This window comes from Panthera leo, chromosome C1 (genome assembly GCF_018350215.1).
Source record: "Panthera leo isolate Ple1 chromosome C1, P.leo_Ple1_pat1.1, whole genome shotgun sequence".
NCBI lineage: Eukaryota > Metazoa > Chordata > Mammalia > Carnivora > Felidae > Panthera > Panthera leo.
The window spans coordinates 163139040-163283218 of record NC_056686.1 but is presented as its reverse complement, the minus strand read 5'-3'; the positions used below and the strand labels follow the sequence as shown (position 1 = coordinate 163283218).

General features: G+C 37.3%; 1 protein-coding gene and 2 pseudogenes across 3 annotated transcripts; 1 reads left to right on the top strand and 2 right to left on the bottom strand.

Moving 5' to 3' along the window:
* Window positions 1–6401: 6401 nt before the first annotated feature.
* LOC122226031 lies at window positions 6402–7704 on the bottom strand (annotated as a pseudogene).
* A 4083-nt stretch (window positions 7705–11787) lies between these two features.
* Window positions 11788–18197, bottom strand: LOC122226030 (annotated as a pseudogene).
* A 41593-nt stretch (window positions 18198–59790) lies between these two features.
* LNPK (lunapark, ER junction formation factor) lies at window positions 59791–137306 on the top strand. Of its 3 annotated transcripts, XM_042949199.1 has the most exons (14): window positions 60233–60378; window positions 66742–66834; window position 67985; window positions 68407–68448; window positions 69473–69660; window positions 84438–84496; window positions 92406–92446; window positions 100038–100121; window positions 100204–100255; window positions 115610–115822; window positions 126829–126934; window positions 128214–128284; window positions 129445–129615; window positions 137043–137306. In XM_042949199.1, exons 1-14 carry the CDS (start codon window positions 60248–60250, stop codon window positions 137276–137278), a joined length of 1488 nt encoding a protein of 495 aa, XP_042805133.1. In that variant the 5' UTR covers window positions 60233–60247; the 3' UTR covers window positions 137279–137306. The 3 variants fall into 3 exon arrangements, with proteins under 3 accessions (XP_042805131.1, XP_042805133.1, XP_042805132.1); XM_042949197.1 differs by lacking the exons at window positions 60233–60378; window position 67985 and adding an exon at window positions 59791–60041 and having other exon boundaries at window positions 66742–66830; XM_042949198.1 differs by lacking the exon at window position 67985 and having other exon boundaries at window positions 60289–60378; window positions 66742–66830.
* The last annotated feature ends 6873 nt before the right edge of the window (window positions 137307–144179 follow it).

Here is a 144179-nt window from a genome sequence, read left to right as displayed (position 1 = left end):
GATGATGGTAATGCCTCTTTAAAGGGTCTTTGTGAAAGTTAAAAAAATAAAATATATGTTGAAGCGCTTTGCACTGGTAACCCAGCAGGATAGAGCGAACAATAATAAAAATACAAAATACAAAAATACAATACAAAAGTGATAACATCAACAATAACCCCCAAACAAAACTTAAGCAAAGAAGAGAAACCCAAAAGGACAGATATTTCCAGTGCAGAATGATTAGTGCTTATTTTCATTCAGGAAGAAAAGTTTCAATCCAGACATGCAGCCGAACATGAGTTTCAGGGAGGGGGTTTAGGACACTCAGTTATGAGAAGGGACAACTATGCCCCATTTTCCACTCAAAAACTCAAGACCTATCTCCATCAGGCCCAGAGATACTTTCTTACAGATACATCTCAGTTTTTCAAGTATCAATGCAGGAAATTGTCATATAGTAGATGAAGGCTGGCCAAACATGGTCAAAGCATGATAAAATTGCACAGAGTTATTGCAAATATGCTGAAGTGTACTTTTAAAATAGGGAACCCAGAACCATTTTTTCTCCCTCCTGCTATCAGCTATGGAAGTGAGTATCTGTATAGCTTCTCATTTTAAAGCCTCTTTGCCCCATATAGGTGTATGTCTATTTTGCATCCATAGGTGCAAATAGCCATTTCATTTTCCATTTTGTGTAAGGAGTTTTTAACTTAAATTGTTGGATTTTAATTCATAGTTTCCTTTTTTCTCTCTCTGTTCTTCACATAAAAACCCCAACCTGTCCGACAAAATAGAACTTATCACCTGCAGTTAATTTTGTAAAATCTATTCAGTTATTCTTTGAGTTGTGCTTTCCATCTTCTTAAAAATATGAACCAATCAATTATATTAGCCATATGGCTTGATCATAACAGCTAATTTCCATTTCATAATGTAATTGTTGTTTAAACACTGACAGTTTATTAGTCAAGGTGTTTAGGAAAGTTCTCTGTAGCTCTATCTCTTTTAAATGATGATTGAAATAACCATAAAAGCTCCAAGTCATTAGACTATTAGTTTCATGCTTTTAGATTCTGTGGCCCCTCAGCATTAAATATCTCCAAGGAGACTCTTCCACTTGCTCTATGGTTCTGGAATCACAACATGGGCTATCCAGAGCAGCTTAGTTTTCTTCGCCACACATGGGCTTTCAAGAGCAAGAATTGACATAATGGGAGGGGCTCACAGGGCCATTTAGTCATGTTGGAGGTAACTGAGTGCTGGCTGGAGAGGCTGTGAAGTCACACATTGCTGCAAACAAAATGTGTCATCCTTCAGTGATCTTAATGCTTTGTCCATGAAATGTACTCCCTCATGTAAATGACAGTGCATTGAACTGGTGAACAGATGTTCCCTACGATCATCTCAGAATTAGAAGCTCTGGTTTATGCTTTGCTTTAAGCTCTGGGTTTGTTATTTCCCTAAGTATTTTCCAGAGTCATTTCTGGTTTTTGTCCCCACCCATCTGAGTTTTGATTCTCCTGTGGCCTTACTCTTGATTTAGGGAAGCAATGTTCCTGACGCTGCAATATGCATCTTGTGGCCCTCCACAAAAATTCACATATAATACATAAAAAAGATGTAGAATATTAACACTAAAACATGCTATATTTAAGGTAATTTGGCCTTAATGCAGCCTGACTTTAATTTAGGGTGTGGTTTTAATGAGCTGCTCTTTATATCTCTGTTTAAACTACAAGAAATACACCAGGTCAGCTTATCTCCTAGAAGATGGGATTTAAATACCAGAAGGGTAGTTGGCCTATTAAAAGGCCAAAAAGTTGACTTTAAGTCCATTGTAGAAATGTGAAATCTTTTTGTAAGGTAGCTTAATCTCAACTAGAATTCTAAAAAATTTACATTAAGGTTATACATTTCTTTAGTCATTTATCATCTATTATTAATTATATTTCCTGATAAAGACATCCCATTCAGGTATGCTACATTGAAAGTAACTGTTAAGAGCTTGAGTAGGATTTGTAGATCCTAGCCCTTAAGAAGAGATCTAACATTCTGAGACCGTGCATTTATTTATCCCACAGAGGCTTCCCTGGAGTGGTCCAGAAATTCCCAGACGGAACTTAGTATCTTTTTTCTAGATCTGTTCCTCTTCCTACATTCCTTTTCTCAGTTCCTCAGCACCACCATCATGCATGAGTTCGTTCATTCATTCATTCATTCATTCATTCATTCAGCAGATACTATTTCAGCACATGGTAGGTTCCACAGACTGCTCAAGGTATTTGTGATGCAGCAGTAAACAGATGAGACATAATGTCTGCCCCAAAGAACCTCATATTTTCTAGTGGGGGGAGACAGATGGTAATGGAATTATATAATATGGTGTGAGAGATACAGAGAAAGATGTAGCAGGGAAGGTGGATAGAGAATGTTGGTAAGGATAATGTAGTTTTAATAGGGTGGCTAGGAAAGGCCTTACTGGGAAAGTGACATTCAGAGGTAGAGACCTGCGAGTTGTGCCTCATCCACCCCATTTGATACCCCCCATGCCCAGTCATCTGGTGAGCCCCCCAGTTTCACCATGTAATATTTCTCAACTTGATTTCTTCCCCTAACTACTAACACCCGGGTTCAAGCACTTATCATCTGCTCTCTGGATTACTACAACAGTCTCCTAACTATTCTCTGCCTCCTGTCTTGTCTCCCCAAATCAGTTTTCTACAAGGCCATGACAGATTTATCTTACAGGCACATCTGACCATGTCATTTTGGTTAAGACCAAAAAATGGCTCCTTCTGAGCAAGGTAACGCCCTGATGCCCTAATGAGTCATCTAAGCCTTTTGTGATCTTGCCCCTGGTTACTTCTCCAGCCCCATCTCTCGCCCATGCCAGCCTGCTATCTCTGTCCTGAAGTAGAATTTCTTCCTTCATATATAGCACTACACCAGAATTCTGGTATCTCCCTTCATATGTCAGTATAGGTCCTACTTTTATTTTAAGATCCATTGGAGTCATCCCTTCCTCCCAGTGATTTCCAAATTCTACATCCTATCCAGATAGGCTGGGTGCCCCTCCTCTGTGGTCCCATGTGGTCCCTTGTACACATCTTTTTAAAATCACTTTGTCATATTGTTCTGATATAATCTAGAATGGCTCAGTTTCCCCTACCAGACTATGGACTTTCTGAGCATAGAATCGTGTCTTACTCATTTTTTTGTAAACTTGGCTTCAACCAGTCATTCAGTGACTTCATTTGTGTTTTGATCCTTCTGTTTCCTCCTGGTGACTGTAAGCCAACCATGACGATTTATAATTTGTGATTAAAATATATGGGAAATAGTCCCAATCCAAGACTGAGTTCAACTCAAGGTGATTATCAGAGAGTCACAGATTTTTAGACTTGGGAGAACAATTCCAGGTGATCTAATTCAACTACCTAACTGACACTCGAAAGCCCTTCTTCAACATTTCTACAAGTTGTAGCATCTAGAGTTCTTCAAGTATGTTGTAATGGTGATAGGAGTGTGGGGAACATTTAGCTGACTGGAGGCTTCCTCTTCCCTCTCTTGCGGTTCAGGATGCTGTGTGTAGAAATAATGAAGCAGGAAGTTATTTGTATTAGAACACATATGTATTTATATACACACACACACATGCGGCGTAAATTTAAATCTGTAAATTGCTTAAGATGATGAACGGCAGGCTATTACCTAAAATGTTAAACATAAGTTAGGGACTGAACTAGTACCCAGAGAGAAAATTATTTGTAATTTGAAGATAAAACCATCTGTCAAAGCAAGGGGCTCAGAATAAGAAGCAAATGGGTAGGTTAGACTCCATAGATGGATGGCAAGGGACAAGAACCCAACCAGACGAGGGACTGCCAGCTGGAACTGGCAGTCTGGGCACAAGTCTAGCTCTATGCCAGAAGAGGGGACCATAAGCCTTGAGTTAGCCATACCCCACCGCAGAAGCTTTGAGTACCACTTATGGAGTTTTGTGAGGAACACTGTACTTACTTGTGCATATCCTAACTGGACTCAATGCACTCAGCTGCTTAAGCTTGCATTTTACCTATGGGTCAAGAGCCTCTCTCTTCCTATTATCTTTTTTGCTTGCTGGTCTTGTAAGAAATAGAGGTATATCTGTGGGTGTGAGGAAAAACAAACTCTTAAAGAATCTTTAAATTCTGCCTTTGCTCCTTGCTCTTTTTTTTTTTATTTTTTTATTTTTTTTTTGTTTTTGTTTTGAGAGAGAGCAAGCACATGAGAGTGCATGCACATGGGTGAGGAGCAGAGAGAGGGAGAGAGAGAATCCCAAGCAGGCTCCATGCTGTCAGTGCAGAGCCGGTTGCGGGGCTCGATCTCACAAACCGTGGGATCAGGACCTGAGCCCAAATCAAGAGTTGGATGCTTAACTGACTGAGCCTCCCAGGCACTCCGGCTCCTTGCTCTTAGTCTCTAAGCAGTTTACGGCAAAAACTGTCTATTAACAAAGGAAAGTGTTGAACTTAAAAAGCAGAAAACTTGGGGCACCAATGATGGATGATATCTCATCACCATTGATAATATGGTTAGTAGATTGATTGTTAATTCTAGAGTTAATAGTGATGTTGAGTTGAAGTGGAATCATATTGCCAATCCTGAAGTCATTAGAAGGGCTGAGGGGGGTCCTGTGAGTGGTCATGGGCTTGGGTTAACTATGTGATATGCATGGGTTTGGTGGGTCATTAGGTGTGGTCATGTAGGTATAGACTTAATAACAGGGTGAGGACGTAGGCTTGAATTAGGGCTGGAATTAGCAAATTCAAGGATTGTTAGTAAGACGAGGACGATGAAACTAATGAGAGCAACAGTGGTGCCGATGCTTATTAGAGCTAGAGTGGCCCCTCCAATTAAGTGGATTAGCAGGTGACTAGCAGTAATATTAGCTGTGAGTCCCACGACTAGGGCTGTTAGTTGGCTAAAGAGGCTGATAGTCTCAATAATTACAAGTATAGGAATTACTGGAAGAGGGGTTTCCTGGGGTAGGAATGCTTTCGTCTTGCGTCGGAATCTGGTGACTACAGTCCCTTCTCACAGGGGAATGGCCATTCTCAGATTCATTGATAGCTGCGTGGTTGGTGTGAATGAGTGTGGCAGTAGGTCTAGTAGGTTTGTTGAGCCCGTGAATAGGATTAGAGATGTTAGTATTCGGGCTCAGGTTTGTCCTTTGTGATTGTGAATAGCTAGTATTTATTTTGATGTTGGTTGAACTAGTCATTGTAATGAGATCAGGCGGTTATTGACTAGTCAGTTAGGTGAGGGAAATAGAATGCTTGGGAATATGATGATTAGGATAACAACAAGTAATCCTATTACTGTTGGGGTAATGAAAGAGATTTTTGGCTCAGTTAAGGATCTCACAGTCATGGGATCGAGCCCCACATCAGGCTGGGCACTGAGCATGGAGCCTGCTTGGGATTCTCTCTCTCCCTTTCTCCCTGCCCCTCCTCCACTCACACACATGCTCTCTCTCTCGCTCTCTCTCTCTCAAAATAAATAAACAAACTTAAGAAAAAAAAAAGGAGAAAACTTACTTTGTCCAGAGGTCATTCAGCCTATCCTAATATAGGCTTTTTTGACAGCTATTCCCTTGGTTGAATTGAAATCTGTCTTTCTAAGGCTTTCACCCATTGATCCTAGTTCTAACCAGGACCACACAGAACAAATCCAAATGACCTCCCCACATTATGGTTCTTTATATTTCCAGGCGGCTTGCTTGTGTGATCTGAAGTCACTGAACTCATGAATATTGTGTGTTTAGCCCATGCTGGCCCATGGTAGCACTTCATAAATGGTAGCTGTTATTATTAGTTTCATGATCAGACTGCCTTTGAGCCATTCTTTTCTTCATAAGTCAAGCCCTTTTAGAGTCATTGACGTCACAGAATTAACCCAAAACAGAGGTTTCCCCTTAATTGCACCAACAGCTCTAGGTGCAGATGTTAGACAATGGGGTGCTGGACAACTGAAGATGTTCTTCCTTTACCCTCCACTACCTGAACCTTACCTTTGTTAAGTGCCAAATCATTCTTAAAGACTTGACTCAAGGTATTTTTTCCTTGAATCCCTTTCCCCTCCTCCAAGGAGAATTGATTGGTCTATTTCTTCACTTGAATTGAGACTGAATACAATCTGTATTTCTTTTAGATCTCTCTCCATGCCCATATGCACCTCCCCCCTCCCCTAATATCTAGAATGCTGAACTTCTCTTGGTACCTGTATGTCAGGCAGAATGCCTGGAACATAGCATGTGATAAATATTTATTAATGGAAGGATAACATTTTGGGGTATCAGATTATACAATATTTATTTATGCTATATTATCTTTCATTATATGCCAAGACTCTTCTATTCAAGTCACCTAGAAATCATTTCACCCACTGCTGTGTTTGGCCACCAGTCTCTTGTCTCTCACTTCAGCAATGGTGAAGTGGATAGCTTTTTCTTGGGGAAGAGAAATCCTTGGCCTTTTGTTGCCTTTGCCAATAACAAGACCGTTGGGGAGTTGGATGGCGAAGCTATTGCCACTGGCATCTTTCCCATGAACCACATCAAAAGAAGCAGGGTGTCTCTAGTGGTGATCACACCAGTTCTTCCCAGGTTAGCACCTCCAGTCGCCACACACGGGTTACCAGTGTCAGACTTGATGAAGTTGGTCATCTTGCCAGTCTCCTCATCATTCTGAATGGTGTTGTTCACCTTGTTGAGGGAATCAGGGTAGCGGACGGGGTGAGAATCATGGGTCACCAGTTGAGGGATTCCTTTTGTTCCCACAACGATCTTTCTCACTTTGCGCAACTTGTACTTGGCCACTCTTGGTGTCAAAGATTAGACGGAAATTCTCTACAGTCTTGTCAGTCTTGATGACATCCATAAACCAGTAAGGTAGGTGATATCAGTTTGGACCTTGCCATGCATCTTAATGAACTGCTGCGTGCAGATCTTCTTGATTTCATCTTTTGTTAGGGCATACTTAAGTCTGTTCCTTAGGGAAATGATGAGAGGGAGACATTCCCAGCTTGTGAGGACTGGCAGATGGGCAAGGAGCAAACACGCTGGTCAGTTTATCCAGCTTCCAATGCTTTGCAGCCGCTACACATTACCGACGCTTCTTGGGACCAAGAACGGTGGTTGCACTAGGCATGAAACGAAGGCTGCCAGGGTGCCTGGCAGTGGTGCGTGCGACCCTTGATCTTGGGGTTGTGAGTTCGAGTCCCACATTGGGTATAGAGATTACTTAAAAATAAAGTCTTAAAAAAAAAAAAGAAAAGAAGACTGCCTTCTTCCAGCGTGCTGATAAAATAGCTAAGTTACACAACTTTTACAGCTGGATGGAAATTTAAAAAATTTCTTCTGTGCTTCATTCCTCCATTTCAGTGGTTCTCAACCATGGCTTTGTATTGGAAAGTACTGCAAGTTTAAAAAAAAAAAATCCTGAGGACTGTGTTCTACCCATAAAGATTCTGATGTAATTGGCCTGAGGTGCAGCCTGCGCATCAAGATTTTAGAGTATTATATCTTAGGCTGCTAATTCCAGTGTGCAACCAAACTATTCCCTTTTTGTGGACAAGGAAACTGACGTCCAGAGAGGTCATGTGTCCTGCCCACGCTACATGGTGTGTAGAAGTGAACAAAGAACTCAGGTCTCCTGACCTCTCTTCTAACATACTGTTCATCGCATATGAGCAGTAGTATTCATGTTTGCTTCAAAGAGAGACACCCCTCTCCACTGGGGCACTGGGGAGCAGCCCCTGGTTCACAGGCACAGTGAAGCCTGCTAACTTTCCAATTTTAGGACAAAAGATCGAAAGCAGCTTTCACAGTTCTGAAATATCACCCAATAGTAATGTTTTTGTTTTGTTTTGTTTTGTTTTTGTTTTTGTTTTTGTTTTTTTTTTGCACTGGAAACCAGTGTCACTTTCCTCATTGTCATTTTAGTAAAGGGAATAATCTTACTTTTTTTTTTTTAAACGTTTATTTATTTTTGAGACAGAGAGAGACAGAGCATGAACGGGGGAGGGGCAGAGAGAGAGGGAGACACAGAATTGGAAGCAGGCTCCAGGCTCTGAGCCATCAGCCCAGAGCCCGACGCGGGGCTCGAACTCACGGACCGCGAGATCGTGACCTGAGCTGAAGTCGGACGCTCAACTGACTGAGCCACCCAGGCGCCCCGGGAATAATCTTACTTTTTATGACAATACACTCCTCCTGTGGGAGTAACTTCATTTTGAATGAAACCAAGATGCGCTCCGTAAGTTTTTTCATTTATGGCTGAACTGGCCTTTGTCTGTAAAGGATGTTGGCTAGCAACCTAGGATATAATGTTCAAAGCAGATTGTTGTTCCCTCTGCCCTAGGGGAGGGGGACCTGTCCTGCACCACCCTCCAAATACTTGTCCAAACCTCCCACGACTTGACTGAGTGGAATTTTTACTGATACCACTCTCCTAGGTCTGACTTAGGAACTACCAGTTCAACCCACTTACGGACAGTAGAGGGATTATGTTCTGGTTATCTGTTGCTGTGTGACAGATTATTCTGAAACCTGGCAGCCTAAAACATGCCTGTACTTTTGAGGAGCAGGACTCAGACGGGTAATCCTCAGTCCCAAGTGACATTGCTTGAGGTCCGTCACCCAGAGGTAATCAGCTGGAATTTAGGCTGCTCTGGAGGGCTCGAGGCAGCTTCACTCACATGTTTGGTTCCTGCAGGCTGGCTGGAAGGTCAGGATCACCTGGGTCTGTGACCGCTCCAGTGATGCTCTCAAGGTACTAGGACTAGGGCAATCTTCTTTTTCTTCTCTTTCTCTCCTCCATCCTTCTCCTTTTCCTCCTTCTCTTCTAATACATGGTTTGGGTTGCCATTTTTTTCTTATATTTTTTATTGTGGTAAAATGCACATAACATACAATTTACCATTTTAACCATTTTAGAAGTGTCAGTTCAGTGGCACGAATTCAATTCACAATGTAGTAAATCGTCTGTCTACTTGCAATTTTTTCATGGCCCCAAGCAGAAACCCTATACCCATTAAGCGATAACTTCCCATTTCCCCTCCTTCTCAGCCCATAGAAAGCAACTCTGATCTACTTCCTGCCTCTATGAATTTGCCTATTCTAGGTACATCATATTTGTGTCTGGCTTCGTTCATTTAGCATAATGTCTTCAGGGTTCGTGTATGCTTTCGCATGTGTCAGAATCTCATTCCTCTTTAAGGCTGAATAATATTCCATTGTATACACATTTGTTTATGTAACCACATTTTGTTTATGCGTTCATCTGTTGATGGACACTTGGGTTGCTTCCATCTTTTGGCTATTGTGAATAATGCTGCTGTGAACATGGGTATACAAATATCTCTTCAAGTCCCTGCTTTCAATTCCTTTGGGTGTATACGTAGGAGTCGAATTACTGGGCCATATGGTCATTTTTTTTTTTTTTTTTTAATATTTATCTGTTTGAGAGAGAAAGAGAGAGTGCATGCATGCATGAACAGGGGAGAGGCAGGGAGAGAGAATCCCAAGCCGGCTGTTTGCTGTCAGCACAGAGCCCTACACGGGGCTCGATCTCACCAACCATGAGATCATGACCTGAACTGAAATCAAGAGTTGGACGCTTAACCAACTGAGCCACCCGGGCACCCCATTTCTTTGTTTAGCTTTAAAAAAAATTTTTTTTTAATGTTTATTCATTCCTGAGAGACAGAGATAGACAGAGCATGAGCAGGGAAAGAGCAGAGAGAGAGGGAGACACAGAATCCAAAGCAGGATCCAGGCTCCGAGCTGTCAGCACAGAGCCCAACACGGGGCTCGAACCCACGGACCGTGAGATCATGACCTGAGCTGAAGTCAGATGCTCAACCAACTGAGCCACCCAGGCACCCCTGTTTAGCTTTTTGAAGAGCCACCCCAACTGTTTTCCATTGCAGCTACACCAATTTTACACTCCTATCAGCAATGCATGAGTGTTCCAATTTCTACACATTTTCACCAACATACTTTATTTTCTGGTTTTTTAAAAATGATAATCATCCTAATGGGTGTGAGGTATCTTATTGGGCTTTTGATATGTATTTTCCTAATGACTAGTGACACTGAGCATCTTTTAATGCTTACTGGACGTTTGTACGTTCTATTTGGAGAAATGTTTATTCAAGTCCTTTGCCCATTTTTAAGTTGTGTTATTTTGTTGTTGTTGTTAAGCTGTATATTTGGACTTCTTACATGACAGCTCATGGTGTTCAGAGAAAGGATTCCAAGACATCCAGGTAGATGCTGCCAGACTTCTTATGCTTAGCTTCAGAAACCTCACGACCTCATTTCTGCTGTATTTTATAGGTCATGCAGGCTCCTGAGGTCAGCCCAGACTCTAGGAGAGGGGGTAGCAAAAAATCTGCAACCATTTTCAATCTACCAGAGTATAATATTAAAATTAACTAAAACAATCCAAATGTTTGAATAATAGTAATAATAATAAAGACTGGGGCTACAACTTGGGATTAATACAATTTCTTTTCTCCTGAGGTCTTGAAGGACTTTCACCCAGGAAAGCCTTCACTATGGCATTTTTCATATTTTAGAGGTCTTTAATTATGATGTAGGGATGAGCACAGTTACTTGGTTTTTAAAATACACTTAGCTTGTCTGCTTTATAATGACAGAGTGAGGCAGGAGGCCTGGGTTTCAGTCTCAGATCTGCCAATAACTGGAGGAATGGCCTGTCTGGGAGGATAAGCTAGGAAACCAGCTGTTTCCGACTATTTGCAAAAATTTCCACCACCATCTGCTAATTTCAAGTAGATAAACATGGCCCTTAGTAGAAGAGATAATTTTATTATTATTATTTTTAAAATATTTTATTTTTAAAAAATCTCCAACCTGGGGCTTGAACTCACAACCCCAGGATCAAGAGTTGAAAACTGTACCAACTAAGCCAGCCAGGCACCCCGAAAGAGATAATTTTAGTAATTTAATTCTTTTTTTAAAAGTTTATTTATTTATTTTGAGAGAGAGAGAGAATGAACAGAGGAAGGACAGAGAGATAGAGGGAGAGAGAGAATCCCAAGCAGGCTCTGTGCTCTCAGCACAGAGCCCCATGCAGGGTTTGATCTCACAAACCATGAGATCATGCTCTGAGCCAAGATCAAGAGTTGAACTTAACCGACTGAGCCACCCAGGTGCCCCAGTAAGTTTATTCTTCAAAACGTATACGAGTCATGGATGCATCTCAAGGACATCTATACTGAGTCTTGAGCAGATGAAAGTTTCCTGTTTCTTCCCTATCTGACCAGGACCCCTGCTTTGTATTACTGCAGGATTACAGTAGCTTCTCTTAGCCCTCCCCTAGGGCAAGGGGCTTTCGTTTCTACCCCTTCCATAACAGAAGCCGTGGATCTTTGCTTGAGTCCCTAATTGGGAGGCTTTGCTACCTTCTCCTGCTCCTCAGATGCTCAAAGCTTTTGCTTCCTATGAGAGAGGGTTTGGGGGGAAGTGGGCTATATTTCATACCTCTCCCCCAGTGGTACCTGATCATTACCTGCATGCTTGAGCCCTGAAAGGGGATTCTCTCTTATCCCTTGCCCTTCCCCCAATCTCCCTTGTGATAATCTGGTGGATAACAGCTTGGGAATAGGTTCAATGTTCCTTGTAAAAGTCTGTGATTCCCTTTTTTTTCTAAACTGAAATAGCGCACATTCAGTCTTTAAGAATTGATTGAAAAGTTTAGCCGTTTTCTTCTTACCTACCTTAATGGTGGCCGTTCCTTACTGCCATGCTGTAACAAAGGTAAAAATTCATGTGTTCGCTTTTTTCTTGGAGGGGTTTGCCACTCTTTGGAATTTAATTCACTTAGCTGCCTTGTGTACTCAGGTTTCTAATGGATTCAAGAAAAATTATGATTTTGTAGATTATCTGTTTTTCTTGTTCTTAGGATGGGAACAATGTTCTCTTTTTTTTTTCTAATTTTTTTAAAACGTTTATTTATTTTTGAGACAGAGAGAGACAGAGCATGAACAAGGGAGGGGCAGAGAGAGAGGGAGACACAGAATCTGAAACAGGCTCCAGGCTCTGAGCTGTCAGCACAGAGCCCGATGCGGGGCTCGAACTCACAGACGGTGAGATCATGACCTGAGCCGAAGTCGGACACTTAACCGACCGAGCCACCCAGGCACCCCTGGAAAAATGTTCTCTTGAAGCTTTCTAGATCCTAAGCAGATGTGGAACTCTGGGGGTACCTGGCTGGCTCAGTCGGTAGAGCACACACCTCTTGATCTTGGGGTTGTAAGTTTGAGCCCCACAACTGGTGTAGAGATTACTGAAAAATAAAATCTTAAGGGGTGCCTGGGTGGCTCAGTCAGTTAAGTGTCCGACTTAGCTCACGTTGTGATCTCACAATTCATGAGCCTGAGCACCACATCTGGCTTCACGCTGGCAGTGTGGAGCCTGCGTGGGATTCTCTCTCTCTCTCTCTCTCTCTCTCTCTCTCCCTGTCTCTCTGCTCCTCTCTCTCTCTCTCTCTCCCAAAATATATAAATAAGAGGCCCCTGGGTGACTCAGTCATTTGAGCATCCAACTTCGGCTCAGGTTATGATCTCATGGTTTGTGAGTTCGAGCCCCACATCTGCCTTGCTGCTGTCAGTGCAGAGCTCGCTTCAGATCCTCTGTCTCCCTCTCTCCCTCTGCCCCTCCTCCACTCATGCTCTCTCTCTATCAATAATAAATAAACATTAAAAATTTTTGAAAATAAATAAGTAAACTATTGGGGTGCTTGGAGAGCTCAGTTGGCTAAATGTCCAACTCTTGGTTTCAGCTCAGGTCATGATCTCAAAGTTCATGAGGTCAAGCCCCATGTCCTGCTCCACACTGACAGCACGGAGCCTGCTTGGGATTCTCTCTCCCTGTCTCTCTGCCCCTCCCCTACGCACACTCTCTCTCTCCAAATAAACCTAAAAATAAATAAACTCTTTAAAAAAGGACTTTTAGGGGCGCCTGGGTGGCTCAGTCGGTTAAGCGTCCGACTTCAGCTCAGGTCACGATCTCGCGGTCCATGAGTTCCAGCCCCGCGTCGGGCTCTGGGCTGATGGCTCAGAGCCTGGAACCTGCTTCCGATTCTGTGTCTCCCTCTCTTTCTGCCCCTCCGCCGTTCATGCTCTGTCTCTCTCTGTCCCAAAAATAAATAAACGTTAAAAAAAATTAAAAAAAAAAGGATTTTTAAAAAATCTCAGAGAGATTGAGGGCTCAGTTCTAGATTATTGCCATAGAGGGAATATTGCAATAAAGTGAGTCAAATGAATTTTCGTGTTTCCTAATGAATATAAAACTTACACATTTTACACTATACTGTAGCCTAGTAAGTATGAAATAGCATTGTGTCTAAAAAATAATGTACGTACCTTAATTAAAAATATTTTATTGCTAAAAATACCATCACTTGAACTTTTAGTGAATTGTAATCTTTTTGCTGGTGGTGGAGGGTCTTGTCTCAATGCCCCATGCAGGGTTTGATCTCACAAACCTCGAGATCATGATCTGAGCCGAGATCAAGGTGTTGGTTGCTGAAGGTTGGGGCGGCTGTGGCACTTAGAAAAAGAAAACAATGAAGTTTCCTCCATTGATTGACTCTTTCTTTTGTGAATGATGTCTCTGTAGCATGTGATGCTGCTTGATAGCATTTTGCCTGCAGTAGAATTTCTTTCAAAATTCGAGTCAATCCTTTCAAACCCTGCTGCTGCTTTATCAACTAAGTTTATATAATATTCTGAATCCTTTGTTGTCATTTCCATCATCTTTATGGCATCTTCACCCGGAGTAGCTTCCATCTCAAGAAACCGCTTTCTTTTCTCATCCATAAGAGCAATTCCTCATCTGTTTAAGTTTTATCATGAGATTGCAACAATTCTGTCACATCTTTAGGCTCCACTTATTCCTTTTTTAAAAGATTTTGTTTTTAAGTAATCTCTACACCCAGTGTGGGGTTCGAACCTATAACCCCAAGAACAAGCGTTGCACACTCTACCACCTGAGCTAGTCAGGTTCCCTCACGTTCCACTTCTAATACTAGTTTTCTCGTTATTTCGACCACGTCTGTAGCTACTTTCTTCACTGAAGTCTTGAACCCCTTAAAGTCATTCATGAAGGCTGGAATTACTTCTTCCAAACTCTTGTTAATGTTAATATTTTGACCTCCTCCCATGAATCACGAGTGTTCTTAATGGCATGTAGAATGATAAATCCTTTCCACAAGGTTTTCAATTTACTTTGCCCAGATTCATCAGAGGAATCACTATCTATGGCAGCTGTAACCTACAAAATGTATATCTTAAATAATAAGACTTGAAAGTCAAAATTACTCCTTGATCCCTGGGCTGCAGAATGGATGCTGTGTTAGCAGGCATGGAAACAACATTAATCTCATTGTACGTCTCCATCAGAGCTCTTGGGCGACCAGGTGCATTGCCCATGTGCAGTCATATTTTGAAGGGAATCTTTTTTTCTGAGCACTAGGTCTGAACAGTGGGCTGAAAATAATCAGTGAGCCATGTTGTAAACAGATGTGCTGTCATCCATAGGCTTTGTTGTTCCATTAGGCACAGGCAGAGTTGATTGAGCATAATTCTTAAGGGCTCTAGGATTTTTGGAACGGTCAGTGAGCATTGGCTTCAACGTAAAGTCACCAGCTACATTAGGCCCTAACAAAGAGTCAGCCTGCCCTTTGAGGCTTTGAAACCAGGCCTTGACTTCTCCTCTGTAGCTATGAAAGTCTTAGATGGCCTTTTCTTCCAATCTAAGGCTGTTTCATCTACACTGAGAATCTCTTGTTTAGTGTAGCCACCTTCATTCATGATCTTAGCTAGATCTTCTGGATAACTTGCTGCAGCTTTCACATCAGCATTCCCTGCTTCTCCTTGTACTTTTATGTTACAAAGGCAGCTTCTTTCCCCAAAGCTCATGGACCCACCTCTGTTAGCTTCCAACTTTTCTTCTGCAGCTTCCTCACCTCTCTCAGCCTTCACAGAATTGAAGAGCATTAGGGCCTTGCTCTGGATTGGGCTTTGGCTTAAGGGAATGTCATGGCTGGTTCGATCTTCTATCCAGACCACTAAAACCTTCTCCATATCAGCAATAAGGCTGTTTCACTTTATCATTCGTGTGTTCACCGTGCACTTTTAACTTCCTTCAAGGACTTTTCCTCTGCATCCACAACTTGGCGAACAGTTGTGGCACAAGAGGCTTAGCTTTCAGCCTAGGTCAGCTTTTGACATGCCTTCATCACTAAGCTTAATAATGTCTAGCTATTTATTTATTTATTTATTTAGAGAAAGAGCAAGCACGCAAGTGGGGGAGGGGCAGAGATTCTAAGAAATAAATAAATAAGTAAATACATAAATAACTATATTACAGAAATTTTCAAGAAGGAGAGACAGAATCCCAAGCAGGTTCTCCAGTGTCAGCATGGAGCCCAACACAGGGCTCAAACCCACGAACCACGAGATCATGACTTTGAGCCTAAATCAAGAGTCTGATTAGCCACCCAGGTGGCTCTCTAGCTTTTGATTTGAAGTGAGAGATGTATGATTTGTCCTTTCATTTGAACACTTGGAAACCACTGTAGGGTTATTAATTGGCCTAATTTCAATATTGTTTTGTCCCAGGGAATAGGAAGGCTTGAGGAGAGGGAGAGAGAGCGGGAATGGTTGGTCAGTGGAACAGTCAAATACACGAAACTTTTATTGATTTGGTTCACTGCCTTATATGGGTGTGGTTCGTGGCACCCCAAAACAATTGCAGTGGTCACATCAGGGATCCCTGATCACAGATCACCATAATAAATATAATAATAGTGGAAAAGTTTGAAATATTGCTAGAACTACCAAAATGTGACACATTTTGTGAGCAAATGCTTGTGACACAAAGTGAGCAAATGCTCTTGGAAAAATGGCACCAATAGACTTGCTGAATGCAGGGTTGCCACAAACCTTCAATTTGTAAAAAACCGCAAATTCGTGAAGGGCAAAAAAGTAAAGCATAATAAAATGAGATATGCCTGTATTTTAAAAACTCCTTGTGGGGCACCCGGCTGGCTCAGTCAGTAGAGCCTGCAAGTCTTGATCTCAGGGTTGTAAGTTTGAACTCCACATTGGGTGTAGACATCACTTAAAAATAAAAAAATACATAAATAACTATATTACAGAAATTTTCAAAAATTCAAAAGTATCTCTTCATAGTCTAGTGTGAGCTTTTTTATTTGGGACGGGGTCCTAAGAGATTCAGTGGGGTCAAAAGTTATGCATATTTTACATTTTGATAGAAAATGTCAAATTGTCATTCAAAAAATCTGTAACAATTACATTCCCATCAAACACTGCATGAGTAGTACCAAAAATCTTAACCTAACTTGAAGATTTGAGGCATTTACTTTAAAGAAAATGACAAAGCTATAAAGTGTCCAGTTTGATCCACTGGAAGACATTCTCACTGTAAAAGTCAATTGGCCCATTCAAAAAAGCATTTCATAGGAAGAAGTAAACATTGGTCTTTAGTTCTTTTAGTCCAGTATTTATAGCTGAAGCTGTTTCTATTCAAATGCAATTCACCAAAATTTAGTGCTTAACCACATGAACAACACTTCTCATTTCTATTAGCTTCCTATCCTTGTACATCAGTGACTTTCTTTCTTTCTTTCTTTCTTTCTTTCTTTCTTTCTTTCTTAAGATTCAAAGGAAGCAAATTTATTTTAAATAGGATACACATATATAGATCAGTGTCTTCCAAGCATAGACCCCTTTTAAAGAGCATCAGTGACTTTAGTAATGGCTCTGATGATTTCTGTCATTAGCAAAGAATGTGCTTAACTCTTGGCATTAAAGTAAATATGGCTACATGACATTCTATAGCTTCCAGTTAAAACAAAAAACAAAACAAAACAAAGCAAAGCAAGAAAGAAAAACATCAAACAGGTTTGCTTAAATTCCCGTATTTCTGATTATTCTAAATTCTATTCAATAAACATTTATATTTAGTTTTTGCAATATGCATGTGTATTCTATGTACTCAGAGGATTAAAAATTAGATATGGTTCCTTTTTGTAAGAACTTCCATGCATACAAAATATGTTTTAGAGGAATCTTTCCATCTATTCATCCATCCATCCATCCATCCATCCATCCACTTATTCATTCAGTAAAAATTTGTCTCTAGTGTCCACTCTGTTGTAGTATTGCATTCAGAACTCAAAGTTGAATAAAAGATGGTCTCTGTATTCAATGAAGGAAGGACAATCCTGCGGGAGAAACAGATAATGCTCATGTCCTACGAGGGGGTTAGAGCAAGCTTTCCAAGAAAGGTGGCATTATAGATGTCTGAAGGATATGTAGGATTTCAATAGGTTGTGTAGGAGAAGGTTCACTCCAGGTCAAGTGAATATGAAATACGCTGGGCAAAGGCAAGCAGGTGCAAAAGTGCACTGGAGAATAGGTTGGAGGGGGAGGTTGAGCGATACAGCAGATGCTGAAATTCAATTTAGAAAAACGTTAGCTAGGATCAGTAAGGAGAAAGGGTATCGTTATGGGTAAAAATGGTTAGAGAAGATTTTGTGGAGAAGGAGGAGGCACTTAAATACAACCTTGAAGGGTGAGGAGGATTTGATAGGCAGATTGTAGGTGTGAAAAAGTACTAGAGGCAGAGAGAACAGTATAAGCACAGATTTGTGTCCTTAGGGGGCAAAGGAATGGATCTATGTTGGAAATAGGAAGTATTTAACATTGTATCACCTGCTTTCCTGTATTAGGGTTTTCACGTAGGCTATTTTCTCTTCTTTCTATCTCTTCTTTCTATCTTCTTTGCCTGTAACACAATGCTTTTGTAGTCATTAACAACAAACCCAAGTTAGGGGGACCAGGGGTTTAGTCCTTAATTCACAGTCCCATCAGGGCTTCATTTCACTGTGATTATCTGGGTTCTTCTCTCTCCTATATGTCGGCTTTGTTTTCAAGCTGGCTTTTGTCCTCATAGAGAGGTGGCTGCCACTAGCAGGGAGGCTTTCCCTGATCTCCCTGACTAAATTAGAGCCTTCCTGTTCTAGCTCAAAGTACCCTACAATTTTCCTTCACAATGCTTATCACCTTTAAATTATACACTTACTTGTTCTTGGTCTCTCCACTAAACTCTCAGCCATGTGAGAGCAGGGACCGTGAGTATTTCTCCACACAGGTCCCTAGATGGCACATAACAGGCATTCTGTGAAAATGTGTGAAATGAATGAATGGATTCATCTCAACTTCTATTCAATAAGGAGAAATCTTACTTTGATCAGTTTCAAAATTACTCTTGTGCCTGGGGAGAGGGAACATAAAAGTGAATACTAAGCTCAGAGCTGTGGTAACAATGTAACCCAAAACTGATAAGTCCGGTGCACAACAGAGTAGCTACTCCAGGAATTACATGGATTAAAAGACTCACTGTTATTGTAAATGACACTGTCAAATGCTAGTTTTGCATAAAAAGTCTTGCCATTTGTAAAAATATGCATTCCCACTTTTTTTATATTACCAAGGTTATATCTCACAGCAGAGCAAAATTTAAAAAATGCACTTAAACACAGACCAGGACGATCTTGCTTTTCTTATAATAAATTATCTGCATCAGAAACGCACAATCATGGAACCGAAGCTATAAAGAGGTTTTTATATGGGCTAAAGAAATGATTATAAGCCAGTAGAACTGCTGTCATTCAAAATACACATTTTGACTCCTGGTTGTTTCAAAATTTATTTTCGTATTAATTTTGGCACAGTTTTCAATTAGAGGGATTTAAGAAGAATCAAGTTTATTACTTTGAAATATTTATGTCATGAAATGTGGGTATAGTCTATCTCATCCACCTAAGCATTCTGGTTAAAGATGTTCGGAAAATCCACCTGTAGAGCATTCATTAAATTTGTCAAATTATTTGGACAGCCTTAATGTAATTACTTTCTGTGCTTTTGGTGGGAAAAAAAGTCTCATTGTCTCGTTGTCGGATTGGCTCTGAAGTGTTTTAGTGAGCATACTAACTGGTTATTGATTTCATCACTTTAAAAAAAAAAAGATTTTATGTGGAAGTAATCTCTACACCCACCATGGGGCTCGAACTTACAACCCCAAGATCAAGAGTCGCGTGTTCCACTGACAGAGCCAGCCAGGTGCCCCTGATTTTATTACTTTTTAAAATAAACATATTTTTGCATTGTTGTGCAGAAAACAACCAAAGTATCATATGTTTAGGTTCCTGCTAGAATATGTGAAGAACTATATTTAATTTTATTTCATAGTCTTTTATCCAGTTTTAAGTTACTTGAATTTACAGAGCCTGAAATTTTCAGTTTAGTATACTGATACGGAAATTAAAGATTTAAGGAATATTTGTTCCATAGGGAATCTGAAATCAGCATTTGGCAGGATGGATGTGGGCTAATCTATTTAGTGTAATAGTTTCACTTTATTAAGCAATCTCTGAGGGTAAGCGTTCATTTGGGAAAATAAATCATTGATTCAAAGGACTCTATCTTTCTGCCTTTCACCCATTGTTTGCCCTTACTATTTTCTATATTATAAATAGTACTGATTAAAAGTGTTAAGAATCTCATTATATGAAGAAATAAAGACAATACGTACAATTTAAGAAATAAAAATCTCGGGCCCTTACTTTATAACAAGGCATGTTTTCTGGATTGTACGAGACACAGGTAAAGCACGAGATGGATTTTTGCATGGCTTAAGGATCTGTTGGCACTTTTTCGTGGGTCATCGTTATGCTTCAGTCTTCTTCTGTTCTGCTTATGAAAACTTTATAGACGTGTCTGAAATCATTACACCCTGCACAAAACCAAAACAAGAAATTGTCTTTTCATTAAAATGTTGCATTTTTAGAGAGGCTCCTGGCCATTTCCCAAATCTAGGTTGGGTTTTTAATATCCCATTAAGAGAGCCAGCTTAGCCCAGTGAGCTAAAAACTGACATCAGGACATCTGTGTCCCACTGTTATTTAAACGATAACTTTGGATAACTGCCCAAGATTTTTGTGCCCCAGTTCTCCATCCATAAAATGCTTTGCAGTAGGTGTTCAGTGTTAGTTAAGTGAATGAATGAACTAGAAGTAACCATACTAACATGGTGCTCACCACATGCTGGGGACTTTACATGCAATGTGACACCGAAGCTGTATGAAGTAGATGCTGTTATGAACTCTATAGAGGAGAAAGTGAAGCTTAATTAACTTGCCCCAAATCATACAGCTAGCAATGTGTGAAGTTTGAACCCTGGCCACTTCAACTCCATGTTCTTAACATGCTGTGGCTCTACAAGGAGAAAGTCAACTAAAAGCAACTAACAACGCTCCGGCTCTCCTTTGCCTGGTGAACTTGTGTCTGTGCTTTGTCGGGTTAGCACCACGTGAAGAAGGAATTCAGCAGGGCTGGAATCTCTCATCGCGGGGGCGTCAGCAATTTTGGCTGCAGGAGAACTCTTTTACCCTTTGTGTCTTGAAGATTGCATAACTGAGGTCCTTCTAAACAAGAGAGACGGAGTAACTGACGTCAAAATATATACTGCCCTTTGACCCCCTTGGGGGTGAGTCAGGGGCGTAGAGCTAAGTATTACTGCCATCTCTTTCAGAAATCTAAATATAACGTCCTCAAAAAGAAATTTGATATCTGGTAGAACAAGTGGCCAGTAGATGCTTTAGACCCAGATGGCAGTGGTTGGGGGTCTGGAAGGAGAGGCCCCACCACAGTTTATAAAAGCCACAGAGTATCCTAATTAATATTTAGAAAGTGTATACGGGGACATTGAGGTTGAGTTTATACGACTCTGAAAGCCTTCATTTCATTTTGAAAACAGCCAGGGCCACATAGTGACCTGACTAGGCGACGTTTGAGATGAGATTCTATGTTCTTCCCTGCGGTTTAGAAATACATTCCATATTTTGGAAACGTATTGGAATCTGATTTATGCAGTGAACAAATTCTAGGGCATAAACTGCATATTGTATAAAGCTGAAGTTAAGTGAGAGCGACTCTAGTTACATCGTGGGTGTCGGGGGTGTGCCGAGGCAGAGCTAACCCTGTGTGTCTTAAACAAAATTGGAGACGCTGCCTCACATGTGAAAGGTCAAGGGGAACTCACCACCCAGTAGATCAGGTGCAAGCGACCGATATCATAACCAAACAGCTTTATGCCTTCCCTTATATATTTAAAAAACATCTTTCAAAAAATGCAGTTTGGCTGAGAGGAGGAGAACGGAGAGTCTACCCTAGTCAACAAGGAGGAGTGAATAGGCATAGAGCAAAGGAGGGCACTGTGAAAAAAAAAAAAACAAAAGAAATGAGATTTCTGAGTGTTTTCTTAACCAGAATCACTTATCTAAAAGAGATTAATGCTTCACAAACTCTCAAAAGTACTTATCAAAACACAGAAGACATTTTAAGTGCTCCCTCTGCCAAAAAAAACCCAACCCCAAACACCTCCCCCCCCCCCCACTGTACCCCTCCCCCCAGACTATTAAGCCTGTGATACAAGCCAGTAGGCAGCAAAATACTCCGTTAATTTTGGAAGCCTACCATATGTCATTGTAACACAACAGAATGCTGTTTTAATGGCCTTCTTAACATACCCTGTGGTGTCTGAGTATTGGATGACACAGTATCTTTCTGGTTTAATTGTGCATTTCCTTGCTTCCTTTGGTTTCTGTCTGTCAAAACAGAAATGTTTTAATTTTGGTGCATATAAATATAAAAAAGTTTAATAGTTAATAATGGAACAATATAGTGTGCTCGAAGCATTTTAAAAACTCAAAGTAAAGCACACATAAAACATTTTTAAATTTTTCAGTAGGAACCTCTAAAAACAGTTTTCTGTGTTAATAATTTACCTTCCAAATTAGATTCAGGGAGAGACACTTTAAGGTGGTTTTTCAATCCATGTACAATGCATAATTATTAAAATAGATGTAAAAAAACGGAGGTAACTAGCTCTGAAGAAATTATGTAAAAAAACCCAGTAAATAGTATTAAATTGTTAACTTATCAAACTGAGTACCATACATGTTCAATGTGCATTTATGATATCTCAGCACGATTACTTGCTTTTACTTCAGGTATTTTTCCTTGTAGAAAATACCTTAAGAGCTGCACTTTAATCATTTGAAATACATTTATATGCATTCAAGATATTATGTTTTTGGAAACAAAATCTATTAAGAAACACCTGAATGTTTGATAACACATCACTGTAATTATTTGGAAAAACAATAACAAAGGGATGAAATTGCTCAGTATACTCTAAGGCAATATTAATAATGCAGTCAAGAGTGGGGACAAAGGACAAACATCTTACTCATAACGCTGTAGAGGTAAAAATCAGCTTTCTTTCTCTCCACGCGTCCTCTTATATCCGTGTTAAACTTAAAGGAAACTCCTCTTTTTAAAGAATTGAAGGATAATGAAATACGTATTACGATTAATGTAATACGTATTACGATTAACGTAATACTCTGGGTAAGAAAACAATTGCCACACGTATAAAACTCTCCGTTGTGGGGCATACATTTCAAGGAAATAGAATATAATAAGATGACTTTAATATCAAGACTAAGTCAAACGATTGTATTGCTTTGTGCTTCAGAAGGCACTCGCGTCTTGCAGAGGCGTAGGGCCCTCTATGGAAGCATGAGTAATCACTGCCTGTGACTACAAAGAATTCTAGTTATTTGGGTCCCGCCAGATAGGAGCTTACCGTGTTTGCTGCGATTCTCCTTTGACTTTATATAAATAGCACCCTAAGTGAAATGGTTTTCATAGCTTTTCTTCACGGTCTTTTTGCAGTCCAATAGACTTTCATGCTAGAGATTTTCTTCAAAACCAAAAGTCACAAAAGACTTGCAGTAACTTACGTTCTATTTGTTAATTTACTTCTGATTTAATATACTACATTATTAACTAATATTATAAAATGCAATATATAACATAAGAATATATACTATATTATTAAGGCAGATGTAAATTCTATCGATCCATCATCTATCATTCATATATTAGGTAAAATCAACGTAAAATTACATTTATATTCTGCACGACTGCATAGATCCCCCAACTTAAGAACAAAGTTTAATTGGGAGATCAGTGAGGGGAGCATATCCTTTTGAACTTTAAAACTTTGGTAACTATGTACATGTCTTACTATTCTAAAAATATGAAAACAAAATAATTAACATTTTACAAGGGTAAAAATGGGGGCAATGCCATTCTATTATTTTACCACAGGAAAGATGGCTCATTTTTAAAAGTCTCTTGCAGAGTCAGAATTATAATTTTACTCAATTCTCTCTCCTTGCCTTTTTATGGTAATACTATTTGACTTGCAGCTGTTACAGTGTGGCTATGTCTAAAAAAATACTAGAGTCATAAAAATCATCCACCTTATAAGAACATTATGACTACTCTTAGAGAATCCTGAAAAAGTCCTTCAATGTTTTGGAAAAACCTGTATCATGTAAGAAAAAGCATTATTATGTTGAGTTTAGGAAAATGTACTTAAGAGCCTAGTTTCACAGGGGTTCCTGTAAGGAAGCTGACGTTTCGCACATTAGAACATGTAGTAAACAAGTGCATGATTGCAGGGGACTTTATTTTCCCAACTGACCTAATAAGACCACATATATCCACTTATGTTTTACTCATGGGAAGACACAGGACACGTATATTATTGTTGATTTTAACTCAGGAGAGTTTAGGACAAAAGCTAGAACCCCGTAGCCTGGTGTTTCTGTGGAATTATGAAGGCAAATAATACTAAATACTTGATTTTTGTGCCAGAAGTTGAGATTTGGAAACTGATAACGTGTCATCAGTGCTTTGAATCGACCACCTGGTAGCCTAATGGAAGCCACGTCGTTCTCATTTGGTTACATATCCACATTTTTTAGTGGTTTTTAATAAAAGTATTTTATATACCCCGCTGGGGTAACTTTTTAAAGTAACTCCCTATCCTCCTAGAGCCTTTCTTGCTTCCAAATGTTTACTCGAGTATATATCATAGCAATAGTTCATTTTTATTGGGTGCTTACCACGTGCAAAACCTTTTATATGAGTTATCCCAATTAAACCTCACCCAAATCCTTCTAATGTAGGCATTATTATTATTTGTACTTTACCAATAATGAAACTGAGGCTCAGAGAAGTTGAGAAACTTGTCCAGGAATCTGTTCATAAATGTCAGATATGGGATTTATTTAGGTCTGTCTGACTGTAAAACCTGACCTCTCTTTACTACACCATCATCAGACTCCAGACCTTAAGTTCATAGTCAGTTAGTTAGGCAATCTTTTGTTAAAAACACGTACACTTATTCAAGAATAAACATTTCTAAATGCTTGGACAAATTGTCCTTAATTCATCATAGCAACTAATGCGCCACCTACTTCTTTTGAGGATTAGTTTTATTCCTGTACATGAAGAATTCAGTTTTATTATCTATCATTCTTTTTCTTTTTTACAGATTGGATTCTAATTTGTACCGTGATGTTCCAGATATTTAAAAGTGACGAACATAATAAAGTATTTTACGTTTCTAGCGTCTGCTGACTTTTGTGGAAGTCATTGTCTTTCTATCATCACAGAAGATCCCCAATTTTATTTTTATACCTCTCTGTGGGCAAAGAACTGAATGTCAGAAAATGCTTCCATTTAGAAGATACCACTCATTTAAAAAGAATTGAAATCTGAGTTTGTTTTCATAATAAGTGATCAGCAATGCAGAGAAACTGCTTCTGATGAAGAAAGTAAATAAAGACAATAAAGCACCAGCTAAGGTTCATGGCCATCATAATTTGCCTTATTTTACATGCCCTGGGCATGTCCCCTTATAATTTCTACTGAATTGTGTTGCACTCATCTGCTGTTTTGTCGCTATTCTATGGTTTCGTGCGTTCCTCTTTCGTCATTCACCTACTTTATAATTTCACCAGAACAGGACCCCATCTTCTAGTTTTTTGATTTTGTTTTGCTTTTTAGATATGATCTTGAAGATCTCAGTGTTATGAATCAATCAGCACTCAATAAATACCTACTGAAAGAAAGCTGAAATAATCATTTCTGTGTGAAGGGAAGAATTAACACCATTAACTAAGAAATAAGAGCGCCTTATTTATTTATTTATTTATTTATTTATTTATAAAAATTTTATTTTTAAGTAATCTCTACATCCCACGTGGGGCTCAAACTCACAACCCCAAGACCAAGAGTTGCATGCTCTACTGACTGAGCCAGCCAGGTGCCCTGAGCTTCATTTACTTTTGAGTCAGAGTAACAAGATGGAATTAAATACCTTTTTATAATTCTACAGTCAGAGTGTACTTCAAAATATGTGCCTCTTCGAGAGCTAACACCAAAGGATTAAGCTCTCAACAAACTTCGTTTTTCATGGAAAAATCACAAGGAAGAAAAATGTGCATTAAATTTTATACAGGCAGAGTCTTAGGCTGTGGGTGGTGAGTATCTCACGGCTCTCAGTTGCAGGTTTTTAAAATGGAAATGGAAAGAGCATAGAAACCTTATTGTCTTTTGGCCCAAGAGCATCACACTTTTCCTGAGAAGCTGCTGGGATTTTGGTTTGCGGGCATGTTACCCAGGCTACTAGTCCTTCATTAACAATCCAAGAACATCGGTTTTACTATGTAGTTTGTCTCTCTGTATTAAATTTATTTGTAATTATTTGCCAACTATTATGGACTCATAATAGTTATTTGGATCTGGACAATCTGGATAAACCTTTCCCATGAAAGGAAACTAAAGCATAGAAAGAGTGGTGCACCCAGAGTTTTTTCTATTACACCTGATGTTTTCCCTTCTTGAGCATGGTTTTGGGGTACAAGGCAAACACCAGCCACAGCTAGCAACAGAACTTACCTCTGAAGACCTCCGAGAAGATTCGTGGGTTCTCTTGGTACATGTCTGATGTATAATTTAGCCATTTTGTTTGTTTGTTTGTTTTGGCCAATGATTGAAGTAAGGTCTCACGGGAAGGACCCAGGATATTCCTGACTCCATAGCTTGTTCCCCCCTCCCCCCGCCCCCCCACCAAAGTGCTTGCTGAATTTCTCGAAGCCGGGGACGGCAATCAGACCCATAAAAATGAAGTTCATTAATGAAAACTAATTGAAAATTAATTCACCACGACTCCGGGGACGAGCTCGCATTTAGAATGTTGTGTTGTTAGCGAGTGAGTCTCTGATCATCAGAGCATGGCAAAATACTTCAGAATGACACATAGGTTAATGAGGTGATGAAGCATCAAGAAGAACAAAGTCTTGTAATGTTAAAATAGCCGCCACACTTAAAACGGTGCCTTGCCCCTCCCTCCTCACTTCCCTTTCTGCCTCGTTCTGCCTTCTTGCTTCACTGTCACTAGACAGAGCACGTGCCACGTTGTTATTCCTTCCCCGGGCAAATCTTTCCTAGGGAAGAAATTCCACAATGATCTCCAAGTTTGGATTACTAAATATGAATTTTGCAAATGTCGACTTATCTAGTCTCTAAAACGTAGAGTCCATTTCCTCATTTTTAAAATGTTTGTTATGAAAAATATCAAACGTATACCAAAGAGAGAATGCCATAATGAAATCCTCCCCCCCCCAACTTCAACAGTTATCTACCAGAAACCTGTTTTCCACCATATTTTAGTAAACTTGAGAGAGCAAACATTTAGACAGAGTATTTTCTTGCTCACAGAAGAGATGTTGTGTCTCAACGGGCTTGCTTTTCTTCTTTCTTTCTCATTCATTTAAAATACGTTTATTAAAGGTATTGTATGTACCAGATGGAACTAAGAGATATGGGACATTTATTTAAAATGAAGTTCACCTGTATCTTTAAAAATTCCACCTCTATCTCTTCTGAGGGATCATCTAGGAATCCTCTTGAAGCATCTTTACAGGCAGGTAGCTTCTAATTTTATGTGTATATTTATGGATTTTTCTTTTTTAGGTCTCAGCTATCATTGACATTTTACTGTGTCCTTTGGTCACTTCAAGTGGGATTGTTCTCCACAAAAACAACTATTTTCATTTTGCTCTTAACACAGTTCATAGTTATGCTGGTATTAAAAGTATTGGTAAAGTGGTATGTGAGGGGCACCTGGCTGGCTCAGTGGTAGAGCGTGCAGCTCTTGACCTTGGGGTTGTGAGTTCGATCCCCTACGTTTAAGTAGAGATTACTTCAAAAAATAAAAGAAAATCTTTTTTAGGATGCGGTAGGTGAAAGAATCTGATGAATCACTGCCTTTCCTCTCTCTAGTATTATTATTTTTGACTGTGAGAAATTAAGGGAAGAATTTCAAAGGTAAATTCTTTTTCTCCATTTGGTTGTTACCAGGCTCAATTTGTATTTCTTTTATCATCAGTCCTTTTAGCAAATCTCATCTCTTAACTTGCCTAAAATTTATTATTCGAGTATTATAGCTTCAATCTCAATCCAAAGAAGATAATAAATACAATCTCTTTGTTATATCTTACAGAGAGTTTTTAAGAAAGCTCTTCAAAACTATCGAACTATTCTGGAAATCTTTAGTACATTCTTTCAAGGTATGGAATTTAAACCTACCTTCACCGTAAAGCAAGGCTCTCTTAAGATCCCTTCTTTTTTTCCACACACTCCTGTGTCTGTGAGTTTAATATCTCACTTCTCACAAGTCATTTCAGAACAATTCTGCTTTAGTATCTTCTTCAAAAAAAATTTTTAAAAGACATTTCCTTCCATATCACGTTATTCTGATTTGTCAGCCAAACTGTTTAGGTTATATTTATGGTATGGCTGTACTGGTGTGTTTTGAAATAGGAAATTTTAAAACGGAAAAAAGGAAACCTGACTGAGTAAAAACTTAGACAGCCTATGAAAATGCCAAGCGCTTCCCCAGGTGGCCTAAGAGATTGGTGTTGGGCTCTGTGATTTTGTTATTTCTTTGATTGCTAAGAAGAGTTCTCATGTAACTCAGTTTCTAAAAGAAGATTTGAGGTAATACTCATCCCCCCAGCCTTATTAGTACCCAGTGGGGTTATGGAGACATGCAAAAGACACATGAATTATCTTAATTTTGAGTATGTCTATTAAATTGATCTGATCTGTTTGGTCAGATCTTTTCCTCCTCTGACTGTATTTCTTCTGCATCGACAGTTACTGATTTGAAGAAATATGACATAGTCCTTTCTTGCCCCGCTCTGGGCTATACAAGTAAACTATGCTTTGTAAGAAGCAGTGCGATGATAACACGGTGACGGGGGGATTGGGGAACAGGAGAGAAAACGGACTTTAGTTGAAGAGATGCATTAAGAGAGAGGAGCCCAAGATTGGATGCAAGAAACGGCACATAAAGTCGTCTTCTCCTTCACAAAAATGCGAGCTTCTACGCAGGACAAGTACCAAATGAAACATATGTACACATTTCTTGAATTTCTGCACCCGTCTTTATTTTCAAGAGGTCATACCCATTTTCTGTGTGTCAAGTTTCTTGGCAGTGACCAATGAGGGGAATTTTAGGACATGAGCAAAGGATTTGAATAGCAGTATCAAAGATGATATGGCTGTTGTCCTTTATTAACAACCAGTCAGTTAAGTATCTCTAATTTTCCTTAGATAACGAACAATGGAACTGATAGCTGAAATTGGATCTTGTAAAGTTTTTTTAACTGTAAAAAAAACAAAACAAAAAACACACCAAACCAAAACAACAACGAAAGAAAGAATCTTTGCCTTAATTTGAGTTTGAGCATTTCAAAGCTGGTATTTGCAAACTCAGAAAAAAGAGCCTTTCATTAATCCATGATTTTGGAAACAGTTACTCTAGCCCACAACCACATACAAATACAAAAATCCTAATGGGACTATTTTCTTACTAAGCCTGTAACAGTTTACATTCACCTAATGGCCTGGGGTTATGAGCAAACTACTCAATTAGAGAATTTAGGCTGGTTGCCCACATATTTTAGAGCAAATTATCCTTTCACAAATGCAGAACCCCCTATATAAAACGCCTAACCAGTATTTCCTGTAAAAAAATACTATTCCCTAAATTCCCACCTTGAACCTACTAAGAATTTCTCTTTTTGCTAGGGCAAAGATTTTATGGAAATATTTGTTTTTATATCACATACCTTACTGTTGGTCTTCCTGTGGGCTTGTGTTTTGACCTTAAAGCAGCTGAGAAATTATAATCAAGACACTTCTAAATAAGATATTTCTTTTCTGAGTACTTTTGCTAAGTACTTAAGCTAAGAACCTTAAGTTGGAAGGCATAGAGTCCTGCCAATTCTTTGATAACAGATCTTCTGCTTGGGGGGTTAAATGAATTTCATGGTTATCCTTAACACTTACTATTTCTTCTTAGGCCTCTTTCATTTAAAAGGGGGTCGGTGCTTCCAATCTATAAACACCCATTAAAAGTTCTCCACCCTTTTATACTTGGCTGCTGGTCTTAATTGTCTGCAGATGGGTGGGTCACTGCATTTTTATTTCAAAGGTAGAGATTTGCAAAATGTAAACGAGCCTATTAAAAGTTCTAAATCAAAACTCTCAACATCCATTAAAGGGATCTGTGTGTAAATGGAGATAGAACTCAATCTGAACGTGTCTTTTTGCAACAAACATTTTCACCCACATGGAGACGAAATTGTCTATCACCACCAATACCTTGCACATGTACTCGATGTAAACGCTGAGTTGTCAGAGAGGTATTCAAAAATTTCATGCAAAACTTGGAACTGAGGAAAATACGTGTTTGCAAAACATTATTTTTTTTCATGATAGTTGTCAGAGAAGAGATGCCACATAACTTACCCTACATTATCCAACCTATACTGGGTTGAAAAGAAACAAAAGTATTTTGTTTTTTACATTTTACACAACCAAATTCAAATTCAGCACAATACAGACCTGTAGTACTAACAAACATATTCTAGCGTATTTAATATAAAATCTTAAAACGTGACTATTTTTGGCTCACCTACTAAATTATTATCTTCTATCCTGATAAAATTCCTTTTTAGAAAATAAACCTCAGTTCGCAGTGTTGCTTGTGACTGAGAACTGAAACCCGAGACGGTTGCTCTTGGCACTGTGGTGTTCTGGCTTATCTTGCCCAAGGGACTGACAGTTTATCTCAGATTCTACAGTTTCTTCCATCCTTCTTTCACTAGCATTTCCCCTTGGTCTTGCTTTTCATTAGCCCACCCTGATGGCTGGCCACTTCTAATCTATAAATTAAACAGAAGGAAAACACAAAAGCGTGCTTTCTTTTATCTCTGGAAATCAAACGCACCACAAACTCAATTTAGTTTGATTTCTCCGGGTCTAAAATAAAATGTCCCGAGTAGCACCCAACGTTTGCTAGAATATCTGCACTTAAAAACCAGCCTTAGATATGCTTCATTCATCTTGTGATGTAAGTGGCAGTGGGATTGCTCTGGAATAGTTTAGTCACTTGGGCTCTGCTCCCCGTAATCTGTACCCAGTAGTCAAATCCAGGTTCAGCATCTGACAACTATATTTCCTTCATCCTTTCTCTAAATGCGAGGGACAATTTAATTTTAGGGGAATGGCGTTTTCCCTAAACTCCAGTTTTAATATGCTGATTATAGTGACAATATTTAAAAGTCGGTCCAGTCTTTGAGATTGCGTTCTCTTTTTTTTACTTAATTTTTCTGTGTGACGGAAGGGAAGCAGAGGTTGGGTATCTAAATAGAAACAAACACAGAAAAACCCAATTTAAGCTACTCTCCTTTAGCTTGCAAAAATACATTTACAAGCTCTCAACAAAATTTTACTTTTAAAAGCCATTTTAATATTTGTTATCTTTTTCTGAGTAAAATAAGCTGATGCTTTTACATGTGGATCTTATTATGTGAAAAGCTGTCTAAGCCTGCTATTGAACATAATCATATGAATTACGAACTGTGACTTTATTTCTTTTATAATCTTTGTAGTTCTTGCCATTACTTTTACATGCCTATGTCTGGCATTATGTAGCTTTGAAACTATGCCAAAAATATTTATTGTCGTATATCTGGCATTCTCATACTATGTGGCTGAGTTTGGTTTCCAAGCTGGGCAAAACTTATTAGCAGATACAGTTCTTGGCATTTGTTTGAAAAAAAAAATCGTATGTAATTTTAGTACCCTCCTGAAATACAACCTTTTGCACTCTTTGAAACATGTATGGAGTTGGCATTCCAATGCTTGAACTATCTCTTTTTCCAACTATGAGTAATTTTTCTGTTATGAAAACTATATAAAATAGAGCAAAATAATAACAACAAGAGAAACAGAAAAGAATGAATTTAACTGAAAACCAGAACCGTTGGAAAACATCGTATGGATGGTCTGTGTAAAATATTTCTGTAGCATGCAAATCCCAGGGAATGGGGGCTGGGTCCCCATGATAGAATGCAGTGTTGGTACTTTGTGGTTGCATGAGCTAATAATAATGATGAAAAGCAAAATATGTATGAATACTTCTTTTACTAAGCTCTTTGCAGCTTGACTAGTAAATTCTTTAAAGAAGTGTTATGAAGATATTCAGTTCCTGCACTTGTTTAATGTGCTTAGCCTCGCACAGTGCTCTTCGTGTAGTTCATTCTCAATATATTTTTGTGTAGAGTGAGCCATTAGCGTTATTAAAGATGTTTTTAAGGTATTATTAAGATGTTAGAGGATATTTCTAAAAGAAGGTAAAGCCGTGACTCACACAAATCTAAAATGTTCATTTTAGAGACCAAATATTTTATTTAATGCATTAATTAGTGAGGGAAACAGTAGAATGTTACAAAGAGAATTCAAAGAACTACATACATGTGGGAATATGGGAAGTTAAAATACATTTACAAATAGATGCAAAACTGATCTATACAGAGAGCAATAATCAGTTGCCTTCTACTGGAGGTAATTTGTCTGCCTTTCTATGGACAAAAATCATTTGTATTATCTACTTTCTTTAATTTACAAAGTAATAAATAATAATACTTGCACCATGCATTTTAAATGGCGAAGATGCTATGATTGAAATGTAATATGAATTATTCTGTGTTAATATGTTCATTAATTTTTTTCAGTCAAAAATTTTTTGAGTGCCTATTATGTAGCATTGTATTTGATGCTGAGGATATAAAGGTAATCCAAAACTGCCCTCAGAGGTCTATCGTTCAGTGTGAGAGACAGACATTGATCAAATAAGCACAATAATGAATTTACAATTGTAACTGATCAGAACTACAAAGCTGCCTGAGACAAGTCTACGGGACTCCTGGAGGGTAAAATTCATAGAATGGTAATCTCAATGTAAGTTATTTTTACTTTAAGTAGCATCTACATTTCCTGATTTTTGTGTTTATCAAAGGTGATACTTTAAATTAGAAACCTATTTTTAAAAAATTCTGAGTCAACTACAATTTCTTACAAAGCTAGTAATTCTGCAATACATTAATAAGTCTAATATTTACATACTTCGATATTATTATTTTTTAATTTTTATTATTTTTTTTAACGTTTATTTATTTTTGGGACAGAGAGAGACAGAGCATGAACGGGGGAGGGGCAGAGAGAGAGGGAGACACAGAATCCAAAGCAGGCTCCAGGCTCTGAGCCATCAGCCCAGAGCCTGACGCGGGGCTCGAACTCATGGACCGCGAGATCGTGACCTGAGCCGAAGTCGGACGCTTAACCGACTGAGCCACCCAGGCGCCCCCGATATTATTTTTTAATGTTTATTTATTTATTTTTAATGTTTGTATTTATTTTTGAGACAGAGAGAGACAGAGCATGAGCGGGGGAGGGGCAGAGAGAGAGAGGGAGACATAGAATCGGAAGCAGGCTCCAGGCTCTGAGCTGTCAGCACAGAGCCCGACGCGGGGCTCGAACTCATGGACCATGAGATCATGACCTGAGCTGAAGTTGGATGCTCAACCGACTGAGCCACCCAGGCCCCCCTAATGTTTATTTTTTGAGAGAGAGTGAGAAGGGGGGCAGAAAGAGAGGGGGACAGAAGATCCGAAGTGGGCTCTGTACTAACACTCGAATCCATGAACCATGAGATCATGATCTGAGCCAAAGTCAGACATTTAACCGACTGAACCACCCAGGCACTCTGCCAATTGTTCCTTCTAAAGTCCTCTCTCCAGTTCCTCCAGTATGCTTGTCCAAAACAGTTATTTGTGATATATCTAGCCCACAGAAAGATGTCACTCTTCAGTGTTTTAGTTAACCATCCTGTGTTCTGAAATGCTGTTTCTGTTGGTTTCCCCAGGGCTGAGTATCGCTGAGCACATTTGTTGTCCATTGACTCTATTCACTTAAATGTACTCCCTTTATGTTCAAAGATCCAATTAGAAGATCGCTCTTACGAAGCTTACTGTGGTAATATAGAGTTAAGATACAAAAGCATTCACTTTTTTTTTTAAGCTTATTTATTTTGAGAAAGAGAGAGAGAGAGAGATGAGGGCAGGGGAGGGGCAGAGAGAGATCGTGGGAGGGAATCCCAAGTAGGCTTCCCCCTATCAACACGGAGCCCTAAGTGGGGCTCGATTGCACCAAATGTGAGATCATGACCTGAGCCAAAATCAAGAGCGGGCTGCTTAACGGACTGAACCACCCAGGCACCTCCAAATGCATTCATTTTGTGAACAGGCTGTAGATATCCCCATCACAAAAGCTAAATTTATATATGTGAATGTGACCCTAGCAAAACAAGAAAAATACACACGTTAGTTTGTTTTTCCGTAGTGGTAGGGATAGGTATGATCTAAATCATTCATACTTGTCCAAATACTCCTTTTGATCTTATGTTTGAAGCTACTAAAAATGATCCAGCACCTTTAAACCTTCACCTTGTGTCTTTTATCAGGTTTCCTAGAAGCAGGCCATCAGATGAGGATTCATATGCAAGGGACTTATTAAGAAAGTACTCCTGGGGGAACCAAGTAAGGGGATGTGGAAAGCAGGACAGGGAAGAGAAGACAGCCAAGCAAGAATGAATGTCAGGCCAACTCACAGGGTAGCTTTACTTGTGCCTGCATGAGCGCTCTGGAATGAAGCCATGCCTCAGAATTGTCTTGACCAGAGGGTAAAAGAGAGGGTCTTTCATACTCCTGCACCTATCAGTCCCTCTTGGGTGAAGCTGGGTGGGGGGAAGTAAATTCCTGGCACTTTCCAGTGTTGGTACAGTGAGATCCAGTTTCCCCAGGGCATCTTCCAAAAAATAGCCCATTGTTCGCTGTTCGAAGCAGAAACACACAAAGAGGTAAAAAGGGATCTGCAGATATTGGGAAGAAACGTTGATAGTGTTTGCAACACTCTATCTGGTCCCCTAAAATCTATTCTCTTCTATGGAAGAGAATATGGAAGCCCACGGAAGGCTACCTGCAAGGTACATTAGGCTACATTTCCCAGCCTTTGTCAAGTGTGGCCCTGCAGGTGTGTTCTCTTCAATAAACAGTGTGAGTGATGTGTGCCACTTCTGAGCCGAGGTTAGCTCCACCCATATTGTCCTTCTCCTCCCTGCTGCCTGGAACTCAGAGTGACTCAGCTTATACTATAAAGATAATGACAGTGACCTAAGGTCTGATGATGGAAGATGGCAGAAGGACTGGGGTCTCTGAATGACTTCACGGAGCCGAAGTTGTTGGTGACCCAAAGCAGTCACACTGGACTGTTAGGTAAGAAGTAAACCTCTTCTGGGGCGCCTGGGTGGCTCAGTCGGTTAAGCGGCTGACTTCAGCTCAGGTCACAATCTCGAGGTCCGTGAGTTCGAGCCCCGCATCGGGCTCTGTGCTGACAGCTCAAAGCCTGGAGCCTGCTTCCGATTCTGTGTCTCCCTCTCTCTCTGCCCCTCCCCCGTTCGTGCTCTGTCTCTCTCTGTCTCAAAAATAAATAAACGTTAAAAAAAAATTAAAAAAAAAAAAGAAGTAAACCTCTTTTTCAAATCACTTAGCTATTGTTGGGTCGCTAGCACAGCAGTCTGACCTTTCTCTAAGTACTAGAGGAGACTTTTTTCTTATCAAAATGTTATATTATAGATCCATTTTTAATTACTCTTGATTTCTTCTATTAGAGTACATATTGTAAGAGAGAAGGAGATTTGCCTATCTTTTTCTTGCTGGCAAAAAATACTCAAAAAATCGTTACCTAGTGAATAAGTAAAAGTGTAGTTATTTTGTCCTACAATAATTAAAATTTATAAACACACATTACAATTAAGGAGCTTATTATAATACTAAGTTAGGAGTGATGTAGAACAAATGGGAAGAGTTTAATGAAACATAATCCAAATGATTAATGAGATAAAATGTTGCCATTAAAATGGATAGAAAATAAATTATATAAGTTAAAGACAAGGCTGAAGGGCACCTTGGTAAGTGTCTTTTCACACAGAAAAGGTGATTATGTAGAGGTCGCTGACCAACTGTTTTCCATGTCTGCAGAGGAAAAACTAGCAGAAAAGAGCTTAAACTGACTTGACAGAAATAGTGATTAAACATTAGAAAAGGCTCCAGAGTAATATTGTGGAATCTCTGTCCCTGGTGAATTTTAAGGACAAACCATCTGTCTTAGGCGTTTCAGGCAGAGCCTTGCAGGAAGAGAGAGGTCTGGATTAAATGACTCCTTGATCTGGCTCCCTTTCAATTCCAGAAGTCTGTGCCACTATACAGGGCATCAGATGATCTGGCAGTGACATCTTTCATTCCAGTGACCAGCGGATTGATTAATAGGCATCCCCTATCTATAACTTGAGAGAGTTATTTCTCTGGGTGAGGCTTATGGGGTGGGTGGGAAATAGGGAGAAGACAGACTAATTTTCCAAAGTAATGATATTTAAGAACTCTAGATAGAACTCTAAGGTACTAATTTCCGTATGATCAATACAAACTGGGAGAGTCCCAAGATTTTTGACACATTTCAAGCGCTAGGTATTATTGAGTAAAATTCACTTTTATAGCAACGATGGAAAGATAATTTAATGTTGACTTTGAAATGACACAGAACAGAGAGAAACAATTGATATCCATTTACAATATTTATCTTTTATTTATTTATTTATTTATTTATTTATTTATTTATTTTTTAATGTTTATTTATTTTTGACAGAGAGAGAGACAGAGCATGAACGGGGGAGGGTCAGAGACAGGGGGAGACACAGAATCAGAATCAGACTCCAGGCTCTGAGCTGTCAGCACGGAGCCCGACGCGGGGCTGGAACTCACGAACTGTGAGATCATGACCTGAGCCGAAGTTGGATGCTTAACCAGATGAGCCACCCAGGAGCCCCTACAATATTTATTTACTTTGGTATCAGAACACTAGCAACAATGTAAACATGCTATTTATGAACGCTGCCTTAAACTTATACTGTATTTGGGGCGCCTGGCTGGCTCAGTTGGTAGCGCATGTGACTCTTGATCACAGGCTTGTGAGTTTGAGCCCCATGTTGGGTGTAGAGATTACTTAAAAATAAACACTTTTTTCTTTAATGCTTATTTATTTTTGAGAGGGAGAGAGAGGTGGAAGGAGAGGCAGAGAGAGGGGGGAAACAGAGAATCTGAAGAGGACGCTGCGTTGACAGCAGAGAGCCCAATGCTGGACTCGAACTCATGGCCATGAGATCATGACCTGAGCTGAAGTTGGATACCTAACCGGCTGAGCCACCCAGGTGCCCCTTAAAAATAAAATCTTAAAAAAAATTTTATACTGTATTTATAGTACTTATCAATAATCATATAGGAAAGTCCCTAACGATAAGCTTTCATTAGGAAATATTTTCTTAGTCTTTGGAGTTTTATTCATTACTGGATAATATGGCAGCTATTGTTTTATTTTTTTATTTTTATGTATTTATTTTTTATTAATATGAAATTTATTGTCAAATTGGTTTCCATACAACACCCAGTGCTCATCCCAACAGATGCCCTCCTCAGTACCCATTACCCACTGGCAGCTATTGTTTTAAAGAAAAAACATTTTTTTCATTAAGGTATATATGTTTTGCATTTTGACACTGAATTATAAAAAACAATTAAAATCAAGGATTTGTATATTATAGGGATTTCCAACCTTACTAATAGATAATTTTAGTGAAAATTTCCATGTTTGCTGTAAATTCAAACATAAACTTTTGAATTCTTGCAGAAAAGGTAGAAAAACCCTGCTTTTATATTCTAAGATGTTGTAGTGATTTATTATTTATTTGTTTGTTTATTTATCTATTTATTTATTTAGTAGGTTAGTTAAATGGTAGACAATATAAAGTTACAACCCAAAGGGAGGGTTTTTTTTTCACTGAGGGGGGAAAATCTAATCAAATTTAGAAGGAAATATTGACTACTCTTTATGTAATGAATCTTTTTTAAAAAATATTTACTTATTTATTTATTTTTGAGACAGAGAGAGAGAGAGAGAGACAGAGTGCAAGCTGAGGAGGAATAGAGAGAGAGGGAGACACAGAATCCAAAGCAGGCTCCAGGCTCTCAGCTGTCAGCACAGAGCCTGATGTGGGGCTCGAACTCACAAACTGTGAGATCATGACCTGAGCCAAAGTCAGACACTTAACCGATTGAGCCACCCAGGCGCCCCCATGTAGTTAATCTTGAAAGTAAATGTTGTTCTTAAACACATGAAGTGATGTTCACCCTCCCTCATAATTAGAAAAATGTAAAAACACAATGAGATACCATTTTTTCAAACCTACCATACTGTCAAAAATAAAAATGTGATCATACATTGCTTTGTCTAGAGTGAGGAAAGAAGCACATTTCTGGTGGAAATGTCATTCAGTACAGTCTCCATGGAGAGTAATGGGAAATATCTATTGAAAATTATAGTTACACATATCCTTTAACCCACCGGTTCCACCTCTAGAAATCCTTTTTTTTGCAGATGTATATCGGCACACAAAGAAATGGCACATGCACAAGGTTATAGACTGCTATGCTGTTTATAATTGTACAAGGTCAGAAACAACCTCAATGTCCATTAATAGAAGATTAGATGAAGAATGCTACGTCCTTGCAATTGAACGCAGCCACTAACACCGCTGAGAATTAATTCTTAAGATAACATGCAGAATAGCATATAGAATGAACTACTCTTTGTGCCAGAAAAAAAGAGAAAGAAATGTATCCATACATTCACAAAATATATCTGAAAAGCTACCCAAGAACTGCCAACCGTGGTTGCCTCCAGGGAGAGGAACTATAAGTCCTGAGGCCAGGGTGAGAGAGAGACTTTTCTATAGTCTTTTTGTAACATTTGAATCTTGTATCATATACATGTATTACCCATTCAAAAATAAACAAAATAGAGGTCTCGCTGACTCAGTCGGAGAAGCATGTGACTCTTGATCTCAGGGTCGTGAGTTTGAGCTCCATATCAGGTGCAGAGGTTACTTAAGTTAATAAAACTTTAAAAAAATAAACAAAATTAGGGTGCCTGGGTGGCGTCGGACTTTTGATTTTGGCTCAGGTCATGATTTCACAGTTCATGAGATCGAGCCGGGGGTTGGCCTATGGGCTGACTGCAGAGACTGCCTGGGATTCTCTCTCTCTCCCTCTCTCTCTGCCCCTCCCTCGCTTGTGCATACACTCCTCTCTCTCAAAAGAAATAAATAAGCATTAAAAAAATAAACAAGGGGCACCTGGGTGGCCCAGTCGGTTAAGCGTTGGACTTCAGCTCAGGTCGTGATCTCATGGCTCGTGAGTTCAAGGCCCATGTCGGGCTCTGTGCTGACAGCTCAGAGCCTGGAGCCTGCTTCAGATTCTGTATCCCCCTCTCTTTCTGCCCCTCCCCCACTCACACTCTGTCTCTCTCTCTCCCTCAAGAATAAACATTATACAAAATAAACAAAATAATTTGAAAAGAAATATTGTGAATAGTATAACAACCCATTTATTCTTAAATTTTTTTTTTTAATGTTTACTTATTTTTGAGACAGAGAGAGACAGAGCATGAGCGGAGGAGGGGTAGACAGAGAGGGAGACCCAGAACCTGAAGCAGGCTCCAGGCTCTGAGCTGTCGGCAGAGAGCCCGATGCAGGGCTCGAACTCACTAGCTGTGAGATCACGACCTGAGCTGAAGTCGGACGCTCAACCGACTGAGCTACCCAGGCGCCCCACAACTCATTTATTCTTAGTTTGAGGGTTTATTTACATTTAATACACAATTATTTTCAATTTCAAAAATGTAGCATTAAGCCAATTTCAAAATTTTGTAGACTGCTCACACTTTCTGTGTGGGTTATAATTGTGGATTATAATTCATATTTAAAATATGAAAATACACCCCAATATTTAAAAATATGCTCTATGTAAGTGAAGAGCAGGTGTTATCATTCTTTTCTCCTTCACCCTTAAAGTATGAGGTCCTTGAACCCAGAGACCCTGTACCCGTTCACCCTGAAGGTTAAATTGGGAAAAACTACTTCTTTAAAAAACTATTTTAACTATAAAATTAGTATGTGTTATACATATTTCAAATATGGTAGTTGTTTTCAAATTGACGTTGGGCTACTGCCAATTTATATCTCCACTAACATGGGGCGCCTGGGTGGCTTGGTCGGGTAAGCATCCGACTTCGGCTCAGGTCAGGATCTCACGGTCTGTGAGTTCAAGCCCCGCGTCGGGCTCTGTGCTGACAGCTCAGAGCCTGGAGCCTGTTTCAGATTCTGTGTCTCCCTCTCTCTCTCTGCCCCTCCCCTGTTCATGCTCTGTCTCTCTCTGTCTCAAAAATAAATAAATGTTAAAAAAAAAAATAAAAAAAAATCTCCACTAACAGTGTATGAGAGTATACATTACAGATCACATCTCAAGTAGAATATTTGAAGTATTTTACTTCACTGGCTCAGAGACATAGTCATAAATAGATTTGGCTAAATAATTTGGATGGAAAATAAGAACAATGCACCGCGATATAGGTGGAATTCCTAAAGGAAGCCTAAGGTCTCTGAAGTACTCTGAAATGAACCATTCTGCAAAGGTTGAGAGTGACATTTAAATAGCTTCAGTGTATGAAAAAAACGGAGTGGCTCATTCTAGAATGATGCTTTATCTCAACAGAAAAAAATTTTTATTTTATTTTAGAGAGAGAGAGAGAGAGCATGGGCAAGGGAGGGGCAGAGAGAGAGAGAGAGAGAGAGAGAGAGAGAGAGAGAGAGAGAATCTTAAGCAGTCCTCATGCTAAGAGCTGAGTCTGCCTTGGACCTCTATCTCATAATCCTTGGGATCATGACCTGAGTGGAATTCAAGTGTTGGACGCTTAACTGACTGAGCCACCCAGGCGCCCTATCCATAGAAATTATTAAAAGATTTCCAAAACAGTAAGTTACTTTTCAATAGTACAAAGAATATTTCTTTAATTTTTAAGAAACATATTTACTTATTTTTGAGACAGAGCGAGCTTTCTGTATATTTTTTGCATTCCAATGTATTATAAGGCATCTTAGCCTTGCTGGCATATCTATTGCTGACAAAGTCTTGTGGTTTAGGAGACTAGGCATGCAAAGTTACCACTAACATGGTGATACGGTCAGAGCACACAAGTGTTCCAGTGACAAAACTCCCTGCGCATATTCATAAGAAACCAGTGTATGGAATAGGAGCGACTCAGTTACACATTTTCCTGGTTATCACCATATAGTAGCAAATTAAAAAATACAGTTGAGTTAGTTGCTCCTCCTTGTCTTAACTTCAGGTTTTTTGGAACAAGATATTTTTAGAATTATTCTTCTAAATTCAAAGGTGTCTGGAAGAAAATATCCTTTTGCAAGCCAAAGATTTAAACTGGAGATTCACAAAAGCCTCAAGACATCAAAAACTGCCTTATTACATCAGGATTGTCACCAAAGCTGTCAAAATTGTGAAGAAAAGGGCAGTCACGAGAGCCAAGAAAATACAGGTGTTTAAAATTACAGCAAAAGAGACAGAGATTGGGAGAATGAGGACCCTGCAAAAGAGGAAATGAAAAAGCCGAAGAAAATAGAAAATAGTAAAGCAAGTACAATTTGTGTAGTCAACGAAGGTTGGCAGCAGGCTTTAGGTTGATGACTTCATGGACTTTATTTATTTATTTATTTATTGGTTCATATTTTGGAAGAGGTTTTTGTTTTTGTTTTAAAGTTTTTATTTAAATTCCAGTTAACATACAGTATGATATTAGTTTCAGGGGTACAATATAGTGATTCAACCCTTCCATACAATCCCTGGTACTCAATACAACTGCACTCCTTAGTCTCCCTCACTTAATTCACCTACCCTCCCACCCACCTCCCTTCTGGTACCTTCAGTTTGTTCTCTGCAGTGAAGAGTATGTTTTAGGAGGGCACCTGTCGGGACGAGCACTGGGTGTTGTATGGAAACCAATCTGACATTAAATTTCATATTAAAAAAAAAAACAACAAGAGTTTGTTTCTTGGTTTGTCTCTTTCTTCTTGTCCCTTTGCTTGTTTGTTTTGTTTCTTAAATTTCACATATGAGTGAAATCATATGGTATTTGTCTTTCTCTGACTTGTTTTGCTTAGCATAATACTGTCTAGCTGCGCCCACATTGTTGTAAACGGCAAGATTGCATTCTTTTATATGGTTGAGTAATATTCCATTGTATATATAAACCACAGCTTCTTTATCCAGTCATCAGTCAATGAACACTTGGGCTGTTTCCATAGTTTGGCTATTGTAGATAATGCTGCTATGAACATTGGGGTGCATGTATCCCTTTGAATTAGTATTTTTGTGTCCTTTGGATAAATGCCTCATAGTGCAACTGCTGGATCATAGGGTATTTCATTTTTTAAAAAACTTTTTGAGGAAACTCCTACTGTTTTCCAGCGAATAGGAAATTTTTCCAAAAAAGACATACACATGGCCAACAGACACATGAAAGATGTCAGCATCAGTCATCATTAAGGAAATACAAATCAAAACTACAATGAGATATCACCTCACGCCTGTCAGAATGGCTAAAATCAACAATATAAGAAACAACAGGTGTTGGCAAGAATGTGGAGAAAGGGGAACCCTCCTGCACTGTTGGTGGGAATGCAAACTGGTGCAGCCACTCTGGAAAACAGTATGGAAGTTGCTCAAAATGCTAAAAAGAGAACTACCCTATGATTCATTGACTTTAACAAGGATTGTGGTCTTTCATTATGGCCTGTAACAAAAAAGTAATAGTGACATTCAATACTTAAAGACTTTTTTTCCGTTCACAATTGTGATTCTAATAATATTTAAAAGATTTTATTAGGGGCGCCTGGGTGGCTCAGTCAGTTGAGCTTCCGACTTCAGCTCAGGTCACGATCTCGCGGTCCGTGAGTTCGAGCCCCGCGTCGGGTTCTGGGCTGATGGCTCGGAGCCTGGAGCCTGCTTCCGATTCTGTGTCTCCCTCTCTCTCTGCGCCTCCCCCGTTCATGCTCTGTCTCTCTCTGTCTCAAAAATAAATAAATGTTAAAAAAAAAGATTTTATTAATGTTTATTTTTGAGAAAGGGGGGCAGAGGGAGGGAGACAGAGAATCCGAAACAGACTCCACACTGTCAGCACAAAGCCTGACATGGGGCTCGAGCCCACAAACTGTGAGATCATGACCTGGGCCAGAGTCAGACGTTCCATCTGACTAAGCCACCCAGGCCCCCTGATTCTAACAATATTTATATAGAATCAAAGAGAACATAAAATGTGCAAAAGAGATGTTTCTCAAAAGGATGTTTAAAAATATTTTAAATAGTCATACTCTTAGGAGTTTAGTCTAAGGCAGAGAAAGGTCATAGATACTGTTGTGTTTATAAATTATTTGCAACAGTAATTGAATCCAGACTTGACGTACACTGGGTGGGTGTTCAGAGTTAACGAATACATCGGAAGCCCTCAAAAGGTGTGATCATTCTATGCAACGTACGACAACTAGGAATAATAGGAAAATATATGCATAATGAGAGCCTTAACAAATAAACCAGACACCAAACCCTGCTCCGTGGCTGCGGATTCTATGCTAGATGGTGTGCAACGCTAATCAGTTGGCCATTATTGTTCTCTCCTGCTGTGATTGAAAGCTCTATGTATAGCTTTAAACATTTTGATGAACTCGAAAACAGCCCGTGGCTTTATTCAACAATGGAAAGTAACTTTTGGACAATAGTGACCTGTGGTTGAAAACACTCATGCAGTCTTGTCCAGCAACATGGCTGCCACGAAAGGTGAGGAAAAGGGCTCTTAGCACTCTTTAAAGATATTAATAAGTGTGCAGGATGCACACCATGTGCAGCTCATTCCTTTAATCTGGTAAGAGAAAAACCTGCCTCCACGGTTGTTAACCACATTGGCATTTACGATTTATTTTCCTTTCAGGTTCCTCTCATAAACGGAGTATTTTACCTACATATATCAACTTGACTTAAAAAAAAAAGTCTAAGTATAATATAATGAGTTAACCATTATAAAGCCGTTCGAGCCTGGCAACATGGGCCAAAGACATTTTATGTACTCTAAAACAATATTTTTCTTTTTTTAAAAAGTGTTTATTTATTTATTTTGCTAGAGAGAGAGAGAGAGAGTGTGTGTGAGTGGGGGAGGGGTAGAGAGAGGGAGAGAGAGAAATCCCAAGCGGGCTCCTTGCTGTCAGTGCAGATCATGAACTAAGCCGAAATCAAGAGTAGGGTGCTTAACCGACTGAGTCACCCAGGTGCCCCTAAAACATATTTTTCAAAGATCTGGAAGTAAAATCTCAACATGAGAAAAGCAAAATCTTACATAAAAAGTTGGTAGAAATAAAATAATTTCAACCATGTAATTCAGTAGGACACTTTGAAATGTTTCCGTGAGACATTTAAGAAATTGTCATCATCGGGGCGCCTGGGTGGCTCAGTCGGTTAAGCGTCCGACTTCAGCTCAGGTCACGATCTCGCGGTCCATGAGTTTGAGCCCCGCGTCGGCTCCGGGCTGATGACTCAGAGCCTGGAGGCTGCTTCGGATTCTGTGTCTCCCTCTTTCTCCACCCCTCCCCCGTTCATGCTGTGTCTCTCTCTGTCTCAAAAATAAATAAACATTAAAAAAAAATTAAAAAAAAAAAAAGAAATTGTCATCACCATATTTGATTTACATGAAGGGGACCATCTTTCGTCATCTTTAAATCTATTCATAAAGAACTGAGAAAATTTTCAGATAAAAAATTAATGGAAGATAAAACAAAAGGAGAAAAAGGTACGAAACTAATCAATAGAAAGTATTCTAACAAATAACAAAAAAAGATTTCAAATCATCACCAAAAGCAGGAATTCACTAGAAGGAGGAGATTGATTTCAAATGGAAGTACTGAATAGGCTCTAGGATTGTCTGATAATTCATTTCTAATGAGAGGAGGGAACCATAAGAACACATTGAAAAAGGATTTAAAGTTCTTGGTGATTTGACATAAAATGATTACTCTGAAAAAAGTAACATAAGCTCACAATATGCCATTGAAACAAGGACATCAATAGTAATAGTAACAACTGTCAGTGATTAAAACAATATCTCAAATTAATTAGTGTACAAGGAAACTTGAAAGTCCCAGACATCTTATAGCACATATTAAGAAAACTAACAACCTGATAGCACTTTCTCGGCGTTTGACAACCATTCTAAAAATTTACATGATATTAACACAAAGCATGACTGTCAACAATGCAAAAAAAAAAGCTTAAAAAAAAAGTTTGATAATTTTGAAAGATAGAAAGTGCATATGCAAGTGAGGAAGGGGCACTGAGAGAGAGAGGGAGAGAATCCCAAGTAGGCTCCTTGCTGTCAGCGAAAACCCTGATGCGGGGCTTGATCTCATGAACTGTGAGATCATGACCTGAGCCGAAAACAAGAGTCAGACGCTTAACGGACTGCCACCCAGGCGCCCCGCAAAAAACTTGTTAACCAACCAGAAGACTGAATTATATTTGTATTTTTTAATAGAAAATGATATTACAAAATGATTGTCACATGGAGAGGCAATTAAAAAGTATGCAGGAGAACTTCTGATGTGGCCAAGGGAGAGAAAGCCTGTGTTTCTGATGATTACAACTAAAATCTCTTTCTAGACAACATAAAAAATGCAACTATCTGAGGACTTTGAAAAGTAAAGGAAGGAAGTAAAAACCGGGGGAAGTGAGCTGTAGGGGGGTTATTTTCCCATTTTTCCCCCTCTTTTTGCCCATGTTCTCAAGCCAAGGGTGAGCCCTTGGCAGAGCTGGGGCATCCATACTGCAGACAGCTAAACTCAGAGAAATCCTTCCTGTCCAAAAGACCAGGAAAGGGGATCCCCGTGGGCCAGAGAAAATGGGAGTAACACTTTTTTCTTTTACGTCCTCGGTTTTTTGGTGTTTGTGACTTACAGAGAGCTGGCCTATGATGGAGCTGAAGCTGTAGGTTTTTTTGTTGAGTCTTTTTGTTCAGAGGAGTTGAGAAAAGGGACCTGAGGGTAAGAGAAGGTAGAAAGAACTCCTTTTAAAAAATCTTTGTGTGTTGGGGGGGGGGCAGGGGGAGTTGCCTGGGTGGCTCAATCGGTTAAGTGTCCGACTCTTGGTTTCTGTTTAGGTCACCGTCTCATAGTTCCGTGAATTCAAGCCCCACATGGGGCTCTCTGCACGGATGGTGTGGAGCCTGATTGGGATTCTCTCTCTCTCTCTCTCTCTCTCTCTCTCTCTCTCTCTCTGCCTCCCTTCCTCTCTCTCTCTCTCAATAAACAAACAAACACACTTAAAAAAATCTTTCTTTTTGTCCTCTCTGCTTCGCCCCAATGGGCACCTCCAATTGTAAGCACTGCAGCAGCATGGGCATGTAGGAATCCAAGAGGAATCTCATCTTTCTCGACAGAAGATCAGTAGAAGGGACCCCCGTGGGCTGGAGAGTGTGGGGAAAGTTTTGGAAGTGAGAGACTTGGAGAAGATGATCCCCCAAATCTGTGATAAACCAGCATAAAGCCAACCTCACTAGTGTGCTGGGGAGCTGCTTTTACGATATTTCCAACAGTAATTATGTGGGTTTTTCCCTCACACCAACCAACTGTCCCTCTCTCTGGACATCCACCGGGTGGGTGTTCTACAATTCAGTTCAATTCAGTTCTCACACTACCTACCCGGCGTTAGCGTCAGGTTCCACAGATATAAGGGCTCAGTCCGACAAGGCTGCCATCGCTTCAGATGTCAGTCACCAGTGTTGGGTCTCCAGGTTACCCACTCTTCTGTCTGACTTAGCTACACATCAGGGGTTTCCACAATCCGCTTCCCTCAGGTTCAGTAATTTGCTCAAACAGCTCACAGAACTAAGGAAAACAGCTTACTTACTGTTACTAGTTTATTCTAAAGGATACAACTCAGGAACAGCCAAAGAGGAGAGATGCATAGGGCAAATTATGGGGGAAACGGGATGGCACAGAGCTGCCATTTTTAAGTGTATGGTTCAGTGGCGTTAAGTATTTTCGTGATGTCACACAACCTTCATCACCGTCCATTTGCAAAACTTGAAAGAAATAGTTCTAGATAGAAACTCTATAGCATTAAACACTAACTCCTCCTTTCCCCCTCTTACCAGCCCATGGTTACCAGTGTTCTACATTCTGTCTCCATGAATGTACCTGTTCTAGGTACATCATATAAATGGAATCATCCATTATTTCTTCTTTTTTGTCTGCCTTATCTCACCGAGCATGGTTTCAAGGTTGACCGACGCCGTAGCACGTATCAGAATTCCATTCCTTTTTAAGGCTGCATAATACTCCATTCCACGTATGCGCCACATTTTTCTTAATCCATTCGACTGTTGATTAGCACTTGGGTTGTTTCCACTTTTTGGCTACTGAGAAGAGTGCTGCCGTGGACATGAGATACAAGTATCTCTCTGAGTCCCTGCCTTCATTCTAATGGGTATATGTCTAGGAGTAGGGATAATGTGTTTGTAACCTGGAGTGATAATAGCCATCCTACTAGGTGTGAGGTGGTAACCCATTGTGTTTTCATTTGCATTTCCTTAATGACTAGTGGCTGTTGAGCATCTTTTCATGCTTTCTTGGACATTTGTATACCTTTTTTGGAGAAATAACTATTTATGACCTTAGACCCTTCTTTGAGTTATGGTTTTTGTCTTTTTCTTCTTGAGTTTAGAAGTTCTTTACGTTTTCTATATATTAGACCCTTAAAAGATGCATGAGGTACGAATACTTTCTCCCATTCTATGAGTTGTTTTTTCACTTCTGTGATATTGTACTCTGACATACAAAAGTTTTATCTTTGGACCGTAGGTTTTCTTCTGAGAGTTTCATAGTTTTAATCCTTACGTTCTTTGATGCATTCTGAGTTAATTTTTGAATTGTGGTGAAAAGTGAGGATCCAAAGAAGGCAATTCTTTAACCTGATAGAGATTTACAAAACACTTTACACCTAATATTATACTAAAACTGAGTATATAAAAAAAGAATGTTTTTCCCTAAGGGTGAGAACAAGACTAGGATATTCGATTTTACTATTCCTATTCAATATTGTACCGGAGGTTCTATATAGTGCAAGAAGTCAAGAGAAACAAAAGAAAAAAAATACAGATCAGAAAGGAAGAAATAAAACTTTCTCTGTTTAGGCTATATGATTTTCTACATGGAAAATCCCAAGGATTTTTAAAAATCTCCTAGCACTAATAAATCATTTTAACATTTATTTATTTTTGAGACAGAGAGAGACAGAGCATGAACGGGGGAGGGGCAGAGAGAGAGGGAGACACAGAATTGGAAGCAGGCTCCAGGCTCTGAGCCAGCAGCCCAGAGCCCGACGCGGGGCTCGAACTCGCGGACCGCGAGATCGTGACCTGAGCCGAAGTCGGACGCTCAACCGACTGAGCCACCCAGGCGCCCCAATCATTTTAGAAAAGTCACAGGACAAAAGGTCGATACAAAAATAAGTTTTATTTCTACATATTACCAACTAATATTTGGAAATTAAATTTTAAAACACAGTATCATTTATAATAGTACCAAAAACATGAAATAAGTCTCACAAAAATATGCAGGATCCGTATTCTAAAAATTATAAAATAATGATGAAAGAAATCAAAGATCTAACTAAATGGAAAGAAATACTGTGCCCATCATTTGGAAGATTCAATATTGTCAATATGTCATTTTTCCACACACTGATCTAAGCATTCAATGTAATCCTAATAAAAATCCCATAAGACTTTTTTTTTTTTTTTTTTTTTTTTTTTTATTTTTTTTTAATTTTTTAAATTTTTTTTTTTTCAACGTTTTTTATTTATTTTTGGGACAGAGAGAGACAGAGCATGAACAGGGGAGGGGCAGAGAGAGAGGGAGACACAGAATTGGAAACAGGCTCCAGGCTCCGAGCCATCAGCCCAGAGCCTGACGCGGGGCTCGAACTCACAGACCGCGAGATCGTGACCTGGCTGAAGTCGGACGCTTAACCGACTGCGCCACCCAGGCGCCCCCCATAAGACTTTTTTTAAAGAAATTGATGGGTTTATTTAAAATTTCATATAGGACTAGGATAGCTGAAACAATTTTAATTTTTTAATTTTAATTTTTTAAAAGGTTATTTTGAGATAGAGAAAGAGCATGCATGAGCAGGGAGGGGCAGTGAGAGAAAGGAAAAGAGAACCCCAAGCAGGCTCCGAGCTGTCAGGGCAGAACTCGACCCGATCCCGTGAACTGTGAGATCATGACCTGAGTGGAAATCAAGAGTCAGATACTTAACCGACTGAGCCACCCAGGTACCTAGTTTCATATTTATATGCAAAGAAAATTAAGAAAATGAACCTCACCTCATACTTTACACCTTATCCAAAATTAATTCACGATGGATCATTGACCTAAAACCAAAACCTAAAGCATAAAATGTGTAGATGAAAACTTAGGAGAAAATCTTTGTGATCCTGGGTTAAAGATTTCTTAGATCTGATACCAAAGACATAACCCATAAAAGAAAAAAAATTCTCCTCATCAAAATTATGAGCTTTTGCTCTTTGAAAGACAGGAGAATGAATAAAGTCACAGACTAGAAGAAATATTTGAAAATCACATATCTGAAAAGGAACAATATCCAGAATTTACAAAGAATATTTAAAACTCAAGAAAAAGACAATGCCATTAAAAATGGATAATTTTTAAAAACAGATAATTCCTTGAGTATGACCTATTTGGGGAACAAAGAGAAGTCTGTCCAGGTGCTCTCCCCACAAAGGCAACTCCTGGAAACGATGTGGGTCCTGAGCACACTGCACAGGACTTTGGTCCTTATCTTGTAGGAAAATATTGGGTCTGATTTCAGTGTTGCTATAGCATTGGAACTTTTCTAGAGTATATGCATGCATAAGGAAAACTAGTGCTTTTGAACATATCTTCGGAAGTGAAATTCCTTTTACACTATAACCCAAAAATATCAAACTTTTTAAGTTGTTCACAATTCAAGCTGCATTCCGATCTGCATGGAATTTTGTTTGTATATTCTATCTGTTACAGATGGGATAATATTGTTTGATTGAGGTTTGGTTTAACATCTACTGTTTGGGAAAATCAGGTCTTAAGTTTTTTTAAAAAATGAGTCGTATAGTTTGGATTTCCAGCTGTCAAATTTCAGAGGTTTGTCAAGGAAATGAATCCTACATTCTTTCTCATGTATTGGTCCGTGTCTCACAGCAGCAAATCTTTTTCTCCATCTTTATCTTCATTTTTTCCTCTTTCCTCATTTCTTAGAACTTTCTTTTTCATTCCTCTCATCTCTTCTTCATTCTTCCTTGAAGCTTCTGCAATATCCTTCCCCCCTCTGAAATCCCTGGCATTTTCCAATTCTCTCTTTTTATAAGACATCTTTTTCTCTACCCGGTCTTCCATTGACGATGACTTTGTAAATCACCATGACTTAATATTTTTCCTGTTAGCTACTGCCTACACATGTTTTACTAAGCTCCTCAGGGCAGAAAATTTGTCTTCCAATATTTTATGCTTTGTAAAATGCCATGCACTCTTATGACTCCTGCTAACAATAAATCTCAGTATAAATTAGTTGAATTTACATCTTCTTTGTTTTATGTGTAAGCTTTATGTGCTTAAGAGCGAAGACTCAAGTTTCACCAGCTACTTGATCTGTCATGTGTATCATTACTTTTTAGGTAGCGTTAGAATGCCGCCTTTTGGAATTACTGGGCACCAAGACAAGAATTTATTTTAACCTGCTTAGTTTACATGTATTTTGTTCCAGAAAAAGCAAAAATCTTTTTTCCATTGTAAGAAAATGTTCCTTTTTCTTTTTTTTTCTTTTTTTAATTTTTTTTTTAATGTTTATTTTTGAGACAGAGAGAGACAGAGCATGAACGGGGGAGGGTCAGAGAGAGAGGGAGACACAGAATCTGAAACAGGCTCCAGGCTCCGAGCCGTCAGCACAGAGCCCGACGCGGGGCTCGAACTCACGGACGGTGAGATCATGACCTGAGCCGAAGTCGGACGCTCCACCGACTGAGCCACCCAGGCGCCCCTGTTCCTCTCTTTTTCGATAACTCTACTGAAATCAGTAGAGTTGTCGACATGCCCGGATGCCTTGTGTTCTAGTTGTACATCTGGTCTTTCAGGACAAATGGTCTCCGGAGTTACTAGGAGTGACAATTGGAATCTTTACCATTAGACTTATTAGGTGTCGATATCAAAATATATTGATATTTTCAGAGTTATTTCACACCAGTCTAGACTTTATTTCCTCACTTTTTTTTTAAATTTTTTTTTTTAACGTTTATTTATTTTTGAGACAGAGAGAGACAGAGCATGAATGGGGGAGGGGCAGAGAGAGAGGGAGACACAGAATCTGAAACAGGCTCCAGGCTCCGAGCCATCAGCCCAGAGCCCGACGCGGGGCTCGAACTCACGGACGGTGAGATCGTGACCTGAGCCGAAGTCGGCTGCTCAACCGACGGAGCCACCCAGGCGCCCCTATTTCCTCACTTTTTTATTGGAGCAGGGGAACCACACTTAGCACACAGTTGCTTTAGGAGAATGTGATGAACGAGTCTAATTCTGAAGCGAGCAGAGGTTGGAGGAGCTGCGTGGCTCCTTCTGTTGTACCCCAAGCTCTTGGCTTTAGTGCTGTGCTTTCCCTGATTTTTTGTCCTCCTCCTTCCAAATACTATTTATCTTGTCTTCCAAGCCCACCTTCAGGAGGTAGCCGAGTAGCTTCCAGGACCACCTCTCTCTTGGGCATTTTTTAGTTTGGACTCTTAAAGGTGAAACAATCTCAGCCACAGGATTTGAGGAATGTGACCTTCTTGGTACCATCACCAAGGCTTACTTGATGAGCCCCCCAGATATTTTGCTTAATAAGTAGGGTGTGTATTAGTTTTCTTTTGCTGCCATTTATTCTCTCACAATTCTGGCTGTCAGAAACCTGGGCACGCCGTGGCTCAGCTGGTTCTCTGCTCTGGGTTTTTTTTTTTTTTTTTTTTTTTATTAACGTTTATTTTTGACATAGAGAGAGACAGAGCATGAACGGGGGAGGGTCAGAGAGAGGGAGACACAGAATTGAAACAGGCTCCAGGCTCTGAGCTGTCAGCACAGAGCCCGATGCGGGGCTTGAACTCACAGACCGCGAGATCATGACCTGAGCCGAAGTTGGCCGCTTAACCGACTGAGCCACCCAGGCGCCCCTGCTCTGGGTTTTACAAGGTTTAAATCAAGGTGTCAGCAGGTTGTGTACCTTTCTGGAGGCTCAAAGGGAGAATCTGTTTCTGGGTTCATTCAGGTTGTTGACAGAATTCAGTTCCATGAAGCTATAGGACTGAGTTCTCAGTCTGCTTGCCAGCTGTCAGGCAGGAGGCCCTCTCAGATTCTTGAGATTGCCTACGTTCCTCGGAGCTCAGACTCCTTTTCCCTCATTTGCAAAGTCAGCAACGAGGGGTGGAGTCTTTCTTGTGCTTTGAATCTCTCTGACCTCCTCTGCTGCTACTCATCTCTCATCTCAGCTTCCCTCTTCTGCCAAACGTCACAGACTGACTCCAGCTAGAGAAATTTCCCTTTGCAAGGGCTCAGGTGGCTAGACTGGGCCCACTTAGCTTATTCAGGATAATTAAAAAAAAATGTTTATTTATGTATTTTTGAGCGAGAGAAAGCAGAGGGAGAGGAAGAGAGAGAATATCAAGCAGGCTTTGCACCATCAGCGCAGAGCCTGATGGGGGGGCTCGAAACCATGAGCCGTGAGATCATGACCTGAGCTGAAATCAAGAGTTGGACGCTCAACCAACTGAGCCATCCAGGTGCCCCTCAGGATAATTTTTTAAAAAGTAATCTCTACATCCAACGGGGCCTCAAACTCATGATCCTGCGATTAAGAGGTGCTCTACCAACTGAGCCAGCCAGGTGCCCCTGTTCAGGATAATTTATAACTTTAATTACATCTGTAACTGTCCTTTACAGTAGTACCTGGATTAGTGTTTTATTGACTAACTAGGGGATGGGAATCATGGAGGGACATCTAGAATTCTGCCTACTATAAGGTATGAGGCCTATACGATGAAAACGATAATCTTTTTTTTTTTTTTGAGAATGTATAAAGACACTTGAACAAATACAGAGTTATGCCATATTCCAGAAAGAAAAGGCTCATGTGGAAGGATATTATTGCCCCTTAAATTAATGCAAAGAAATTTTAAGGAAGATCTAAATGTGATTTTGGGGGGTTTTTTGGTAATCTGGTTCCAAAGACAAGGATAAATGAATAAAAATGACACGAGAGTCAGAAAAAAGTATATTCCCCAACTCATTTTATGAGGCTAGCTAGTGTAATTTTAATGCCAAACCCAAAGAAAGACATTACCAGAAAGAAAAATTAGAGATCAATCTCATTCTTTCTCATCTATTCGTTTGTGTCTCACAGCAGATAGTCTTTTCCTGTCTTTATTGTCAGTTTTCCCTCTTTCCTTATTTTATTTTATTTTATTATTTTATTTTATTTCAATTGTATTTCATTCTATTCCACTCTATTCTATTCTATTCTATTCTACTTTTAAGTTGGTTTCATGCCCAGCACAGAGCCCAATGTGAGGCTGGAACTCAAAGGCCCTGAGATCAAGACCTGAGCCGAGATCAGAGCCAGACGCTTAACTGATTGAGCCACCCAGGTACCTACTGTTTCCTCATTTCTTTAAAAAAAAAATTTTTTTTAATGTTTATTTATTTTTGACACAGAGAGAGACAGAGCATGAACGGGGAGGGTCAGAGAGAGAGGGAGACACAGAATCTGAAACAGGCTCCAGGCTCTGAGCAGTCAGCACAGAGCCCGACGCGGGGCTTGAACTCACGGACCGCGAGATCATGACCTGAGCCGAAGTCGGACGCTCCACCGACTGAGCCACCCAGGCGCCCCTGTTTCCTCATTTCTTAAACAAAATAGGAGAGTCTCCCAGATCTTAAACAAAATATTAGCACGTCAAATCCAGCAATATATAAAAAGGAAAACAGATCAATGGAACAGAATATGAAGGTCAGAAACAAATCCACACATACATGACTACTTACTTGGTTTATGACCAGGATAGTACTGCAGGGTAGAATGGGGAGGACCACCTGACAATAAGCAGTGCTGGTTTAATTTTCCACATTGAGGTGGGGGTAGGGGTATGAGGATGTATAGGTGTCTCCCTTTCTCCATTAATAAAAAAGTTAATTTCAGGTATGCTTAGAACTAAATTTGAAAAGGAAAACAATACAATTTTAGAAGACAACATAAGAGACTATCTTCATGACCTTTGGGTAGGAAAAGATCTCTTAAACAGGATACAGACACCACTCACTACTCAGGAAAAGAGTGATAAATGACTCCATTAAGAATTTTTCATCAGGGGCGCCTGGGTGGCTCAATCAGTTAAGCGTCTGACTTCGGCTCAGGTCATGATCTCACGGTTCGTGCGTTCGAGCCCCGCGTCGGGCTCTGTGCTGACAGCTCAGAGCCTGAAGCCTGCTTCGGATTCTGTGTCTCCTTCTCTCTCTCTGCCCCTCCCCTGCTCATGCTGTGTCTCTCTCTGTCTCTCAATAATAAATAAATGTTAAAAAAATAAAAAAAAAAGAATTTTTCATCAAAAGACATTATTAAGAGAGTAAAAAGGCGGGGCACCTGGGTGGCTCAGTCAGTTAAGCTTCTGACTTCAGCTCAGGTCACGATTTCACAGTTTGTGGGTTCAAGCCCCGTGTCAGGCTCTGTGCTGACAGCTCAGAGCCTGGAGCCTGCTTTGGATTCTGTGTCTGCCCCTCCTCTGATCACTCTCTCTCTCTCTCAAAAAAAAAAAAAAAAAAAAAAAAAAATTAAAAACAAAAGAGAGAGTGAAAAGGCAAGCCAGGATGGAAAAAAATATTTGTAGCACATGTAGTCAACCAAAGACTTGTTTCCACATTATATAGTCAATTAATAGAAATCAATAAGGAAAAGATAACCCAGTAGAAAAATGGGAAAATATATGAGCAATGAGCCAATGCTTTTATGAAAAGATGTTATTCTTCACTAAAGTAAGGGACATACGAAACAGTACCACAATAAGTTCATATTACACATCCATTGGATTGGCAATAATTAAAATGTTGGACAATTCAAGTGTTGCTGAGGATGTGGAGCAGAAGAAATGTTTACACGGTATTGTTGGTTATAGAAATTGGAACAATTTATTTAGCATGGAAATGAACATGCCCAGGAATTCTATACCAAGGTAAAGACTCTATAGAAATCTGTGGTTATGTACTCCGGGGTAAACACATACATATGCACACACACACACACACACACACACAAACACACACACACACACACCAGCATTGTTTATAATAGCCCAAATCTGGAAATAGCCTACATCAAACAACAGTAGAGTAGATAAATTATATTTCCGTGCAATATGGTCCCTTACAGCAATGAAAATGAATGAGCTACAGACACGTCCACATGGGTGAACCTTAAAGACATAACCTTGATCAAAACAATTTAAGACATGAAAAAAACTTACTCTATGGTTCAATTTACATACAGTTCGAAAACCGGCATAAGCTATATTTTTAAGAATGAGTAATTAGGCAGAAAAAATATGAATAAAAGCCTGAAAGTGAATATGCTAAGAACAATGATAGTGGTTATCTCTAGGCCTTTGGGGGTTATAAGGGAAGAGGCACACTGGGGCCTTATGGGGTATTGGTAATGTTCTACTTTTTGACCCAGTGGGGTCACATGAGTGTTTGGGTTTTAGTCTTTAAGCAGTACACTTCTTTTTTTATTAACTTTTCTGTGTGTTTGCTATAGTTCCCATGACAAAAAATAATTCCAATCTTTTTTACCCCACACTTCCTGATTCTTCCTCTAGTTAGAAGAATCTACAGTGCCTCGTAGAGACTTGGAGTTGTTACAGCAAGACTACAAAGAGAACAAACAATTTAGTCTTGAAAAACAAAAACACTTCTTAGGGTGCCCGGGTGGCTCAGTCGGTTAAGCATCTGACTCTTGGTTTTGGCTCAGGTCATGATCTCATGGTTTCGTGAGTTTGAGCCTTGCATCAGGCTCCTCGCCGATAGTGTGGAGTCTGCTTGGGATTCTCTGTCTCCCTCTCTCTCTGCCCCTCCCCCACTCATGCTGTCTCTGTCTCTCTCAAAATGAATAAACTTAAAAAACAAAAAAACAAAAACACTTCCAAAATAGGCTCCCGAGAATAAAAAAAAGCCTTGCCAAGAGTGAAACATAGCCTTTGACCCTATTTCCCTTCCAGTCCTGGCCAGATTAGCTTAACAAACAAAAACAACAACAACAAAACCACAGACCCCTGAATTGGGAGGAGTATATGCAGCATAACCCTGAAGAAGATTGGGGTGGGGGCCAAGACAGGGAAAGGTTCGATGCCGGGGGGGGGGGGGGGGGGGGGGGAGGGAAAGAGAGCATCAGAGTTGACTAAGCACCATTTTGGGAGACAAGGCAGGAGGCCTGGGCTAGGGGCAGGAAAGCTATTATCACAGCAGTCTGCAAGTGTTGCTTGCTGCCTCATATGCATCATTCAGCAAAGGACACCAGCTTTCCTCTGCACTGCCTGGTGGAGAGCCTAGGACGCCCCTGTCAGAGATACAGGGCGAAATCTTAGACCACCTGGTGCGGTAGCATCTCCCTCCCTCCGTCCCTCTCCTCCCTTCTACCCTTAGGGATCTTAGTCTGCAAGGCCTAAGAGTCTATTTCTAATAAGTACCTCGGGTAGCTCTTATGCACGTGGCCTGTGGCACGGGCATACCATTCCTCAGAGAAACTCTTTGATAAGAAGAATCACCAGAGGTACTTGTTAAAAATCCCAATTTCTGGGCTCCATACCAGACATGTGGAATCAGAATCTCCAGGCAAGGGGCCTGAGAATTTGTGTTTTTAACCAAGGTCCAGGTGATTCATAGGGAATTCTGGGAAACAGCTTTAAAGACTTCTACGTTTTATTTTGTTTTCTGTAGTATATTTAAAAACAAAACATTTATTTATAATAAGGAAGTGGTATTTTTTTTTTGCATTGTGAAAAAAAATAAGTACCTTATGGAGAGAGATTACAATCTCTAATTTTTTTTTCCCTCTCTTCCTTTAGCCCAGACTTCTCAGTGCTGCAGGATAATAGATCTATTTACACGACATCTCTCCTTGAAATCACAAAAACATCTTCAACTCAACATGTTCAAATTGAAATCACCATCTACCCCCCAAACCCAACTGCCTTCCAATGTTCCCCATATCTCACTGGGGATCGTTACTATCCACCCACTGGGCCTACCAGAGATCCCATCATCTCAGACTCCTTCCTTTCTCTCAATCCCCAGTCCACCCCACCGTATATACATCCATCACCGAAGTCTCCCATTTTACTTCTTAAATTGTTCCATTTTCCCCACCTGTCTCCATCTCCTTGTTTCCATCCCAATCGGGTTGTACCACCACCAACAGTAACTACCACCCGTGGATCCTAATTGTCCATATCCCTACATTGCAGCTGGAATGATCTTTTTCAAAATACAGACCTGATCAGGTTAAATCCCCTCTCTGCTTCTCAAGAAAAGGATGAAGGTTCTCAGTGTGGTCAACAAGGTCCTGCTTAGTCTGGTCTCCCGTTTCATACTGTAGCACTCTCTTCCTGCAATCTATGTGCTAGCCACATTGATCTGCCCCTCAGGCTTGCAATGTTTCCCCTCTGACAAAGGTTTTTACGCATGATGTTCCTTGTTTTCTTTTCTCCTTTTCTCAGTATCTCATCCTTCAGATCTCCACTCCAGTGTGACTTCCTCAAGGCAGCCTTCCCTAACCTTTCTGACCAGTTCAATGAGTGACTCTATTGTAAGCCCTCCTGGTACTCACCCCTTGCAACTTTCATTTAGTTCTTGAATGAAATGTGGTTTACTTATTTGTTGAATTAGGCCTTTTAGCATTCTTTTGCCTAGAGTAGTTTGTTTCCTTGGTCATCTTCTCTAGTGTTTTTCTGATTTCACTTCCTTAGACTCTATTACTAGACTCTATTCACTACCTAGACTCTAGGACTATTTTAGGATTAGTAAGGAATAATTCTTTAATATTTGGACTCCGCTAAACCACCACCTTCATTGGCTTTCCCGTTTCCCCTCTGGCTGCTGTTGCTTTATCATTTTCCAACTCCTGAACATTTGCCTCGATCATAGCACTTATTTACCCTATATTGTATTTTTTTGCTTATTTTTGTGAAGGTTTCTCTCGCTAGTATCAATTGCTTCAGGGAAGCTATTTTATTTGTTTCTGTATCCTTACACTTAACACATGGTCTTGTCCCTAATATTGGGTGTGACCCTGATATAGTGCATATGTTGATTTCTCTGCTTCTAGTATCTTCCCTCGCTGTGCCTGACAAACCTTCATCACATAATATAAAGGAGGCAGTGGTATAATGCTAGCTTCAACGGTATATTTCTATTCAATTTCCTCATTTGAAAAATGATATTTACCTTACAAAGTTGTTCAATGAAAAGAGTTAAGGATTCAATACATCTCTCCTTCCCCTTGCCAGGTCAAGCCTCTCCTCTTCTAGGGCAATTACCTATGGAATTTTGTCTCAGGATTAGATTTGGGATCACTGGCAACCATCTAGCTCTGGTCTCCCCTCCCCCCTTTACAACAGACTTTGATGGCCCAGTTAAAACTAGAGAACAAACCATTAGCAAGTGGAGAACATTTCTTCCCTGTTATCTTAGGAAAATATATTCCTGAGCTGAGGAGATATATTTGCATAACTGCATAGGCCTTTAAAAAATATACTTTGAAATAGCATAGGATGAAAATCAAAATGGTTTAATTTCTATATCAAAATAAATGAAATGTTTCATTTTCTTCTAGATTTGTAAAGTGCCTGACCCATAGTACACAAGAAGTAAACTTGGGTTCCCTTCCCTTCATCCTTTCAAGCTTAAAAAGCTGTAAGTTAGGACAAGCGATTCCACAGTGAATTATCTGGTAGCTTCCAGTATAAGATTTTATTCTTACCAACTAGATCCTATGTTCAGTTTGTTACTTTACATTATTTGTTTGCATTGTCAAAGTTTAAATATAGCACAAACAATTAGTCTTTAAAAATCACGGAAACATTATTTTAATATAATTTATTGTCAAATTGGCTTCCTTACAACACCCACTGCTCATCCCAACAAGTGCCCTCCTCAATGCCCATCACCCATTTTCCCCTCTCCCCCATCCCACCTCAGTTTGTTCTCAGTATTTAAGAGTCTCTTGTGGTTTGCCTCCCTCTCTCTGTAACTGTATTTCCCCCCCTCCCCCCATGGTCTTTTGTTAAGTTTCTGAAGATCCACATGAGTGAAAACATATGGTATCTTTCTCTGCCTGACTTATTTCACTTAGCATAATACCCTCCAGTTCCATCCATGTTGCTGCAAAAGGCAGGATTTCATTCTTTCTCATTGCCAACTAGTATTCCATTGCACATGTAAACCACATCTTTATCCATTCATCAGTTGATGGGCATTTAGGCTCTTTCCATAATTTGGCTATTGTTGAAAGAGCTGCTATAAATATTGGGGTACAAGTGTCCCTATGCATCAGCACTCCTGTATCCCTTGGGTAAATTCCTAGCAGTGCTATTGCTGGGTCATAGGGTAGTTCTATTTTTAATTTTTTGAGGAACGTCTACACTGTTTTCCAGAGCGGCTGCACCGGTTTGCATTCCCACCACCAGTGAAAGAGGGTTCCCCTTTGGAAACATTGTTTTCAAAAGCCTATGTAACAAAAAAAAAAAAAAAAAAAATCCCACGAAAAATGTTTGCACAAAGGGTTAAAACATGTCACGGAGATAAAACACTGACCAAGGCTTTGGCTTGCTTTTCTACCCTTCTCCATTGTTATCTTGTGTGGTTCAAGTATCTTTCCTTATTGGGACTTGTCATTTCCAGTTGACTAGGAAATTGCTCTTTAGCCAGTGTTTCAAATCTGAGGTGAATGCAGCCTGGGTGGTTTATTCGTGGGCCCACGTATCACGACCTGTGAAGGGAGTATCCTGGAGGTAAGAGTTTTGAAATAGAAAACTCAGCTTCTGCCATACATGGGTTTGAAATCAACATCATGTGCCATTTGAAGCTCACCACACACGGGTGAGGTAAGCGTCCTGTCATCAAATGACCCTTTTTGACGTCCATGGGTGATAAGAGCCCCAAGCACTCCTGGAGTCTAGGCTGAATTTTCTCCACTGGCTTGGGAACTGGCCTCTTCTCAGCACTCGCACTGCTGCCGGCTGGATGACAGCTGATCTGGGACTCCTCAAGGCGGAGTCCTTTCCAGACACAGCCGCCTCCACCCTCAACCGCACTCGTCTCTCTCGCGGCCGGTCTAGGACCACCAGGACCAATTTCGGGGTTCTCCTTCTCCAGTGAGACTCGGCAGAACAGGCTTCAAGAGAATCGGGGGCAGAGGACGAGTAAGAAGTAACCGCTATTGGTAAGACTCATAATAAATGGCAGTATACCCCTGAGACACGACGAGGAGCACCCTGCTTAGCCGCGGAAACCACAGGGACAGGAGGCCTCCGGCCAACCGCCGGACTGGCCCGCCCCAACTGTCCGCTCAGGTCACAGTCACGTGACCGGGGAGCGGCGGGCGCCGGCCGCGGCGCCGATTGGCCGGCGGCGGAAGCGCGGGGTTTGATGGGAAGGAGTTGGCCGGGCCCATCGCTCTGTCAGTGGCGGCTGCTGCCTGCTCGGGAGGCAGGTTGCGCGGTGGCCGCCGAAGCTGGCAGACGTGGACACAAGCGCCGGGCTTTGCCCGCTTCTTGCAGGTAGAACGCTTAAAATGAAGGCAACTGGGGGTGGGGGGCTCGGCAAAGGGGAAGCGCGCCGAGCTTTTCCCTGGGAGATACGCTCCCGGTTCCCCCGCTTGCGTCTCCCAGGCGCCCCCGCCTCATGCCAAGTGGCCTAAGAGCTCTGCGGCGGCGGCTAGTCAAACTCCCGCCGGGCTGCGCGCTAACCAACATCGCCTCCTGCTCCTCTTGATTTCCCAGCCAAGTGGCAGGGCTGACTCTGGAGTGCTAGAGACCCCTTCCCCCCACCTATCCCCGCGAAGGGGAGGTGGTTTCCCCGCCTTGTTCTCAGATTCCGGTGTGGGTGTCTGGGTTGAGCTGAGCATCGGCTCTTTGGCCCGCCTATGTCGAGACGAAGGGTCCGAAGGTTCTACCCTAAGCTAAGCTGTCGCCTTGAGTGTTCTCTGTCTCTCTTTTTTTTCTCTGAGTTGTGCGGAGGTGCCACGAATTGGACAGATTGGGAGGGATCGAAAACTGTCAGTGTCATGCTGCTCGGCCCAGCCATGTGGGCGTGGATTGTGTGCTGCTTAGAGAAGCCTCTCTACAACCGTTGTCCTTATTTGAGGGACGGTGGGCGGTGTAAGGCTGGAGGGCAGGGAGAGGTTGCGTAGGTGTCTTGGGCGCAGCGGGAGGAGAAGAGCAAATCTAAACTACATCCATAGTTTATTTCTTGGGGGTGCCTGGGTTGGGCGGAGCCTGCGACTCTTGATCTCGAGGTTATGGGTTTGGGCCCCGCATTGAGTGTGGGGATTACTTACAAATAAACTATTTAAAGAAAATAGTTTAATTTTTTTAATAGTGGGTATGGGTATTGAGAGCTGTGATTGGTGAACTCAGTTTTGCTGATGGTGCCCTCACGGTAATAAAACTGGTGACTCATTGAATTTTCCATGTTCTGCTTTTTCCCAGTTGGCTTCTGGTTTGTGTCAATTGTTTTCTCCTTTCTCTCTGGCTTGGGTGTCACCGTTGACAGAAATGACCCTGTTCACAGCAGTGTGTGTGCATCTGAGTGAGCTTGGCTTCAGGCATATGTTCAAACTGGCAGGGAATGCTAATCTCTTGTTCTCAGCAGCCCCCATAGTTCCATTTTAGGAGGAAGTTGATTTTGAGCACGTTTTTAAAAACAAGAATGGTGCCTTTAAAATTAGAATTTTAAGTTTCTCTGTCATCTGCTAAGATCAGTCCAACACTGTTAATCAAGTTACATGGTGATTATATATTAACTTGAGAGAGAATGTAAGAAAAGAAGTCCTATGACTGTCAAACAGGTATGATTTAATATTAGAAACCTTTCCATATTAAACATAGTCACTTCTTGGAAGTTAGTTCAGAATGAACATCAACTTACCATGAACACCAGAATTAATCAACGTGTAGTAAAGTTACTTTTAGAGGTGTACCTCTTTTCAGTAATTTTATTTTTGAGCAATAAATGTGGTGGTTTGGTATATTTCAGAATTGCCTTTAGCTAGGATATTTGAAAGTTAGAGTTCTAGAACAAATCACTCTTAAGCTTAAACTGAATAGTACAAATAGAGGTACTGTTGATGGTGACGGAATAGTTTCCACTTAGGTTTGGAAGTTGATAAATATAAAAGTTAACTTGCTTTGCTGTTAAAGGCCTGCAAGATTATTTTAATGGAAGAACCTGCAGGATATGTTGTTTTATTTTTTTAATGTTAAAGTAAATGGAAGCAAAACATTTTCAGTTAAAATACAAACTGTAACTTATTTTTCCCATTTTAAAATGATGAAAACAGATACTTTATGAGTTTAGAAAGAAAGGTGTTTGTATGAGGAGTATTGCTTTCTGATAATAGTAATAATAGTGGCTACAGTTTATTATGTGCACACTAGTTGGACACTGTGTCAGGTGATACATCATTTCACTTAATTCATACAATAATTCTGTAAAGTGCAGATATCTTCACCACTCTACAGATGTGGAAACTGAGGTTTAGAGAGTTTAATTTACCTAAGATCACATTGCTAGTATGTGGTTGAGCCATATTTGGAATCCAGATCTTTTTTACTCCTTTATTTTTTTCATTTTATTTAAAAATTTTTTTTGAAATGTTTATTTATTTTTAGGAGAGAGAATGCCAGTGGGAGAGGCAGAGAGAGGGGGACATAGGATCTCAAGAAGGCTCGACGCTGACAGCAGCAAGCCCAATGTGGGACTCCAACTTATAAACTAAGAGATCATGACCTGAGCCAAAGTTGGTCACTCAATCAACTGAGCCACCCAGGCACCCTTCCATTATTTAAAATAATTAATTAATTAATTATTTTTGGGGGGAGGGGGAGAGGAGCAGAGAGAGAGGGAGAGAGGGAGAGGGAGAGGGAGAGAGAGAATCCTAAGCAGGCCCCATGTTCAGCGCAGAGCCCTAGTGGGGGTCGATTCTGTGACCCTGGGATCATGATCTGAGCTGAAATTATGAGTTGGATGCTCAATTTACTGAGCCACGCCCCTACTCCATTATTTTAATATGACTTGAAGTAAGCTGAGAATTTAAGAATGACATGACCCAGGATTTTAAATTCTGACACCCAAACCTGAGTGTGAATATCAGTTAACATTGAACATTCAAAACATTGAAATAATATGGTGGGCATAATTACTTACTGGAAAACACATTAGATGCACCCAGCTCTTAAGGTCATGTCAGGTTCCACTGTGATATCAGAGTGGAAAGAGACCGTACACATTTATGGAAGAGTTCTTGGGGACAAGCCACTTGAGATTGAGCCATCTGTCCACTCAAGGGCAAACATTGATTTATGCTTCTGAAAGAAATGGTAGTTATTTGCTTCCCATGTATTTTCCATTTGTTGGAAGAGATGGATTAGGAAATAGCAATGACCACAGCAGTAAAAACAATTTATATTGAGGAATTATTTGTGTGTTAGACACTGCTATAAATACTTTAGAATGCATTGTGTCATTCAAGCCGTTCAACATTAAAAAAATTTTTTTTAATGTTTATTTTTGAGAGAGAGAGCGCGTGTGTGCACGCACAAGTTGGGGAAGGGCAGAGAGAGAGGGGGAGACACAGAATTCGAAGCAGGCTCCATGTTCTGAGCTGTCAGCACAGAGCCGGATGTGGTGCTTGAACCCACAAACTGTGAGATTATGACCTGAGCTGAGCCAAAGTTGGTCGCTTAACCGGCTGAGCCACCCAGGTGCCCCAAGCCTTTCAACATTTAAAGAGGGTCCTTAACTATCCCTCTTGCAGATGAAGATACTGAGTAACTGAGACATTAAATAGCTTATTTGCCCAAGGTGTCATAGTAAGTAATGGGCTACAGGAATTGGAGTATGGCAAGGAGGGAAAAAGAGTTGGAAAACAGAAGAGGTATGAAATGAAAGCTATAAAGAGTTGATTTACTTAATTTTGTTATGCTTTCATATCTGATGGAAAGTACTACCATTAGTTGTGTATTATAGCAAATCAGCTTCTTTTTTTATTTTAATTTTTTAATGTTTTTATTTTATTTTTGAGAGGGAGACAGAGTGTGAGCAGGGAGGGGCAGAGAGAGAGACAGAATCTGAAGCAGGATCCAGCCTCTGAGCTGTCAGCACAGAGCCTGATGCAGGGCTTGAACTCACAGACTATGAGATTATGTGAGCTGAGCTGAAGTCCGACGCTTAACCAACTGAGCCACCAAGGTGCCCCATAGTAAATCAGCTTCTTAAACAAATACTGGAATTTGATAGGAAAATTGCTGGAACAATGAGTGTTGACTCATTCTTTGATTATGACCCTGAAAGCATGGATATGACATTTAATGACTATTTACCATCATGTTGTTTTCGAGGACAAATTCTAAAGCAGAATACTCTGCTTCAGAAATCTCATAGTTTATTTCATTAACACCATAACAGTTCTCCAAGCAAATAATTGATATTAATTGCAACATTATGCATATATTTCATATTATGCTTACTTAAGAAGTGATATTCAGTAAAAAAGTAAAAGCAGTGCTTGCAGACTTCTAGTATCAGTTCTGCCCCTAACTAGAGCTAGCTGCCAAAACGATTTGGCAAATCATTTAGCTTCTCTTCCATGCAGATTTAAACATTCAGATTTAATCAGACGTGGGCTACATGATCCACTGTACCAACACTGTCTCTTGTGTTTATAACTTACTTTCCACTTCAGTAGCTCTGTTTACCAGCTATTTGAGAATGTCAGAGGTGCTTTCATATATTTTATGTATAAATATTCCAATCTAATTTATATAAAGCAGACTTTGTTTCTGAGTTTGTGTTACTGGGAATAACTAGTTTCTTCATAAAAAGCCAAAACTAAAATGCTGTGTCTGGCTCTGCTACGTAGTATTTTTGGGACCAAATTACTTTACTTCCCTAGCCTCAGTTTCCAACATTTGTAAAATGGGATGATAGTAGTATCTAAATAATAAAAGTCATGTAAGGCGTTTGCTTTAGGGTTTCCTAGAGAAATAGCAGTACTTACCAAATATTTAACTGCTATCTTTATTGTTGTCATTACTTTTTTTTTTCAATGTTATTTTAAAGAATTATTTATTTTTAAGTAAACCCTACCCCCAACATGGGGCTCAAACTCATGACCCCAAGATCAGGAGTCCCATGCTCTACCAACTGAGCCAGCAGACACCCCTGTGATTACTTTTAAGTATTAAAAATCCTGACTTGTGATGGCTGCAAACTTAACTTGGAGGCATATAATTGTTAGAAACCAAAACGTGTAGACCGGTTGTGTGCAAAACACTGTGCTTGACAGCGTACAATTAATTCCCGAATAGTAGAGAATTACTATATACTTTGAAAATACCAAGTTAAGTGGCTCATGTAAATCCACCCCCACCCCGTCACCTTTCTTAGTATTTTTAGCATCTTCAGAAGGTTTTGAGATCTATTTAATGTTTTAACTGAGAAATTTATACTTTTATTCATTAAAGTTCCAGGATTTCCTAAAACTGCACTTTAGAAATTTGAATACTTAGTTAATATTGAAGGATTAATAATATTTAGGTTGCAACTTAAATGTGGCGGATAACATTCATTATATTTATAAACACCAGAAAATTTCAGGACAGATTATTGGTATATCTGGTACTAGAAATCGCTTTGTAAGTGAAAGTATTTCATAATTAGGCTCTTTGTTACTTCTCTACCCAAGAAAGTCCAAGATGGGTATGCCTTATGCTAATTCCAGTCTATAAATAGTGTCGCAGAGTGAATGTATTTACTTGGTACTGGTATTATTTTGTGATTACATTAATGGTTTTAAAAAATGTAAGAATTATGGCCTAACTTTTTTTGTGTGTGGAAATGAAGTAGTTTTATACATTGGCAGTATATAACTACACCTGGTAAAAGTGTGTAAATTTGAAAGTATATTTTTACTCTTTCAACTTAAAAGAATAAAAACTTATATAATTATTGACTGGTAAATTGATTTAGAACCTAAGATTGCTGATACATTTTTATCCATATGGTAATATTATAATACATTTGAGAATACTAGAAAAATGACTGAAATAAGGACATTAGATATACACTAACTGACATGAAGGTCAACTGACTTGAGGGACTCAGACCCAGTTTCAGAGAGAAATGTTTATTTGGGTGTTGGAACAGTAGTGAACAGACCAGAAGTCTGAAGATAGAGTGGTTTTGAATCATGTGTCTTCTGAGCTATTGGGAAAATTGCTGAATGTCTTTTCACTTAATTTTCTTATCTGTAAAATGGTAGTAAGGAAGGCTATCCTGTGAAAAGTGGTGGTATAGTAAGTCTAGTTTACAGAAAATAAAATTAAAGCTCCAGAAGCAATAAATGATTTGCTCAAGGTCACAGGTAGTTTTGTAATCCTTATTTTCTTATTCAAAATCCAGTTGGCTTTCTGTCATTACTTGTAAAATAATGTTATGCTAAGCATTGTAAAATGCTAATTCCAAATAACTAGTTTAGTTGGTAGATAGCTGAATGATAGAGATATTGTATTTAAGCGTGTGGAATGAAAGTAGTTTAATAAAAGTTTTCTTACAACATTAGGGGATCTACTGTAAACAACAGCAAATTGCAAAGTAGTATGAATATACGCTGCTAAAATGTCTTGCCATTTAAAAGCCTTTTCAGCTTATTTTTACTTTTAAATATGTCCTGATTTGGAAGAAGGGATTTCTTGAAGGGTAGAGTCTATCCCAAGGCTCTCTAAATTAAAATTCCACATAAGTGGAGTTCAGAGAAATTAGTATTGTATGTTATTTTTTGGCAGTATTGCAACATTTATATTTTATAGTGGGTATGCTGTGTGTTTAACCTAAAAATTTTAAATACTTGCTTTTTTTTCTAGCTGTGAATTCCTTTGGACAATTGATGATATTTATCATTGTGCCCAGTTTCTAAAAATAAAACATGGGTGGATTATTTTCTCGGTGGAAGGTAAGTTATTTTTCTTTATGGCCAGTTCTTAGTCTAATATAAAGTGTCACATAAACCTATTTGTAAAAGTCTCCTTTGTAGTATAGACTTGAGTAAAGCTTGATATTATCCCTAATTCTATTTAATTTTCTTCCTTTTCTTATGAATTAGAAGAATTATAATTCTTATGAATTATATTTGGACTTTAATAGTTCTGCTTGCCATGTAGGTATGTAATGCCTCTGTTTAAAATAATTGTTTCACTTTGACTTATGAATTATTTTTGTTTATTCATTCATGTGAAAATAGCTATCTTTTCTAGCTTTTTTCCCTTATATTGCCTACATTTCAATTTTATTTGAAAAGTAGTTGAAACTATTATTATTGTTGAAATGGTTGAAATTATAGTTGTATGCTATACAATACCTGATTTTACAGGCTATCTCTTTTTGCTTAAAGCTTGTCATAAATATTTGCTGAAGTTATACTAGATATACTTTTAGGAATTAGAGGCTTAAAACAAAATTTGAAATGTAGTTTGATTTTATTGGTTAAGGCTTTAGAGGAAGTATCTCCAGTTTAGTACTATAAAATATAAAATATATTAATATATGCTCTTTTCTAATATGAGAGGAGATAATGTAATCTCAGACAAACTACTTTGCTTATTTTTAATTCCTTTTTAGTATAATAATGGAGCCTAGAAATGCTTGGTATGCTAGTTTTTGGACTGTTATTGAAACTGCTTTGTTTTGGTATTCCATGGACTCCTTGCTCTTTCCTTTAAAATTCTATTACAGTTCTGCTTGAGGATCAAATTTGCCTATTTTTTCTTTGTCTTTGTTAGGTTGAATCATATGAAATTACCAATATTCAACAGTTTTGACTTACATAAAAAGCAATTTCATATGGTTCAACCTAATGTTAACAACTCTTATGGGAACTGCAATGAATTGATATTCATTATCCTCTTATATTATTGAGTACATAATTGGTAAATGGTTTCACAAGTGTTGTATGAGACATTTTGGCTGGTTTTTATTCGGGGTGTATAAAAAATATTTTTAACAAACAAGCTCTGCTATAATGAAGTATTCTTAGGTGCCTTTTTAAAATCTAATCTTCAGAAACGTAGGAATTCAGAATGAAGGTAGCCTATTGATTTTGACTTCCAGAGTCCTAAGTGAACTTTTAGCAATAGTAAATCAGACCATCTTTAATCTTGAATTTTTTAATGTAGGAGTTCTTTTGAATAATCATGTCTAAGAAAATTTTTCTTGGAGGAGAATTTCTTTTTCTCTATAAAAGTATGTTCTGGGATTAAGAATGGTAAAAAATGAACTTTCAGAGTAAAAGTACTCAGGCTAAAAAGTAAAGTAGGAAAATGCTTGTTTCTTTAATCTTACGTAGTTCTCTTTATAATTATAATTTTTATTTAAATCTAAATGTTATTTATAAATAAATAGGAGTATACATTGTTTAACAATATTTGAAAAAGCTTAATTTTGAATTAAAATGTTCTTTTATGATTTTATAAATCAAAATGTATCTAAGTTTGCAATAACAAGTTTTAATGTCTCATCTGTTTTTATAACAGACAAAACCGTCAACTGTAGAAGTTCTGGAAAATATAGATAAGGTATGTTTTTTAGCTCTGGGGTGTTTTAATTCATTTTAGGTATTACATAAATATTATTATAGTATATGCGTAGTATTTTGGAGACTGGATCTGGTTTGGGAATTAGAGATGATATAGAGTAAGCCTGAGGACTTTAATGTTACATTATTTCAAAAAAATTCAGAGTGAATCAGTGACTTAAGAAGCCTGTGTCAATAGAACCTGTTAGAATGGAATTAGATGCATAGCATGGCATAAATCAATGTTACAGATAGGATAAAGTAGATTATAAGGTGGTCTGCAACAATTTTTATCAGTACACAAACTTCAAAGCTTTTTTTACTTTATATTATCAAAAATGGTTATTCCTTAGGAATATTAAGAGTGATGAATAGATTGAAAGAATCTAGTATGGGTCACTGTTTTAATTTTTATTAATTCCTTTTTTTTTTTTTTTTAATTTCATTTATTTATTTTGAGAGAGACAGAGACAGCCCAGGTGGGCGAAGGGCAGAGAGAGAGGGAGACAGAGAATCCCAAGCAGGCTCCACACTGTCATCACGGAGCCTGACATGGAGCATTGAACTCACGAAACTGTGAGATCATGACTTGAGCCGAAACCAAGAGTCGGATGCTTAACCAGCTGGGCCACCCAGGCACCCCAGTTTTTATTCATTCTTTCTTTATATAGCCAGATTTTTTTAGACCTTATAAAAGGGAATTTTTACTTGTTTAGTTTAATAAATACTATTTATTGATGTCAATTTCATGCTTGATCTTTGCTAATTTGGTAGGTTAAAAACAGTATCTTAATTTTGCATTTAAGAGTAACTTGTCAGAATAGGCATTTCATGTTTTTAGCCTCATTTAAAATTTTCTTTTTCATATGTTCTATTTAAAAATATTAAGGTATTATATTTCATTGACTTTTAATAATTATTTCTTTATAACCTCTCTAAAATGTTAAAATTTTTTGTTAACATTTTGATTTCTTTATGAAATTTGAGATTCGCTTCAATAATATAGAATACTTCTCTCTTAACAGGAAATTCAAGCATTGGAAGAATTTAGGGAAAAAAATCAGAGATTACAAAAATTATGGGTTGGAAGATTAATTCTCTACTCTTCAATTCTCTATCTGTTTACATGTTTAATTGTATACTTGTGGTATCTTCCTGATGAATTTACAGCAAGACTTGCCATGACACTTCCATTTTTTGCTTTTCCATTGATGTAAGTAAATTGTTCTTTTAGTTGACTTTTCCTCTTTTTGACCAGATGGCTTAAATATATTAAGTCTCTCTTTAGTATGAAATAATAATGTCTCAGTTTGAGTAAATTTGTTTGTTTGTTTTTCATTTTGAAAAGTATTTCTTTAAAAAAGTAAACCAACTGTTTTAAACTTTAATTTACAGTTCTGCATATCTGAGGAATCTAACTCAGTGACATTAGTAATAATGACTCTAGGTGGGAATCTTTTGTGATTCTCTAATAGATGATCATGCTTCCCTAGGGTAATAGGGCATAGAGTGGGCATCTCAGATTGTGGGTAGTGGTAAGTGAGGGAGGGTTTGTAAAATAAAAAGAACAACTGACCCAGTAATTCTGAATATATTCCATTCATCCTATCTCTCTTCCCCTGTCTTAGTCACTGCTATAAAGCAATTGATCCTTATTATAGAAATATTTTATAATATAGGCCTTTACTGAAAGTGTGTAATGATTGACTTTTGAGACAATTGAATAAAAAATTGGTACCAATTCTTGGTATTTACGGGTACCAATTTTGTAGGTACTAGATTATAATGGTGTATGGTATACAAAAATACAAAATCTTTGACTATAGGTTTTAGACTGCATATATCAATTAGTAAGTATGATGAATGTCCTAAAGAGAAGTGTCACATGCTATGGAAACACTTAACAGAGACCCTAACCCAGTCTGGGATGGAGGTGGGGGTCAGGGAAGAGCCTTTGTATTCATTTTCTATTGTTGCCACCAATTTAGCAGCTTAGAGCAACACCCATCTATTGTATCACAGTTTGTGTAGATCCAGGTGGCTTGACTGGGTTCTCTGCTTAGAGTCTTGCAGGCCTAAATCAAAGTAGTCAATCAGCTGGACCGGGATCTTATTTGGAGTCTCTGTGGGGAGAATCTTCAAGGCTTAGTCAGGTTGTTTGCTGACTTGTGCTGTATCTCTCTGACTTCCAATTCTGCCCTCAACTCAGAGAAAGCTTTGTCTTTAAGGGTTTAACTGATTATATTAGACCCACCAGGATAATCCAGGATAATCTCCCTTGCTTAAAATCTGAGTAATACTTAATTATATTTGCAAAGTCCCTTCAGAGCAGTACCTAGATTACTGTTTGATTGTATAACTGGAGGATGGAAATCTTGGGGAGGGAGAGAGATAGTTTTAGAACTCTGCTTACCATAGCCTCCCTGAAAAGTGATCTTTGAGTTTGAGATGCAAAGAATGATTATGTGTATTAAGGGTGGTGTGACAGGGGAGTGGATAGTCTGTTAGGGAGAAGGAACAGCATATATAAAGACCCTGAGGTGGATAGACCGTGGAAGGTTTAAAGAATTGAAAGAAGGCCAAAGACTGGATTATAGGGAAAGTCTGGATAGTTAGGCAAGGGATATTTCTTAAGGGCTTCATAGTCCATGATAATGACTTTAGGACTTAATCTAGGAGTGATAGGAAGTCATTGAAGATTTAGAAGGGGTATGGATAAGGGAAGATCTTTATAGGAAGAGAGAACAGAAAATACAAAGGCTGTGTAATGGAAGAGAGCATGACTTATTTGAGGGTCTGTGATGGAGAGAGTGATAGGAAGTATGCTTGCAGAAAATCAGATAGGTTCTGGATCATGGGAGGGTCCTGGTGCTAGGAGTTTGAATTTCATTTTGGGTGAAATGGGAAGCTTGTAAAGGTTTTAGTGGAAGAATGGCATGATGAGATTTAAGTTAAGAGGCTCATGTGTGCTGCCTGTGGAGATTGAGTAGAGGAGGACAAGGATAGAAACAGATCAGCTAGGGTGCTGTTATAGGAGTTTAATCTAAAAATCCATCTGGATTGGGACATCCCAGTGGCAGTGGAGATGAGTAGATGACTTAGCAGTGTTTCAGAAGTAAAACTGAGACAACTTGATGGGAGGAAATGGAAGGTAATGGAAAAGGAGGAGTCGGTGATATTTAGGTTTTTTGGTGGGTGTAGGATCTCTTTCTTTGGGACTGCTGTAGTAAAAAAAAATTTGTTTAGTCTGTAGTGCATAATTTCAAATTGGAACTCCGGGAGATCATAAAATTTTAGCTTTTATATGTAGATAAAAGAATAAAAAATTGAGTGCATGCATATTATGAAATAACATCTCTGCCATTTTCTTTATTTTCTTTCTCTTTTGAAATCTTTTGGAATGCTTCTTATCCCAGGTATAGTAGTGGATTTTATAATGCTGAGCCCCCTTCCCTTGTTCCTTTCTAGTTTTTCACTAAAAGAGGGGAGAAAAGAAATTTAGAAAGGGAATAGATGTGATGTTTACTTGATTGAAACATCTTTAAAAAACTTAAAAAAACTCACTTGAGGGTCACCTGGGTGGCTTAGTCTGTTGAGTGTCTGACTCTTGATGTCTCATGGTTGGTGAGTTCTTGCCCTGAATGGGGCTCTGTACTGATATTGTGGAGCCTGATTGGGATTCTCTTTCCCTCCCTCCCTCCCTCTTTCTCTCTCTTTCTCTCCCTCTCTCTCTCTCTCTCTCTCTCTCTCTCTCTGTCTCTCCCTCTCCCTCCCTCCCTCCCTCTCTCTCTCCCTCCCCCGCCCCTTGCATATGTGCACGGGCTCTCTCTCTCTCTCAAAAATATATAAATAAACTTAACCCCCCCAAACCCACTTCACTTGACATCCATTATTATATAAAAATAGATTTTTTTTTTTTAATTATGAAAGATTTGTATCTAGTTGCAAAAGAATGACAGGGAACTTTACTGTGCTAATTCTAATGGCTGTTCACAAATTGTGATCTACTGGATCTGCTACTATGCTGCAGAAGACTTTTTTTTTTTTTGGCAAATAAATCATATACTAATTGTTCATAAAAGTAGAAAAACTTAATTTCTTTAAAAATGTTTATTTCTTCAGTTTGATCTTTCTACTCTTTTGAGTATGAGGCTTTATTGTCCTTACTGTGTCCTTCTGCCTGTTCTGCATCACCTGCATCTAGTATTTCTTGGTTTGTTAAGCTTCAGAGCCATTTCTCACTTTGTCTCATTCACATTTGTGACCTGGTTCTCAACTGCTGCAGCTTCTGTTTCACTGAGCTCTTCACTTTTGGAAGCATAGACCAGTTATCAAACAAAGAATAGAATTGTCCTTCTGATTGATGGCAATCAAAAAAGCATGAAATAAAATACAACAACGTGAAAGTGGATGCTGTGGTATAAAGAAAGAAGACTTACCACAGGACATTTTCTTTCATGTGAGCTATTGCCTGAGCTTATTCCTGGACCGTTTTCCTTTGCAAACAAAAGTTTTGAGGTCTGGACCAGGGTTTACTTAAAGAAATGGAGGCAGAATTAGTAATAAAATGTATTGTTTTACTTATCACAGTCTACGCTGATTATAAAGCTTAGCAATCTACCTGATACTACAGAAAGTGACTCACTTCTGCGTTCCAAATTTCCCAAATGCTTTTACTGGACAGAGCAGTCATGGATTCAGGAATGAGCATATATTGCATAATCATAACTACCTTAAAGTTATCTTTTATGATAGAATGTCAATACTCTGTATAAGATGCTTTGATGTTTTATTATATCTTCTTTTCAGGATGTAATAAGGAGGAGCTTGGGATGATTCCCAACCTATTATTTTTCTACCTTTCAGATTCAATACTATATTTATATCCCTAATCTTTTCAACTATTACTGAAACAAATTATAATCTAAATGCTGAATTTGTTTCATTGGAATCATTATGGCTATCGTCCAATATGAGGGAAGGTTTAAATTGCAGTTTAAATTTTATATTTCTTGCTTATGCTGGCAGATATGCATTACCTTGGGAATTGGTTCATTTTCTAAGAGTGAACGGCCATTAAACTTTGTCTCTATCCTTAACTAACTCTACAGGCAGTCTTAGTCTTTTACTCCTAGATACCTTATTCTTCCAGATTATAACTTTCTAGAAATCTCATTCTCTATAAGATCATTTCAGAGGCTTATTAGCACAAAACTTGACCTTCCCAGAGGATTTAGCCATATTTTCTTCCTCTCTCCCCCCTCCCTCCCTCTTTCTTTTCTTTTCCTTTCTTCTTTCTTTCTTTCTTTCTTTCTTTCTTTCTTTCTTTCTTTCTTTGTTTCTTGGAGAGTATGCACCTGCATGAGTTGGGAAGTGGGGAGGAGGGTGGGGGAGAGAGAATTTCAAGCAGGCTCTTCTGCTCAACATGGAGCCCAACGTAGAGCTTGATCCCACAACCCTGGGATCATGACCTGAGCTGAAATCAAGAGTTGGACACTCAAGGAAAAAAAAAAAAAAAAGTTGGATGCTCAATTGACTGAGCCACCCAGGAGCCCCAGCTATATTTTCCTTCTGTTTTTGTTTGTTTGTTTGTTTGTTTTTAATTCCTCTTAAGATGGAGCTATGGGGGGAAAAAGTTAAGCAAAGGACCTGAAGAAGGTGGTCTTGTCCCTATTTTTTGTTTTTTTTTTCCTACTTAAATCTAAAGTCATTTGAGGATAGGACTTTGATCTTATACAGTTTTTAACACCTTCTTCTCACTCCCCCTCCTCTCTCACCCCCTCCTCCCAACCCTGATAAAAGATACTTCCTCAATCCAGCAGGAGGGTTGGCAAGCATAATTTGTAGCCTTAAAAAAAATTTTTTTTTAACGTTTATTCATTTTTTTTTAATTTTATTTTTATTTTTTAATATATGAAATTTACTGTCAAATTGGTTTCCATACAACACCCAGTGCTCATCCCAAAAGGTGCCCTCCTCAATACCCATCACCCACCCTGCCCTCCCTCCCACCCCCCATCAACCCTCAGTTTGTTCTCAGTTTTTAACAGTCTCTTATGCTTTGGCTCTCTCCCACTCTAACCTCTTTTTTTTTTTTTTTTTTCCTTCCCCTCCCCCATGGGTTTCTGTTACGTTTCTCAGGATCCACATAAGAGTGAAACCATATGGTATCTGTCTTTCTCTGTATGGCTTATTTCACTTAGCATCACACTCTCCAGTTCCATCCACGTTGCTACAAAAGGCCATATTTCATTTTTTCTCATTGCCACGTAGTATTCCATTGTGTATATAAACCACAATTTCTTTATCCATTCATCAGTTGATGGACATTTAGGCTCTTTCCACAGTTTGGCTATTGTTGAGAGTGCTGCTGTAAACATTGGGGTACAAGTGCCCCTATGCATCAGTACTCCTGTATCCCTTGGGTAAATTCCTAGCAGTGCTATTGCTGGGTCATAGGGTAGGTCTATTTTTAATTTTCTGAGGAACCTCCACACTGTTTTCCAGAGTGGCTGCACCAGTTTGCATTCCCACCAACAGTGCAAGAGGGTTCCCGTTTCTCCACATCCTCTCCAGCATCTATGGTCTCCTGATTTGTTCATTTTGGCCACTCTGACTGGCGTGAGGTGGTATCTGAGTGTGGTTTTGATTTGTATTTCCCTGATAAGGAGCGACGTTGAGCATCTTTTCATGTGCCTGTTGGCCATCCGGATGTCTTCTTTAGAGAAGTGTCTATTCATGTTTTCTGCCCATTTCTTCACTGGGTTATTTGTTTTTCGGGTGTGGAGTTTGATGAGCTCTTTATAGATTTTGGATACTAGCCCTTTGTCCGATATGTCATTTGCAAATATCTTTTCCCATTCCGTTGGTTGCCTTTTAGTTTTGTTGGTTGTTTCCTTTGCTGTGCAGAAGCTTTTGAGAGAGAGAGAGAGAGAGAGAGAGAGAGAGAGAGAGAGAGAGACAGTGTGAGTGGGGGAGGGGCAGAGAGAGAGAGAAGGAGACACAGAATCCAAAGCAGGCTCTAGGCTCTGAGCTGTCAGCACAGAGCCAGATGTGGGGCTCCAACTCATGAACCCTGAGATCATGACCTGAGCTGAAGTCGTCCCAACTGAGCCACCCTGGTGCTCCGTAATTTGTAGCCTTTTGAGGAAAGTTTAACATTTCTTTCATGGTGATCTTATGAGAATACAAAGTATCTCTATACTTTGGCATCAGCTATAGTTGGCTCTTAAAGAAGGTTTCTGTGAACATCTGTTGATATTTACTCAAGGATAATCTTTACTAGGAGGTGTTGGTAGGTAAGAAATCATTTTGCAAGCATCCCTTTTGCAATTGACAGATATTTGAATATTGATAGTTATTCACTTGGTAGATTTTTGCATTTAAAGAATTATGTACAGAGACATAATTAAGAGATCTTACTCTTTAATGGGAGGATTTAGTATTATGAGATCAGTTCTCCCTAAATTAATCTAAAAATGTGTGATCACATTAAAAATACCAACAGTACTTTATTTTTTTATTTTTATTTTTTTCAATATATGAAATTTATCATCAAATTGGTTTCCATACAACACCCAGTGCTCATCCCAAAAGGTGCTCTCCTCAATCCCCATCACCCACCCTCCCCTCCCTCCCACCCCCCATCAACCCTCAGTTTGTTCTCAGTTTTTAAGTCTCTTATGCTTTGGCTCTCTCCCACTCTAACCTCTTTTTTTTTTTTTTTTCCTTCCCCTCCCCCATGGGTTTCTGTTACGTTTCTCAGGATCCACATAAGAGTGAAACCATATGATATCTGTCTTTCTCTGTATGGCTTATTTCACTTAGCATCACACTCTCCAGTTCCATCCACGTTGCTACAAAGGGCCATATTTCGTTCTTTCTCATTGCCATGTAGTACTCCATTGTGTATATAAACCACAATTTCTTTATCCATTCATCAGTTGATGGACATTTAGGCTCTTTCCACAGTTTGGCTATTGTTGAGAGTGCTGCTGTAAACATTGGGGTACAAGTGCCCCTATGCATCAGTACTCCTGTATCCCTTGGGTAAATTCCTAGCAGTGCTATTGCTGGGTCATAGGGTAGGTCTATTTTTAATTTTCTGAGGAACCTCCACACTGTTTTCCAGAGTGGCTGCACCAGTTTGCATTCCCACCAACAGTGCAAGAGGGTTCCCGTTTCTCCACATCCTCTCCAGCATCTATGGTCTCCTGATTTGTTCATTTTGGCCACTCTGACTGGCGTGAGGTGGTATCTGAGTGTGGTTTTGATTTGTATTTCCCTGATAAGGAGCGACGTTGAGCATCTTTTCATGTGCCTGTTGGCCATCCGGATGTCTTCTTTAGAGAAGTGTCTATTCATGTTTTCTGCCCATTTCTTCACTGGGTTATTTGTTTTTCGGGTGTGGAGTTTGATGAGCTCTTTATAGATTTTGGATACTAGCCCTTTGTCCGATATGTCATTTGCAAATATCTTTTCCCATTCCGTTGGTTGCCTTTTAGTTTTGTTGGTTGTTTCCTTTGCTGTGCAGAAGCTTTTGAGAGAGAGAGAGAGAGAGAGAGAGAGAGAGAGACAGACAGTGTGAGTGGGGGAGGGGCAGAGAGAGAGAGAAGGAGACACAGAATCCAAAGCAGGCTCTAGGCTCTGAGCTGTCAGCACAGAGCCAGATGTGGGGCTCCAACTCATGAACCCTGAGATCATGACCTGAGCTGAAGTCGTCCCAACTGAGCCACCCTGGTGCTCCGTAATTTGTAGCCTTTTGAGGAAAGTTTAACATTTCTTTCATGGTGATCTTATGAGAATACAAAGTATCTCTATACTTTGGCATCAGCTATAGTTGGCTCTTAAAGAAGGTTTCTGTGAACATCTGTTGATAATTACTCAAGGATAATCTTTACTAGGAGGTGTTGGTAGGTAAGAAATCATTTTGCAAGCATCCCTTTTGCAATTGACAGATATTTGAATATTGATAGTTATTCACTTGGTAGATTTTTGCATTTAAAGAATTATGTACAGAGACATAATTAAGAGATCTTACTCTTTAATGGGAGGATTTAGTATTATGAGATCAGTTCTCCCTAAATTAATCTAAAAATGTGTGATCACATTAAAAATACCAACAGTACTTTATTTTTTTATTTTTATTTTTTTCAATATATGAAATTTATCATCAAATTGGTTTCCATACAACACCCAGTGCTCATCCCAAAAGGTGCTCTCCTCAATCCCCATCACCCACCCTCCCCTCCCTCCCACCCCCCATCAACCCTCAGTTTGTTCTCAGTTTTTAAGTCTCTTATGCTTTGGCTCTCTCCCACTCTAACCTCTTTTTTTTTTTTTTTTTTCCTTCCCCTCCCCCATGGGTTTCTGTTACGTTTCTCAGGATCCACATAAGAGTGAAACCATATGATATCTGTCTTTCTCTGTATGGCTTATTTCACTTAGCATCACACTCTCCAGTTCCATCCACGTTGCTACAAAGGGCCATATTTCGTTCTTTCTCATTGCCATGTAGTACTCCATTGTGTATATAAACCACAATTTCTTTATCCATTCATCAGTTGATGGACATTTAGGCTCTTTCCACAGTTTGGCTATTGTTGAGAGTGCTGCTGTAAACATTGGGGTACAAGTGCCCCTATGCATCAGTACTCCTGTATCCCTTGGGTAAATTCCTAGCAGTGCTATTGCTGGGTCATAGGGTAGGTCTATTTTTAATTTTCTGAGGAACCTCCACACTGTTTTCCAGAGTGGCTGCACCAGTTTGCATTCCCACCAACAGTGCAAGAGGGTTCCCGTTTCTCCACATCCTCTCCAGCATCTATAGTCTCCTGATTTGTTCATTTTGGCCACTCTGACTGGCGTGAGGTGATATCTGAGTGTGGTTTTGATTTGTATTTCCCTGATAAGGAGCGACGTTGAGCATCTTTTCATGTGCCTGTTGGCCATCCGGATGTCTTCTTTAGAGAAGTGTCTATTCATGTTTTCTGCCCATTTCTTCACTGGGTTATTTGTTTTTCGGGTGTGGAGTTTGGTGAGCTCTTTATATATTTTGGATACTAGCCCTTTGTCCAATATGTCATTTGCAAATATCTTTTCCCATTCCGTTGGTTGCCTTTTAGTTTTGACCAACAGTACTTTAAAGGTCTTGGCACACTCATTCCATACTTTTGAATGGAAAAATAAACACATAGAATAGTCCTGATAATTCTAAAAAAGGAGAGGAATGAGAAGCAGAGGTCTACCAGGCATCAGATGTATTATAAAACTTCATTGATTAAAAGTTTGCTATAGTGTATAAATAAATAGTATATACATTAATTAAAAGTTTTTACTTATTTTTAAAGTTTTTTTTATTATTTATTTATTTTTATTTTAGAGAGAGAGCACTAGCAGGGGAGAGGGGCAGAGTGAGAGAGAGAGAGAAAGTGTGCAAGCAGGTCCCATGCATCCTTTACCCAGACTTCCCCAGTGGTAACATCTTGTATGAGTACAGTAAAATATCACAACCAGGAAACTGACATTGATTCAATTCACAGAGCCTATCAGATTTTGCCAGTTTTACATGCACTCTTTTGTGTGTGTTTTACATTTCTATGTAGTTTTATCATGTGTAGCTTCATGTCCCTGCCCCACAATTCAGATCCAGAACGGTTCTAAAACCACAAAGCTGGGAGCACTTGGTTGGCTCAGTTGGTGGAGCATGTGGCTGTTGATCTCAGGGTTGTGAGTTCGAGCCCCATGTTGGGTGTAGAGATTACTTAAATAAATAAATTGAAAAAAAAAACAAGACCATGAGGCTCCTTTTTGCTACCCCTTTGTAGTCATACCAACTCTCCTCTACTTGCCTCCTTCTTAATCCTTGCCACCCACTAATCTGTTTTATATCTCTATAATTTTGTTATTTCAAGAATTATAAAATGAGATCATGTAGCATATAACCTTTGAAACTGGCCTTTTTCTTTTTTATCTAGCACATTCTTGAGATCCATTCAAGATGTTAAGTGTATCAATGGTTTCTTTTTTATTGTTGAGTTGTATTCCATGGTAATGACATACCACGGTTGTTTATCCATACACTTGTTGAGGGACATTTGGGTAGCTTCCAGTTTTTGGCTATTACAAATAAAGCTTCTATGAACATTTGTATATAGGCATTAGAACATAAGTTTTCATTTCTTTGGGGTATATGTCCAAGAGTGTAATTTCTGAGGCATATGGTAAATACATGTTTAGTTTTATAAGAAACTGATAAATGTTTTTTCAGAGGAGATGTACCATTGTACATTTCCACTGGTTGCATATAAATGATCTAGTTTCGGGTGATAGGCATTGAGGAGGGAACTTGTTGGGGTGAGCACTAGGTGTTGTATGTAAGCCAATTGGACAATAAATTATATTAAAAAATGATCTAGTTTCTCTGCATCTTTGCCAGCATTTCATATTTCACTATTTTCTATTCTGATCATTCTGATGGGTACGTAGTGATATTTCATTGTGGTTTTAATTCACATTTCACCAATGGCTAATGATGTCAAACTTCTTTTCATGTGTTTACTTGCCATTTATATCTCCTTTTCTGTGAAATATCTGTTCATGTCTTCTATTTTTCTGATTGGATTATTAGTCTTTTTGCTGTTGAGTTCTGAGAATTCTTTAATTTTTTTTTAATGTTTATTCATTTTTGAGGAACAGAGAGAGAGAGAGAGAGAGAGCGCGTGAGCAAGCATGTGCATGGGGGAGGGGCATAGAAAAAAAAGGAGACACAGGAGCCAAAGCAGGCCCCAGGCTCTGAGCTGTCAGCACAGAGCTGGATGTGGGGCTCGAACCGGGCTCATGAACCGCAAGATCTTGACCTGAGGTGAAGTCCGACGCCTAACTGACTGAGCCACCCAGGCATCCCGAGAATTCTTTATATATTGTAGATATAAGTTATTTGTTGGGCATATGGTTTGCAAATATTTTTTCCCAGTCTGTAGTTTGTCTTTTTGTTCTCTTAATAGGGTTTTTGCAGAGTAAAATTTATTAATTTTTCTTTTTATGGGTTGTGGTTTGTTATCAAGAACCCTTCCCTGGCTATAGATTCTGAAGATTTTCTTATTTATTTTTTTTCTGTTTTTTTTCTGCTAACATTTCACATTTAAGTTCATAAGTCATTTTGGGTTAATTTTTATATGAGGTGTGAGGTTCATGTTGAGATTCTTTTCTTCTTTCTTTCATTTTGCACATGGGTGTTCAGTTGCTCTAGCCCCTTTTTGTTGGAAAGGAATTGCATCATATTTAACACTATGAAATGATCTTTTTCTGGTTTAAGCCTTTTTTGGGAGGGGTCTTGAATTCAACCTTGTGGGGTATTAAGATACAACTCTTGTATTGTTGGTATTTGCCTAGTATACTTTTGCTCTTTGTTTTATTATCTTCAGCTTTCAAAAACTCTTAATTTTAGATTTTAGTTTATGTTATGGAGTTGGGTTTTGTTTTTATGCTCCAGTCTGAAAGTCTTTTGCTCGGTGAGTTTAGCTCATTTACATTTATTAAGAGGAAAGATGTTGGCCTAGGTTTTGAAACATAACTTTGTATTTTGCTTTTGTGTTTTTTTTAACTTAAAAATAAATTTCTAACTATGTGGTATGTTTACTTTTGCCCAGTTATTTGTAGAAGGTTGTATGAGTATGGGGGCATGTCTTCCTACATTCCAGGCTATCTAGAATTTTCCTTACGATCCGGGATTTAATGTGCTAATTTGCTCAGCTTTTATTTTTCCCAGCCAATAGGGTTAGGCAACTGTATATTTTTTCCTAATAACAAAACTTCTTTTCTCCCCTGCTGCCATAGAAACAAAGTTCTTTGTAAACAGGGCACTTCTAATTTTTTTTTTTTTAACATTTATTCATTTTTGAGAGACACAGTGTGAACAGTGGAGGGACAGAGAGAGAGGAAGACACAGAATCTGAAGCAGGCTCCAGGCTCTGAGCTGTCAGCACAGAGCCCAACACAGGGCTCGAACTGACAGACTGCGAGGTCATGACCTGAGCCAAAATCAAGAATCAGAGGCTTAACTGACTGCCTCTGTAAACAGGGCATTTCTGAATGATTTCTCTTTAAGCTCTCTTGCCTTCTCTGTTTCACTGCTGGAGCCAGATGGAGGAGTTTCTGCCTATGTAGCATGTGTTTCTTACTCCTTTCTTTCTTTCTTTTTTGGAGAGAGTGTGTAAGTGGGGAGGGGCAGAGAGAGAGGGGGAGAGAGAATCCCAACTGAGCCACCCAGGCGCTTCTATCTTATTCTTGTTATAAACATGGGGTTTAGGCTTTTCCACTTTGAGAAGTTTGTCTTGCTCCCTCTTTGTGAGATAAGCAGTTTTCCTTCCCAGCTTGCACTCTTAATCTTCATGATCTCCATGGCTTTTGGGAGTTGGATTTAGCTATATCTTAATTTTACCAGAACAAGAATTTGTGTGTTTTCTTTAAAATTTTTTAAATGTTTATTTATTTTTGAAGGAAAGAGAGACAGTGAGCAGGGGAGAGGCAGAGAGAGAGGGAGACTCAGAATCCAAAAGGGGTTCCAGGCTCTGAGCTGTCAGCACAGAGCCGGACATGGGGCTCGAACCCACAAACCACGAGATCATGACCTGAGATAAAGTCGGACACTTAACCGACTGAGCCACCCAGGCGCCCCAAGAATTTGTGTTTTATTCTCCTTGTTGTTTGGAGTATTTCTAAGGAGAGAAGAGGGAAAGGGAAATTATGCCACTATTCTCTAAGTAGGAGTCAGTAGTAATAAATCTTTAGTATCATCACAAAATATGTTGCTTTGTTTTCATAAGTTGTATCTAATTATTAGGAGAGCAAAAACCTTTATTTTATAGATTTTTGAAGTACCTTATTGTTTTTCCTAAATTTCATTTTAAAAATACAAAAGAATTTCATTTAATTTAGCCTTAAAGATAAACTATGTGTTCTACCTTTTTAAGTCTTGAAGGAAATGTATTGTTTGATAGTTCATTTTCTCCAGCAATAGTTCTGATAAAAACCAAAAGGAGAATCTATTGTCCACAAAGGGGGATTACTGAGTTTTATTTTGAAGTAAAGAAATACATTTCAATTCTTACAGTTTTTACACTTTGAAAATTATGTACGCTTTTTCAAAATACCCATTTAAGAAAATTTACTGATTTCTTACAGAATTCTGTCACTATCTCTGCAATTCCTTGTCCTGTGTTCTGTTTTCCTATCCTTTTTTTTTTTTCCTATATCATCTCTCTGCTGGCACTGTTTCAGTGGGTTTGTAATGGAGAAATAGTATGAGAGTTTTCTGTTGTAGGATCCTTGAAGATTGTGAAAAGTACGTTTAACTTCTCCTCTTCCTTTCCTTCCCTTCCCTTCCCTTCCCTTCCCTTCCCTTCCCTTCCCTTCCCTTCCCTTCCCTTCCCCTTTCCCTTCTCCTCTCCCTTCATTTTTATGATATAGACAACTACCCAAGTACGAAAAAGAAAGACACCGAGCATTGTCAATAATGTCTTTTTTCGTATTTACGTAGTTGTCTGTATCATAAAAATGAACCAGCACAATATAAAAAGCATGTATTGGTTATCTATTGTAGTGATAAATTTTCTTAGAACTTAGTAGCCTAAAACTACAAATGTTTATTATCTCTCACAGTTCCTGAGGGGTAGGGATGTGGGAGCAGATTACTTGGGTGGTTCTAGCTCGGGGTCTTTATTCATGTATAAATTGCAGTTAAGCTGTTGGCTGGAGCTGCAGTTACCTCAAGGCTTAACTAAGGCTGGAAAATTTACTTCTGAGCTCAACGCACGTAGTTGTTGGCAGGCCTCCTCTCTTTGCTGGCTATTTGCCACAGACCTCTATTTTTTGCCACACGGGCCTTTCCGTAGAGTTCCCTGAATTTCCTCATATCATACCAGCTGGCTTCTCTTAGAGCAAGTAATCCAAGAGAGAGAAAGATGGGGAGTGGAAGAGGAGGCCTACCGTGGAAGCTGCAGTCCTTTATAACGTAATCTTGAAGTGACATACTGTCACTTCCACCATATTCTATTAGTTACACAGAACAACACCGGTAAGAAAGGACTACATAAAGGTGTGGCTACGAGGAGACAGGGTTCACTGGTGACTTACCTTGCAGGCGAACTCCCAGGAATAGCAATGATCTATTTCAGAGTGAAGAGGTCACGTAAATCCAGATACAATGTATTTTTTTTTTTATGAAATTGTGAATAATGTTTATATGCTTATTCTGCCATGTTCTATGGAGAAAGAGGTATTTTGCTATATTTACATTGAATTTAAGAGATGATCTTAGCAAGTTTGTGATTAGTATCATTCTTTGATTCCCTTTTGATATCATCTGAGGTCTTATTCTAATGTAAGTCCTAAAGAATTCTCCTCATAAAATCTTTCAAAGGAGGTGTCTAGCCAGGTTTACTTATCAAATATTTATTTGAAGGTAAGTTTTCTTTTTCTTTCAGATAGCTTATTTTGTTTAGTAGAGAAGATCCTTCCAATGTGAAATAATAGAGGAGGAGTAACAACTTACATTTGTACAGTGTGCTGGAGTTGTAAAACGTGCTTTTCCCTCAGTACCTGGGAGTGGACAAATTTTGGGGGTTGATGCTTACTTAAGAAGAAGAAATCTATAATTTGTTTTCTTTTGGGGACTTCATAAACCTCTTTGAGAATGATGAACACAATGGTCTCTCCAGAGGGATGCACTTATGCACACAAAGGTAATTTCACAATTTTGGGGCATCCTCAGAAGGTGCATGGATTTTAGATTGAGAACTCCTTCTTTGAAAGCAGAGGTAGACCTTTGATGGTCTCTGAAAGAAAGGAGTAGTTTCTGATTTTCAAAATAGAAAGGGAAGCAATATACTGAACTCTAATTGGAAATGTGTATTTCTTTTCATTTTATAAGGCTTTTAATTTACTTATCCTAATGATGGTTTTTCTTTCTGAATTTTGCTTCCTCCGTAGCATCTGGAGCATAAGAACAGTACTTATTTTCTTCTTTTCCAAGAGAACAGAAAGAAATAGTAAGTTTAATTTCTATATTTTTATAAATACATTACAAAAAAACTCTATCTTCTAGTGCATTGGTTTCTAATTGAATGGCAGGTTGTGAAATGTATATTGAAATGACAATGTGGTAAATATTGAAGAGTTGTTTACTATCAAGCATTTTGTATGATCAACGTTGTTCTGTTTTTTTTCATTTGTGTTATTTTTGTCTTCATTTAGAATATTTTTTACACAAATAATTTCTTTCTTTAAATAAAGAGAAATTATTACTTGTTAATTTTTATACAAAACTTTTGTTGCATCATTCTCTTTAAAAATTTTTTTTTTTTATTATTATGTTTACGTATTTTGGGAGAGAGAGAGAGACAGAGTGTGAGTGGGGGAGGGACAGAGAGAGAGGGAGACACAGAATCCAAAGCAAGGCTCCAGGCTCTGAGCTGTCAGCACAGAGCCCGACGCGGGGCTCCAACCTATGAGTGTGAGATCATGACCAGATTCGAAGTTGGACACTCAACCGACTGAGCCACCCAGGCGCCCCTGCACCATTCTCTTTAACCTCACAGCTCCTAGGCTTTTGTTTTTATGGAAACATGGAGCTTATGGTAATATCTCCTTCTGTAATCTGTCTGTGTACAGATTTTAAAGATTTTCTGGTCTTAAAAATATGAGTTATAAACAAAGATAGGCAAATTTTGTTATAAATGAACTTTATATGTGACTTCTTTTTTCTTGTTTTAACTTTTAATTTTGGGAAATTTCATATGCATAATTACCTATACAAAAGTAGGGTGAATAATAAGTTCTCATATACCTGTCACACAACGTTAACAATCACCAATTGATGGTCAGTCTTGTGTCATTTTTACCTCCACCCACTTTTCTACCTACTGTATTATTTTGAAGTAGATCCCAGTTATATCTATCCATAATAGGCTTTAAAAATACATTATGTAATATATTATCATTCAGGAACATAATATTATATCTAAAAAATTTTTAATATCATAAAATATTAAATATGTTTTGTTTGACTCAAGATCCAAAGAAGATTCATACAGATATATGGCCCTCCTCACTTATGACTTCTCTTCAGCCCAGTTTAGGTTCTCTAGTCTAGTCTAGTGACCCTTCCTTGCAGATACCCTTGACTCCTTTGTCCCTCTTTCCCATCCTACTTGTCTGGCAAAAACTGCACCTTGTTTAAATACAATAATATGCTTAATCTATGACTGGCAAAAACTTCTATATGCTTAATCTATCCCTGCATCAGAAAAGCTAAATTTATTTAAATATGTATTCAGTACTGCTACACAGTCCTATTTTATAGTTCCCTAGAAAATTCACTTTTTTCTCTTTGAGAGCATTTTTTGAGATTGTATTTCTCTTCAAATCACTAATACCTGCCTCTCTGCAAAAAAACAAAAATCAAATCAAAATAAAGCCAACCAATAACCAACCACATAAAAATTCAAAATCTACAAACAAACAAAATCCCACAAAATCCACCTGGTCACTCTCAGGTGATAGTCTCACTTTATGGAGAAAATAGATGTAAACAGAGGAGAGCTGCCTCTACTACCAAATGTATCAAGTTGGCTTCATCTGTTTCTCCTTCAGTTATGTTGTCATCCTTCAGTGGTAGTCTGGAAGACTGAGTGTGATCCCATTTATGGTTAAGCCCTCGTTTATGTTTTAGGTTCTAGATACTCTGGCCATCTCGAGAACTTTGCGCTTGCCGTTGTCTCTTCTTGCAGTTATCCTCATCTGCATTGTCTGTTGCTATTGGATTGTCTCTATTGGTGTATCATCCTGCCTCCATACGGTCAGCTGGAAGGGAAAACCCTATCCTGACCCCATACTCCCTTTAATCTACTATGCATTGCTCTCTCTCCTTCAAAGTCTTAATCATCTCTACCTCCACAATTATCTTGAATCTGACCACTTCTAACCTGCTTTACCACTACTACTGTCCTAATTCACGTCATTATTATCTCCTACTTGTACTGTTGCAATGCCTTCCTCACTAGTCTATTTTTGAGGTATAGATCAGTTCTCTTGTCTTAAAATTCTCTGATGGCTGCCAGAGTAAATCTGAATTCTTTACCCCTACTTTCTGGCTTATGCCCATTTCTCTAACTTCATCTCTCTCCACTCTTTTTTTTTTTTTTCACTTTTGCTCCAGCCATCTTTTTGTCTTACAGACAAGTTTTAGTTCTCTGAACATCAGTTTCCTAATTTGTAAAATGGAAGCATGTATTAACATCATCATTAACATGAAATATTTGTTTTGGCAAGCTATTGTGAGTATTAAGAGAAACTATATGCCAAAGCATATGAAATTGCAAAGTGTTATATACATGTGGACTGATGACACTGGTTATTCTTTTCCATTCCTTATTCTTTTTTATTTTTCTTGCCTTTTGAATTATTTTTGTCTGATTTAAGTGGGAACAGCAGATATCTTTGTCTAATTTCTGATTTTCAGTGGAAGAGCTTTTAATTTTTACCGTTATAGATGATATTTGCTGTGGTTTTAAAAAATATTGATACTTTTTATCATAGTAAGGAAATTAAGGTTATGGTGTTGTTTCCAGTGATATTTAGTAATGTAGTAGATGCCAGGAGGACAAGAAAAAGTCTAAAACAAATATGTTCTCTGACTTCATGGAACTAACAAACTAGTGAAAAATATAAGAAAATTTATTTTAAAAGAGTGGTTGGAAACTCTTCTCTAAGGAAATTAAATATATGAATATTTTATCTTACAAATAGGCACACCAGGACATGGTTATTATATAAAGGGGTTGGTTTAAAAATTTATTTCATGGATCCTTTTATTTAAAAAGAGTTACTGTGGGCACCTGGATGGCTCAGTCAGTTGAGCAGCCAACTTTGGCTCAGGTCATGATCTCACAGTTCGTGAGTTTGAGCCCCACGTTGGGCTCTGTGCTGACAGCTCAGAGCCTGGAGCCTGCTTTGGATTCTGTGTCTCCCTCTCTCTGCCCCTCCCCCACTCATGCTCTGTCTCTCAAAAATAAATAAAGATTAAAAAAATAAATAAAAAGAATTACTGTACATTTGAATAGGTATTACATGTACATTTAAAATAGACTTCATAAAAGATTGTCTTGCAATCCTGCACATATTTTTTTTTAGCATAAAGTCAGTTATAATATTTATTTTTTTAAGCCTGAAGCTATTGATTGTGTCTTTGCCTTTTACTCTCTTTACTTTTATTTCCTTTGTTATATACCTACTATAGAATAAGTGTTGGCAAACCATAGCCTGTGGGTCAAGTCCTGCTTACCACCTGTACAGGTCATGATCTAAGAATGATTTTAGCAGTTTTAAATCATTGAAAAATTCAAAAGAATAATATGTACTGATATTACATTTATATGAAATCCAAATTTGTTTTTATTAAAGCAAAACGCTGTCCATTCATTTCCATGTTGTCTGTAGCTGCTTTAATTCAGAGTTAAGTAGTTGTGACAGAGTGTATGTGGTACTCAGTACTTCAGACTGTTACAGGATGTACAACAAATCACACTGACACAGTTATAGCTCGACATTTCAAGTGCCATATGTATTGTGACAGTTTTCTTTTTATTAAATTATCAATGCATACTCATCATATAAAAACAGTAAGAGAAGATTGGACTTTGAATGTTGCATTTTTAGGGCATAGTGGACTGTGGATTATTTTGTTATCAAACTGCAAAGCATTGTGTTTGCTACTCAATGACATTATAACTGTGCTAAAAGAATACAAATATACATTGACATTACCATACTGATTACTCATTATGATATTCCCAATTCAGAGAAAAGCAATGGTCAGAAAAATTGGAACATTTAAAATGGAATATATCATCAGAGCTGAATTTCTTCATAAAAATAAAAAGTGAAAATGAAGCTTCAACCAAATAAGTTTCTGAGTGGCTTATTAGTGAAGCAGAGAAAGCCATTTACCAATGGTGAATTAATGAAATTGTGTTTGATTGCAGCAGCTGAAGACATGTGTTCAGAGAAAGTATTCTTTTTTAATTAGTAAGTAGCCTTTTGACAAGAACAATCGCTTGAAGAATTGAGAATATCGGAAGCAAGATAGTTAATTTAAAAACATGGCAAATGATTTCAAGTGATCTTCCAGTTGGCTCTGATACTTCTCAGTTGTAGTTTATTTGAGGAGTCAGTACTGAGGTTGAAGTAACTGAATTAACTTCTGTGACAAGTCTGTGTGAAACAACTTCAGGACAGAATATTTTTAAAGTTAAAAAACTACCAATTCAGTAGGACCTGAAGTGGAATCTGCCAAGATGTATTATAATATTGGTGGTAAAATATTTCCAAAGACGACATACAGATGGCCTGCAGACAAATGAAAAGGTGCTCAACATCAGGGAAACACAAATCAAAACCACAATGAGATATCACTTCACACCAGTCAGAATGACTAGTATCAAAAGGATAAGAAACAAGTTTTGGCAAGGACGTGGAGAAACAGGAACCCTTGTGCACTGTTGGTGGGAATGAAAATTGGTACAACTACTGTGGAGAATAGTATGGAGGTTCTTCACAAAATTAAAAACAGAAATACCATATGATCTAATAATTTCATTATTATTTATTCTTTCTTTATTTCTTTCTTTTCCTTCCTTCCTTCCTTCCTTCCTTTCTTTATTTCATTATTATTTATTATTATTTCAATAATTTCATTATTTACCCAGAGAAAATGAAGACCCTAACTTAAAAAAGTATACGTACTCCTATGTTTATCTGTTTATTGCAAGATTGTTTACAATAGCTACAGAAGCAACCTAAGTGTTCATCAATAGACAAATGGATAAGGAAAATGTGGTGTGTGTGTGTGTGTGTGTGTGTGTGTGTTTGTGTGTGTGTGTAGATATACAATGGAATATTACATAGCCATAAAGAGGCCATTTGAGACAACATGGATGGACTTAGAGGGTATTATGCTAAGTGCTAAGTGAAACAAGTCAGACTGAGAGGACAAAAAACATGATTCCACTCATAAATGGAATCTAAAAAATATGAATAAACAAAAAGCAGAATCAGACCTATAAATATAGAGAACAAATTGATGGTTGCCAGAGGAGAGGGGGGTGGGGGATTGAGAAAAAATGGGTGAAGAGGGGAGGGAAATATAGGCCTCTAGTTATGGAATGAGTAGGTCATGGTATTAAAAGGCACAGCATACAATCAATGATACTGTAATAGCGATATAATGGGACAGATGATAGCTATACTTGTGGTGAATAGCCTAACATATAAACTTGTCAAATCACTAAGTTGTACACCTGAAACTAATGTAACATTGTGTGTCAACTATACTAAAAAATATGTGTGAAGCAGAAAAAAGGGTTATTTGGATTAATTTACAAAACTTGTGAAACTGTAAGGTGTTTAAATTCAATGGTTATTCCTCATGTTAGGCAATAGCAGATACTTTGCAGAGCATAGTTGAACCTATCATGTGTTATTAAATTAGTAGTGTCAATGGGGAACTTTATTCTCATGAACTTAAATATTGTCAGTTATGTGAACTTTAATCAGAAATAGAAGCTGAATATCTTAACCTGCCCAGCCCCACAGCACTTTGATGCCTCAGCAATGGTAAAGTTTTATGGTGGTATTTTGAGCTTAGGGCCTACACTGAAATATTTCTGCATGAGAAGAACCATTTTCAACCACCGTGATGGAATGCTGACTAATTTGGAAAGTTAGCTTTTGCTGCAGAGTTGATAATGGTTCTTAATGAATCTAAGATTGCAAGACAAAACAGTCCTTATATGCAAAACCTATACTGATGTAAAACAGGTATCATTGTAATGACAAAAAGTAATTAAAAAAAAAAAAAGGCTATGACAAGTTAAAACAAGAAGCAAGATCTCCATTCCCACAGAAATTTGCAGCAGATATGTTACCTGATCTCGAACTATAGTTCCAGCAGTGTTTTCCATACCCCACTCAAGCAGAAAGGAAATTTCCGTATTTCCTTTCCATTTAACTGTGCAGTTGAGGGGCTTCCACTTATCTTCAATTGGAAGTGATTCATTTCCAATGTTATGACAAGATAAGGTAAATATCAATAGAAGAATTAAAGAATTCTACAAATCCCTTCCAAACAGTGAATATGCTCAATTAAATCATGAGCTTGTGGTTTGATTTCAATATTTAGCAGTACCTTTTGAAAAAACATTTTGAAAAATCAAGTATGTAAAATTTCATCACAAATCAACTTTAACATATTAACATTTGCAGTCAGTTTTGATAGGGAACACTGACTTCTTTTTTTCTTTTCAATTTTTGTTTAAATTCTAGTTACTGAACACACAGTGCAATATTGGTTTCTGGAATAGAATTCAGTGATTCATTAGTCACATATAACACCCAGTACTCATCACAAGTACCCTCCTTTTTTTTTTCCCCCAATAGAATTTATTGTCAAGTTGGCTAATATACAGTGTATACAGTGTGCTCTTGGTTTTGGGGTTAGATTCCCGTGATTCACCGCTTACATACAACACCCAGTGCTCATCCCAACAAGTGCCCTCCTCAATGCCCATCACCCATTTTCCCCTCTCCCTTCTTCCCCAGCCCCCATCATCCCTCCGTTTGTTCTCTGTATTTAAGAGTCTCTTATGGTTTGCCTGTTTGTAACTATCTTTTTCTCCCTTCCTTTCCCCCATGGTCTTCTGTTAAGTTTCTCAAGGTTCACATATGAGTGAAAACATGATATCTGTCTTTCTCTGACTGACTTACTTCACTTAACATAATACCTTCCAGTTCCATCCATGTTGCTGCAAATGGCAGGGTTTCATTCTTTCTCATTGCCAAGTAGTATTCCATTGTACGTATAAATCACATCTTTATTCATTTATCAGTTGATGGACATTTAGGCTATTTTCATAATTTGGCTATTACAACAAGTGCCCTCATGATACCCATCACCCATCTAGCTCATCCCCCACTCTCCTCTTTCCATCAACCGTCAGTTTGTTCTCTTTGAGTTTCTTATGGTTTGTTTCCCTCTCTACCTTTTCTCCCCCACTCATATGTTCATCTGTTTTGTTTAGGGAACACTAATTTTGAACCTCAAGTGAAACGTTATCTCCCCACCCAAAAGAAAATAATTCAGTTTTTTTCATTGATAGACCTATGTTACCAAAAAATTAAACTCAATTATTATTGTATTAGAATTTTATCAATAAGGATTTGTGGATGTTTGTTTTTTCTTATGCCTTAAACGTGCTGACTCAATTTTGCCTTTTGGCCCGTAATACCTAAAATATTTACTGTCTAGTCCTTTGTAGAAAAGGTTTGCTGACTTCTGGATTAAGGGATAAATATTTGGCTTGGTCTTAACTAACTGTAGATGACTATTCTCTTTAAAGATATTAACAGACTTCTTTTTCCCCTTTAGTAATAATAAGTCTGCTAGCATATTAAAAACTAAAATATTTTGGAGAAATTGTAGTAAAATCTTTTTATAAGTTTGTATTTGAATTTTTACATAAATAATATACTTTGATTTGGGTATTCAGATGCTTGCTACCCCAGAACTTCGATGAAGAAATAATAATTTTATTATAAATTTAATTAAAAATTAAGGATATTTATTTAAATTCTATTTGGTAAAATGTTTAAATCTTTTTAAGTTTTGAAAGGTGTTTTACTCTATGTGAAGTTGATTTTTCTCTGATTGTAAATATATAGGCAAAAATATGAAATATGTATGTGTAAAAGTTGAGATAATCTTTATCTGTACGCATCAGTGAGAAATCCTAAAATGAGAAAGTATTCTTGTGGTTGCTTAATATATATCATTTGGCATGCTATTTTAAGATATCTAAGTATCTTAATATCTGACTTAGCTTTGATTTAAATCTTGTTTTCTAGATGAAGCATTGGATGATTTAAAATCCCAGAAGAAAAAAATAGTAAGTTATTTAAAATTAATTTATATAAAACAAATACATTAAGAATTGAATAAGTAATGTTTATCGGTTATAAGTAATGACTCTCCACGTAACAAGTATGCTTTTAGATAGCATTTTAATGCTGAAGCTAAATTATGTATAATTTTACTAGTTAATAATGATTGACAGGAAAAAGTAGTTACATGGACCTTTTTGGTTCTGAGAATCTATGTCAGTTGGAAGCTGAAAAGCAAGTAAATGAATCATATTGGAGGATTAAATGAGGCAGAAGGGTAAAAAGGTAGGTGTCCAGTTTGATTATTAGAGCCAAAAAAGGTCAGTTCTAGGTTTTTTGGACAGTTCTCAGGTATTCTGGCTGAAGAAAGGGGGAAGGAAAGAATTGTTTTTTCATTTTCTATCAGCAGCTCTGATCACATGGGTATCTCTTGTGGGGCCAGTTAGATGTGTCCTTCAGACATTTGGAAAGGGGGCTAAGCATAAGAGATGAAGGACCCTAGATATTTAGACGTTGATATATCTTAGTCTCTAATAAGTGAATTGAACTTGGTGTTTGACTTGAATTTATGTATACTTTTTTGTATAATTATTTTTGAAGTATGAAAATGATAATTGATAGCAATAGCATGTTATGTAGAAACTTATTTAATGAAATTTAATCAAATGCAAATGATCAATGTATTTTAGAGTAACATGTAATAAGTAACAATTATGTATGAAACTAATAAAAATTATGAAGGTTAAGATTAATGTCAAAAATTATTCTGTGAAGGTGCCTGGCTGACTTGGTTGGTAGAGCATGTGACTTTTGATTTTGGGGTCGTGAGTTCAAACCCCATGCTGGGCTTAGAGCTTACCTAAAAATTTTTTTTTCTGTGAATTGGTAATAAAAGACACTGGTCTTGAGGGTTTTAAGTACTTGAAAAATAAAGGACCTTTAATTCTGAAAGGATTTCTTGTTTGAGCTGCTTCAGTGTTCTTTGAGTTATTTGTCAACATTGCATTGGCATTTTTAATGGTCCTGAAACATAGAAATATTGCCATTATATCCTACTGTATTTCTTGCGTTTCACACATTATGGAACAGCCAGAAATTCAAAATGAGGAAATACTGATGTTTCTCAGTAATATACAAGTTGTGATATGATTGATTCGGTTTGCTGATGTGATAAAAAGAAGAGCTGATAGAGTTGACCAGAGCCAAACCCCACTTGTACCAAAATGGAGAAATTCTGATGAAAGTAGAAAGTACAAGGAAGAAGACAAAAGAAAAAAGAAAAAAATAGAAAATTAAAAAAAAATTTTAAGTGATGAAGAGCCGACCCAGTGTCATTGGTATCACATGACCAGAAAGCAGAAACTTGGGGTAATCTTGGAGTAACAGCAGACTTGGAAAACTCTGTGAAAAGGCAAGCCAAGCTATTTGTTTCTTCTTTAATAGCCCTTGAAGGAATCACAACACAAATATACTTTACCTAGGTCTGACAGTTGGGAAATTCAGTTCAGGGTTCAACCTATATATATCTCTATATTTTTTTAATGTCTATATGGTTCAAGAGGCGTCAATATTGCAGAATAGTTCAGTATGTCTTGTTTCTTGCAGTATGATTAAAGAAAAATAAGTTGGCTGCTCCTACTCATTAATTAGGGAACACAATTTGTATTGGTTTGACTGTTGTTTGTTATAATACTGTTGTTACTGGGAACTAGTCCCTGGCCTTTATTACTCAAGCCCTTAACAGAGCTGCTTTGCTTGAGTTGCATTACATTTTGTTTAGAACAATAGGTGTTAAGGGTGAGTTGGTAAGGAGCACAGTGCTTGCTCATGATTGTGCTGGTAATGAGAGGAAAAAGAAGGATACTACTTTTTTTTCAACGTTTATTTATTTTGAGAGACAGATTGAGTGTGCGCAAGCCTGCGCAGAGAGAGAGGGAGAGAGAGAGGGAGTGGGCAGAGAGAGAGGGAGAGAGAATCCCAAGCAGGCTCTGCACTATCAGCGTGGAGCCTGACATGGGGCTTGATTTCACAAACTGTGAGATCATGACCTAAATCGAAATCAAGAGGATGCTTAACCAACTGGGCTACCCAGGCGCCCCTGAAGGGATACTACTTTTGAACAAAAGCTAACTGTAATAAAAACTGATCTTCTTCATTGATGTTTAAGTTTAAACTATACATTTATAGCTTTAAAAATACTTTTATTATTGAAATGCCTGTAGAAAAATAACTTTTATCAGTGTACAATTATCCAACTCCTGTCTCTCCTCTTTTAATAACAAAATGAATATAAACTGTATTTACTACTTGACATTTTATTAAAGGTGGTTTCCTTAGGGATGCATCTCTTTATTCTGAATAGACTTGTAATATAATTTATAAATTTGTATAAGTGTAATTTGTAACAATGAACATGAATTATCAATTGATTAAAAAGTTAAATTATTTAGGAAAATTAGTATCTTGACAGTTTTAAATCTAAGAATTTAATGTAAGTATTTACTTATTAAAATAAAGCTAGGAATTAATCTTTAATTATCTAAAAAACTCCCAAGTCTAGATGCGTACATTTTGCTACTCAAAAAAAAAAAAATATATATAGCTTTAAAAAAAATTTATTGTTTAGTAGATAATCCCTCTGCATCCAAGAGCATCCCATCAAAACAGTTCAGAATCAAGATCCATCAAACACAAGTGTTGAAATTTAAGTGGCTTCATGAAAATGGTGTACTTTTTCAAGAACAGTATTTCTATGTGGTAATTCCTTTCTGGAATTCTCAGGAAATTTATGTTTTTCTACATCCTGAGAAAAATCAGTTGAGAAATTAGGGACATGGGAGGGAGTGTTATAATTCCCCAAGTATTAAAACTTAACAATTAACTACAAATGTTACTGGTTCAAAGGAATCCACTAACGCCAGTTGAAAGAAAGAGTAAGAAATGCTGACATGCTGAGCTATAGGTTAATGTGGACATTTCTGGAAACAGGACAGGAGCATGTAGTAGAGAAGTACTATAACCTAATTAATCAGTCTTGCTTTTGTGGCCATATTATGTTTTATGGGTCCTGTCTCTTGTTAATGTTGAGTTATTCTTGCAAATAGGTAATAATAAGCTTATACATGTAATATATTGTATATATAATCCTGTGAATGACATTCCATGAAATAAATTTTAGAAGCAAGATAAGTCCTTAAATTGGCACGTTTGGCATGTGATTCCGTGTAGGGCTGTTGACCTCACTAGAAGTTTCAAATGTTACATTTTTATATTACCAGATAATGTTTGCTGCCATTTTTCAGTGTTTGAATATTCACTATATATTATATAAATTGATCTGTAGATCTTTGTAAATACTAAGAAATGCAGAGAGAAAAGATGTGACTGTTGTTGTGGAATACTCCTATATGAAATCAGAATATGATTTAAAATCTGAACTAGTAAAAACAATATTGATTTCAGCAGAATAACCAAAATCAGGGTAAGCAGACAGTATTTTCATCATTGTAAAAAGATGAATTTAAACAATGCAGCATGTACCCTAGTGCTCTGAATTGAAGATACTTTGGGGTGCACTCTTAATAATTTGACCAAAGTCAATGTAAAATGAAAGGAAATTTGCTGCATCTAGAATATTTGCCATGAAGCAAAGATAAAAAATATTAGATAGAGCTATTGATTTTTTGTGTGTTTTAAAATTTTATTTCATGAATGATATTTATTATTTTATTTTTTCACCTATTTATTTATTTATATGATGTATTGTCAAATTGGTTTCCATACAACACCCAGTGCTCATCCCAACAGGTGCCCTTCTCAATGCCCATCACCCACTTTCCTCTCTCCCCCACCCCCCATCCACCCTCAGTTTGTTCTCAGTATTTCAGAGTTTCTTATGGTTTGCCTCCTTCACTTTCTGTAACTCCCCCCCCCCCCCCCCCCCCCCCCCCCCATGCCATGGTCTTCTGTTAAGTTTCTCAGGATCCACATATGAGTGAAAACATATGGTATCTGTCTGGCTCTGCCTGACTTATTTCACTTAGCGTAATACTCTTCAGTTCCATCCACGTTGCGACAAATGGCCAGATTTCATTCTTTCATGAAGGATATTTTAAAATTTAAGTATTTGTAGGATTACCTTTTAAAATTAAAAATTTTTCTGACATTTGTGGTAATGTTTTCTTTTTAGTGTTGTCTATGATGAAATGTGTATATCAAGTAGAAGTAATTTTTGCATGTTATTGAAATATATAATATCATTGATTCATAATAAATTATTTTTTTAAGTAAAAGGTCTGAAACCTTTGGTATAATGTATCACAGAAAAGTAATTATATAATTTATTATTTAAAATATAAAAAAGTATTATGAAAAATATAGGGTAATTTATATTTTAGGGAATTCTGAGAATCTGATTTTTCATTCTTGCATCTTGGGATTAATATATGTTAGGTATTTGAAAACACTGTTTTCAGACCCATTCTGATTTATTGGGATATCACTAAAGATTATGTGTTACTGTAATTGAGTACTGTTGTAGACTTTCTCCTACATTATTGTAATTATCTTTAAAAATATTTTTGAGAGAGAGAGCTAGAGTGAGAGAATGGGGTAGGGGCAGAGAGAGAGAGAGAGAGAGAGAGAGAGAGAATCCCAAGCCCAACATAGGGCTTGACCCCATGAACCGTGAGATCATGACCTGAGCCAAAACCAAGAGTCAGATGCTTAACTGACTGGAATTCTGAGAATCTAATTTTTCATTCCTGCATTTTGGGATTAATATGTTGGGTATTTGAAAACACTGTTTTCAGACCCATTCTGATTAATTGGGATATCACTAAAGATTATGTATTATTGTAATTGAGTACTGTTGTAGACTTTCTCCTACATTATTATAATTACCTTCAAAAATATTTTTGAGAGAGAGAGCTAGAATGAGAGAATGGGGGAGGGGCAGAGAAAGAGAGAGAGAGAGAGAGAGAGAGAGAGAGAGAAAGAATCCCAAGCCCAACATAGGGCTTGACCCCATGAACCGTGAGATCATGACCTGAGCCAAAACCAAGAGTCACTGAGCCACCCAGGTGCCCCTAAAGTGCCTAATAGTAGTATGAAGAAAGTATTAATGTATCTGCTTTACAAAAAGAGAAACTGAGGCCAGAAGACTTGCTCAAAGTCTTTCTGGGTAATTAAGAATGGATATGTGCTTTAACCCTGATTTTTTTCGGACTTCAGAGTTTCAAGCTTATGTTTTTTTCACTGATCAGAATGTCTGTGTTTAAAATAAGTTGAATTCACTTAAAATGTTGTATGGATACATGTGTTAATTAAGATATTATGTGAGGGGGGCGCCTGGGTGGCTTAGTCAGTTGAGCTTCCGACTTCGGCTCAGGTCCTGATCTTGCGGTTTGTGGGTTCAAGCCCCGCGTTGGGCCCTGTGCTGACAGCTCAGAGCCTGGAGCCTGCTTTAGATTCTGTGTCTCCCTCTCTCTCTGTCTGCCCCCCCCCCCCCCCACTCTGACTGTCTCTCCTTCAAAAATAAATAAACATTAAAAAAAATATGTGAAAAATTTTTGTTATAAGTGCAAAAGAGAATGGATTTATGTCTTTTAGTGCTTTAAAAAATGATTTTATTGGAGATACTTTACATGAACATGGACATAAACATGAATACTGGCTGAATGATCAGCAGGAATTGTAATCATTTGATGAAGTGTCATTTTGGTTTTGAGTTTTGTGTGTTGTTTTAAAGATCATGGTTGTATTTAATCTTCTTTTTTTTTTTTTTTTTTTTTATTTATTCTTGGGACAGAGAGAGACAGAGCATGAACGGGGGAGGGGCAGAGAGAGAGGGAGACACAGAATCGGAAACAGGCTCCAGGCTCCGAGCCATCAGCCCAGAGCCTGACGCGGGGCTCGAACTCACGGACCGCGAGATCGTGACCTGGCTGAAGTCGGACGCTTAACCGACTGCGCCACCCAGGCGCCCCTTTAATCTTCTTTTTAAGCCTAGAAATCATCTTAGTCTAGAACTATGCTATCCAGATCAGTAGCCAGAGCTACATGTATCTTTTAAATATACATTGTTTAAAATGTAATAAAACTACAATTCCATTCCTCAGTTGCACAAGCAACATTTTAAGTGCTCATTTGTCACATATGGCTTAGTGGTTACTGTATTGTGAAGATGTAAACCGTTTTCATCATCACGTAAAGTTCTATTGCCACAACATTATTAGTCTAAGACATCAAAAATTAATTTGTAGAGATCAGGGACTTAGTTCATTGATATTCCATGTGGATTCCATGTAGATTATGTTGATTTGGGGGCGTATAATATCTTTCTATCTCAATTCCTACTTTTTCCTCAACTCTCAGGTGATACTGCAAACCTTTCCTTTACATCAGAAAATTAAACTTGCTTGTTTTGAGAATTTATCATAATTTTGAAATAATTTGGAAAATTTTTAGTTTCACTGAACCAAGGTTGATAAATCATTCATGTAAGCATTTAGCTTCTTAAATGTTGAATTGAGTTTTTAATGAGGAATCCATTAACAACTGTTGGCAGCATTTTTTTTAACTTGGTAAATGTGCTCTTGTGTTGAATTCTAAAACAAATGACCTTTGAAATAAATATGACATTTACTGAAATCTAAGTGGCTATAGTGGTCACTGAAAAGGAAAAGAAAACGTCCTATTCCAGTTTTTGCAAAAGCATTTTCTACTACACATTAGCTATTTGTCATAATATGACTGTCTTGTACTAAAATTAAACTTTCTTGATATTGGGCCATAACTGCTAAAATGATACTTTACTACTTATTGCTTTTTAAATTAAACCCTGTATTAAGCCATAGAGTGACTTGAATGTATTGTAAATAAAATGCTATAATAATGAACTGTTTTAATTACAGTCCCTGGTGTGAGTATAGAACTCAGTAAAGTTTTTATTTAAATTCTTACTATGTTTTTTTCCCTCTCAAGTTGTTTGGATCTAAGTAAAAAAGGAGGAGCTTCAGCTTTTAAAGTCATTTGAGCAAATTCCATGGCTGTTCTCCCAGTTAGTGAGTTTTCACTGCATTTGCAGCAAGCTAATTGCTTCTGCTAATAAATAATCTAAAATCGATGCTGACAGCAGTTAATTGGCACAGAGATTTTATTTTGTAAAGCTCTTGGCTAACGACCTTCTTTAAATTAATAGCATTAAGTGCTATGAGGAAATAAATCTGAGGAATTGCCTGTCATTTGCTTGTCATGTCTAATAACTTCCAATAATGATGGCTGATAGATTTTTGCACATTCCATTATTGAAGTTGGTGCATGTAATTATTCTCCTCATTATATGTAAACAATTAGCAGTATTTGGTATTTCCTTCCAGTAAAGCTGTTAAATACAAGTAACATATTAGAGGTTAGAAGCCATTTTAAAATCTGGATTTTAATTATTTGAATGTAGGAAGTCTTTCATGCTATTTGGATATATTATGTGCTGTTTATTTTAAGCATTGTACTTGAACATTTTTAGAATAGGACATTTAAAAATAAGTAGTGTATATGTTTTAAAGTGTGACAATTCATGGAAATTTTTGTTTGTAGCTTGAAGAAGTCATGGAAAAAGAAACTTATAAAACGGCTAAATTAATTCTTGAAAGGTTTGACCCAGACTCAAAGAAAGCAAAGGTAAGGCTGTTATATCACTGCTATTTTATTATAAATAGTGCATTGTAATAGGTCACTGTAATAACATAATTGTAATTGACAGGAGTTTGAGCCGCCATCTGCTGGAGCAGCTGTAACTGCAAGACCTGGACAAGGTAAATAACTTTGTAGAAACTGCTGCTGCTGTTGGAAAGATCCATATTTATCCAAGTGAGTTCAAAAGTGTGATAGAGGTGTGTAAAAACTTGTGTAGAATGCTTTTATGTTGATTTATACTTGGTAGTGTGGGTTATGACTTGGAGTGGATGGCAATAAGTATACTTCATTTTTATTTTACAGGAATATGTTGATAAATAAGTAAAGATGTTATCTTTTGAGATTAAATATATAATTGATTTTAAGCTTTTGAAATTTGAATAATTCCATCAATATTTTGTTAAGTTTTTTCCCCCTTTCTTATAAGAATCTCTTAGGGGCGCCTGGGTGGCTCAGTCAGTTAGACATTGGACTCTTGATTTCGGCTCTCGTCGTGATCTCAAGGTTTGTGAGATCGATCCCTATGTTGGGCTCTGTGCTGACAGTAGGGAGCTTGCTTGGGATTCTGTTTCTCTCTCCTTCTCTGCCTGTTCCCTGTGCGTGCACTCTCTCTCACTCTCTCTGTCTCAAATAAATATATATATATATATATATATATATATATATATATATAAAGAATCTCTTAGAATGCCTTATGAAAATTCTTACATTTTTATGATTTATTTTTGAGAAATTTAATGAACATTTTTGTCAAACTTGAAGTTTCTTCTAAAAAGTTTTATTTAGAAAGATAATAAAATAATTTAGAAATTTTGAATTTCTAATAATTAAGAAAAAATAGAATTACTGCTATGTAAAACAAACTCTTTCAAAAGTTGTGTTGTCAGATTATTAGTGAAACCATCACTACTATTGTATTAAATATTACATAAAATTTAAAAAGTTACTATTTTAAGTGGCTACATAAAGTAATTCTAAGATTGGCATGTGAAAAGATATTTTTGAGTTTGTATTGGCTTTCCTCTTTGTTCTTTTTTCTAGAATTTCATAGTTTGTAAGGCTTTTGTTACAATACAGAATATATCATTTTTAAAAATTTAACTTTTGGGGTGCCTGAGTGTTTCAGTTGATTAAGTGTCCGACTTCGGCTCAGGTCATGGTATCACGGTTCGTGGGTTTGAACCCCGCGTCGGGCTCTGTGCTAACAGCTCAGAGCCTGGAGTCTGGAACCTGCTTTGGATTCTGTGTCTCCTCTCTGCTCCTCCCCTGCTCGTGCTCTGTCTCTCTCTCTCTCAAAAATAAATAAACATTAAAAAAACCATTTTTTAAAATTTAACTTTTATTCTTATAAATCATCAGAATTGTAGCCTGGTTTATAAAGTTAAGGATGACATTTAGAACTTTCAGAAGTCAATTCTTTTATAAATGTCCACAGAGACCATTGGTACTAAATAAGCCATAATACTTTTAGGTTTTCTTTTTCTTTTCTTTCTTTTTTTTTTTTTAAATGTTTATTTTTGAGAGAGAGAGAATGAGCAGGGGAGGGCCAGAGAGAAGGAGACACAGAACTGGAAGTGGGCTCCAGGCTCCGCCTCCGCTGTCAACACAGAGTCTGCCATGGGGCTTGAGCTCATGAAATGTGAGATCATGACCTGAGCCAAAGTCAGAGGCTTAACTGACTGAGCCACCCAGGTGCCCCAGTTTTAGGTTTTCTGATTGGCAGGGCTATATGGGAAGAATCCCACCCTCTCCCGTTTTCTATAAGTAGGATTTTGGTTTATAGAAATAGAAGCCTGATATTTTGATGAATATAATAAGTTTACATATGATTAAAATAAATTAGTCATAGATACTTGCACTGAAACTCCTGCCTTCATAATACGTTTAAATTTTTCTACAACTTACACTTGTTTTTAGTAATTTTAAATGTTTCTTAAAATGTTTTTATTTATTTTTGAGAGAGAGACAGAGTCTAAGCAGGGGAGAGCCAGAGAGATAGGGAGACACAGAATCCGAAACAGGCTCCAGGCTCTGAGCTGTCAGCACAGAGCCCAATGTGGGGCTCGAACTCACAAACCATGAGGTCATGACCTGAGCTGAAGTCAGACGCTTAACTGACTGAGCCACCCAGGTACCCCCTTTCTAGTAATTTTAAAAAGAGTGTTCGGTCTATAGGCCAGATTTCTATAATTTTTACAGTATTTTGTATAACTGGTACTAACGTTTCAAAACTACTTCTTAAATAACCTTAGGAAATTTTTAAAATGTGATATTTTGCAGAAAGCTGATGCTGTTACTTAAAAAAAATCTGCTCTTTTCTCTCATTAAAAAAAAAGAGGTATGAACCCTTTACTGACATTCTTAAGTATTTAATAATATTTAGGCAACATAATTTCCTTGAAGAATTTAAATTTATTTTTCCTTAGAAGCCTTTGAAACTCAAATACATTTTTTCCTTTTGATGTCATATTGTACTCATAGAAAAACCATTGCTGGTCTCTGCTGTGGATTCCTGTGGTACTGCTTTTGGATATCCTTTTAGCCTTTTAGGGAGAATTAACCACTAGTTATAAGATAAATGAATTGTTTGTTTGTTTCTTTATTTATTTAAAATTTTTTTTTTAACATTTATTCATTAAAAAAAATTTTTTTTAAGTTTATTTATTTTTGACAGAGACAGAGTGCGAGCATGAGCTGGGGAGGTGCAAAGAGAGAGAGGGAGACACAGAATCCGAAGCAGGCTCCAGGCTCCAAGCCGTCAGCACAGAGCCTGACGCGGGGCTTGAACTCGCGCACTGTGAGATCATGAAGTGGGCCAAAGTTGGACACTTAGCCAACTGAGCCACCCAGGTGCCCCAAACGCTTATTCGTTTTTGAGAGACAGAGAGAGACAGATCATGAGCGGGGAAGGGGCAGAGAAAGGGAGACACAGAATCCGAAGCACGCTCGAGGCTCTGAGCTGTCAGCACAGAGCCCGACGTGGGGTTCGAACTCACAAACTGCAAGATCATGACCTGAGCCGAAGTCGGTTGCTCAACCGACTGAGCCACCACCCAGGTGCCCCATAAATGAATTGTTTATTTAAAAGAACATGTTAAATAATTCTTATGTGCAAATACCATGAGGAGTACAGAGATGAATATAATACGGTTTTCAACCTTAAGCGTATAAGCTTTTTTTTTTTTTTTTCCTCTTAAAAGTATTTCTTCTGGAGGGTCCTATTCTAGTATTACTAGTTCTTCATCTGCAGTAATTAATTGCTGTTTGGAATTTTTTCCTTATTGAAAAAAATTCTTTTTTTTTTTTTTTTTTATTTTTTTTTTTTCAACGTTTTTTATTTATTTTTGGGACAGAGAGAGACAGAGCATGAACGGGGGAGGGGCAGAGAGAGAGGGAGACACAGAATCGGAAACAGGCTCCAGGCTCCGAGCCATCAGCCCAGAGCCCGACGCGGGGCTCGAACTCACGGACCGCGAGATCGTGACCTGGCTAAAGTCGGACGCTTAACCGACTGCGCCACCCAGGCGCCCCGAAAAAAATTCTAAACATATCTCAACTTCATTCTACTTTTTGAGAATTATAATTGAGTTTTGTTGTTTAATCCTTTCAAATCTCTTTTAGGTTTCTATTATTGTGTAGGTGACTTAGTCATACATTTTATTTATGTTTAAGTTCTCTGTTCCTGTGATTTAGTCAAATATTTATGTCTTTGCTTTTACCATTGTTCATTCGTTTGTTCTTTCCTTCGTCCTCCTCCTTCTCTCCCTCTTTTTCCTTCCTTTCCTTTCTTTTACCTGTTTCTGAACTGAAATAGGTAGGGGAAAAATATATATGTGCATATATATATGTGCAAAAATATATATGAATATATATGTGCATAAATGGTGCTTGAATAGATTTGCTCCCAAATCAAATTGAATTGTGCTGTTCTTATTTGAATCTAACTCTCTTGCATGATTGCTGAACCAGAACTGTGATTCACGTGTAGTAGATATATTTCTTTTATTTCTTATTACTTATTATTAATAATATATATTATACTGAGATTGATTATAAAATTTGAGAATAGTATTCTTTGGTTTTCTTAGGTTTAGCATTAAAAGGAATGTAATATTTACTGGGAACAATACTAACCTGACCTTCACCTTCTTTTTAATAAAGTTAATGTTTTAGAATATTTTTAGATTTACAGAAAAATTACCAAGCTAGTACAAAGAATTCCCATATACCTTTGTACCAAGTTTTCCCTAACATCTTACATTAGCATAGTACATTTGTTAAGGGTAATGAGCCAATATTGATTCACTATTAAAAGTCCACATAGCTTATTCAGATTTCCTTAGTTTTTTATTTATTTATTATTTATTTATTTTTAATGTTCTTTTTACATTTCAGGATCTCATCCAGGATATACCACATTGCATTTAGTTGACTTGTCTTCTTAGGCTTTTTTGGCTGTGCTTGTTTCTCAGACTTGTTTTTCATGACCTTGACAGTATTAGTCTTGACCCTTTTTTATAAGGAATTTTTATCAGTGGGTGCTTAATATTAGAAAATCAGGGTAATCATTTGATATGAAGAAATAAATTAACATAAAAGGTAGATATATGTGTATATATACATATTTACATTTAATAGAATGATAACGGTACTTAGAATCTTAGCATTCTTTCTAGTTCTGTAGAAATCGTAGACTGAGAGATGGGAAGACTTTGTTCTTAGTAGATTAAAAAGTAGTAAAGTTTGGAATTAATGAAAAATGATATTTGCAAGTATAATTTTCTGAATAGATTCTATAGGATAAAGAAATCTATGGGGCGCCTGGGTGGCGCAGTCGGTTAAGCGTCCGACTTCAGCTAGGTCACGATCTCGCGGTCCGTGAGTTCGAGCCCCGCGTCAGGCTCTGGGCTGATGGCTCGGAGCCTGGAGCCTGTTTCCGATTCTGTGTCTCCCTCTCTCTCTGCCCCTCCCCCGTTCATGCTCTGTCTCTCTCTGTCCCAAAAATAAATAAAAAACGTTGAAAAAAAAAAAAATTAAAAAAAGAAATCTAGATATTTGGGGTTGGTAAGAAATTTGTGTGCTATTGGGAATGGCCTATAAGACATGGAATAATTGATGATGGAGAGAGTGGGGACAATTGGTAGAGAGTCCGTAAGGAGGCAAGAAGGAATGGGATTTAGTGTACAAGTGCAGGAGTTGGCTTTCGATACGAGCGTGCATAGTTCATCAATAATAAGGGAAGACAGAGAACATGGGCAGATACAAGTAGGTAGTGAGAATTCTCTTCTGATTGTATCTATTTTCTTAATGAGAGTGAGAATGGGGGAGACATTGTTGGGGCCCTGAAGAGAATATATAAAATAGGTCTCTAGGAGACTAAGAGAGTAAATGGATTAGGAAAATGTAGGAATGCCAGGGGACACTAAAGTCCACTTAAAGTTAACAGTCACGAATTTAAAGCATGGTTGTGCATGTTTTCCTGTTGTTTAGCTGTATGGGTAGAGGCATGGAGTAGGAAGAGAGTTGGTTTTAACCAGGGTTGGGGTTTTGACTAATGGATTAAATAAAGTGATAAAGGGGCAGGGTGGTGAAATTGTTTGCAAGGGAGTGATTATGACAATATATTGTAGAATCTAAGATGATCATGAGGGAAGTAAAGACATGAGAGGCGGGTGATGGACATCAAAGGTATTGGTAGTAGTGATACAGGGGTCTGAATTACAAGATCTCTTTTATATGGCTCTTGACCTTAGAATTGGTTTTACATTTTTAAAGTGTTCTAAAAAATAAGAAAGAAGAATAAGAATATCCAACTGAAGCTGTATGTGGTCCACAAAACCTAAGATATTTACTATGTAACCCTTTACAAAAGTTGGCTGACCCCTTTAATAACTAATGGATTATAGATCCCTCTGGAGTTGAAAGAATAATTGAGAAATTAAGCTGGAAGGGTAACTGTGCTTTCAGAGTGGGATGCTTGAACTTGAAAATGGTGCAGTTACCTTTAATGGCAAAGTTCTAAGATTAAGTTATGACCATAAATTCTTAACAGACTTTCTTATATTTGTTTCAAAAGGAAGTCACCTATACATTCTTTTTTACCTTTGTACATAACCCTGCATCTCTACTAATGACATTAACAAAAGAAAAGTCAATTGTATTCTGCCACAGCTAAATTTGAAATCAATAAGTATTGCAGAAAAATTTAATGGCTCTAGGAAATGGATTATAACTTCTTAAGTAGGTTTTTAGAATTTACTCACTTGTGTTACGTGGCATATGTGGAAGATTAAAGTAGAAATCACTGTTTTTGATCTTGATAGCAAAGGGAACGATACTTCATATTTTACTGTTTTTTGAGGTGTATGTTTGATTAAAAAATCTGGAAAACACTTGTAAAATAGTAAATTTACTTTTTGGGATGTTCTTAAGTGTCATATCTATACTGTTGCAGTTATCTATTTTTTTTAATGTTCATTTATTTAAGAGAGAGAGAGAGTGGGGGAGGTGCAGAGAGAGAGGGAGAGAGAGAATCGTAAGCAGGCTGCATGCTGTCAGCACAGAGCCCGATAGAGGGCTCGGTCTCACGAACCGTGAGATCATGACCTGAGCCAAAATCAGGAGTCTGACACTTAACCGACTGAACCACCCAGGCGCCCCACACAGCTATCTATTGAATAACAAACCACCCCAAAACTTAGTGGCTTACAACAACATTCATTTGTTTTGCTCATGAATTTTCAGTGTTGGCAAGGTTTGACAGAGACTGAGCATCTCTGCCTCACATCTTTTGGATCTACCTGATTGGGCCTGGAACATCTACTACCAGGATGGCTTACTCACATGGCTGACAAGTTGGTGCTGGCTGTTAGTTCCTCTCCGCATGGAGTTCTCTCATGGGGTCACTTGGGCTTGCTCCAACATGGTGGCTGGATTCTAAGAGCAAGCAGCCCAAGAGACAGAAAGTAGTCCTGAAAACTGGCACATTTATATTCTCTTGGTCAAACAGGAACAGATTCAAGGGAGGGGACATAGACGTCCTCCATCCCCCATTTGATGGCAGGCAAACCAAAGCATCCTGGGCTTGTATTTTAAAACTGCCACGTGTGCCTTAATACAGGTAACAAAGGCATTTATGTCTCCATCCATTTTTCAGTGTTCGTCTTAAATGCCCCATTCCCATGAACCTTCCTTCATCCCATCACTGAGTTTAATCTCCCCATTCTAGGGCCCTCTATGGCACTTTGTTGGTTCCTTTTTTATGGCACTTACCTGCTGTTTCATGATTTTTGTGTGATCTTTGCTTGCCACCTCTGTGTGCAACTCTGCATTCCATTCAGTGGTGCTTTACTCAGAGTGGTTGCTTAATAAACGTGCTGAGTTGAAGGAAATAAAAGAAAACTTTTTCTTAGAATTAACAAATTGTGTTTAAATGTTGTAAAATAATAATTTACCAAATGGGATGTTGGTGAGCTGCCAGGTGCAGGTTGTTTAAAGTTGAAAGAGGTAGGAGACTAAGTAGAAATAAACCATCAAGGTGATGAAAAAAGTAAATGTTGAGATAAAGAATTGTAAAGCAAAACATTTTTTTTTTTAATGTTTATATATTTTGGGGGAGAGAGAACGAGCATGACCATGAGTGGGAGAGGGGCAGAGAGAGAGGGAGAGAGAATCCCAAGCAGGCTCCACACTGTCAGCACAGAGCCCCAAGCAGGGCTCGAACCCATGAACCATGAGATCATGACCTGAGCCAAAATCAAGAGTTGGATGCCCAACTGACTGAGCCTCCCAGGTGTTGCCAAACATCCTCTTTTCAACTGAAGTACAATTGACATACAACATTGTATTAGTTTTAAGTGTACAACATAGTGATTTGACAATTGTGTACGTTAGCTTTCCAAGCTAAGTGTAGCTACCGTCTGTCACCATACAAAGTTCTTGCAGTATTGTGGACTGTATTCCCTATGGTGTACTTTTCATCCCAGTGGCTTACTTGTTTTATAATTGTAAATTTGTATCCCTTAAGCACCTTCACCTATTTTGCCCATCCCTCTATCCTCCCCTCCTCTCTGGCAACCACCAGTTTGTTGTCTGTATTTATGAGTCTATTTTTTATTTTGTTTGTTCATTTTATTTATTTATTTTATTTTAATTTAGTTTTTATTTTAGTGCAGGTGGGAGACAGAGGGAGAGAGAGAGAGAGAGAGAGAGAGAGAGAGAGAAAATCTTGAGCAGGCTCCCCTGAGCCAAAATCAAGAGTTGGATTCTCAACTGACTGAGCCACCCAGGCATCCCTGTTTATTTTTTTTAGATTTCACATTATAAGTGAAATTACATGGTTCTTGTCTTTTTTCTGTCTGACTTATTTCACTTAGCTTTATACCCTGTAGGTCCATCCATGTTGTTGCTAATGACAAGTTCTCACCCCTTTTTATGGCTGAATAATATTCCATTATATGTATAGGTGTGTGTGTGTGTGTGTGTGTGTGTGTGTAAATGGCACATCTTGATCCATTCATCTGTTGATGGACACTTAGGTTGCTTCCATATCTTGGCTATTGTAAATAATGATGCGTTGAACATAAGGGTGTATTTAACTTTTCAAATTAGTGTTTTTGTTTTTCTCTGGTAAATACTCAGAAGTGGAAGTTGTATGGTATTTCTACTTTTAAATTTTTAATTTTTAAGGAAGCTCCATACAGTTTTTCATAGTGATTGCATCAATTTACATTCCTACCAATATTGTAGAAAGGTTCCCTTTCTTCCACATCCTTGCCAACACCTGTTATTTCTTGTCTTTTTGGTACTAGCCATTCTGACTAGTGTGTGGTGATATCTCACAGTGGCATTGATATTCATATCCCTGATGGTTAGTGATGTTGAGTTTCTTTTCATGTGTCTGTTGGCCATCTTTGTGTCTTCTTTGGAAAAACATCTAGTCATGTTCTCTGCCTGTTTTTAAATTGGATTATTTGTTTATAAAATAATATAAGAAAATTTATTATTAATTTAAAAAGCAGAACAACACAAATAGTAAACTACAGGCTGGCAAATGGCATATGTGATTAGCATATTTTCTGCTTGAAGTTGGCTTTTTTTGTATGGTCTCCTGAAGTTAGGCTGAAATTCTCAATGAAGCAGGCAACACAAATTCAGCTGATTAACAATCTTAATTCTGTCTGCAATCTTAATTCCTCTTTCATGTGACATAACATTTGTAGGTTCTGAGGATGAGAATGTGCATATGTGTGGGAGGCCATTTTTCTGCCTACTATACCATCTAAGTTGGATAACAGGCAGTTGGAAATTTAATCTTGAAATGCAAGTGGAAAGTAAATTTATTTCACAGATGTTTATTAAGCTCACACTCTGTGGTAATTACTTACCAAATCCTGGGGCTACTAAGATGCAGTTCCTGTCTAGGAGCTCTTGGTTCAAAAGGGTGCGCTCACATAAATAATCTTAACGTATTAAGGACCACAATGAAGGTGGTAGGTACAAATCACAATGCATTATAAATTTTAGTAACAGTGTGCCTTGAGAACACACTGGGATAGGACTGTTCAGGTCTACTTCACATGCAAAGATAAGAAGAGGGAAACAATGGGCTACCTTAAGAGACTGCAAATAGTGCTGTATGCCCAAAAAAGGGAGGTAGTGTTTATGTGAGGGAAGGATGATCATGAAGCATTTTGTATGCAACATTCTGGAGTTTGAGACTTTATTGTATATGTGACATGGAAAGCCACTGGAGGCTTTGCATTTTAGAAAGAACACTTTTTTTTTTTTGTAATATGGAGAATGGATTTGGAGAGAACAAGGTTGAAGACATGGAGATGGATTAGGATATAATCTAATATAGGTAAGAGATAAAGGCCTACAGGATATAAAGTTGTGGCAAAGGAGTTGAAAAAGAAGAGATTTAAGAGATAATTAAGATTTAAGATTAGATTGACAAGATTTTATGACAATTAGATTTGGAAAGTGGGGAGTGGGAAGAGGGGTCCAGATATCACCTAGGTTTTTGGCAACTGGTTAGATGTTTTAAGCAAGATAAGCATAAGACTTGGAGTAGTACGTTTGTGTAGAAGATAATGGATTTGCTTTTGGATTTGTTGAGTCAAGTGACATCTAAGTGGTATGGTTTATAGGTAATTGATTATTTCATATGAAGCTCAGGAAGAAGGTTAAGGTTATAGGTACAGATTAGGAACGATTGGGACGTATAGATGATAGTTATTCAAACCATGGGATTGAGTGAAATTGCCCAGGGAGAGAAAACAGAGTAAGAAGGCCTATGGCAGAACTCCAGGGAATATTAACATTTAAGGGTAGATGGCAAAAGGAGGAGCCCAGGAAAAAGAAGGAATGATTAAAGTTAAAAGCAGAACTAAACTGGCACCTAGAAAGTTGAAGTGTAGTTAGGGATGCATCTGCTGTCATAGTCTGCAAAGGGTCAGGTGAGTAGAAGACAAGTGAGGCCATTGAATCTGATAAGTTATAACAGAGTTGAAGGCATTGTTGTAATAAACACTGGGATTTGTATCCTGCCTCCATCTCTTATTTTACTGTGAGAATTTGCAAGTTGCTTAGCTTTTGAGCTTTAGTTTCTTCTTTTGAAAACTAAGGATGAGAATTATCTCAAAGAGTTGGTTTAAATATTAGATGAAATTAGTAAACTCACATTAATCACCTAGTGTAGTTCCTAGTAGATAATAGGGATTCCTTAAAGAGTAGCTGTTAACAGTAATGGTGTAGGTTTGTTGGTAACCAAAGCAGTGGTGTCTTCAGTGGTAAGTGGTAAGTGATATTGTAGCCAAGAAAGACAAAAAACAGATTGTGTTGGGTTGAGAAGTGAAATGTTGGGGAAGTTTTTCTTCCCTCCCAAAAGCTTTGCCTCTATGGGAAGGAAGAGGTTATGGAGTAATTTTGTTGTTAAAAGGCATCCACCTATTGAGAAAACTATCTAAGTGGAGAAATAGGGCAGAGGCTGAGTTTAAAGTAGCTTAGCATGAGTAGAATATGTAGAAGATGGTACAGTGAATATAGAGTTCAGAAAATTTTGAAAGTAAAAGAGATGTCAGATCCATGGTCTTTATTATTTTGATTGTTTAAAGGAATCATATAAATTTAAACATTAGAGACCAGAATTTATATACATTTAACAATGGAAATTCTGAAGATATATCCCTTATATCTCACAGAACTACATTTAGTAATCACTTATAAAGAGCCTTATTCACCCCCAGTTTAAAAATCTCCGCATTTACATATGTGAATCATTCAAAAGCTTTTTCTTGACACTTTTTCTTATGAGGCTTAGAACCGGACACAGTGTTCAGAAAACCTTTGACCAGTGCTAGGGAAAATATGAGGATCATCTTTGTAGTTTTGCCAACACTCTAAAGAAATTTGAAACCCAGAGTAGATAAAAGACTTTTTATCTACATAAGGAACTGGTGGTATCACTAGGATGAAAATCCAGGTCTCCTAACTATAATATGGTATTCTTCCTATTCCAGCTTAATACCGAAATGAAGACAAAACCCTCTACATGTAAAGAATCAGTATGTAAAAATCTGATAAATCAAGAGAATTATTTGATTTCTAGAACTTTTATCTCAAGAATTATCGATAATATGCTAGAATTATAGATTTAAGTTTTTGCATAAATTGTGAATTTACACGTTTAAGTCAGTTCACAAATAACTTTAGGAAAACATTTAATTTGTACATTAATATCTACATTTTATTTTAATTATGGCTTTAGAAGTTGTAGGTTGCTTAGCTTTTGATTTATTGTAATCTCTGGAAAGTTCAGATGAATACTACTAATAGTTATTGTTTATTAAGTACTTATTAAGTACTTGTGCTTTGGTTAAGCCCTTTGTGTTGCTTATCTCATTTAATCTTTACAATAACCGTAAGAGGTTAAGTATTCCTATTATGAGGAAGCTGAACTGAAAGTTGTCCTCAACTTGGAAAAGGTTGCATGCACATCTAATAAACAGGGTAGAGCTGAAACTTAAATCCACACAGCTTGATCCCGGTGTCTGGTTGTTTTTTTTTTTTGTTTTTTTTTTTTTTTAGTTTCAAGTTTTTATTTAAATTCCACTTAGTTAACATACAGTGTAATATTAGTTTCAGGTATAGGATTTAGTGATTCATCACTTATATATAATACCTAGTGCTCATCACAAGTGCCCTCCTTAATACTTATCACCCATTTAACCCATTCCCCTGCCCTCCTCCCCTCCAGCAACCCTCAGTATGTTCTCTATAGATAAGGGTCTGTGTTATTGCTTGCCTCTCTCTTTTTTTCACCCCTATCTTCATCTGTTTGTTTTTTAAATTCCATATGTGAGTGAAATCATATGGTATTTGTCTTTCTCTGACTTATTTCTGGCAGTCTATGCTTTTTAACAACTGTCTTGTTTTTTCATTATTTTAAAATTTGTTTATTGTAATGTACTGGTTTTTAATCTCATTCAGATTCTATTTGTTTCATTTGGAATTTAAAAATATAGACATGTACTCATTCTTGTTGAATGTGATTTTTATTGAATCAGTGACTGATCACAGATAAGGATGTTGAAACATCTTGTAGTGAAGACTTGAATTTATGAAACACTCTTTATGATACTTTGCCAGAATGATGTGAAATGCTTGGTAAATATTTTGGGGGGATGGTATTTTACATTTAAATGCAGGAAATGTTGAATATAACAATATAATACTTAGTTGAATACCATAAACATTTTAGAGAAATTATAATACAAAGCATTTGTGAATGGCAGGTGACTAAAAGTAGATAAATCTTAGATGTTTTAAATTGAGACTACCACAATATTTCATAACACCTTACCAACTATAGATTGGATGTTGTACTACTAGGTACTTTCACCTATTGATATTCTAATTCTTTGTTACTTGCTTTTCCTTTGAAAACAATGACACTATGTTTTCTCCCTTTCCTGACTCTCTTATATCATTTTTCTCCCTTTTCTGCCTATATTTAGATTTAGAAATTATTAAGCCAAGGGTCTCTTTCATGGAATGCTACACATGGTGTCCTTTGTTAACTAGCTAGTTACAGACCTCATCTTTCAGTCCTACATGGCTGATGTTAAAAGGGTACTTTAGTTAAGTGCTCCAGGGTAGATGCGCATTTAGAGGAAGCAGTTTCAAATCTTAATAGCTACTTTTAATATAGTCTAATACATGTTAAACTTTTATTTATCTGGAAGGAAAATGTCTTTTTTTGAGTTATGGTTTACCTGAAAATTGGCTGAAAAATGATTTGCAGTACCTGATACCTTGTTTTTTAAAATCAATGCAGGGGCACCTGGGTGGCTCAGTCGGTTGAGCGTCCGACTTCAGCTCAGGTCACGATCTCACGGACCGTGAGTTCGAGCCCCGCGTCGGGCTCTGGGCTGATGGCTCAGAGCCTGGAGCCTGCTTCCAGTTCTGTGTCTCCCTCTCTCTCTGCCCCTCCCCCGTTCATGCTCTGTCTCTCTCTGTCTCAAAAATAAATAAATGTTAAAAAAAAAATAAATAAATAAAATAAAATAAAATAAATTCAAATGACCAAATCTTAATATAATTTCACTGATCTTAGTACCTTTTGTGTGTGTTTTTTTTTTGTTTTTTTTTTTAAGTAGACTCTATACCCAACCTGGGGCTTGAACTCATGACCCTGAGATCAAGCGTTGCATACTGTACTGACTGAGCCAGCCAGGTGCCCCTCAGTACTTTTTGCAGCATTTAATGGCTTTCCTAATGTGTTACCACCTCTTAAGGTGTTCCTTGTGAGTAAAAGATAATTAGGTAACCAGCTAATTTGCAAGAGATATTAGGATACAATTAGTCCAGGTAAAATCTGAAAGTTTCCAAACTGCATGGAAAATCACCAAATACAAAGACAGTTCCATTTCTATAATGATGATCTGCTTGTAATTTATTATTTCAGTGGCTAGGTTAGAGACTAAATTAAGAGCCAGAGGAAAATTAGTTGGTCTCAGTAATAACACCCTAACTGGTCATTTGAAAATACTTTGTGTGAAAACACTGTCATCTGAAATATTATGGATGTATTCAGTAAATGTGAGCTATCAATACAGACATTATCTTATTTAATCCTTATTACAGTTCTATGAGTTAATATTATTATCCTGAATTTACAGATGAAGAAAAGAGGTTTAGTGAAGTTATCCCATCTAAGGTCTTGTAAAGCTGTAGGATTCTAACCAGACTTTTCTGATTACAGGGCCCAGGTTCTTAGCTGGTAGACTAGATTGTAGTAAACTGAAATCTGATGCTAGAGCTATACTTTTAGTGGCAGTGAACTTTTAATGAAAATCTTTAACTGCCAAACAGAGTCCAAACTTAAAATATTTTGCTTCTGGAAGTATGCATTTTTACCAGTCATGCCAATTGGAACTTAACTTCTTTAGTTTCAGCCTACTGTTCAAAGATTTGTGATAATTTAAGGTGATATGTAGAATTAAAAAGCTATAAGCACTTCTTTACTTGAGATCTTACCATTGACATTCAAGTAAGATATGGTGGGAAGGGGAAATGATAGAAGTGAAATGTTATGGAGTAGGGAATTATGAAACTTTCTGTAAAGGGACAGATAGTAAATATAGTAAATGGCTCTGACAGTCATATGGTCTCTTCTCAGCTCTTCTAAAGCAGCTATAGGCAATATGTAAACAAAAAAGAGTGTTGTCATGTGTTAATAAAACTATAAAAAGGGGCAGGAGCCTGGATATGGCACATTTACCAACCCCTAATACAGAAAATCTTGTAATTTCTGCAACTAAAAGATGAGATTTATTTAGATTTATTTGTGATGATACTGTTTATGCAGAGTGGAAGTTTTCCTTTATTGAATGTATTGACAAAAAAAAAAAAAAAATTACCAAAAGGATGTTAATAATATAAGGAGAGTGGGAATGGTACCTAATAGTAAAGAATACTTTTTCAGCATTTCTGTGACTACTTAGATTAAGTACCTCATAAATTATTTGATGATTCTAGAATATACTTCATTCATTCATTTCTTAGTTATCTTTTTTCTTATCTTGAAAAAAATCTGCCATTTTCATTAGAGTTTTCACTAATTTTAATAAACTTTCTTTCCTTCATCATAAGTTAGAGAGGATTACTATAAAAAGACATGACACATAATTGGGGATGGTTTTATTTTCATTGAATTTATTTTGAAAAGTGATACCTGTGATAGATTGAGGCTTTTTGTGTAAATATATACAGTTGGAAGTATAGGATCAGAAATGGAGTACTCTTGTTATAGTCAGTTTTCAATGTACATTTTATAGATTTCTTATTATAAGAAGTCTTGACCCTAGAGATGCTTTCTGGTGCCACAAAACTTCACTAAACGTGTCATTTGTGGTATTGGCTAATACAGATACTAAATTGAAAATACACTTTTTAATTCTTATTCTCAGAGATTCGTCAGCGAACTGCAGCTCAGAGAAACCTTTCTCCAACACCAGCAAGCTCTAGCCAGGGCCCTTCTCCACAAGTTCCAGTATCTCCTGGACCACCAAAGGACAGTTCAGCCCCTGGTGGACCCCCAGAAAGAACTGTTACTCCAGCCCTATCATCAAATGTGTTACCAAGACGTCTTGGATCCCCTGCTACTTCAGTGCCTGGAATGGGTAAACAGAGCACTTAATGTTATTTACAGTTTATATTGTTTTCTCTGGTTACCAATAAAACGGGCCATTTTCAGGCAGTATGGAAATGGCATTTCATTTGGAAATAGCAGAGCAGTTATCTGATTAAGCAGGAGTTCCATATTCAATTAGCCATAACTCTTTACAGCTGGCACCTTGTGATACTGAAACCTATTTCTTGAGCTCATTTAACTGTTATGGCTTCTTTGTTTAAATGGCAATAAAACTTTGTAGTATTCTGTAGTCAACAGTATAGCATATCTTTTTATATTCAGATTTAGAATGGCTCCAGATTTATATAAAATGGGGATAGAAGAGAACACTTTTGGAATATATTCATGTTTTTTGCTAAACTCTTCACATACATTTTTAAGCATGACAACATATTCCAGGAAGACTATTTCTGCATTGTAGTCTACAGTACTATTATTGTTACTATGGGCTGGTAGATTTTTCTTTCATTAAGCCAAAGAACCTTAGTATTTTCTGACATACTTTAGCATAAAGTTCTATTAAATTAACATGCTGCCTTTACTATTTCATTTCTTTGGATTTTCTTTGTTCAGTGTGGTAGAGCTCTAGGGGAAGACCCCATTTTTGAAGTGTAATAGATTATATTACCCTGATTATTATTTCTTTTGGAGTGTGATGGTACATGGAAATCTACTGCTTCAGCAGATCACATTATTTTATATAAATTTCCATGTCATATTCTTGAATATGTAGTAAATGATTTATCTTGTCTTTATTTATTTATTAAAGTTTATTTATTTATTTTGAGAGAGAGAGAGAGAGCGCACATACACGGGGCAGAGAGAGGGAGGGAGAGGATCTCAACCAGTCTCCATGCTGTCAGCGCAGAGCTGGATTTGGGACTCAGTCTAAACCGTGAGATCATGACCTGAGCTGAAATCAGGAGTTGGACATTTAACTGAGTGAGCTACCCAGGGCCCCTATTTATCTTATTTTAGGATATTTAATTCTAATTTAGATGATTTTATTATTTCATGAGTAATTACTAACCTATAATTTATAATGATTTTGAGGCTAGTGAGTAGTTGATATCAAGTATACAGGGCACTTATATAATAAAAGCAATCTAAATGTTACTATGACAGTAGAGTTTTTTCCTGCTTTGCGTAAAAAAAAAAAAAAGGAGCATAAGATTTTAGAAAACTGTTAATTTATAAACAAATTAAGAAAGCTGGCTGCAAATTAAATGTATATAAGTCATAACTTTAAAGTAGTTACTGAAAAAATACTTTCAAATTTGACATATAATGATGTCACTTAAGGCAGCCATGTATTTTGTGAAATTTAGAAAAATTAAGTTGATTGAAAATTATTTATCTTTCTGTTATTATCTGATTGATTTGAAATACACATGATTTGTAAAGTTCTTAGTTACTGAAAAGTTATGAAAGAACTTTTTCTTGTCTGAGAATGCATGAATTATATACATTTGTGTATCTAATTAGTTTTAAGGAAATAAACGTGTATTTATTTATTTTGAGAGAGAGAGAGAGGGAGAAACCTGTATAAAGTAATAAAAACTGTATTGCATGTATAAGAATAGGGTTATAGAGGGAAAATGGCCTAAATTTCATGATCATGTAAATAAAGCATATTTTACTAATATTCTTGATTTTGTTTTCCATGTAGAAGAGTATTTAAGTTGTACATTGCCAAAAATATGAATGAGTTAAATGATTTCTTATAGAGAAGATTAATAATTCATTTTTTCATTATGCCATATTTGTGGAAGAGACTCAATCTAATGTGTATTACCACAGGGCTCCCATATGTTTGAAAATTAATAACCAGCAGGTACTTGATAATTTGCCAGGCTGTGTAAAAATGACCAGTATTCCTACAATGATTGCTTTTGATGTTTGTATTAATTACCGTTATCCATAACAGCATAAATGTGAAGATGTGTTATTTTAAAAGTCATCAGTATGCACAGCATTTAAGATATTTTTTATGAAATCTGTTGTTTTATGTATCCAGATTCCTTTATGGACATTTTCATTTTAAACATGTAGAAGTAAACTATTCCAGCAAAAGGTAATTTGACTTGAAGGCTTTCAAGATATAATTTGGCATACTTATTCTAGTTGAAAACTTGATAATGAGTGTGCATTATCTAAGTGTTTGCATCCAGGTTTACTTTTTGATGATAACAATTGAATGTTAATACAAGTAAACTAATATCTGATGAAATCTGAAAAAATGTTCTTGATTTGTTATATTAAGAACTTATTCTACAACTTAAATTTCATTTGTTAATTGCTACAATTTTGACATCATTTGCCCTTTTTTAGATGGCAACAGCCTTTAGGTTTGTGGTGATTTACAAAGCAAATCTCTTTTATTATCCTTTAAAACATTAACATAGTATTGTTACTCTTAAACTTTGGTTTTTGTCAGAATCATTTTGAAAACCTTGTATCCTTGTATTGCAAGGCTTATTCCAGCAACGTCTCATTTTGTTGCAAAGTCTTCTGTGAGGTCTTCATGTAAACCTTCATTGCTGCCCATCTTATTTTTGTGTTCATCCTGCCTTGCTTTACAAAGGCAAACATCACTTATTTTATTCTCTCACTTTCTTCTTAGTGCTGCCTTCTGTGTTGTCTCTCAGTTCAGAGTATCTCCTACAAACAGTTCTCTTTCGGTTTTCAAAGTTTGTGGAGTTACAGTTCATAACTCTTCATTTTTGTTGTTGATGTGTTTATGTGATGTAAATCACTAATTAAAACTAGGTTATTGGGGCGCCTAGGTGGCTTAGTTGGTTGAGCATCCGACTCTTGATTTTGGCTCGGGTCATGATCCCAGTGTCGTGGGATTGAGCTCCACATCAGGCTCTGTGCTGAGCACGGGGCCTACTTAAGATTCTCTCCCTGCTTCTGTACCCTGCTTGCATGTGCTGTCTCTCAAATAAAAATGAAAGTAACGAAAAAGCCCCCCCCCCCCCAAACTATGTTATTCTTTTACTCTCTATTCTCCATTTGTCTCTTCTGATATTGCCTAGTTTATTACATGAACACAGTATGTCTCTCTCTTTGTTTAGATCTTCAGTTTTTCTCAGCAATGATTTGTAGTGTTTAGTGTGTAGGTTTTGTATGTTTTTTTGGTTAAATGTATATGTAATTGTTTCCAACTTTTGATCCTAATGTAAATGGCTTTGTTTTGGTATCTCCAGTTGTTCATTGCTTATATATATATATATATATATATATATATATATATATATATATATGCAATTAATTATATTATATATATTATATTATATATATTATATATATTATAAGCTTATATATATATATATATATATATATATATATATGCAATTAATTTTTGTATTTTGGTCTTGTATCCTGTAATCTTGTTAAACTTACTTATTAGTTTTATTAGTTTTTAAATAGATTCTATAGTATTTTCTACATAGACTCTTACATTGTCTGTGAATAACGGTAATTTCTACTTCTTTTCTAATCTGGATTCCTTTTGTTTCTTACTCTTACCTTATTGCACTAGCTAGAACCTTTAAGTATAATATTAAGTAGAAGTGTCAAAAGCAGGGGCACCTGGCTGGTACAGTTGGTGGAGTGTGTGACTCTTGATCTTGAGGTTGTGAGTTCAAGCCCCATGTTGGGTATAGAGATTGCTTAAAATATTAAAAAAAAAAAAAAAAAAAAAAAAAAAAAAAGAAATTGCAAAAGCAGACATTCTTGCCTTATTGCTGATCCTAGGAGGAAAGAAGTTACTTTTTCACCAGTCAGCATGATGTTAACTGTAGGGTTTTTTCTGTTGTTGTTGTTATTGTTTTGTTGTATCTGGATAACTTTTATCAGGTTGAGGAAGTACCCTTTTATTTCTAGGTAGCTGAAGACTTTTATCAATAATGGATAATGGATTTTATCATATTTTTTTTCTGCATCTCTTGAGATGCTAATAATGGGGTTTTAGTTTATTTAATGTCTGTTCATACAGTGAAATACATTGATTTTTAAATATTAGACTATCTTGCTTCCCTGGGATAAATCCGACTTAGTCATGGTGTTTTATTTTTTATATATATTGTTGGGTTTGATTTGCTGAAAGTTTGTTAAAAATGTTTGCATTAATTTTCCTTAGGGATATTGGTCAACAGTATTTTTTTTTTCTAATAATGTCTTTGTCTGATTTTGCTATCAAACGTATGAGAAAGTATTCTCTCATCTTCAATTTCACAGACAAGTTTGTGGAGAGTTTATATTATTTTTTCCTCAAATGTTTGGTAGAATTGACAGGTTGAAGCATCTGACTCTGGTGTTTTCTTTGTGGAGGGTTTTTTGTTTTTGTTTTCAAACTAAAAATTCAGTTGAAAAAAAATCTACAGACTAATATCCCTTAGGAACATAGATATAAAGTTCTTAATGAAATTTTAGCATGCTGAATAGTTACCGGTTTCTTGTTGAGTAAGCTGTGGTAGTTTGGTGGTCTTTCAAAGGATTTGTCTATTTCACTTAACTTTTGAATTTATTGGGATAAAGCTGTTCATTATATTCTTATTATCCTTTTGATATCTTTATAATTTAGATTTATGCCATTTCTTTCATTCCTGTTGATAGTATTTTTTATCTTACCTTTTTTTTTTTCTCTGATTAGTCTGGCTTGAGGTTTATCAGTTTTGATCTTCTCAAAACAACCAGATTTTCTCAATTATTTTTATATTTTCTATTTTATTATTTACTCTTTATTCCTTTATTCTGTTTATCTTGGGTTTCATTTGCTCTTTTCTTTTAGTTTTTTAAGGCGGAAGCTGAGTTCATGAATTTTAGATTTACCCCCTTTCATAGATGTTTAGTGTTATAAATTATCCTCTAAGTACTGCTTTAGCTTTATATCATAAATTTGATATGTTGTTTTTTCATTTTCATTCAATTCAAAATTCCATTTTGATTTTTCTTTGAACCCTCGGTTATTTAAATGTATGTTATTTAGAGATTTGTTATTTGGAGATTTCCTTGATGTCTTTCTGTTGGTGATTTCTAATTTAATTCTATTGTGTTTGGAAAACATACTTTGTATTTGAATCTTCTTAAGTGTACTGAAACTTGTTCTATGTCTCAGAATATCATCTGTCTTGGTAAATGTTTTATATTCACTTGAATACATATTCTGTTTCTGTTGAATAGAGTGGCTATAAATGTCAGGTCAAGTTGGTAGCAGATAGTGGTGTTCAAGTCTTTTATGTCATTACTGATTTCTGTCTTTATTCTGTCAATTATTGAGAGAAAGCTCAATCTCCAACCACATTATTTTGTGTGTATAAATAAATAAATACTATTATACATATACACATTATATATATTGTATATATATGTTGTATATACTGTTATATATATATTTTATATATTATTGTGTATATATATTGTATATACTATTATGTATACATATATAGATTACATATATACCAAATATATACTTGTCTATTTCTTTTTGTACTTCTGTTAGTTTTTGCTTCATGTGTTTTGAAGCGCATTATGATGCATATGTATGTTTAGGATTATTGTGTTCTCTTGATAAATTGACTCCTTTGTCATTATAAATTACCCTTTTTTATCCCTGATAATGATATTAATACAGCTACTCCAGATTTCTTTTGATTAGTGTTAGGAAATTTATATATATTGTTTCTGTTATTTATTTTTAAACTATTTGTGTCTTTGTATTTTATTAAAAAAATTTTTTTAATGTTTATTTATTTTCGAGAGAGACAGAGACAGAATCAGAGTGGGCTAGGGGCAGAGAGAGAGGGAGACACAGAATCTGAAGCATGTTCCAGGCTCTGAGCTGTCAGCACAGAACCCGACGCGGGGCTCAAACTTACGAACTGAACTGTGAGATCCTGAGCCAAAGTCGGACACTCAACTGACTGAGCCACCCAGGCACTCCAATGTTTATTTATTTTTGAAGGAGAGAGAGACAGAGTGTGAGCAGGGGAGGGGCAGAGAGAGAGGGAGACACAGAATCTGAAGCAGGCTCCAGGTTCTGAGCTGCCAGCACAGAGCCTGATGCGGGGCTCAAACTCACAGCTGTGAGATCATGACTCAGCCACCCAGTCAACTGACTGAGCCACCCAGGCGCCCTTGTATCTTTGTATTTTAATTTTTTTTTTTTTTGAAACAACATATATCAGGTCTTGCTTTTTAATCTATTCTGACATCTTTGGCTCATAATGGAGATGTTTGGGCTACATACATTTAATATGGTTGGTATATTTGGGTTTGAGTTTCAGTCTTCTATTGTGCTATTTATTTTTTTTTCTATTTGTCCCTTCTGTTCTATTACTTCTCTGCCTTCTTTTGAATTGAGTATCTTTTATTATTTTATTTTATCCTTTTTCATTGCCTTACTAACTGTATTGCTTTCTCATGTTATTTAAAATTTTTTTTTTTTTTACATTTATTTATTTTTGAGAGACAGAGAGAGACAGAGCACAAGTGGGGGAGGGGCAGAGAGAGAAGGAGACACAGAATCCGAAGCAGGCTCCAGGCTCTGAGCTGACAGCACAGAGCCCGACGCGGGCTTGAACTCACAAACTGTGAGATCATGACCTGAGCCGAAGTCGGACGCTTAACCGACTGAGCCACCCAGGTGCCCCTTTTTCACATTATTTTAGTGGGTGTTTTGGGGTTTACATATGTCTTATATGTATATACTTTAACTTACAGTTCACCTTCAAGTGATATAATACCAGTTCACAAGTAGTTTGAGATTCTAACAACAGTATACTTAGGTTTCTCCTTTCCTGGACTTTGTGCTATTATTTCCATACATTTTACTTCTAGATATGTTGTAAACCACACACACAAAAAGAGTTATTTTTCCTTTAAGCTATCAATTATATTTTAAAGGGATTTAAATAATGAAAGTTTTCTATATTTACCCGCATGGTAACCATTTTCGTTATTTTTCTTTCCTTTGTATAGATCCCACTTTGTGTCTGATGTCATTTTCCTTCTGCCTGAGGACTTTTAACATTTTTACAGTGCAGTTCTGCAAATGATGAATTCTTTCAGTTTTGTACGTTTGAAAAAGTTTTAATTTTGCCTTCATTTTTAAAAGATGTTTTTGCTAATACGGAATTCTAATTGATAGTTTTTCTTTAAAAATATTGTTTTACTATCTTTTGGTTTTCTTATTTTCTGATGAGAAATCTGTCATTCTTATCTCTGTTTCTCCGTATGTAATGCACCTTTTTATGACGGTGTTTAAGATTTTCTCCTTATCACTGGTCTTAAGCAATTTGATGATCTGTGCCTTGGTGCAAAGTTATTTCTTGTGCTTAGGGTTTGTTAATATTCTTGGATTTGTGGGTTTATAGCTTTCATCAAATTTGGAAAATTTTTGTGCATTATTTTTTTGCAGTACTGTTTTCTCTTTCCTTTCTTATGGACTCCAATTATATGCATATTATGCAGCTTGCTGATGATTTTTTAAAAAAATTTATAGGCTTTTCTTTGTGTTTCATTTTGTATGGTTTCTATTGCTATATCTTCAAATTTACTTTTTCTTTTCCCTGTAATATCCAAAGTGCTATTTATCCCATCAGCAGACTTTTCATCCTAGACATTATAGTTTTCATCTGTAGAAGTTCAGTTTAGGTCTTTTAAATTTTTCCATTTCTTTACTACCACATTGAATCTTTCCTGTAGATTCTCAAGCGTATGGAATAGAGTCATAATAAGCATATATTTGTCTACTGAGGCGCCTGAGTGGCTCAGTCAGTTAAGCGTCCAACTTCAGCTCAGGTCATGATCTCACAGAGCCCTGTGTCGGGCTCTGTGCTGACAGCTCAGGGTCAGGACCCTGCTTCGAACTCTGTGTCTCCCTCTCTGTCTCTGCCCCTCCCCCACTCATGCTCTGTCTGTCTCTGAAAAATAAATACATGTAAAAAAAACCAACAAAATACAAAGCTTTAAAATAATGTGTATTTGTCTACTAATTCTATAAACTGTCATTTCTAGGTCATTTTTGGTTATTTTTCTCATTATGGGTTGTATTTTCCTGCTTATTTGCATGTCTAATAATTTTTTAATACTTTTTTTTAATTTAATTAAATTTATGGGTCAATGCCCATCCCCCATTTTCCCCTCTCCCCCATCAACCCTCAATTTGTTCTCTGTATTTAAGAGTCTCTTATGGTTTGCCTCCCTCCCTCTCTGTAACTGTTTTTTTTTTTTTCCCCTTCTCTTCTCCCATGGTCTTCTGTTAAGTTTCTCAAGATCCACATGTGAGTGAAAACATATGCTATCTGTCTTTCTCTGACTGACTTATTTCACTTAGCATAATACCTTTCAGTTCCATCCACATTGCCACAAATGGCAGGATTTCATTCTTTCTCATTGTCAAGTAGTATTCCATTGTATATATAAGCCATATCTTTATCCATTCATCAGTTGATGGACTTTTAGGCTCTTTCCATAATTTAGCTATTGTTGAAAGTGCTGCTATAAACATTGGGGTACAAGTGCCCCTGTGCATCAGCACTCCTGTATCCCTTGGGTCAATTCCTAGCAATGCTATTGCTGGGTCATAGGGTAGTTCTATTTTTAATTTTTTGAGGAACCTCCACACTTTTCCGGAGAAGCTGCACCAGTTTGCATTCCCACCACCAGTGCAAGAGGGTTCCTGTTTCTCCACATCCTCGCCAGCATCTATAGTCTCCTGATATGTTCATTTTAGCCACTCTGAGTGGTGTGAGGTGGTATCTCAGTGTGGCTTTGATCTGTATTTCCCTGATGATGAGTGATGTTGAACATCTTTTCATATTTCTGTTAGCCATCTGGATATCTTCTTTGGAAAAGTGTCTATTCATGTCTTCTGCCCATTTCTTCACTGGATTATTTGTTTTTCAGGTGTGGAGTTTGGTGAGTTCTTTATAGATTTTGGATACTAGCCCTTTATCCGATATGTCATTTGCAAATATCTTTTCCCATTTCGTCGGTTGCCTTTTAGTTTTGTTGATTGTTTCCTTTGCGGTGCAGAAGCTTTTTATCTTGATGAGGTCCCAATAGTTCATTTTTGCTTTGAATTCCCTTGCCTTTGGAGATGTGTTGAGTAAGAAATTGCTCTGGCTGAGGTCAAAGAGGTTTTTTCCTGCTTTCTCCTCTAGGGTTTTGATAGTTTTCTGTCTCACATTCAGGTCTTTCATCCATTTTAAGTTTATTTTTGTGTATGGTGTAAGAAAGTGGTCTAGTTTTCATTCTTCTGCATGTTGCTGTCCCGTTCTCCCAGCACCATTTGCTAAAGAGACTATCTTTTTTACCACTGGATACTCTTTCCTGCTTTGTCAAAGATTAGTTGGCCATACATTTGTGGGTCCAATTCTGGGTTCTCTGTTCTATTCCATTGGTCTATGTGTCTGTTTTTGTGCCAATACCATGCTGTCTTGATGATTACAGCTTTGTAGTAGAGGTTAAACTCAGGGATTGTGATGCCTCCTGCTTTGGTTTTCTTCTTCAGTATTACTTTGGCTATTTGGAGTCTTTTGTGGTTCCATACAAATTTTAGGATTGTTTGTTCTAACTTCAAGAAGAATGCCGGTGCAATTTTGATTGGGATTGCATTGAATGTGTAGATTGCTTTGGGTAGTATTGACATTTTAACAATATTTATTCTTTTAATCCATGAGCATGGAATGTTTTTCCATTACTTTGTGTCTTCTTCAATTTCCTTCATAAGCTCTCTATAGTTTTCAGCATACAGATCTTTTACATCTTTGGTTAGGTTTATTCCTAGGTATTTTATGGTTCTTGGTTAATGCTTAGTTTTTGAGAGAGACAGCGCATGAGTGGGGGAGAGGGAGAAACAGAATCTGGAGCAGGCCCCAGTCTCTGAGCTGTCAGGACAGGGCCCGCCATAGGGCTGAACTCACAAACCATGAGATCATGACCTGTGCCTAAGTCAGACGCTTAACCCACTGAGTCATCCAGGTGCCCCATCATGTCTAATAATTTTTAATCTGATATCAGGCATTCTAAGTTTTATGTTATTGAACACTGGATGTTTTTATGTCTCTATAAGGTCCTCTGAATGCTTACCCAGTGACCTGTGAGTTATGAAGTTTTCCACTCTGGTTGGTGAGAACGTGCTATACTTTGGCCCCATGTGAATACTATTACCTTTAATATTTGGGGGCAATTCTTTCTCTGTCCTCAGTTTCATCATACACATGTACCAATCAGTACTCTGTTGAATAGTCTCAGGGATCCTCTGTAGATCTTTGGTGTTCTTGCTCTGTGCATTTTCTTCTCTCTAGTACTCTTCCTGTAAACCCAAGCTGCCTTGGTCTTCCTAGAGTTCCAGCTTTATCTTCTCAAATTTAGGGAGACTGATACATTTCAGCTGGGTTTACCCTCCCTGAGCTGTTGCCTAGAGATTTTCTCCAGGCAACAAGCTGGGGCAATTGTAGGTTCATCTTACTTGCTTTTGGTCTCTCAGGAATCTTTATCCTACCTTGCCTGATTTTTAATGTCCTTACAACTGTTTCATAATATATTTTGCATAGTATTTTAGTTGTTTTAGGTGGAAGGTAAATCTGACCCCTGTTTTACTCTATTATTGCCCCAAATGGAAGTCTCCTAATTTGTTATTACATAAGATTTTAAGAATCTGGGCATTTTAAAAATTAGTTTGTACAGAGACCAATGTAGCTTCATTTCTTAATAGATTATGTTGACGGTTTTGATATAGAACATAATTTAACATATTTTGTAGTATGTATTTTTAATGAAAACCTGAATGCTCTGAAGAGATTTATAAGAATTGCTGTTATTTTTGTTAAAATCTTTCAAAAGTTCTGACAAGCATGGATAGTACTTGGTAAGTTAATTAAAATTTAAATGTATTTTATACATATAAATAAATATGTGAGTAATATTTAAATATGTATTATGTAAAAATAACTATATAAATAAATTTTATTGTTCCTTTACTAGGTCTTCATCCTCCAGGTCCACCTTTAGCAAGACCCATTCTCCCCCGAGAGCGAGGTGCTCTGGATAGAATTGTTGAATATTTAGTTGGTGATGGTCCACAGAACAGGTAATGTTTGTTAGGGTGGTAGGTAAATGAAAATGAAGAAGTTTATTGGTCAAAAGGGTGTGTGTGTGTGTGTGCGTGCATGCACACTAGACATTCTATGGTTTTGTGACTCCTGTTTCCTGATTTTAGAACATAATAGAATATTTTATGTCCCTGTAAAAGAGAACATACTCAGTTGTTTTTTGGTAAGAGTTTTGATAAAATACAAAAAAATATATAGAGAGAACAAAAACTGTTGTAACCCTACTATAAGATTATTTTTAGAGAAATTAAATCATTTGTTTGAAACTTTTAAACTTGAAGAGCACACAAATAGTGAAAACTTGGTAGTTTGTAAGAAATGGGGTTTTATAGATGTCAGTATGGGAGTCGGTGATGGTAATGATTTTAATGGCAACGAGGACAATTTAGATATGTTTGACACTATGGTTTTCAAAATAGTTTTCTAATTATTATCTTATTTGATTTTTACAATAATTCTAGGAAGATAGGGGTGATGTGAGCAGAGCAACTGTCATAATATAGACTTTTCAAAAATACTTTAGGATAGTAGACTAGAATATTTGACAAGGTTATTGGTTAATATTATTTCAATAAAAGGACTAGAATTTAATGTTAATGTAATAATTGTATATTATTCAAAACAGACAAGTTGTTGTTTGGTCGGGCCAAGTGTTAAGTGCATACACAGAGAACAGAGAGAATGTATAAATAGGAAATGAGGAAGATGTATAACTAGGATAGACACAGCAATCGTGATGTTTGGAAGTTAACCTTTGGACTGGACTAAACAAATTCATTTCTTTACTACAGGCTTCTCAGAAGTTTTATTTTTATTTTATTTTATTTTATTTTATTTTATTTTATTTTATTTTATTTATTTTTCAGAAGTTTTAATAACATTCATTGTGAATCACTAAGGGGTTCCATCTTTTCCAATCTAATCTGACCACGGATTTTGGGTCTATTATCGTCAGAAATATATGTTAGGAAGTACTGAAATTTAAGTGTTCTGTTACTGAATATGTTTGTTACCTTAGTAAGGATATATTCATTTGACTGTTGCTTAGTTTGTTTTTCGTTTTGTGTATAAATTATATTTTAGAAAGGTTGAAATTTTGGCTGTTACGGTTAAAGGGTATTGTTTATTGTTTACTAAGTAACATTTAGTCTGTTATGGCATATTTAGCTGTGTAAAATATTGGTTAGCTGTGATGGCTATTTTCATGGGCTTTGTCTGCATTTGTAACTGATCTGTTCATTTTTCCTTTTGGTGTAGGTATGCCCTTATATGTCAGCAGTGTTTTTCTCATAATGGAATGGCTTTGAAAGAAGAATTTGAATACATTGGTAAGAATTATTGGGCATTTAGATTAAAATATTTTACTCTTAAATATTTCATCCTATGCCAAGTCCCATGTAATGTCACTTTGTTTTAGGTGCTCTGTTTGTATTGTTCAGGCATATTGTCCTTATTTTAGAACACAGAGCAAAGCAGGAACAACAATGCAGGTTTTTTCCTCATATAGTGTACAACTTCTAGGTCTTTTCAAACTTCATTGTGCATCAGAATCACCTGAAGAGCTTTTAAAAATACCATGCCCAAGACTCACCAACTAAGAGTCTGTTTTAATTGATTTGGGGTAGGTCCAAGCTTTTTTTTTTTTTAAGCTCCTCAGAGGATTCTCATGTGCAGCCACTATTAAAAATTATTGTACTAAATTACTTATGTTTCTTAAATATGACATACTATAGTTTCTTGGGCACGTGAGCAATGTTCTGGATTTTAAAATCCCTAATGATTATAGTGACTAGAAATGTAGTTTCTGTAATACATTTGGATCATAATATTAATATTATTTTGCTATTAGATAACCTGCTGTGTAACTTACCATCTTTTCTGATTTATTTATTTACCTATTATTTATTTATTATTTTTAAAAATACAATTTATTGTCAAGTTAGCTAACATACAGTGTACATAGTGTGCTCTTGGCTTCGGGAGTAGATTCCCATGACTCATTGCTTACATACAACACTCAGTGCTCATCCCAACAAGTGTTCTTTTCAATGCCCATTACGTATTCCTCAACCCCCCCCTCCCCCCATCCACCTTCAGTTTGTTCTCTGTATTTAAGAGTCTCTTATGATTTGCCTCCCTCTCTGGTTGAAACTACTTTTTTCTCCTTCCCTTCTCCCATGGTCTTCTGTTAAGTTTCTCAAATTCCTCATATGACTGAAAACATATATCTGTTTTTCTCTGACTTTTCTGTTTTAAAATTAATATTCTAATTCTAATAATAATTAGAAATTATGCTTTAAAATTAGCTTTTGTTAGAGCACCTGGCATTGTTATTAAAACTAGATGTAGTTTCACAAGGGATAAATAACTTTTGAAGGGTTCTTTGACTATTTGCAAAAGTAATCTTGAGAATGATCTGATTAGTCCTTGAATTTTTTTTTTTTTTTGGTTTGTGGTTTGGTTTATTTTTTAAAAAAATTCTCTGCAGCTTTTCGATGTGCCTACTGTTTTTTCTTGAATCCTGCAAGAAAAACTAGACCTCAGGCTCCAAGACTTCCAGAGTTTAGTTTTGAGAAGAGGCAGGCAGTGGAAAGCTCAAGTTCAGTCGGTCCCTTGCCCTCAGGAAGTGTGATTTCGTCAGAGAACCAGACCAGTGAAGGTATGAATATGTTAATTAAAAAGTTTTATCTCTTAATAATGTTTGCTATTTAACATTAAAAGCATAATGCTTTTAGATAAGAATGGATTAATTTATCAGATTTTGCAGCATGCATATATCAGCTATTGCTCTGATACTCAGCCCTCCTGTGTGATTGGTATGATGTGTTTCAGGTTTAAAATGTAGGTTACCCTGTGTTAAGCAGCATCCACCCACAGCTGGGTAAACATTGTTTATGGAGTGACATCTAGGAACTGTTGGGAGATTTGACTAGTGGTACTTTAATGGAATCATTTTTTCAATTTATTTAAGTGAAGCATGTTATAAGAATTACGCAACTACTTGTAAGGGTAAAATTCTGCTATAATTTGTAGTTAACATTGATAAAATAGATTCGTGCCTACCATTGGAATTGGTAAGGTTACCAGAAGCAAGAAACTTTGGAACTGGAAAGTCGTCCTTGGCATTCTTTGGATAAGTATGTTGATAGGACTGGTGTTTCTTTGAAACAATTTATTGAGGTGCACAAGATTTAACATTGCTGCTGTATGCCTTTGATGTAAAACAACCTTTTGCAAAAGAGAAACAGAATTTATCAGAATTCATTGGTTTTTAGGATTCATCTTTAATTCTGTTTTAGGACTTCTTGTGGAAGTTTCATAAGCAAATGGAAAAGATGAGGTGGAAGATCTGACTATTAATTGCCAACTGTTTCTTGTTAATATGAGGTGGGGAGCTATTTGTTAAGCAGCTCCTAGTCATGGAGATGCTAAAATTATGGCACAGGCCATGATATTTTGGTGCTATGCCTGATGTAGAAAAAAATCCATATTCGAAGTTTGGTTCACATAGTGTATTTAGCAGTCTGTATTCATCCTTTTAATTTCTAGGAATTCTCATTTATAGATATTTGGTTTCTTCTTTATACAAACACTGAGTAGTGAAAAAACTGCTTTAACTGAGAACAATAAAGCAGTGAATTTTCAGATATCGGAAGGTTAATATAAAAATTTGAGTATCTTTTTTTTTTTTTTTTTTTTAACTTTGAAGAGCGAACCTAAAATACGTGTGTTGATTTGGGCTTGGCTTTTGGCTTACTAACATGCATCAGAATGAATTTGAACACAGATAACCATGACAAGAAGTGTGTATACTTTCAACACTGAATCAATACATTCATTTTCTCCAAGTCTGCAGTATCAACTCCAAACATATCACATTTTTTCTTTTGCTTAAGTCATGCTCTGAAGCTGATTATTGCATGCAAATCACCTGCCTTGCTATTGCAGCCTCTTGGAACTGAAAACTAAGGAATTTCATACTGAAGATGCCTACAGGAAAATTTGAAGTCCTTTCCATAAATAAGTAACCTTGCTTATGAAAGCTAAAGTGAATATTTGAAAGCCAATAGTTCGGACACACACACAAAAAAGAAACAAAAGGAAAAACAGCCAACAAAATAAAAATCTTGATGAGTCCCATGCTTTATATCTTCTCCCAGGGTTGAGATGGATAGTTAGCAAACAACACCCAGCTATACCTTTCCTTCTCATCAAATCTAGGAGGAGCAATACCCCAGATGTCTCATTTTCTATCTGAAATCTCCAGAACGAAGTCTAACTGGCTCAGACTCAGCCCTAATAAGGTAATGTTTGTAGGTGAAGACAAAGCTTGAGGCAAGGTCTGACAGCTGTGTAGGGCTGGAAACTGAAGCAACAATTCCATTTGGTTGAGATGGTCTTTGGAGGAGTAACTTTTTCATACTTCTCTTTGGATTCATTGAAATGGCTATGAGAATTTTTTACTTCTTTGGCTTTCCAGAAGATTGAAACTTTTCTCCAAGATTCTGTCTCAGCACTGTGATACACAGTTATCATTTCCAAGCTGCAGTTCTTTAGTAGACGACTAGGAAGTATTCTGATGAAAGATGAAGCTGCATTTGTTGTGACTGCTGGCGGCATACCCTTAAGTTTAAATTGAACAGTAAGTAAGGCCATATCATCTCAATCATCTACTTTTGGTGCCAAGAGCCAGTATAATGGAGGGCTTATATTTCTGATTTCCACATTCTTGATGTAAAAACTTGAGGTCCAAAAGAAAAAAAAAATCTTTCCTGCTTTTATTTTCATATTTTTTAAAAGTAGTGAAGTAGCTCCTTAGTCATTATAGAAACTGCAGAGATTAGGTGATTGAATTCACAGATGGAACTAAAAGGTAACTTTTTTCCATCTGGATTTTTCTTTCAACAAATATTCTATAACCATTTATATGAATAATCTTGAGTCATTAGAAGCAGCCTTTTTTTTTTTTTCAATCTATGATATAAGACTTTGAAATTAAGTTTTGTCTTGATTCTGCTACTGGGAGATTTTGCATTTAGGATGAGACACAAGGTTTTTGAAAAATTTTTGGATCACTCTTTAGAACAACTTATGAAATGTTGGAAAGTTTTCATCAAAGAAGGAGACCTGGAAGAAATTTCTCCCGTTAATTACTCATTTGGATTCCTAGAATTTTTTTTCTAGAATTGTGTGTCCAGATGCTTTGGTAATAGAATATTGAAGAAACACAAGAAGTTAGGACTATGGATTTTCTTTTTATCTAGGAGCATACTAGATGTGGTATGCCAAAGTAATAAAGTACTTTTAGGTTACTGGGTTTCTTTTATGGCTAAATGAGTGGTGCAATAATACCTGAATCTCCGCTAAGCCACATTAAAGTGGTTTATCAGTTTTGCTTTGTTAAAATGTGCTTTCCAGAATACTTGATATGTAGCATTCTTTTTTGTTAACTATGATAATAATTAGAAAAAGAGATTTCTGTATTGTTAGTGTACCAGTACGGTGATTTTAGGTTAGCATGTTTGAAAAATGTTAATGTTGTTCTAATTGCTCAGTTGTATTTGTCTAGCTCATATGTAATTATTTTAATAAAAAATAGCTTTTACTTAATTGGAAATAATTTGCTAATAGTAAAACTCATGGCCTTTAATCAATATTATCAAAAATAGTAAAATTCATTTAAGGTGAAATTTATTTTGGTAATTGATTTCTGCTTTTTTCTTTTAAGCAATATACTGTTACTGTTAGGTATGTTAAACTAGAGAAAATTCTATTTTTAGTGTTGTTTGTTGTGAGGCTCTAGGAAATTGAACTATTTGATAATGTAAACTTTGTTGAATTCTATGTATTTATCAGATCCAAAAAGCTTGTACCTTTGTTGATATTTAATTATGTACAGCTTCTTCAAGGTGTATATTTGCCTATAGGATGTTTTTGCATGTTTGTTTTAGACATAGAGATCTTATGCCCTTCTGATTCTCTTTTCTAAAACGCCTTCACCTAATAGTTTTACATTGTTGCCTAATAATGACATTTCTTACTCATCTAATGAATTTTTTTTTACCAATGCTAAATAACAGTACTATTGTTAAACAATATTCTATTGCTCATTATGAGTTATTTTCTCATAGGTGGTTTTTATTTAATTGAATTTTATTCATTGAACTATTGGGTTAAGTTTTGAGATGAGATGGGATTCATGTCTTTGTTCCTTAATATAAGTTGACCATTTTCCTGAAGGCAGAAAAATCTTGTAAAAACTGCTTTGCTTAAAACCTATGAGTTAGTTCAAAGACAAACTGTTCATTTTATTTGAACAAATTCTCCTTTGGGTAAGTTTTACACATATAGTGGGTACTGATGTGTGGGCAAGGCAAAAGTTTGATGCATTAGCAAGACAAATTTTTGTTATTGTAAAAGGAATAAAAAGTAAGAATCTAAATGAATCCACTAAAATATGAAGGGTTTTCAAAGGCATAAATAAATAGAATCGTGGGGTTTTTTTCCCTGTGGAAATTATATATTTCTAAAGGAAATACATGAATTTGTTTTGCTAGACTATTCTTTAGTTTTCTTAGAAAATTATTCTTTCAAGAGCTAGAATAAAAACCTAAAAGTAAGGTGATGTTCTTACATGTTTTTGCATGTGCATGGTTTATAGATGAGACATTGGTATTTGTTATACAGTTATACTCAGTGTTATGAGTTTGAGTTATCTAGCTGAGTGGAGGCTTTGCCCAAACCAACTGGAAGCCAGTTGTTACAATTTGGTAGAGAAAGCTTCTCTCTCAAAGATACTGAGGTGAGAGTGGGGCAGGGGGTAGGAGTGGGGGAAGGAACAAATTCCATGGGTCATTTTTGTTTTATGATTGTGATATGTTGGTTTCTTAACATTATGCTTGCCGAAACTGATTTTTAAAATTTTCTTACATAGGTCATTCAGGTAACTTTGTTTTAATTTTGGTGTTAAATTGGTTTTGCACAGGGGAGAAGAGGCCTGTTTAATTAGTGTAAACACACAGGCTGGTTTCTTTTTTAGTATTTTCTGCCCAGATGTTGACATCTTTTGTAATGTATTTTTTACCACCAAGCTATTTTAAACTACAACTTTGCAGAAAAAATTTGCTGTTTTTATTAGAATAGGCAAATGATATTCTCCCATAGAAATAAAGTAAATTTAGAATACATTTAATGATCTTATTATAAAGCCCTGTGGTTTAGTTATTAAACACGTAATTCTCTGTTAATCTTGTACACCTAATTCACTTAAATCTTGTTTGGATGACTTTTCACAAAATGGCATTGGCACCTAAAAATCGAATATTTATGTCATTTAGACTTATGTCTGCAATATAGGCATCATGACACATACTGGTTTTTCTGTAGTATTACTATTCTTAAAATGACTTTTCTGCAAATTAACCTGGGAGAGGAGAAGTAGTCATTAATAGCTTTTTGATTATTTTCAAGCCCTACCCATAATTTCACCAATTTTTAGTATTCTGTGTATTCTTTGCAATATGATACAGTATTGACAAGCAAACTTTGTGTATGATGTCATTTTCTTTTTTTTTAATTAAAAATTTTTTTTCTTTAATATTTATTTTTGAGAGACAGAGAGACACAGAGGGTGAGCAGGGGAGGGGTAGAGAGAGTGGGAGACACAGAATCTGAAGTAGGCTCCAGGCTCTGAGTTGTCAGCACAGAGCCCGACACGAGGCTTGAACTCACAAACTGCGAGATCATCACCTGAGCTGAAGTTGGTTGCTTAACTGACTGAGCCACCCAGGCGCCCCGATGTCATTTTCTAATTATGATAGCCCATGGTATTTCTTAGAATTCATCTTAATAGACATTTAAAAATTTAAGTATTGTAGTACTTCTTTTTGTGTTATCTGCTTTAAGACCCCAGAATTTTTTAATTAAATTGGATTTGACCAATGATGTGTCTGCTTCTGAAAATAGTTACATGACAAAGCTTTAAGATGATAAACAATCAACTTGAGTACTTCTGTTTAAGTTCAGTACTGAGGCAGTTGGTCAGACAACGTGACAAATTACATGGGCCTCTATTCACTTAAACACATTTATTGGTGAGTCCCGGATTCTGAGCTTTTTCTTTTCATTTTGTGTGGCTTTATTGTTTTGTTTTGTGTTTTTTTTTTTTTTTCAGAAGGCTTTCTAAAATATAACAAATTGTAAAGTTCTTGGCAAGTAAGAACTCTCAATGGCCAGAGAGTTGTGGAAAACCGTGAGTCTTAGAATTCTATCCTGGATAATTTCTGAGAGGGTAGAATTACAAATGGTTGGCAACTCCTGAAGTTTTCCACTGAAGAACTTGCTTGCCCTTGTGGCAGAAATGCTCTGTACATGTTTAGAGAGTTTCGTATGTACTTTCTGCTTTTCCTTTATGCGCTGGAACATTCATATAACAAAACTCAAACAATCTACTGCCTTTCTACCTTGAGTTTTGGAAGATTCCAAGTGGTACAGCAATGCCATTTTCAGTTCCTTTTAAGATGAGAATAGCATTTTTGTGACATTTGACATAAATAGGATTTGTGAACATTACTCACTACTTTTGGGGATCATGTGAATTTTCATACAGTAAAACCTCATTAACTTGGATGTTCCCAACTGTGGAATTTTGGCCTTTCATTCTATATATGAAAGAGGGAAGGAGGTTGTAACTAATTCTGTAAACTATAGTCCAAGATATGTTTAAAGACATAATTACTTTATGTGAATTACTATATATGTAATTACATAATTACTATATATGTGAAATATAGATAATTTGTATTTATTAAAACTGATAATGGTAAACCACGACTTTGTAAGACCTCCACATTTCTGTGTGCATACAGCACATAATTTCTTTGCAAAACTATTAACTAATTTTATTTATTTAGCAAGACTCTGACCTGTACTGTAAAGGAACTAAACTTGAACTTGAACTTTTTACTAATGTAAACTGGTTTTTCCTCTGATTTTTTGAATTAATAACATTTGTAGTGTATCGTAAGGGATCTTGTATGAGCATAATAAAATCTGCTTATTTGTTTAGCTGATGTGATTTAACGATATTTCTCCTAGCAAGGATATTTGTTACTATCTATTACAAAAAACAAAAGCTAGATTTTTATTTTTGACTTGGAAAATAAGAGGCCCAAAGCTTTCTGCTTCTGACATCTTCCCCTCCCCACTGGCATTTAATTTTTTTAAACTTTAAAGAATTAAAGGGACTTTATTGAATAAAATAATAATAATTATTATTAGGGATTTGAGTTTAATGAAACTCAAAAGAGAGTTTAAAGGGAGTAAATTTTCAGGTAGGAACCAAGACCCTCCCTTAGCTTCTACTATGGCGACAGGGGCCAAAGACCCTTCCCTTCTCTTAGTATTCTAGGTATATAGCATATTCTGACCCAGAGGTTTAAATCCTGAGAACTTGTCTTGCAGAGGGTTGAAGGGAGACTTTTCATGGGAAAAGGTAGATCCAGATCACCCCAGTCTTTGGATAATAGAGATGCAAATCAGTGTGGGGAATAGCACAGCCTACACACACAGACACACACACACACACACACACACACACACACACACACACACACACACACTTATTGTTTACAGGGTTGCCTGGGTGCCAGGGACATAGTTCTTTCAGGAAACATGATCTGGGAGTTAATACATTGGCCTCATTTGCTGTACTGTTTTCTTATGGCACATAAATCTGTTGGAACTTAGTTTGCTTTATTTGGACATTTAACTTTCAAATACATCTTTACGAAATTTCCTGAATATTGTGAAAGTTGCTAAATTTTAGGAAAATATAGGGCTTTGGGTAAAAGTGTGTTTATGCATTTGTTTTCCCCAAATTGTTTTTTTTCATCAACTTCATTCATACCAACTCATATATGGGTATGCTACAAGGAGTTAAGTACATATTTTAAAAGATTTTAAGGATAATGTTAGACCATTCTTCTGTTTCTTAGTTCATGTATGTGTGTGCTTATCTTTTGTTTATCTTATTTAGCAGTGTTAACGTTTGGGTATGCCTAAAATCTTGACTCTTTATCTTTTCAGAATCTTTAGAAGAACAAGATGTTCTTGATAACAGTACAGAGCAGACAGATCAGAAAATATCAGATACAGAGCAGACAAACCAAGGGATTGAAAAAATTTCTGGCACAGAGGACCCAGAGGAGAGACAAGAGACCGAGAATGAGGAGACCTCGGTGAATGAAGCCAAATCAACAGTTCCCAGAGTGGATTCTATTCCGAATCCTGAACTCAGTGGAGAATCTTTGATGGCAGTGTAGTAAATGCTTCCACGTGCCTTCCACTGGACATTCGTAGACTTGTTGATGTCAGTTACTGCTTTTTAGGTGCTGCTTTCTTTTTTTCCCCCCTAAGGATGTGCTTGATATCATTTGAATTCAGATTACTTAGCTATTTCAATATGTCAGAATTGTAGCTACTGGGTATTAAATTAAAGGCAAGTGATATCACTAAAGGAAGATCCTTTGGAATGTACAAAGACCCACACTGTTTAGCCAGCGTTTAGATGTTTTCTTCCATTCTAAAAGTAAACAAACATAGCATTCTTGTTTTCTCTATGTGTGACCTGTAAATAATACCCATTTTGACATAGGAAGAACTTTGGTTATGAGTAAGTTCTAATAGTGTTCGTTTTAAGGAATGAAACCCGATTAAGATTTTAAATAATTCATTATCAAAAATGGATAAAATTTTAATTCTTGAGATATTTTCCAGGAGGGGAAATGTCTATTTAGGCATTTACATTAAGTGGTATGAAAGTTACAAATAACTATATAGGCATTGGTACGAATTCTCAGTAAGAATGCAACTGAACAGTCAAGTGCAGTGTTTCTTTTTGATGTTTCTTATTTTGCAGCTGGGCCAAAGGCACATGATGTATATAATTAGCTTATGTTTACATATTAACATATAGGAAATATCTCTGCACTTGACTGTACTTGAATTCTGAGCATTATTTATACTTGTAAAATAATGGTGATATTATAAGTGAATTTTGTGCTCTTGTGTGTGTATTGTTAAGGAAAATAAAGATGATCTGGCAGCAGTTTCTTTTTGTTAAATATCTAGACTTCTTCAGACAGTGTCTTGGTAGATGACTTGGCTATCTGAAAAATCTTAGTAAGGGGAGCTCACAATAAAATTAATCCATAGACTCTCCTGAGAGCAAATTTTGATGCTTCTGTTCAGACCAATTGCCTTTCAAACTCAGAGAAATAGTGACATGTAGACGTTCTAATCAGAGATTAGAGTTTCCTGATTCGGGAAAACCTTAAGCCATTTGTAATTTTTTATTTTGAGAGACAAATAAGTATTGTGAGAATAGGTAGTTACTAGTAGTTCATTGGGTTTAATATATGTATTAACTGGCAAAAAATTAGACCCAGAATGGTAATTCTCATACCTTGCATACAATGTGGTTGGTGATCTTATTTTCCTTTTATCTTTCTTCTCCATTATTCAAAAAATTGAAATCAAGTTATGCCAAAGGGAAGCATATACAGGAATGGTACATATGGGAAATATTTCTAAATTGTACGTAGTTTATTAAAAATTTAATAAAATAATATTTGTTATTAAAAATTCATATTTATGATTTAATATCTTATATATGATAGGTATTTTAATGAACCCAATCTGTTAATAGTCTGAGGCGTTATGGCACAGGGACCAGAGTTTTTGAGATTACAAAACGCTTTAAATTTCAGCTCTGCAGTCTTGGGCAAGTAACTCAACCTGAGACTGGTTTTTCAACTGTAAAATGGGAAGTATGGTACCTACTTGTTGGAGTATAGGGAAGGTGAGAAATAATTTGTATAATATGCCTATTATTCATAGATAATTAAGCAGATGGTAGCATTTTATATTATTGATATCCTTGTGAAATATGAAGGGCTATAAATTCTTCCTCTTGCAAATAAGGAAATGAAAAAATAATGTGAACATAGAATTCAGCTGCTCAGAATCAAGCCAGTATTCTCTGCATCAGCTTTTCTCTATCTTATACATGTATAGAAACACATAGATTAAGGAAATAGGAACCTGAAGCTGTGGAATATCATCTCTGAATGTAATTTTTTGGGGTGGGGGGAGTGAATCCATCAGATTTTGTACGTTATGGGCTCATAAATATTTTAGTAACATCTTGTTGAGTCGTCTTGTTTTAAAACATTCAAATTCTGATACACATTGCTTGAAAATGAGGAGTATTTCAGAGAAATATAACTTAATGATAGAATCAAGCAAATATTATGAGAAATAACTTTGCAAGAAATGTGGAAGAAGGTTAAAAGGGGATTAGTAAAATTAATGCAATGGGTAACATGCTTACCCATTGTATAGTGATTGTATAGTACGCTTGAAAACAGAAAAGGTTATTCTGATATTGTAATAAGTAGTTAATGGTTTGCGAGAGTGGTAAAATGTTCCGATTCTTAAGACTACTATAAGAAACTACTATTGAGGCTAGGAAAAACAAACTATTGAGTGCCATTAGCTAGAGTGAGCTTCCCTACTAAGAAATGCTCAACAGATATTTTCTAAACTCTTCTTACTGTGTCCTCAGCATGATCTACAAACATGGTCTGGCTGCTACCCCTCCATGCCTCTTCCACCATTTGCTACAGCTTCACGGGCCCTTCCAATTCTGTGACCACGCTAAGCCTGTTCCTGCATTAGGTCTCCGCTTAAATGGTCTCTTCTCAGAGAGGTACGCTCTTACATTCCTGGTCTAAAGCTGGCCTCTGCCTGTTGCTTTCTGTCATATCACTTAATCTCTACTATTGGACACTTCCAGTATTTTATTTGTTTACCAGTTTACTGTCTGCCTTCGCAACATAAAATCTGTGTGTGCAAGGCTCTTTTTTTGTCTTATGCTTGGCTGTATCTCCAGGTCTAACACAGTGTTTGACACATATTCATTATGTGAATGAATAACTTGTTGCTAAATCCAGTGAAAACTCTCAGTCCTTAACTTATTTCACTGTTTGACAGTATTGACATTGCTGAGCATTCCCCTTGGTTTGAAACACTTTCTTTTGTTCTTTTGGCTTTTGACCTCTCACACCCTGGCCCCTTTCTCTCAGCGTCCTTTCTCTTTCCCTGTGCGCCCATTAAATACTGGTGTTCCATAGCTTCTACCTAGTGCCAGCATTTTTTCACTCTGCATATTCTGTCCCTGGAGGATCTCATCAACCCCATGGATTTAATTAACACCTGTCTCTCTGATTCTCAAATCTCCAGCCTTGATCTGTTTGCTTCACTTCAGAGAGATATATTTACCTGCCTTCTTAATGTCTCTTAAAATCAGTATATCAAAAAACGAACACCATTTTCTCCTTCAGACCTTCAAAACTTTCAAACATTATGTGTTTGAACTACAGTGCCCATTCAGCCCTTTCCCCCTTTTTCTTATATCTTCACTGTCAGTTTCTGTCTCCAAAACATCTTCGAGTTATTTTCTCATTTTTCCATCCCATTAACATTACGTCAATAAATGATAATAAAACATTTGCATTCTTACTCTGTGCCAGGCAACATGCTAACTGTTGTATGTATCTTATTTTATTTGTTCTTTGGCATAACCCTGTGAGGATTTTTATTTCTGGATTATAGATGAGAAACCTGAGCTGTAGAGAGAGTAAGCAACTTGGGCAATGGAAAATCTGGGATTTGAATGTAGGCAAATTACTTCAGAAGTCTTGCTCTTAATTACTGTTGTGCTGCCTTCTAATTCAGGCTTCCATTATCTCCAAACTGTCTCTTCACTGGTTTCTATCTTCAGTCTTGCCCACTTGCTATTTATGATGTGCACTATAGCCCGAATGAATTTTCAGAATTGGAAAAGGAATCCTGCTACCATTGCTTAAACTGTTCAATGATTCCTCCTTGTTCTTGGGATGCGGTTCAAACTTACTGATCGGGCCAACAGAGCCTGTGTAATTTTGCTTCTAGAACACAACTATTGCCATTGTTCTCCGGTCTCCCCACTCCCCTCCCCGTCCCACTTCTAATGTAGCTGTCCTAATGTTTTCTGTGGTTTGCATATGCAAAGTTTTTTTTATAATCCCCTAGCTTCCTCTTCCCGTGCTTGGGATATCCTCCCACTCACACAGACATGGGGACACTCAATAAATAGTTGCCAAATTGCATCAAAATACTAATAGAACCCACATTTGGAAATTTTGCTAGTTGTTAACCTATGCCTTTTATTGCTGAAATTTGTCTTTTGCATTTTATGCATTAGATATACAATGTTATGGAGAACACGACTGAGTCAGGAGAGTTACAGCTTTGAGTGTATATGTGTTTTTGTGTGTGAGACAGAGAGAAAGGGAGAGATATTCTAATTATATAATGATTGTCATTAAGTATTATATGCTGAGTGTGTCAGAAAAGCTAAATGATTTAATGTCACAGGAGTAGCTAGCATCTAAGCCAAGCTGGAACTCAGATCTCAGCTCTTAATGCAGGATACTTTATACTGAACCATCCATTTTACACTGCCAGTCAATAATAGTGTTAGAGTTTAAGATTACTTTAAAAATGTGACCTGTTTTCTTATTTTTTTCTAATATTACTTTGCAAAATTATAATACTACCTGTTAGATCGTGTGCAAATCAGTCAAAGGGTCAAAGAATGGGGGTAATTTACAGAATTGTGACTGGCTATTTTGAAACAATCATGGAGAACAGAGCTGCTTTAGAAAATCGGAAGAAAATAATGTGGTAAGTTATTATATGGTATAACTTCAATTCATTGTAAAAATTGTAGAGATTTAGATATAGTTTATGGACTCCAAAATAACTATTAATATATATAAAGATGATCATGAATTGATGATCTGCTAAATCTTAGTTTGTAATTTGACTTGTTTCAAAGTGGTTTTTTTTTTTTTTTTTAATGTTTATTTTGAGAGACAGAGTGCGTGGGTATGTGCGAGTGAACGGGGGGAGGGGCAGAGAGAATCCCAAGCAGGCCCCATGCTCAGCATGGTGAGCTTGGAGCCTGACACAGGGCTCAGCCTCACGAGTGTAAGATCATGACCTGAGCCAAAATCAAGAGTCAGACACTCAAGCTCTCAACCGATTGAGCTACCCAAGCACTCCTGTTTCAAACTTATTGAAGATCTAAATTTATTAACTCCACCTAGCTGATAAGTAAATGTATTCAGGCTCTGAATTTAGAAAAATTTATAAACAGAGCAGAGTACGTTTATTAGAATACAAACATAAGAGTAAAAATTAAAAAGAATAAAAACCTTACTAAATTTTATTGCTCCATAAACTATTAATTTGTCTCAACCTAATTTCTTTCCTCCTCAGAAGTGAATCTACATTTTCTACTTTGATACTATTTAAAAATGTTTTTTTTAAAAATTGTTGGGGTGGGGCGCCTGGGTGGCTCAGTCGGTTAAGTGTCCGACTTCAGCTCAGGTCACGATCTCGCGATCTCGCAGTCCATGAGTTCGAGCCCCGCGTCGGGCTCTGTGCTGACAGCTCAGAGCCTGGAGCCTGTTTCAGATTCTGTGTCTCCCTCTCTCTGACCCTCCCCCGTTCACGCTCTGTCTCTCTCTGTCTCAAAAATAAATAAACATTAAAAAAAAATTAAAAAAAAATTGTTGAATTTATTGGATAGTAGGTATCCCCCCCAAGTGCCCTTTAGTTTGCCTTTGTGTGAAACTTAGCTTCCACTTAATTTTCCTTTCTTTGTCCAGAGGTCCTGCTATGTGGTTTAATTTATACTACTTGTAGACTTTAGGAGAAGAAAACACTATCCACTTATATAATTCTATATTATTTGATGTTTTTTACAACCTAGATTTTCTGCTTCATTTTTCTCTAGGTTTTTTTTTTTTTTTTTTTTTTAATATTTATACCTTCCTTTTTTCTTTGGCAGCAAAAATGGTAGAAGTTGGAAGAGCTCTGAGAAGATTAAAATGTATTCTCAAAAATCTCCTTCATAAATTAGTTTTTTTAAGTTCTTATTCCAGGATTATATGGGAACAGGCCAAATTTTCAGCTGCCAAAGACTTTTACCAGATCCCTGGCATTTGATTTAGGAAAACTAGGGAAAATAGTTTATTTTTGTGAAAATAAATATTTTTATCTTAGTCTGATTTTGAAGGGTGAAGAAAGTGGGGACTTAACATTTTTTGAATACCTGCTCCTGGTCAGGCCCTGGGTGCTAGATACTTTCACATACATCTCTTACAACCATGTGAGGAGGTGAAATCTTATCAAGCAGAATTAAATTAATTCCCCAAGACCTCTTCGTTTATGGATGTTGTAAATGGAATCAGAACCTAGGATTTTTTTTTTAACCCTTTTTTTTAAAAGTTTATTTTGAAAGAAAGAGTATGAGGGGGAGGATGGGTAGGGAGAGAGGACGGGGAAAGAATCCCAAGTAGGCCGTCCACTGTCAGTGTAGAGCCGGACACAGGGCTCGAACCCATGAACGGTGAGATCATGACCTGAGCCACCCAGGCGCCCCAGAACCTAGGATCCTTAAGTCCTTGTCCTAGTCGCTATCTGTGAGGCTTCTCTTTTGCTGGGTGAAAGAATAGATTACTGTTCTTTTGGATTTCTCATATTTTTGTGGTCATTCAAGTATTGCTTCTTCAGGACAGTCTTCTCAGTTGAACTCTTGTCTCTCTACTCACACACCCTCCCCTTGAAATTCCTTCATAACATTGTCTCCTACGCCAGACTGTGAACTCCTTGAAGGCAGGCCCCTATCTGTTTTTACTTGTCAATATATTCCTAGTGGCTGGCATGTAAAAGACACGATAAGTTAGCTGTTGAATGGGTCGTATGCACACCCGGGTGCGTGCAAGTGCACACACACACACAGAGTAGGAAATAACTGCTGTAGTCTTCGTGCAGATTTTATAGTGTGGGCAATTCTGTAAATCTCAACTTTGAATTATTGAGTAGGGAGAGGGCCAGATAATTCGATCCTCACAATTTAGGTGAATTTCAATAGTCTCCTTTGTCTTTTTTGTTTTTGTTTTTATTTTTGTTTTTGATTCATCCATCCATATTGCCGTAGGAGCTTTCTAAAACACAAGTTTAAAAAACTATTCTAAGATTCCTTTGTATACAGCTGACTCCTTAGGCGGCCTGGGAGGATACCCTAGTCCAGCTTTCTCTCCCACTGCTCTC

Coding starts and splice junctions, on each gene's coding strand:
- LNPK (XM_042949199.1), top strand. CDS start 60,248: ATGGGAAGGAGTTGGCCGGGCCCATCGCTCTGTCAGTGGCGGCTGCTG. Junction 68,449..69,472: donor TTCTGGAAAATATAGATAAG/GTATGTTTTTTA, acceptor CTCTCTTAACAG/GAAATTCAAGCATTGGAAGA. Junction 126,935..128,213: donor GGTGATGGTCCACAGAACAG/GTAATGTTTGTT, acceptor CTTTTGGTGTAG/GTATGCCCTTATATGTCAGC.